Source organism: Myxine glutinosa, chromosome 1 (assembly GCF_964187855.1).
Source record: "Myxine glutinosa chromosome 1, kmMyxGlut1.1, whole genome shotgun sequence".
Lineage (NCBI taxonomy): Eukaryota > Metazoa > Chordata > Myxini > Myxiniformes > Myxinidae > Myxine > Myxine glutinosa.
In genome coordinates this window covers 157,997,454-158,101,172 of record NC_136261.1, presented here as the reverse complement: position 1 = coordinate 158,101,172, position 103,719 = coordinate 157,997,454, and the positions used below count along the sequence as shown (strand labels likewise).

The following is a 103,719-nucleotide window of genomic DNA, read 5'->3' as shown; positions in this document are numbered from 1 at the left end:
CAATAAATGCCTCTATTATGGAAAATATCTGCAAGAAGTTGGAATTTTAACCGGGATTTTTTTTACCGAGAAATTGCGTCAGTCAATTTATCTCGGGACCGTCCCGAGACCGTCTCGAAAGCCGAAACCGCCGGGATTTCGTCCCGGTCTTGGATCGGTTGACAGCACTAGTTGTGACTTCCCCTCTGCTCCCACCTTTTGTTCATCTGTGTGTTGTAACATTCTCCTAACAGTGACCACTCCATCTACATCTCTATCAGACAACATGGACAAACTTTTAACCACCCATCCCAACTCTCTCTTCCTCATATGTGGCGATTTCAAATGTCACCATGCAACTTGGCTAGATGTTGGTACTTCTCTCACTAGCCATGGCACTTCTGCAAAGGACTTGTGTGACTCCATGGGACATGGGACTGTCTCTGAACTATCCAACTTGGATTTCTCCAAAAGGAAAATCCTCCCTTTTGGACTCGGTGATGAGTAGCTTTCCTGCAAATGTCTCCTGCTCTTCCTCTGCTCCAATTAGCTCATCTGATCATATGCTTGTAAAAGTCAACATCTCTCTGGATATTCTCAGAGGGCTGCCTCAATGCCAGCGAGTCTGGCATTTCACTCAAACAGAATGGCAGGGAGTGCAAGCAGCCATCTCTCTTCAGGACTGGTCTCCCATATCTCGGCCCCTGATGTTTAACCAGTCGGGGAATTCTTCCACAGAAACCTGCTGTCTCTGTCATGCACAGATAATCGCATCTTGTCTTCAAATTATCCTACCCTTCTTCCTGCCCATGTTACACTGAATGCTGTGGTGAGGCAGTTGCTCTAAAACAATTTGCCTTCTCTTCCTGGAAAGCAAATCCAACCAGAAACAATCTCAGTGCATTCCAACAAATCCACAGAAAGTGTGTGTGCACTCTCAGGAGAGCGAGAAAACAACATCTATCCAACCTCAAGAATGAACTTTCAAACTGGTCTCCCTCCTCTAAAACCTGGTGGCACCTAGTTAAGTTTGTGTCTGGATTATGCTCCCCTTCCATCCCTTCCCTCCCTTCAAATGACACCCAAGCTGATTATGTAGCTTAAGGTATGCTTTCTGTTCTGTTATGTCAAGATTAGAAGCGAGAGCAGTAGAGCAAGATGTAAATGTGGGTGACGGTGCCATCTCTGCCAATCTCCCAGTTAGAAATGAAGCTCATCAAAAACCTTCTGTACTTTTGAGGGTAAAATAACATAAAACTGTCCAGTCAGCAGTGGGTGTGAGGGAGTAAGATGGAGATAGAAAGAAATGGGTTTTGTATAGAAGCTTTGCAGGGGAACATTAAGTTAAGACTTCTGTAGAGTCTGCAGTGAAGCCATTTAAGGGTGAGTATATGGAGAGGGACTATATTCCAGAGACAGACTTAACAAGGCACCACCATGACATTGAGGAAGAGGACAGGTAGAGTTCAGCTTTAAGAGTAGCCAGATTATTTTTGGCTCATTTGAGGATGGACACACAAACACATATCGCGGCTCTTACGATATGTCCTTAGGTTACACTTGACCTGGTCAGCCTTCCATGATGAGAAAGCAAGCTACTTGGTAGGAACTGCCTCACCACAGTATTCAGTTTACCAGGTCCTTGAGGATGTATATATTAGTTGCAAACAACATGCAATAAATTTGTGCACGAGAGAGCACAAAGCATTCAGTGTGAAACCATTCCCAGTTGAATTCAATGTCAGAAATGGTGGCTTTTGGATAGATAGCATATCGCAGAGCCTGGCAATCAGCCTGAGCTAACACCCAGATTCTGCAGCGTTGTGGTACGTCCCACAAAGGCAACCAGAGTCTGCAGCGTTGTGGTACGTCTCCAATGGCTGGAGAGATATGGACTTTCACAAGAAAATTGTTAGAGGTGACAAGTGAGACAAAGGAGGAAAGGAGAAGTTGTTTGAAAACTTACTCATTACCTGGTTGAGGAGGGAGGACATGCCATTCACAGATATATTAACTGAGAAATTCAGAGATTGAGTTAGACTCATGGAGTCAGGTAAGGCCCTAGCCACAATGACATGTGTGGTTGTTATAGAGCCAACTCCCAGTCAAATGGTATGGTGGCATTTGAACTAGTCACAGATAAGGAAGAAAGAGTTGTGAGGGGAGCTTATTTTTGTTAGCAGAAAGAGTAGTTTATAGATGCAATTATCACAGTTAGGTGGACAGAACACCACAGAGACAAACATTAGGTAGTTGCATAGAGGAATGCACAGCCAGAGGTATTGCAGGAGGTTTGGAGGCATTTGCACAGAACATGGGCAGTGGGGATAGAGTTATTGATGTCTTGGCATAGCCAACAACCACTACTGGGATAGGGTTAGGTCTGCCAAGGAGAACACGTCATTGGCCAGAGTGAACCATTTTTGTTAAACACATAATTTCTGGAGCAGCAACAGCAACCTTTTGGAGAAATGTGTGATTTCATAATGGAGATCTCAAATGTAGGAGGAAAGGTGAAGGAATCGAAGCTGAGTGTGTGAGACACTGTGGCTGGACATGATCGTAGAGCAGGGGGATGCAGGTGGGAGAGAGGAAGGATGATGAGAAGACACAAGCAGGAGCTGGATAGGATGGGATATGATGTGACCACAGATGGTTTAATTGTTGTGGGTTCACATGCACTGCAAACCAGTGGGTTTAATTTCTGAATCCTGAGCTTGGCATCTGCAGGTGTACATCTTGGCTAGGGTGGAGAGAAGGCAGTTAGAAAAGAAGAGCAAGAAAAGTAGTGCTGCACAAAGGCAACTGGACGTATGCTTTGGGTTTGCGAGCAAGCCAGAAGAGACATAGGGAATTATACAGATTGAGAGGAACTAGAATGAATTTAGGGAAGGGGAAAAGTAGAGGGAGAGGAAGAGACATTTAATATTATTTAATAAAGTGATAGCCAGCAGAGGTCACTGGACCACAAGAGTCACCTAATAAGTTACGCACATATAGAATGAAATGATGAAATAAATGAATGTGCTGAGTCGGAAGTCTTTTTCAAGAGTTTCTTAATTAAAAAGTCAGAAAGAGACTCGGTGAAGAATAAAGGTAAGAGAGTGGGCAAATTGTGATAGATGGAGGAAGTTGGGCAGAAGTAGGAGTTTTATGTATTCTTAAAAATGGTGTCAGTGGGTAGTCAGGTGAAAGAGGAAAATGGGAGTGTGGGGAAAGGAGAGCTGAAGAGCAAGAATGATAGTTTAATAGATACCACATTTGAACAGGTGAGTACGTGGTCTCAGTCTACACACATGAGCTCAATGCAATGGCACAAAATAAATGCAGAAGAAGATAGGGGAATGGTCACATGAGCCAATTCATAGCACAGGCAGCACAGGCAGTTTAACAAGACAAATCTGGCACATTACCGTTAGCTTTGGAAGTGGTACTCTTGCAGCAGAGAAACCACATATGTCCACATACAAAGGAGGCTGGAACCAGTCATAATTAAACTCGTCTCTAAACCCAACAGGAAAAATTTGTATCTGCGTTACCAAACATACACCTGTTATTGGGGCTTGTAACTTTGCCAAGTTGATCAACATGAAGTAAAATAAAGTTGTGGTGCATTTTGAACTAGAACGGCACTCAGTAGAGAGCATACCTCCGCCAGGTGAACAGTTTAAGTTTTGTATCCTAGAGTAGACCAGAAAATCACAATACATAATCAAGGGGTGGTCAAGTTGGACACAGAAGATGCATGGGGTGGACAAGATGGATGTAGAAAGAAACAGGGAAACTGGAAAATTGGAAGAAGGAAGGATTTGGCTGGGGTTAACAAGGGTAGAAAAGATCATGGTTTTGGATTGGGGATGGTCTGAGATAGTGTTGCACAGCTGTCTTGAAGACCTGGAGGGAGAATGAGATTTAAAAAAATGGGCTAAGGCTCATAATAGAACACACACACACACACACACACACACACACACACACACACACACACACACGAGACAAACACTTAACACAGCCACTGAGATTGGGACTGCTGTCACTTCCCAGGATACTCTGGGTACCAGCAACGTCAACAATGGCGCCGTTATTCTCATCATACTCAGCGGGGCATTTCCTCAGGAGGAATGTCCTCATCCCCATGGATGCCAACTGATGGAGATTGTACGTGCTCTATCCTTTTCAAGCAAGGAGGCGGCACATACCATTTTTTAAGTCCTTGGTATGACTCAAACCGGTACAAACCGGATGGGTGTTCTTTAGGAGACACCATCTCCTTACTGGATGTCTGTTGGCTCCCTACGGGAGTTCATACACCCTTCGCAGGTGTTGTTTTTAGTCCTGGCATGGTGTCACAGTCACCCTTCGCCACCAGCAAAGCCAGTGAGGGGTGTCGGTTTAGTTGCCAAAAACCCGACCATGCGGCAGGTAGTGCTGGGTTACATGTTACCAGTGGCAGATCCAAAAGACTGACCTGACTCCAAATTGAAGAGGATGTGGAAGTTGATTCCACAGGTGGGAAAAAAAGAGGGACAAATGAGTGGAGGTGAGCAATGATCCTGGATTATGTAATTTCACCAGAAGGGGGTTGATGCGGACTGCATGCGTCCTGCTGATACCTGGAGGGGATGGAACACGGAGAGTGCAGAGAATGCAGGACTAGAAATGAGGTGGTAGAAGACAGAGAGACCACCGACCTGTCTGTGATGGTTAAGTGATAGCCCATAGACACAGTTCCATTGTGAGAGATTCCAATAATCTTAAAGGTTTTGGTTTCCACATCATCAAGCTGAGAATGATGTGAAGCAGGAGAGCCAGCCCAGAGTGGAGAGCAGTACTTCATTAAGCTGCGGTTGAAAGCCTTGTCGGTGGGTAGGAGTTCAGGTGTGCCAAGAAAGGACTTTGTAATACGAAGGATGTCCAGACGGCGGCTGGCTTTGGAGAATAGTGAATAGTGAGAGTGTGAGATTTGTAAGGATTGAGACATATTCGAAGTGTTTGGCCAGCATGTGATTTTTTCAAGGTCTGAAGAGAAGGAAGTGGATGCAGCATACCTGTCTGAAGGATGAGGGATATCACGGCAGAGGGTGGGGTCATCAGCAAATAGATAAAGAGGATTTACCATGGGTGGGGAGAAGGGGTAGGATAACTTTAGACGAGATGGGATGGATCTGTGCAGAAGAGAGAGCATGTGTCTGTGGAAGAATTCCCAGGCTGAGTTAATTAACATCAGGGGCAATCGATATGGGAGACCAGTCCTGAAGTGAGATGGCTGCTTGCAGTTCTTGCCTACCAACACGCAGCCAATTGGCATGAGGTGAGAGTTATCATGAAGCATGAGGAGAGAGCAAGAGAAAGAGAGGGAAATCACCACATATGAGATAGACCGAGTTGAGTTGAGCGGTTAAAGTTGGTCTATGCTGTCTGAAACAGAGATGTTGATGGGGTCTTCACTATTTGGAGGACAGTGCAACAGACATACAATAACAAGCATTCTGAGTATTGCGCTGCAATACATGTCCCCTACCGGCAGTCTGTCATCCGCAAAACTGTTGGGGAAATTACCAAGGGTTAATAATAATAATAATAATAATACATTTATTTTATATAGCGCTTTTCAAGAAGCCCAAAGACGTTTTGACAGAGTACAAAAAAAAAAAGTGCAAAAAGACAAAAATAAATAGGTAAATAATCAAAGCAAAAGGAAGGAGAAGGAGAAGAGATAGTCAGGGGTTAAATGCTGTGGGTTAAATGTTAAATGCAGTGTTGAACAGGTGGGTCTTGAGTGTGGTGAGTGAGGAGGAGTCTCTGATGGTGTGAGGTAGTGAGTTCCAGAGGGTGGGAGCAGCGATGGAGAAGGCCCTGTCCCCCCAGGATCTGAATTTGGTCTGGATGGGGGGGGACAGGAGGTTGGCGCCAGCAGAGCGGAGGTTGCGGGTGGGAGTGTGTCTGGAGAGGAGGTCAGTCAGGTAGGATGGGGCCAGGTTATGGAGGGCTTTGTAGATCAAGAGGAGGATTTTGTACTGGATTCTCTGGGGGATGGGGAGCCAGTGAAGCTTATAAAGGACGGGGGTGATGTGGTCACGGGTCCGGGAATGGGTGAGTAGACGGGCAGCGGAGTTCTGAATGTATTGGAGTTTATTGATGATTATTGAGGGTGAACCATAGAGGAGGCTGTTGCAGTAGTCCAGACGGGAGGTGATGAAGGCGTGGATGACGGTTTCTGCAGCCGTGGAGGAGAGGGATGGACGGAGACGGGCGATGTTTTTCAGGTGAAAGAGGGCTGTCTTTGTGATTTGCTTAGTGTATTTGTCGAAGGAGAGGGTTTGATCAAAGATGATGCCAAGATTCCGGATGTGAGGGGAGGCGGATACTGGGAAACCGTCAATGTTGAGGGTGAAGTTATGGGTGGATTTGGTGAGCGTTTTTGGGCCAATGATGATTATTTCAGATTTATCATAGTTAAGTTTGAGGACGTTGATTTGAAGGCAGGATTTTATTTCAGTGATGCAGTTTGTCAGGATAGAGTGGGTGGCGGTGGAGATTGACTTGGTGGAGATGAAAAGCTGGATGTCATCGGCGAAGCAGTGGAATTGGAGACCATGATGGCGGATTAAGTGACCAAGGGGGGACAGGTACAGGATGAAGAGGAGGGGGCCGAGAACTGAACCTTGGGGGACACCTTGGGGGAGGGGAGCAGTGGGGGATTTGCAGTTATTGATGGAGATGAACTGGCGTCTGTCAGAGAGGTAGGATTTGAACCAAGAGAGGGCAGTGCCGGTAATGTTAAAGGTGGTTTCAAGTCGGGTGAGGAGGATGGTGTGATTGATGGTGTCAAAGGCGGCGCTGAGGGCGAGGAGGATGAGAATGTTGAGGCTGCCGGCGTCAGAGGAGAGGAGAAGGTCGTTGGTGATTTTGAGGAGAGCCGTTTCAGCACTGTGGTTGGAGCGGAATCCAGATTGGAATGTTTCATACAGGTTATTGGCAGAGAGGTGATGTTTGAGTTGAGTGGCCACAGCGCGTTCCAAAACTTTTGACAGAAAGGGTAGGTTGGAGATGGGTCTGGAGTTATTTAGGGTGTCAGGGTTGAGTCCAGGTTTTTTCAGAATGGGGGTAGCAGCAGCAATTTTGAGGGATGGTGGGACGATGCCTGTAGACAGGGAGGAGTTTATTGTTGCAGTGATAAGTGGAGAGAGAGCAGGAAGGGAGGCCTTGACAAAGCTGGAGGGGATGGGGTCCAGAGTGCAGGTGGCAGTTTTCATTCCTATGAGGAGTTCAGAGAGGTCAGTAGGGGAGACTGGGGAGAACTGAGACAGGGGTTGGCAGGATAATGGGGGGCAGGTGGTTTGAGGGGGAGCAGGTGCGGTGGTGGTTAAGCTGTTGTAGATGTTGTCAATTTTGCTTTGGAAGAATGAAAGGAAGGAGATGCAGTTGTCTACTGTGAATGACTGGGTGGTGGTGTCCAGGGGGCTGAGGAGTTTGTTTATTGTAGAGAAGAGTGCTTTTGGGTTTCCAGAGCCAGACTGGATAATTTGAGAGTAGTAGGCAGAGCGGGCGTGGGAGAGGGCATCTTTGCAGTGCTGCAGGTGGTCCTTGTAGGCTTGGGAGTGAATTGTGAGACCTGTTTTATTTCGGAGTCTTTCAAGTTGGCGAGCACGAGTTTTCATCAGGTGGAGTTCAGGGGTAAACCAGGGAGCAGAATGGGTGAAAGAAACTGTTTTGGTATTTATAGGCGCAAGGAGAGAGTGTGGTTGTAGTAGTCAGTGAGGTCAGAAGGGGTGTGGAAGTCAACGAAGGGAGAAGTCGACATTTTTTCAGAGAGGGTGGATGAGAATGAGGTAGGTGAAAGAGAGTTTAGCTTACGGAAGTTGATAATGCGATAATGCCTTGGTGCTGGGGTGGGGATGTTGATGGTCATAGTGATGGCTAAGTGGTCAGAGAGGGTGAGGTCGGAGCTAGAGAGATGGTGCAAAATTAGTCCAGTAGAGCAGACAAGGTCGAGAATGTGACCACGGTTATGGGTAGGAAAGTTGACATGTTGAGTGAGGTTAAAGCAGGTGAGTAAATCAGTGAAGTCAGTGGTTATTGTGGAGTCAGTGGAGTCCATGTGGATATTGAAATCACCGAGGAGGAGGATTGAGGGGGAGAAGGAACAGAGCTGGGTCAGAAAGTAGGAGAAGTAAGACAGGAATGATGGGTGTGGTTTGGGAGGGCGGTAGACGACTGCCATGACTGACTGTGTGTGACCAGAGAGTTTAAAAGCCAGGTGTTCAAATGATGGAGCAGATGAGATGGAGATGAGGCTGGTCTTGATGTCCTGTTCGTGGATTACGGCAATTCCACCACCTCGGCCCTCCGAGCATGGTTTATTGATGTATGAATATCCATTGGGTGTAGTGAGGTTGAGTGAGAAGTAGTCCAGAGGTTGTTGCCAGGTTTCAGTGAGACAGAGAAAGTCCAGTTTATTGTCCAGAATGTAGTCGTTCAGGATGTGGCTTTTGTTGTTGAGGGACCGGGTATTGAACAGGGTGAGCTTGATGTTGCTTTGTATGGTGAGGATGAACTCCGGTGATTTTGCCAGGGTTTGCAGACAGGAGGCGCGATCGTGTGCGTTGCTGTGGTGACGTAGTCGATGAGTATTCTTTATTCACATGAGTATTCTGATGAGTATTCTTTACCCACAGGTTCTGAATCGTTCCCAATCGCTAATTACCTCAGGATGGGCTCACCTGTGATTCTCACTCGGGACTTCGATTTATACACCTTGCAGACAGGTCAGCAGAAGTACGAGAAAATAAGTTGTTGATAAAGAACCTTTCGAGTCGCTAAATATCAGTAATTTATTATATTTTCCGGTTCACGATCAATGATCGATGTGTATATATATATATATGTTGCTCGGCTTGGCTCCGCCCCTCCGGAAAGCGCACGCTGTGTCACGCTGTTGACGTTCGCGAGACGAGGCTGAGGGTGTGCGGTGCGGCTTGAGGAGAACTCTAGAATAAACAAGAGATATCCATTTTTCTATATTTTCGTTTAATTAACGATATCTGCCAAACCACGCGCCCTATCGCAAATTCCAAAAGGAAATTTTAGTAGATTGACATGCTGAACAGATCTGTGAAGTTTCCCCTCGATTGGATCAAAAATGAGGGAGGAGCTCGGTTTTAAAGGTTCATGCTTAAAAACGTCATAACTCTGAAACCATGTGATGCATGACGCCATGCTGGCTGACTTTTTTGTTCGTCATGGGTATGCGATTCTGCCTGCAAAGTTTGGCCTCGATCTGTTCAGCCGTTGCAGAGAAAAAGGGGTTTTCGTGTTTTCATGAAAAACAATAGGGCGGCCGAACCACGTGACATGTGACATCATAATTACCATTAAAATATTCTACAGACCGATTCCCTCCTACGGTGAAAATTTGATCTCAATCGGTCCAATTATTGCAGAGAAAATCTTTTTTAAAGGAAATTAAAACTTAAAATGGCACTGAGTTAAAGATCATCAGAATTATCAGAATTCCCAAAGTTCAAAGTGCCATAACTTTGTCAAAAATTATCGAAACGTCGTGAAGTTCGAACTTTATCTGTAACTTATCATGAGGAAACAATGTGCCAAGTGTGAAATGATTAGCATTAAGAGTTTAGAAAAAAGTCGAAGGAAAACTGTTCTTGCGTGACGGACTGACGGAAGGAGGGACGGCGTGCAAACATATAGTCCCCTCTGGTGTACACTGGTCGGGGACTAATAAGAGGTGGGAGTGGAGGAGTAGTCACAACCAAAGGTACTCCCGAGGGCTGGGTGAAAGATCAGTCTGTACGGACAGTGAAAAATTGAGTTGTTGATGTAAAGTGCAAGTCTGCCACCAGGGTGGGGTTCAGACCTATAAAATTGGAGGAGACAACAGCCAGGGAAAGACACTAAGGGATCAGGGATGCTCTGTGGGAGGAAGAATTCTGAAGCAGTTTATCAGCAGCGGCCTAGTTTGAGAGATCTATCAGGTTGGAGCAGAGGCCTCGGATGTTTGAGGTCACCCAGTTAGCGACAGGAAAGAAGTGTGTATGTATACATGTATGTATGTATGTATGTATGTATGTATGTATGTATGTATGTATGTATGTATGCATGTATGTATGTATGTATATTTGTGTATGTATGTATGTATATTTGTGTATGTATGTATGTATGTATGTATGTATGTATATTTGTGTATGTATGTACAAACTGTAAATGTGTATTGATGTATATAGTGCACAAGTCATTATCGTAGCTGTCATATGTCAACTAACAAAATCATGTGAAGACAAAAAGTCCTAACTCTCTATTTTCATCCTTTTAAGTTGTTGGCGGTCATGATTTTGGTAGATTGTGATTTGGAGGTCATAGTTTACAGCAAGTGAGTTTTTTTAAATTCGAGAAGCATGTTTTGGTCGAGTAAAGGGAGTCAATGACATCATTTATAACAGTGACTGGCGCCCTCTAGAGACAAAACATTGCCATTACCACCCAACCTCATTTTTTTGCTTTCATTATATTGCCTGAAGGTGAATGGTTGTATATCTGATTGGGGGAAGAATGATCATTCAGAATTGAATCTACAGTGCCTTCAGAAAGTATTCACAGCCCTTGACTTTGTTTCACATTTTGTTGTGTTACAGCCAGGGGTGTTGATCCTATTGAAAAGTGGGGGAGGGAGGGAAGGGAGGGGACATTTTCTGGGAAAATTATTTTGAAGTGGTTGTGAGAAGATGATTACCGTATGTTTTCTGTCATTTTTCATGAATGTGATATCACGCATAAATAGTCACCAATTTGAAATCTGATATCAAATTTAAAATTGAATTGACAATATATTAGGAAGTCGGAAGACTTCCGATGTAGAGATGACACACAATTCCTCAAAAAATAAAACCTACCAGGATATGGACTTGTAAACCGATAAAAGTACCAACAAATCAGTCGTCTGTGGAGGATTTCACATCAAATAACACTCATTAACCCTTTGTGTGCTGAATCTTTAATTATTTTTTCTTCAAAATTTTAATTAAAAAATTACATTTTTTGGTCGTTTTAACAAATAAAAATATAATTTTCAGCTTGTGACAAATCTGTGACAGCAGCACACAAAGGGTTAAACGTTTGAACAGCATCGATGAACTACAAAATTGACAGAAAAAAAATATCCCGTTTGTAATGCTTCTTTTCAGACAGTAACTCAACATTGGGTTAAGCGCAGTACTTTGTTCAAACCAAATCTACTGTATTTTACAGTGGGGAAATCCATGACACCTAAAAATTTTCACAACTTGAAAGGATTCCATGAAAAGTTGGCATAACTGAATATTTACGAATTGGACAATGACGTGTTAAGAGGAGATGATCCTGTGTGGAGATGGGAGAAACTTCCAGGCCAACCATCACTGCAACACTCCACCGATCTGGGCTTCATGGCAGAGTGGCCAGACGGAAGCCTCTCCTAAGTGAAAGACACATGAAAGCCCACTTGGAGTTTGCAAAAAAGCACCTAAAGGACTCTCTGACTGTGAGAAACAAGATTCTGTGGTCTGATGAAACCAAGATTGAACTGTTTGGCTTCCGTCTGGCCACTCTGCCATAAAGCCCAGATCGGTGGAGTGTTGCAGTGATGGTTGTCCTTCTGGAAGATTCTCCCATCTCCACACAGGATCTCTGGAGCTCAGCCAGAGTGACCATCGGGTTCTTGGTCACCTCTATTACCAAGACCCTTCTCCCCCGATTGCTCAGTTTGGCCGGGCCGCCAGCTCGAGGAGGAGTCCTGGTTGTTCCAAACTTCTTCCATTTAAGAATTATGGAGGCCACTGTGCTCTTGGGAACCTTCAATGCAGCAGAGATTTTTTTGTAGGCTTCAAAAGATCTGTGCCTCGACACAATCCTGTCTCTGAGCTCTGCAGGCAGTTCATTCGACCTCATGGCTTGGTTTTTGCTCTGATATGCATTGTCAGCTGTGAGACCTTATATAGACAGGTGTGTGCCTTTCCAAATCATATCCAATCAATTGAATTTACCACAGATTGACTCCAATCAAGGTGTAGAAACATCTCAAAGATGATCAAGAGAAATGGGAGGCACCTGAGCTAAATTTCAAGTATCATAGCAAAGGGTCAGATGCGACAGGTCAGCTTCCGGCCCCTCGACGAGGCTTGCTTCGATCTCTCCACGGCATCAAAGTTTGAGTGTTTTCCCGTTCGTGTCTTTGTCAAATTTTCACTGGGTATTTTGTTGTGTATGTGTTATTGTGTGTTTCTATTTGGTTTTGGTTTTGTAGTTGTTGCAAATTTGTGTGTAATGAGTCGTTTTTTTGTTCGCGCCTCGTGCGCCTCGTGCGGCCTGGTCTCTCCGGGCTCCCTCCCCCTGTCAGTGTTTTGTGAATATGGGTTCTTTCCTTCATAGTATTTGCTTGTTTCTTTGATTTTCTTTTCTCCCTCCCCCCCCCCCCCCCCCCTACCTCTCACGAACATCTTACGCTTTGTCCAGCGTTTTGAAAACAGAACAAACAAATAAACAAACAAACAAAAAAAATTCTATATTAATTCTTTCTCTCCTCCCGGACACGTGCTTGTTCGCTCTCCTCCTCGTCTCGACTTGTGCCCCGCCCCCTATATCTCGTTTTTCTTCCACCTCTACTCCTGCTTTCTCAAATCCACGTTCTCACTAAGAGACTTTTCCCAGATTGATTTTCATGGTTTTGTTTAACTATTATTTAAATATGTTTAAACCGCAGCCGTGATGCTGACGCCGCTCTCCACCCCCCCCCCCCCCCCGCCCCCCAGGATTTCCCTGTTTTAAACGTTTCCCAGTGTGTACCCTGGACTAGAATAAGTACACCGTATCCCTGCGTGTCGTAAGAGACGACTAAGAGGGTTGGCGTCAGGAAGGGCATCCAGCCATAAAAACATTGCATCAAAAAGAGAACCATGACAATTACAACTACATATGGGCAGGGTACAGCCCGAAGTGGAGATCGGTTTCTGAGGTTTGGGACATGGAATGTAGGGACAATGACAGGGAGATCAGGAGAAGTGGTGGAAGTATTGGTCAGAAGAAGAGTGGACATATGTTGTGTGCAAGAGACGAGATGGAAGGGAAGTGGTGTGAGAATGGTGAAGGGTAGGCAGGGACAGAAATACAAGTTTATGTGGCAAGGGTGCCTGGAGGGCGTGAATGGTGTTGGTGTCCTGTTTTCTGAGGAGTTTGTAGACAGTGTGGTGAGTGTGACGAGAGTGAGTGATAGGTTGATGATGGTGAAAATGATGATTGGAAAGCTCTTGGTGAACGTCATCTCGGGATATGCTCCGCAGGTTGGTCGAAACGATGAAGAGAAGGACAGGTTCTGGTGTGCGATAGAGAAGCTGATGGAAAACGTGAAGGATGAGGAAGTTGTTGTGGTAGGAGGAGACCTAAATGGACATGTGGGAAGGAGTATGGATGGTTTTGAGGGAGTTCATGGGGGTTACGGATATGGTGTGAGAAATGTAGAAGGTGAAAGGATTTTGGAGTTTGCTGATGGAGCTGATTTGTTGATTTGTAATACTCAGTTCCAGAAAGAGGATAATAAGCTTGTTACATACACGTCAGGTGTGTCGACGACAACCATTGACTACCTGATGGTGCGTAGGCGAGATAGGGGGCACCTCCGGGACACAAAGGTGATCCCGGGGGAGGAGGCTGTTTCACATGGAACACTTGGTTGTCTGCGACATAAGGGTGAAAGGTGCGAGGAGAGCTCGGCGGGTGAAGTACCAACCGAGAATGAAGGTGTGGAGGTTGAAAGAGGTGACAGTAAGGGAGGCATTAAAAGAGAGGCTGCATAGGGTCGAGGATGATGTGGTTGAGCTTGAAAGTGGTTGGATGTCAATGAGAGCTAGTCTGTTGGGAGCCGTTGGTGAGGTATGTGGATGGACAAAAGGACCACCGAGGCACTCGGAAACATGGTGGTGGGAGGATGAAGTTGGAAAGAGGATTGACGAGAAGAGGAAGAAGTTCAAGGAGTGGCAGAAGGCGAAGGATACGGGAGCAGAAACAGCAGAGCATGAAAGTTATAAGGCAGCCAGGAAGGCTGCAAAGAAAGAGGTAGCAAAGGCGCAGGAGGCATGCAGGAAAATGTTTGGAGAACGCTTGGATTCGGAAGTGGGTCAGAAAGCAGTATTCAGGATTGCAAAGCAGATAGCGAAAGAGAGGTGTGATGTGATGGGGGTGAGTTGCTTGAAGGATTAAGTGGGACAAATCGTTGTCGACCCAGATGGAATTAAAGGAAGATGGAAAAGATATATGGCAATGCTGTTGAATACAGAGAATGAATGGGATGGCAACATAGAGAGTAACCCAGTTTTAGGACCGGCAGAGAAGATAACTGAGAAGGAAGTTGAGGAAACGATAAAAGCAATGAAGGGTAGAAAAGCGGGAGGGCCGACGGGAGTTGTGGGAGATATGTTGAATGCAGCAGGAAGTTGGGGTGTGAAGAGAATCACAGAGATCTGTAATCTGGTGGTGAAAGAAGGCCACATTCCAGTGGATTGGGAACCGAGTACCCTCGTCCCTCTATACAAGGGGAAAGGTGACCCTCTGGAGTGTGGCTCGTACCGAGCAATAAAGTTATTGGAGCATGGAATGAAGGTATTGGAAAGGGTGTTGGAGAGGAGGATAAGGAAGAAAGTGAAGATCGACGAAATGCAGTTTGGATTTATGCCTGGAAGAGGAACGACAGACGTGCTTTTCATTGTGAGGCAGTTGCAGGAGAAGTACAGGGAGAAGAGGAAGAAGTTGTTTCTTGGGTTTGTTGATCTGGAGAAAGCATTCGATAAGGATCCACGTGAAGTATTGACATGGGCATTGAGGAAGTTAGGAGTGGAGGAATGGTTGATCAGAGTAGTGATGGCAATGCACAAAAGAGCGCGCACAGCTGTAACGACGAAGGACGGGAACAGTGGTGAGTTTGAGGTGAAGTTGGGAGTGCATCAGGGGTCGTTCTAAGTCCACTACTATTTGTAGCTGTGATGGAGGTGCTGGCTCAGAACGTAAAGGAGGGTTTACCGTGGGAGTTGTTGTATGCAGATGATCTGGTGTTGATTGCGGAAAGTATGGATGGACTGAAGGAAAAGATGAACAAGTGGAAGGAATGTATGGAGACAAAAGGTCTGAAGGTGAATATCGGAAAGACAAAGGTGATGGCAAGTGGTAAAGCATGTGGTGAGGTGGAAAGAACTGGGAAGTGGCCCTGTGCTGTGTGTAGGAAGGGTGGCGGAGTGAACTCCATTCAATGTACAATGGGCGCTGCGTCGGTTCATCAAAAATGTAGTGGTCTGAGCGGGTCATTAACCAGTGTGGCAGCTACATTCAAATGTAAGGTATGCACAGAGGGAGCTGCAGATGGAGGAAATGTTGAGTTGGATCTTGGAGACGGCGTGAAGCTGGAAGGTGTGAAAACATTTTGCTACCTCGGAGACATGCTGAATGGAGAAGGTGGATCAGACTTGGCAACGGTTGCTCGAGTGAGATGTGCATGGAAGAAGTTTCGGGAACTGAGTGGCGTGCTGATGATGAGGGGAGTGTCGTTGAAGCTGAAGGGAAAGGTGTATGCTGCATGTGTGAGAAGTGTTATGATTTATGGGAGCGAGACATGGGTAATGAACGTAGAGCAGCAACGAAGGTTGGAAAGGGTGGAAATGCGAATGGTTCGACGGATGTGCAGAGTGTCGTTGAGAGAGAGGAAGACAAATGATGAATTGCGAAAGATGATGGGAATAGAGCCTGTGATTGATGCTGTGAAGAGGAACAGGTTGAGATGGTTTGGTCATTTGTTGAGGAAGGATGAAAGTGACTGGTTGAGAAGAGTGATGGAAATGAATGTAGAAGGAAGTAGAGGACGGGGAAGACCGAGAAAGACTTGGCTAAAGATGGTGGAAGAAGAAATGCGGGCAAGGGGGTTAACAAGGAGAGATGCAGAAAATAGGGCAAAATGGAGAAGATTGTCATGGAGACCGCAAGGCTAACCCCCACTCTAGCAGGGAAAATGGCCTTTAAAATGCATGTTGTTGTTGTTGTTGTTGTTGTTGTTGTTGTAACGTCTCAGTCCAACATGGATCGAGAATGTACCACTGTTTGTCTGTTTGTTTGTTTGGCCGTTTTTGAACAAAATATCTCAAAAGGTTGTGGAGGGATTCCGACGAAATTTGGCAGAGATGATGTAGGACGTCTGACAAGGACGAAATGATTCGATTTTGGTGAAGATCCGGATTCGGATCGGAATAGTAGGATTTTTAAAGTGATTCTTCACCATTGGGAGATAGGGCCGAAAACTAAACATAGCAGGATATCTCATAAAGTTGTGGATGGATTTGGACGAAACTTGGTGAACCAGTTTGGTGTGTAAGAAGGACGATTCGTGTCGATTTTGGTGAAGATCGGAATATGGATTCGGATATGAGAATTATTTATTTTTAAAGTGATTCTTCACCATTGGGAGATTGAACCAAAAACTATACATTGCGGGATATCTCATAAAGTTGTGGATGGATTTGGACGAAACTTGTTGGACAGGTTGTGTGTGTGACAAGGAAGAATCGATTCAATTTTGGTGAAGATCCGGATCCGGATCCAGCTAGTAGAATTTTTAAAAGCGATTCTTCACCATTGAGTGATACGGCCAAATACGATATATAGCAGGATATCTCAAAAAGTTATGTACTGATTTGGACAAAACTTGGTGGATGAGATGGGTTGGTGACATGAACAAGCCGATTAGATTTTGGTGAAGATCTGAATATGGATTCGGATATGAGAATTATTTAATTTTTTTAAGTGATTCTTCACCATTGGGAGATCAGGTCAAAAACGATACATAGCAGGATATCTCAAAAAGTTATGGACAGATTTGGACGAAACTTGGTGGACCGGTTGTGTGTCTGAAAAGGAAGAATTGATTTAATTTTGGTGACGATCTGGATCCGGATCCAGCTAGAAGAATTTTTTAGTGATTTTTCACCATCGAGTGATATGGCCAACTACGATATATAGCAGGATATCTCAAAAAGTTGTGGATGACTCATGACAAAACTTAGTGGACGAGTTGGGAAGGTGACAAGAACAAGCCGATTAGATGTTGATGGAGGTCTGAATTCAGATCTGGCCAATTAGTATTAGTATTAGTATTAGTATTAGTATTAGTATTAGTGGGGTACAAAACATAAACGGTTCAGCCTGCTCAGGTTTGTTCTCTCTCGAATGCCGTTTGAGTTCAGCTTGTCCTGATATTGATAGCTGGTTGTGGCTCGTCGTGACAGTTATTCTGAAAGACGAGTAGGTGATGATTGAAAGTCTCCACTGGATCTAAAGCCTATTTGATTGAAGCATTGAACAATGTAGTAAGCACAGTTTACAAAAAGCAAGGAAAACTTGTACAACACGACGAGAAAATCAAACGGTTCACACACAAGGATCCACACAGGTAACTTTGGCACAGGAAGAGGCCATTCGGCCCATGATACCTGCGCTGCACCAACCACGGACATCCATCACCAGTCGACCCCACAAGCACCGACACATTGGATAATAATTTCTTTAAAATAAAAGTAATAAAATCGGCATTCAAATAACAAAGTGAAACCGGTGCAAACCGAAGCAACTTTCGAAAAATCTGGAAACAATTCCCACAAGCGTGAACCGTTCCTTAAAGTTAAACAAAGTTGCGCAAATGTTCAACAAAGAGAATAAATAGAGAATTAACGCAGCGTACGTCACCGACACATGGTTGTTTAAACTTACAACGTGCACTTTCTATAAAATTTCCTTGTGGGTCAGGGCGAGACTACCGGAGTCCGGAAGTAAGCTGTAACACGTGCCCTTTCGTGGTTTGTTTTCAACGTATCCAATCACGTGACTGTTGTCGCGAAGGGTGCACTAACCGGAAGTTACGTAGTTCCGCGTGCGCCTGTTTTGTTGAATCACATCAAAAACTCACTCAAGGAAAGGAAAACATTTCATCGAAACATTTGTCAAAGAAAAAAAAATGCCAACACGCTCCACGCCATCGGAGTCGTTACCATGGTAACTGTGGGAGTGGGGATTGGACGGGACGGCCTTGCGTCCCGCGTTCGTTTTTATTTATCGCAAATCACTGCATTGACAAAGTTGAAGACCAGAGGGTGCTCAGTTACGCAGCAGCTATCTAGCGCTTGCGAAGCCAACCGTTCCTTATCAACGGTTTCCAATAGCATGCTTAAGCCGCTTGGCGAGCGCTCTACCAGAAACGTGGTGACTGATCACATGACATACCTGGTGCCCCTGCGTTGCCGGTGCGGAGATTTTCGACGATAGAAGAAGTGCACGTGGTTGGCTGTTCGTGTTTTCTCAGAATAAAACGTTCTTTGTACTTATACTTCTGTTAATGCAATAAAAAGAGAAATTTACATTTAAGATCTACTGCGATCTATATTGACACATACATTTATTTTACTTCACGTTGATAAGTTATTACATGCTAATTACTTCGCTTATTTTACAATGTAATAGCTATTTGTTTTATTGTATAATACTGTATGTTTATTCGGTACAGTGCAATGGAGTTGCCGCCTCTAGCGGGCGGAACGGATTGTAGTTGTAGACTTGTAGTTCTTCGCGCTGGTACTGTACAACGAGCATGGCGCTGAATAGTGACGGTGATTATCTGCTTATTTTTGTACAGTATTATCGCATTTTGAGAATAACCTGCTGTGTGACATTCTTGTCTTTCTCAATATCGTCCTTTTTGTGTTACAACCACACTCAGTGACGTCATAGAGCGTCCACACTGAGTCGTGGTGGTGCCGGTGGTCGGTGTTGTTCGAACTCGACCGAGTCATACCAAAGACGTAAAAAATGGTACGTGCTGCTTCCTTGCATGACGCTCAGCATTTCAAAGGATAGAGCACGGATAAGCGACCACTACAGGCCGACCCCGTAGATCCCCTTAATGAGCCCAGATTTTGATGCGGTCAATACACCTTCATTAAGCACCAGATATGAAGCTTGCAGCCAAGTTTCATCAAAATTGTGTGTGTAGTTTCGGAGAAGAGACCAAATACCTATTTTGGGGGTGAACCCCATTCCCCCGACCCCGAAGACCCCCTTAATGAGTGCAGATTTTGATGCAGTCAATACACCTTTGTTGTCCCCCGTCGCACCGCGGAGCGAAAGGGGGACTATGGTTTTCCCCTCCGTCCGTCCGTGTGTGCGTACGTGCGCCAGTGCGTGCATGCGTAAGTCGCTAGTTGGTGTGTGGGTGCAACTCGGCATATGGAAGAACCCTAATGAAAATTAGGTCGCTACGTCAAAATCCAAGATGGCCACCGCCATGTATGTCTGAACCTTGTGAGCGAAATATCTTGAAAAATAAATGAACTTCTAATCTGATGTGTGGGTGTATCTAGGCATAGGGGAGAACGCTATTGAAAATTGGGTCGCCACGTCAAAATCCAAGATGGCCGCCGCCATGTATGTCTGAACCTTGTGAGCGGAATATCTTGAAAAATAAGCGAACTACTAACTTCTAATCTGGTGTGTGGGTGTATCTACGCATAAGGAAGAACGCTTTTGAAAATTGGGTCGGCACGTCAAAATCTAAGATGGCCGCCTTGCGTCTTCCACTTTGTCAACGCGCATCACTTCACCGACGGGGGACCTAGGCTTAACGCTTGTTAGGCATTATATATGCAACCTGTGGCTAAATTTCGTCAAAATCATGCGTTTGGCTCCGAAGTATTTACGATGATGACTGAAGTACAAGTATTTACAGAATCACTGACTGACTTACCTACGGACAACTCGATCACATTAGCTCACCAGACTAAAGTCCAGTTGAGCTAAAAACTCTTGCATCCCAATCTTCACCAAAATCGAATAATTTCTTCCTCGTCACACTCCCAACGTGTCCACAAAGTTTCGTTGCAATCCGTCCATAAGTTTTCGATATATCCTGCTCACCACACACACAAACAGACCTTAGGTGGCGGAGGAATCGAGGAAGTTCAATGCAGGAGGAGGCCACCAGGCCCATCATGCTTGCTCGTTCCTACCAATATACTCGTACATGTACTCCTCTATCTCTAGTGCTTCTCCCATAAGTCCTAGGACATGGTTTTAGCTGCTTATACAAGATTTGTTAATGCCATCTACCAGGGTGAGCCACTGAGCCATAAGCCCCAGGAGTAATCACATGTTAAAGTATTGACTGTAATGTATAATAACAGTCGAGTAATAATAACATATCACAGTAATCCATCAATTACCAATACCTTCTTGGACTTCGAGTGCATCCGTATGCCGTCAGCTGTTGTCACGGCACAAGATAATGTTTCTCCATGTGCGGTGTGAAAACCGACACAAAATACCTTGTCTTATGGTGCCAAATGCTTCCGGGATGCACTGTTACAGTTCATCAACAGATGTCATGTGATGTCTGCAACCTTAGCTTTGACGTACCCCCACAAAGCATTGCCACAAGTGGTCAGGTCAGGACTGCGTGGTGCCACAGAAGTGTTGGCGAAGATCTGCCAATCCAACGGTTGGGAAAAATTTGATTGAGGTAATTTCGTACCACAAATGCATGAAGTGCAGGTACCCCATCCTGCTGGAAATCTGGCCAGGTCAGTCTTTTGGGACTGCCACTGGTAACATGTAACCCAGTGCTACCTGCCGCATGTTCGGATTGTCGGTAACTAAACCGACACCCCTCACTGGCTTTGGTCCCTGCCAGGACCAAAAACAACACCTGGCAAAGGACGGATGAGCTCCCATAGGGAGCCAACGGCCATCCATAAGGAGATGGTGTCTCCTAAAAACACCCATCCGGTTTATCAAAGTCCTACCAAAGACTTTAAAATGGTACGTGCTGCTTCCATTGTTATGACTTTGCTGATACCCAGAGAATCCCGGGAATTGACGGCAGTGATGGCATTTTCCCCAAGGTGTGTGTGTGTGTGTGTGTGTGTGTGTGTGTGTGTGTGTGTGTGTGTGTGTGTGTGTGTGTGTGTGTGTGTGTGTGTGTGTGTGTGTGTGTGTGTGTGTGTGTGTGTGTACGCACGCGCGTGCGCTCTATTACGAGTCTTATCCCAAGTATTTAAAAAAAAAAGTCATGGGCTAGTCCACGTCGTTTAAGTTCAGGTGGGTGTGAGATAATTCTCTAACATATGCAGATATGACTGCTGATTGACCAACGGCATCAAAAAAGTAAGGACCAATGAGGTGTTGAGCAGATAACGCCACCCAAACCATAAGATGTGGTGGATGGTCTTTCACTTCTTCAACATAATGTGAATTAGCAACACTCCAAAAGTAAACATTGCGTGGAGATGAACTTAGGTAAACAGCACATTCATCACTAAACATAACATTTGATCTTTTCGGAATTGTATTGAAGTGCTGCAGAGGTCTGTCACAAGATGTCAACCTGTTTTCATGATCTGCATCTGACAATTCACAAATGGCAGTTGTTTATTTGGTTTCATGCGTAGGTCTTCTTTGATTGTGTGACGTAATGATGACTATGAAACACCCAACTCTGCAGAACGTTTCTGTAATGATTTTTTTTGGAAATCTGAGAACGGATATTTTCATGTTTTGAATTCCCAAATCACCAATTTTTTGGTCGTCCACTGCGCTTGCTGTCATTCCACTTCCACTCCTTCCACACTTCCACTCTTCTAGATTCCACTTCAATTAATCCTTTCACACTTCCAGTCTGAAATTACATTTTTTCCCCAAACATGAAGATTTCATTTTGATGGTGCTGACTTTCCAAAACGCTCCTCAAAGTTTTCTTGCACCTGTTTCATCATCTTGTTTGTGTTTCTCCTCTCGTGGTATCACACCACTGCTACCAGCCTCTCTGCCACTGTAAATAGACTGGTGTCTGCCACCTTGGATTAATGTATTATTTGTATTATCTGAATAAAAAAGAAAACGGTATCAATACATGGTATAAACAAATCTTGTATAAGCAGCTAAAACCGTATCCTCGGACTTGTGATTCACCCTGTAGGTCCTTATCTAATTTCAGTTAGGTACCAGTAGAACCTTTCTACAAGTTATGTAAGGTCTTTATGGAAATTGTTGCATGATCGTGTGCAAGAAGGCATCGGCTGTTATGTGGCTTGCACTTATTCAGAGGAATGGATCGTGTTGTGCTTCAGGTCTCCAAAAGAGAGTGCGATGTGTCCTCCTCGTGCTGTCAGGAAAGGGAGGAGTTGGCAAGAGTTCAGTGAGCGTTCAGCTCGCACTCTCTTTTCTTTCTCTTGGGAAAAAGGTGACTACTACTCCTCATATACTACTACTGCTACTACTACTACTACTACTACGCCACGCCATTTTTCTGCTCCTCGAGCCGTGCTATTTTCGACATTTCCTTCTCATCCTCTTCCGTTTTCGTTTGTATTTTTGGTTTATTTGGGTTATTTGAACCGAGTTGGTTCATTTTGTTATTTTACTTTGACGTCCCGTTTGAGTTATTAGTCTTTTTGTGTTTGGGCCTAGCCGCGGCGTGCGGCCGCACCCGTGTGGGACTAGATTTGCCGCGCCCGATTTGTGGCGTATCACAAACTGTTTGACTTCCTTGTTTTTGCTTAATGACCCTTGACTTTCTGTGCTATATTTACATCGTTTTGGCGATTAAGCCGATAAGTTATTTGCTCAATGCGCATTTAATTATCCTTTTGAGTTAATCATCAGCATACCGGTCCGGTCGTGCTGAAATAAGCAAAAGCTCCCGAACGAACTCATTGATATTTTTTTTTCCATTTTCATTTGACGGGAAATATACCGTTAATAGCAATCATGCCTCTGGATGGTACGTGGGCAAAAATGGCCGCTACTACCTCTGGTGCAGGTGGGAACCGCCCTGCCCATCCGTTTAAGGCGTTAACAAGGAAGCACGGGGTGAAATGCGAGTTGGGACAAATCACCCAAATAGAGGCCTATGTGAACGCACTCGCTAGTGTGGTTGATCCAGCAACGATAGTTGCAGCCTCGAAAATGTATGGACAAGCTGTGTTCTTTCTTAACTCAGAGGCTGCAGCAAACAAAGCCATTGAGAAAGGGATTAGTGTGGGAGGACTCTTTGTACAAGTCGAGCCACTCTCAAGTCTTGGTACAAGGATAATTATATCTAATATACCCCCTTACGTGCCTGACAATGTCGTGGTGCCTTTCCTGGAACGACTGGGAGTGTTGAGATCACCCATCAAGCCTGTGTCTTTGGGCTGTCATGAGCCCTCCCTACAACATGTCTGGTCTTTTAAAAGACAAGTATCCATTGAATTGGGAAAGGAGGCTGAATGTGAGGGGTCGTTTGTTATTCCTTTTGACGGAAAGAATTACAGGGTGTTTTATATGACAAACGAACCCCGTTGTTTTGTATGCAAAGCGAAGGATCACAGGAGAGCAGACTGCCCCACCATCATTAAAGAGGTTGCAGCTCCTCAACGTCCAGATCAGCCTCGAGAGGATCCCAGCGTCACTGTAGGTAACCTAAGAGAGGCGGTTGCTCCTTTGTGCTCGAGGGCAGTGGACCCTCAAGAAAGTTCTATACCAGCTTCTCATCCCAACTCTTCTGCTGCCATAAATCAATGGCAGGCAGTGGGAGTAGGGAAGGCAAAGAGAGCACAGAAGAGGAAATCAGAACCCGCAGAGGATGGGACCACGGAACACCCTGGTACAATTGAGGATGACACGGGAAGTAATGTGTCAAAGGGATTTGTAAAGCCTAGTATTCTGAAGGAGAAAAGAGTGGTAACCCAATCTGAAGAAATGGAAGAAGAAGAAGAAGAGGAAACTATTCATCAAACGACAGGATATGGAGAGTCTTCTCTCTCAGATCCACCCAAAGACAGTTTGAAGAATGAACAGGAAGGGAGACCGTCAGGTAGTAAACCCAGCACGGAAAAGACAAACAACCTAGAGGTATCTGACTTGACAGGGCCAAATGATACTGTGATGTTGGCTCCTGAGAAAATGCATCCAATAATAACAACTGCAACGAAGCTTCAAAATAAACCAGGGATTGAAACATCTACAAGAGCAGTTCTGAACCGAAGGATTAACACCGAAGTTTCAAAGGATTCTGAAGTAGCATTCATCGGTGGGACAGACAGAGAGATACCAGACACACAAGCATCAATAAAGTTGCTGGCACTGACCGACATCTCAGGTGATGTCACTTCACTCACTGTTGGCGCAGAAAGGGGAATAGTTGAGCACATCTCTATTTTACGACCCCAAAAGGTTGGATCTCCTATACCAACTGAGGAGGAGGCATCCATTCCCACAGGTGTAGCAACGTCCGCCGCATCAGAGCGAAAGGAGCGTTCCTCTGCGCCAGAAGATTATGCCAAGTCAGCCTTGAGAGACGACATGGCAGAAGACTTGACACATTGTACAAGTACACCAAAGGAGAAGGATCTTGAACCTCCAGACAGCGATGATGAGGAAAGTATTGGTGATGGGGAAGACTATCAAGGGTCACTGACTGGTTTAGAGACAGACCTACCGGCAGGACGCCATTCCTGCATTCCCAGCCAGGAGATACTCGAGTTCCTGGAACAAAGCTTGCATAGCAGGAAGAAAGTGGAAAATGCGCTGAAACGGTGGAAAGATTATGACTTGCTAGTGCATTCCTTGTATGCACTAAGGAGAGAGGGACATAAAACAAGGACTTCAGGCTCGGCCGAACAAGCCCGAGTCAGGAAGTTTCTAGCAAAGTTGTTGAGTTACGGGCCTGAATATAAATTCGTTTAGGAGGATGAATTTCACAGAAACAAAACTCTCAATACAATAATGACATCAAACTTACGAATAGGATCATTGAATGTCAATGGCTGTAAGGATGCATTCCGTGTGCACCAGGTATTGTCATTCTGTGTGAAGGAAAAACTTGAAGTAACCTTTTTGCAGGAAACCCACACGACCCTAGAGGCTGCATCCCGATGGGAAAACCAATGGGAAGGCTTGGCCTTTTTCAGTCACCTAACGGACACATCTTGTGGAGTGGCTACCCTCTTTTCACCAAAGAGGAAACCTGAAATACTTGTCGTAAAGGAAGCCAGTGTGGGGCGGTTGCTACATATAAAAGCAAAGTTTGAAGAATTTGTTGTCAATTTCGTCAACATTTATGCACCTTGTGTAGGAGTTGCAAGGGGGATTTTCTTCAACCGGTTGCAGAGATTCATGCTCACCTTGCCTGGTGAAGAGTGTGTAATTCTTGGAGGAGACTTTAATTGCACTCTAAACCCCTCCCTTGATCGAATAGGTCAGGAGCCGCATAATCCCTCTGTAAGAATATTACAACAAACCACAACACTGTTAAACTTGAGGGATACTTGGCACATACAACACCCCACAGACAGAACATTCACGTATACGAGTATCAGAGGTGGTCATATATCACAATCCCGGCTCGATAGAATTTACGTGTCTCACCGTTGGTGTAAGAGTGTCAGTGACTCCGGCATAAAAGTTGCCCATTTCACAGATCACAACTTGGCCTGGATTAAGTTTTCCCTGGCGGAAACAAGGCGAGGCCCTGGCTTGTGGCACCTGAACAATGCTTTAAGTCAGGATGAAGCCTTTTTGTCAATCTTTTTGAATTTTTGGCAAGCCTGGAGGAATAAAAAAGGAGATTTTTGCTCACTTGGATTCTGGTGGGATGTAGGCAAGGTACGATTGAAATTGCTGTGTCAGGAATACTCGTATGGATCGAGCAAAACACTTGGGTTAGGGATCAAAAGACTGGAAGAGGAACTGCTGCACCTTGAGAAGCACCTGGCCACACTTACCTCTACTGAACTGCAGGCATACCAAGAAAAAAAGAGCACCCTTAAAGCATGTAGTCGTGTGAAGGCACGAGGGGCATATGTGCGCTCTCGTTTGCAGTTTATTTCTGAGGATGAATATGTCCTGAATTATCTCAAAGGGGTGGAAAAACGCAAAGGTCAATTCAGGGCTATAGCGAGTGTTCTCGCAGAAGATGGTCTCTTGCTCAATGGCTCTGAGGGTGTTCAAAAACGAATTAGAGCCTTTTACGCTCAGCTGTATTCGGGTAAGAGCACAGATGCAGGTGCAGGTGGCACTTTGTGGAGTAGTCTTCCTGAAGCCTCTGTAGAAGACCGGGAGCAGCTGGAGACTCCAGTATCTCTGGAAGAATTGAAAACCGCCCTGCACAGCCTATCAAGAGATAAAGCCCCTGGCATGGATGGCTTATCATGTGAATTCTATACAAAAGTATGGGACTTGGTTGGACCTGATTACCTAAGCGTAGCTCAGGAAGCATGTGATACAGGTATAATGCCCCTTTCTTGGCGTCGAGCGATGCTGGTCTTGATTCCCAAGGAGGGTGACTTGAGAGACTTGAAGAATTACCGCCCTGTGTCTCTGCTGTGTGTGGATTATAAGGTCATGGCTAAAATGTTGTCACTCCGTCTCGGACCAGTCCTGACAAAATTAGTCAGCCCGGACCAATCTTATGCCATTCCAGGCAGGACAATACATGACAACATATCCCTTGTCAGAGACCTGATACAGTATGCGGACATGACTCGGACTCAAGTCGGATTTCTTTCCTTGGATCAGGAGAAAGCCTTTGACCAGATGAACCATGAGTATCTGTTTGAAACCTTGCTAACATTTGGGTTGGGGAGGAGATTTGTAGGCATGATTCAGACGTTGTACATGTCGGCAGAATGCCTAGTCAAAGTCAACGGTTTCTTGCTCGCGCCCTTTCCATTTGAGAGAGGAATAAGACAAGGATGTCCCCTGTCCGGCCAATTATATTCCCTATGTATCGAACCCTTCCTTTGTTTGATGAGAAGAAGGCTAACTGGCATTGTGGTGCCACACAACAGGGTCAACCTCAAACTTTCTGCATATGCAGATGATGTTCTCGTGTTTGCCAGTAATGCAAGGGATATGCAAATAGTTTATGATTGTCAGCAGGTCTATTCAGCAGCATCGTCTGCTACAATCAATTGGAGGAAAAGCTCGGGGCTTCTAATTGGACAAATGCAGGTAAAGGAGTTACCAACACTTTTTCAGAAATTGACCTGGAGTCGCAATGAGCTCAAATATTTGGGGGTGCACTTATCCACTTCCCATGGGTCCTCACCACTCATTAACTGGAACACTTTAGGGGACAAGATCGAAGCAAAGTTGAGAGACTGGAGTGGACTACTAAAAGTCCTGTCTCTGAGGGGAAAAACACTCCTTATTAAACGGTTTATAATTCCGAAGTTAGTATTCAGGCTCTCTTGCATAAGCACTCCAGAGGAGTTTCTGGTTAAGATGCAGAGGAAGCTACTGGACTACTTTTGGAATGGTAAACACTGGGTTTCCCTGGGCATTCTGAGCTTGCCTTTTTCAGAAGGTGGACAGTCTTTTCCCTGCCTTCGAAGCCACTACCACGCATCCAGGCTGAAGACCATACAACGTTACCTACATGTGAACCCTGCACCGCAATGGTGCTCACTGGCATCATACTTCTTCAGCAAAGTGCTCAATCTTGGGTACAAAAGGAATCTTTTCATCATTACATCTCGGAGCCTGTCTAGTGCTACATTGCCTCCTTTTTATCAAGAAATGCTGAAGGCTTGGAATGTAGTCGACGTACAAAGAACAGTTCCTTATCTAGGCAAGGACCTGTTAGAAGAACCGCTCATTCTCAACCCTCTTCTACAGGGCCCAACTCTGGCTTCCTTTTCAGTAAGAAGGAGCCTCTTAGCTGGTAGCATATCCACAGTGGGAGACCTTCTGAACGATGGTAAGAGAACGCTTTTACCCAAGGAACTCGCAGCGAAAATGGGCCTGAGGACAATCAGGATCCCCTCCAGGATACTTGAAGAGGTCAAAAGCTCCTTGCCTCCCGATTGTCTGGAATATCTAGAGAATCCCAAAGAGGGTGATGGATCTGGACAGATGTCCATCGGTAACTCCATGGATTTTAAAATCCGACCACGATGTTGCGAGCTCTCTCAGCCAATACCTGCAAACAATATGAGTAAGACCCCTGGCACAGTGGAAATGTCGTTCTGTGGGCTATCAAGGAAAAATATATACCTGCTAGTGATCCACTCGCTCCATTATATAGCTCTTGCAACCCGACTGGATACTCCCTGGCGTGAGATTCTTCCACTTCCTTCGACTGTTCATCCACGTTGGGATTCACTCTATCTCTACCCAACGCCAAGAATGATGGCAGACTTAAGTTGGAGGTTGCTACATGGTGCACTGAGCTCTGGATCTATGATGCGGCACTTCACTAACGTCTCAGAGGATTGCTGCTTTTGTGGTGAAAGGGAAACTATATTTCACATATACCTTCAATGCCACCGTCTTGAACCAGTGTTCTTACTGATGAAAAATCTTCTCTTGCGCTTCTGGCTTCACTTCTCTCCAACACTTTTTATCATCGGGCACCCGGTAAAGAAACTAAGCAAGTCACGAGATCTCCTTGTTAACTTTATTTTAGCCTGTGCAAAAATGGCAATATATAAAACCAGGAAGGCAAAAATTGAGAAAGATGTGGTGGAACACAGTTCTGTATGTCTGAAGGGCTTAATACGCTCACGCATTATTTCGGAGTACAAGGCGGCAGAATATAGTAACACTGTTCAAAAGTTTAAGGAAACCTGGACTATAAATGATGCACTTTGTACGGTCTCCCCACAAGATATTTTGCTCTTATTTGTATAAATGTGTTATTTGGCATTCTTTTTGGTGTTCTTTGGCGTTCTTTTTTTTTGGTGTTCTTTGGCGTTCTTTTACCTTCCCCTTATCTGTCTTGGTAGTGCTTTCTCTTCAAAATGCTCTACCTTGTCTACTGTAGTTCAAACCATGGACTTGCAGAGATGAGGAATTGAGCGACATTAAACTGGGAACATATGTTTGCCTGAGCTTGCATGAGCTCTGAACGCAAATCTCTGTAACCTTTCCAACAAAAGCACTACTACTACTACTACTACTTATACGACTATTACTTCCATAATGCCCCCAAGGTTTCCCACTGAATGGGTTCGGACGGGGAAAGTTTTGGGTCCAAGGAATGGCCAGGCCTCAAACTGGATGGCCAGGCCTGCCGTTCAACTGAGGGTGGTGGTGTTAACTCACTTACCCCTCTGAAAAGACATGGTGGCATCTTTAACGGCCACCAACTCGTGCTAGTGGACAGCACGCCCAGTTTCATGTCAATCGGGTGGATGGCACACTTTGTAATGTGACTCCAATCTGGCAAATTGTAGTCTGGTCACAAATCAAACCCAAACTAGCCACCTCAAAAGTAAGCCAGATACCTCTGCACCATCCTGGTGGACAGGCACTTTATACCAGTAGCCATACAAAACTGCACCATTTAGGTAAGACCAGGGATTTATTGCTCTGATGAAGGGCTAATGACAGAAACCTCAGCTTCACTATGCTCCCTACGGTGGTTAACATACCCTTCATCAACTTTTTGTTGATTAAGCATGTTGTTCAAACTGTCTGCTACCCTGGACTGACGATCGCCTCAGAGTCTTACATTCCTCTCTCCAATCCAATTTTAATGAAATTTTAAAATGTCATATGTTTAAGGTAAACAATCGCAATAAGACACCAACCTCTGTGTATATAACAAGAAGCTTGCTTGTTCATTTGGTGGCCATGACATGCAGGTCATGTCGTGAGCGTTAATTTATAACTTTACAACATGTCGTGAGCGTCAGTGGAAATGTGACAAATTAAATGCTCTGTGAATGATCGCTTTTTATTAAGTAGCCCCTTGCAAAATGAAACTTCTTAAAAGTAAAAGGGCACTCGTAGAGCGCATAGTCTTGCTTCGCACATTCATTCTGAACGAAAAATACCGTCGTTAACTGAACACGCTACAATTATGGCCCACTGCTATTATGGCCCATATATCCATATCATCCTTGCACCATTTTGTCACAGTTTCTTGGTATAGTTGTGACATCATAACATTAATTCTTCACTCACATCGGGCCGTTGATTCGATATATGAAGTTTCAGATTTTTTGGATAAGGTTTTCAATTCCCACTTCACCGATGATATCATTGTTATCACCCTATAAACCCCATGTGAGTTGATGCCATATGCCAAGTTTTGATATTTTTTGTTGAGTGGTTTTGGAGAAAATGATGTCCAAATTTTTTTTTTAATCCAATATGGCTACCATACCATGTGACATATGACGCCAGAGTTAGCAATAAAATATCCGTGGGGAGACCCTCCTATGTTTAAAGTTTGGCATCGATCGGAGAAGCTGTTGCGGAGAAAAGTATTTTAAAAGTGAAAATATATAGATGTGGACACACACACACACACACACACACACACACACACACACACACACACACACACACACACACACACACACACACACACACACACACACTACACATAAACACACATACACACACACACATACACACACATTACACACACATGCACACACACACGGGCATTGCAATAGTGCACCCCTTCGGCGATGCGAGACAAATTTATGTGTTTTTATGTATCATAAACATGAGAAGGGGAGAGTGGAAGGCGAGCAGGTAGAAAATGCAATGATCATGTGTCATGTCATCATCATCATGTCATCATCATGTGAGCATGTGTCATCTATCTGTATATATACAGGGTGTTTCAAAAACAGCGATACAACTTTAAACGTTTATTTACAAAGAAATGGAAACCTCAGGAACGTAAACCAAACATTTCTTGAAAGCTTATGACATGGTATTTTCTATCACTGATTGCTATTGCTGTAAATCCCTGCGAGAGTTGGTGAGAGTCCAAGGTCTGAAATAGCCATTTATCGAAAATCCTTGTAATTGACATTCTCGATGTGTGCCTCTCCGCGGTTCAGACAGGTATTGATCCTGACGCCAAAGTTCTGTCCAACTTTCCTGTAGGTCTCATGTGGAGGTAGTCTGACAGTGGTAGTCTGGAGGTAGTCTGACACCTCCTGCTTCAGATCATCCAGTGTGGCAGGGCAGTAGACATAGACAGAGCGGTACCCAGGGCAACGAGGCGGTTTCTGAAGAGCTGCTGGAGGAAAGTGATGGTGTCACCAGCTGTATGCGGGGGTGCACCATCCTGCATAAACCAGGTCATGCTGAGCTGGTTTGGGGTGACCTTTTGGGCTAGATCATTATGGAACCTCTGGATCACGGCCCGGTAGCGCTCACCGTTGATTGTCACCATCCTGCTGTTGTCATTCTCAAACCAGTAAGGCCCGAGCATTCCCCATCTGGCATTGGAGGTGCAGAAGCATGTGACCTTAGGCCCTTTCAGGTACCTCTCAGTGATCTCCTCAGGTGGTTCTGCCCCCCAGAAAATGTTGTTGTGGTTGTTGAGTTAGTCTCATACCACAGAGCCATCACTTTTGTCCTCTGCTACACTGTCAATGATATATTTGAGCTACGGAGCTAGAAATCCCAGGGAACAAATACCACGATAACACCACCAAACCCTGAAAAGGAAAACGGTATAGGTCAAAAAACAAAGAAATGGCAGGAAGTCAAAGTTGTATCAATCTTTTTGAAACACCCTGTACTGTAGTTGTAGTTTTTATCCGGTTGCCTGTCCATCGATAAAATCCGGTAGTTGCCTCACCGGTAGTCACCGCATCATATTGCATACCGTTGGAATCCACTTGGCAAATGGAGATGCAATAAAACATTTTCAAACCTGCAGGGTAGAGTTTTCAGTGTGGGGGGGGGGGGGGGGAAGACCCCAATTCTCCCTAGGTAAATGTGTATTGTATAGCGTTATATAAAAGAACAACTTGTATAAAAGAAGAATATAAAAGAACAAATATATATATACTAGCAGAAGTACCCGGCATTGCCGGGCGGGGGAGGGGAGGGGAGGGGAGAAGAGGGGGAGGGGGAGAAGAGGGGGGGATGGGAGGGGATGGGAGGGGGTGGGAGGGGAACGGGGGGGAGTGGGAGAGGGAAGAAGAGGGGGGGATGGGGAGGGGGAGGGATGGGAGGGGGAGGGGAGGAGGGAGGGGAAGGGGGGAGGGTGGGAGGGGAGAGGGGAGAAGAGGGGGGATGGGGAGGGTGAGGGATGGGAGGGGGGAGGGACCCGGCAGAAGTACCCGGCATTGCCGGGCAGGGGAGGGGAGGGGAGAAGGGTGGGGGAGGGGAGAAGGGGAGGGGGTAGGGTGGAGAGGGACGGAGGGGGGAGGGGGAAAAGGGAGGGGGAGGGGGAAAGGGAGGGGGAGGGGGAGGGGTATGGTGGAGGGGGAGGACGGAGGGGGAAGGGGGAGGGAAGGGGAGGGCCAGTCAACAATGACGTTGCAGTTCTCATGGTCGGAGAGCAGCACAACAATCGTGACATAGTCCTGCATATTCGCAACAGCACGAAGCGGATTTTGGAGACTCACCGATCCTGTGACGTCCTCCAGTACCGGCGTTGCCGGGCGGGGGAAGGGAGACCCGTACATTCCCAACCCGTACATTCGCCCTCTCGACTCAAGCTCACTCGGACAAAAGCCTCGCACAAATTACACCGTGAAGGCCCAATGGTCATGTCTATGCCACAAATCACGGGCGCACTGAATTGAAAATATATAGAACGCTCATACTCCGTGAAAAGTGAAGCCGCCGTGTCGCCATCTTGGTCAGCACGACTCGACCAACTCGCTTCGCGGATCTCGTTTTGTGCGGCAATAAACTGCTCCAATCGGTTATGGAAGGGTTGTGGAAAGACGTTTCACAGCTGTTTCAAAGACATTTAATTCATATCGCACAAAATCGATACAAAACACGATCGCATAAAAGGTGAAAAAACGTGTGACGTGTGACGGGATGGAACATCACGTGATCGCTCTGAGCGAATCAGCGAGCTGCTCTGGAACCGGCTGAGATTAGCGGGTACTTCGCTGAAATGCACTGAGGTAAATATGAATAAACAAGTACAAAAAGTTTTAATTAAAACAAAAGCCGCGTCGATGTTACACAATGCCTAGATGCAGCTGTGCCTATAACGTCGATGTTATAGGCACAGGACATTCCTATTGATTCGATTACTTGATGTTATTTTTGTGCAAAGTGAAAATATATCTCGGCAATTTCCTGTGTGTGGCGACGAATTTTTAATATATCTCGCCATTTTCCCGTCTGTTATTTCAGGCGGTGTATGACTGACCATGCTGCTATTTAAAAAAAAAAAATCTCGGCAATTTCCCGTGTGTGGCGACACGTGAACGAAGCTATGCTCCTCTCCACATTATTGTGACGACGTATAAATTAAATATTTCATCGTGACGATTGTCATCAAATGGACGAATTTTTAATATATCTCGGCATTTTCCCGTCTCTTATTTCGGGCGGTGTATGACTGAGCATGCCGCGATTTAAACAAAATATATATATCTCGGCATTTTCCCGTCTGTTATTTCGCGCGGTGTATGACTGACCATGCCGCGATTTAAAAAAAAAAATCTCAATGGACTTGAAGTTACAGGCCTTTGAGAATTCATTTCGTTCTATAAAGGGCAACTTTCATCGGATTTTCTTCCCGTTTTTTTTCAACCGAGTCTAAAACTATGTTAGCGACTGTGAAAAATGAAATGATATATCGAATTTGATTTGAAATAAAACTGTGTGAGAGAGGAAGACACCACGGGCCTACAAAACAGGCCTCAAAGCTATGCGAGTTAATAAAATGGTGGATATTTGTTTATATGAAGCCTCTCCCAAAATGGGTGGAGCTATGGTTCCCAGAATGGGCGGAGCTTCGAGGTTTTGTCTTCTCTGCAAGAACAACAAGAAGAAGAAGAACAAGAGGAAGAAGAACAACAACAACAGCAGAGGGCACTCTATGAGCAGCGTCTGCGACGTGGCTAAAAAGATGGATCTCGTCAAATATGGTCTCGGCCATGTTCGTCCCAGGCTCAATGGCTATGTCTATGCCAAATATCAAGTACGTGAGCCTCTCCGTTTGGGAGTCTGTCAGTAACATTACACACACACACACACACACACACACACACACACACACACACACACACACACACACACACACACAAACTGTGTTTTATAGATATAGATAATGATTGTATATATTGTATTAATTGTTACATTATTATAGTATTGCTTTTCGAATTATACATAGTACCTGGCTTTCTTTTTCTAAACTTTAAATTCCTTCCACACAATGTGCCCCTGCTAGTATTTAATAATTGTGTATTTCTCAAACTGAAATACGCCTCCTTAGAATACGTTAACCAGAATTATTTGAGGAGACGCTCGACATGAAATTGTAATGAAAACACATTATTGTACTTTGAATGGTTGAAGCAACGAATTGACCTTTGATCTCGAGACCGGAATTCAAGGTCTTGCTATTAATCTATATATATAAAACACTGTGTGTGTGTGTGTGTGTGTGTGTGTGTGTGTGTGTGTGTGTGTGTGTGTGTGTGTGTGTGTGTGTGTGTGTGTGTGTGTGTGTGTGTGTAATGTTACCGATAGACTCCGAAACGGAGAGGCTCACGTGCTTGATATTTGGCATAGACATGGCCATTGAGCCTGGGACGAACATGGCCGAGACCATATTTGACGAGATCCATATTTTTTATTCATATTTACCTCAGCGCATTTCAGCGAAGTACCCGCTAATCTCAGCCAGTGCCAGAACAGCTCGCTGATTCGCTCAGAGCGATCATGTGATGTTCCATCCCGTCACACGTCACACGTTTGCACGTAATTCAGGGCGAAAAGCCATTGCGTTTTTTCACCTTTATGCGACCGTGTTTTGTCACGATTTTGTGCGATATGAATTAAATTTTAATTCATATTTCGTGTTTACGAATTCGAATACAAAGGATTTCCCCTTTCGATTTCGAATACGAATCGAATACGAGCTTGAGTCGAGAGGGCGAATGTACGGGTTGGGAATGTGCGGGTCTCCCTTCCCCCGCCCGGCAACGCCGGTACTGGAGGACGTGGGTCACAGGATCGGTGAGTCTCCAAAATCCGCTTCGTGCTCTTTCGAAGATGCAGGACGATGTCGCGATTGTTGTGCTGCTCTCCGACTATGAGAACTGCAACGTCATTGTTGACTGGCCCTCCCCCTTCCCCCTCCCCCGTCCGTCCTCCCCCCCTCCCCCGTCCGTCCTCCCCTCCCTTCCCCCTCCATCCTCCCCCTCCCTCCCCCCTCTGCCCTACCCCTTCTCCCCTCTCCCCTCCCCCCCACCACTCCTTTTCCCCCTCCCTTCCCCCCCCTCCCCTCCCACCCTCCCCTCCCCCCTCCCCTCCTTCCAACCTCCCCTCCCCCTCCCCTACCCCCTCCCCCCTCCCACTCCCATCCCTCCCCCCTCCCAACCCTCCCCCTCCCCAATCCCCCCACCCCTCCCCCTCCCACCCCTCAACCTCCCATCCCTCACCCTCCACTCCCCCCTCCCATCCCTCACCCTCCCCCCTCCCATCCCTCCCCCTCCCCCTCCCCCTCCCATCCCTCACCCTCCCCCCTCACATCCCTCCCCCTCCACCCCTCCCCCTCCCCCTACCCCCTCCCCCTCCCCCTCCCATCCCTCACCCTCCCCCCTCCCATCCCTCACCCTCCCCCCGCCCCTCCCCCTCCCACCCCCTCACCCTCCCATCCCTCACCCTCCCCTCCCCCCGCCCCTCCCCCTCCTCCTCCCATCCCTCACCCTCCCCCCTCCCATCCCTCACCCTCCCCCCTCCCCCTGCCCCTCCCTCCCCCTCCCCCTGCCCCTCCCTCCCCCTCCCCCTGCCCCTCCCTCCCCCCTCCCCCTTCCCCATCCCCCTCCCTCCCCCTCCCCCTCCTCCTCCCCCTCCCCCTCCCCCCCCGCCCCTCCCTTCCCACCCCTCACCCTCCCATCCCTCACCCTCCCTCCTCCCCTACCCTCCCCCTCCCATCCCTCCCCCCTCCCACATCCCTCACCCTCCCATACCTCACCCTCCCCCTCCCACTCCCATCCCTCACCCTCCCCCCTCCCATCCCTCACCCTCCCCCCTCCCATCCCTCACCCTCCCCCCTCCCCCTCCCATCCCTCACCCTCCATCTCCCCATCCCCCCCTCTTCTCCCCTCTCCCCCTCCCCCTCCCCCTCTTCTCCACCTCTCCCCCTCCCCCTCCCCCTCTTCTCCCCTCCCCCCCTCTTCTCCCCTCCCCCTCCCCCCTCCCCCCTCCCCCCTCCCCTCCCCGCCCGGCAATGCCGGGTACTTCTGCTAGTACATGATATTTGTTTGAGAGGCTTATCTCAGATCCCAGTCATAGCTTTGTATTTTTCTTCTTGTAGGTGGGTCTACTTGATGCAGACTTGTGTGGACCAAGTATTCCACTGATGATTGGTGCACATGGGAAAAATGTTCAACGTGGGCCCGATGGCTGGCTCCCTGTGCGAGCCGGCCCCTCTGCCTCATTGTCCCTCATGTCTGTGGCTTTTCTGCTCAGCAACAAGGATGATGCTATTGTGTGGAGAGGCCCAAAGAAAACAGGTGACTACTGACTACTTTAAACACTGTTGACAATGTTCTCAAACTTACAATTTATTTCTATCATACATGGAGTTATTACTGCTGTAGGTTCTTTCTTTTTCCCCCTCGTTTCTTTCTTTTTTATATACAAGATCGAGCTCGTGTAAGAGCAAACATTAATCACAAAAACAAAAAAACGGACACAAAAAACTTATAATAAAGGGAGTGGGAGACAATATGGGGAGGGAGAGGGAGGCACACAAGTACAACAGCAGAGAACAGGGACATCGGGAGATCTGTGGGAGGGAGAGGGTTTGGGGGGAGGAGGCATGGGAAGGGGGGAGGGGGGAGTGGGAGAGGTATAAAACACATGGACACTGCTAGGATTTCCAGGAAAGAAGTCGGTATTTCAAAAAAGTGGATCTGGTGTGAATTAACGGGGGTAGAAAAGATCAAGGTTTTGGATGGGGGAAGATAAGAGATGGTGGTGAACAGCTGTTTTAAAGACCTGGAGGGAGGAGTGGGATTGAAGAGAGTGAGGAAGTTTGTTCCAGAGGCAGGAGAAAAGAGGAATGAAAGAGTGAAGGTGAGCAGAGAGTCTTGATTTTGGCAGTTTCACCAGAAGAGGGTTGCTGGCAGATATTGTGCGACCTGTAGGAATATTTGGGGGACAGAGCACAGACAGAGCTGGGGGAGCTAGGTCGGCGAGGAGTCGGTAGAAGACAGAAAGACCACCAACCTGCCTGCGGTGAGAAAGTGAAAGGCCCTCAGAGTTAGCTTCATTGCGGGAGATTCCAATGATCCTGAAAGCTTTGGTTTCAACAGCATGAAGCCGAGCTAGGTGTGAGGCAGGATCACCAGCCCAGAGGGGAGAGCAGTATTCCATTGAGCTGCGGATGAAAGCCTTGTAAGTGGTGAGGAGCTCAGGTGTGCCAAGGAAGGACTTCGCACGACGGAGGATGCCCACTCGGCGACTGGCTTTGGAGGCCAGCTTGGAAATGTGGTTTTCCCAGGAAAGATTATGGCAGATAGTGAGACTCAAACGCTTGAGTGACAGACCTTCTTGGAGAGGATTGCTGAGAAAGTAGATGGAAGGGTTGACCAGTCGGTCTTTTCGGAGAGACATAGTGAGAGTGTGAGATTTGTCAGGATTGAAAGACATGTTCCACATGTTTGACCAGTCTGTGATTTTGTCCAGGTCTACAGAGAGTGAGGAGGCTGCAGACTGCCGATCTGAGGGATAAGGTATGGGGCGGCATAGAGTGGAGTCATCAGCAAGGAGATAGAGAGGATTTTCCAGAGAGTTGGAGAGATCATTGATGAAGACCAGAAAAAGCACAGGGCCCAGAATACTGCCTTGTGGAACTCCAGCCTGAATAGGAAGCGGAGATGAGAGAAATCCATTCAGGGCCACACGTTGACTACAACCAGAGAGGACGTCTGCAAGCCATGCGTGGAGATTTCCATGGATACCATAGGAGGAGAGTTTGGTGAGCAGAGCTGGGTGCCAGACCGTATCGAAGGCATGTGATATGTCAAGGGAGACAGCTCTGATTTCCTGTTTGGCATTGAGGACCTCCATCCATTGTTGAGACAGCAGAAGCAGCATGTCCAGAGTAGAATGACCTGGTCTGAATCCAAATTGATGATCCGAGATCAAGCCATTGGAGAAGAGAAAGAATTTGATGTCAGATGCGATGATTGATTCCATGACCTTGCTGATAATTGGGAGCAGGCTGATTGGTCTGTAGTTTCAAGGATCTGTTTTCGCATATTTTTGTGTGAAGCGGTAATGTTGGCTGATTTCCAAGCAGATGGCCGATGACCTTGAGCAAAAGAGAGGGTGAAGAGAACAGAGAGAGGGTGTTAAAGAGCGGCAGAGCAGGATTTTAGGACCCGTGGGCTGATGCCGCCTGGTCCAGTTGCAGAATCAGAGTCGAGGTTTGACAGAATCTTCTCCACCTGTCAGGAGAGAAGGACACAGAGTCCAGGAACAGATGGGTTCGACTGGGTAAGGTGGGTACAGAGAGAGATGGGTTCGGGACACAATAATTTGAGGGAAACACAGAGTTGAGGCATTCGGCTTTGTCACGTTCGGTGTCAACTGTGTAGCCATTTGAGGTAAGGGAGGGTATGGAGGGGGAACAAACACCAGAAACGGATTGACCAGACACCACCAGGATTTGGAAGAGGGAGACAGGTTTGAGAGTTCAGTCTTGACAGTAGAGAGATAGTGCTTGCTGGCTCTGCTGATGGTAGACACACACTTGTTCCGAGCTTAGTGAAAGGAAATGAGATTGCCTTCCGTTGGATTTGCCTTCCATGAGGAGAAGACAAATTGTTTCATGGCAACTGCCTCACTACAAGCTTCAGTGTACCATGGGTGGGAGGAAGGGTATGACAACTGACGACGAGATGGGATAAATCTGTGCATGAGAGAGAGCAGTTTACTTTAGAAGAATTCCCAGGAAGAGTTTATGTCAAAGAGGCAGTAGAGATGGGAGACCAGTCCTGAAGAGAGATGGCTGCTTGCACTCCCTGCCAATCTGTTTGAGTGAAATGCCAGACTCGTCGGTGCTAAGGAGGCTCTCGGAGAATGGCCAGAGAGATGTCCACATTCATTTTATTTATTTTCAAAAACAAAGCTTGTAATAAAGCAATTCATTTGGGATAAAAAGATGTTCAATCAAACAAAGACAATACAATGTTACAAAAATGACTTTGCGGTTAATGATGAGTTCATTATTAATTAGTTATCTCATAATGAATGTTGGCGTAAGTGTTTTGTAATCCCAGTAACAACGACCAGGATCTTGTGTATAGGAAGATCCTTTATGCCTTCGTCCCTGTATCTGTATCTTTCTCCTCTCTAATTAGCACTCAGAATTGTTCCCCATTGTTATTTCTATCCTTGCGCAAATGCGTCAAATTGGCAGTACTGTGTGTGCGAGCCTCATAAGTTCTGTCGACATGGCGTGTCCACGCAGGCGAATTGGGACATGGCTCTGTTGACATGCCAGTGCCACGTGAGTGACTTGGTCCCCACGGGGGTGCATGCATGACCCCCATGGGGCAGAGGGCTAACTCGCAGCAGTGAGTAACTCACAATTAACTCGCAGGCTAAGACTCTCAGTCTGCAGCTCCCTTTCCCACTTCTGACACAACTAGAGAGTTCTTAAAACACTTAAGTTCATTAATCAATAAATCAAAAATAGCCTTTGCAGCCAAATCACCTGGTCATTGGCATGTCCAAATATCAGCTTCCTAACTCAAAAGGTGCCTGAGTTAATGGTCAGAAGAGAAATGAAATTAAATTAATTAAATAACTCCTCAATTAATTGATTAATCAAAAAACAAAAAAATACCGTTTTTGACAAAGGTCTTGCTCACTATTGTGCCAAAATTTCATTCCTAGCTCAAAGGATGGCTGAGATATCGCCCGGACAAACAAACAAACAAACAAACAAAAAATAAACCGGAGTAAAACTGAGTACTCCCCTTCAGTGTGCGTCATCGCCAGGCCCCCTTTGGTGCCCGGCGATGTTGTCATGCAGCGCCTGGAGATGGAATAGGAAAGGAGCGGTGTACAACATGAATACCAATCGCAAAACACATGTTTGAATGCAGATCACCCTTAAACATGGCTAACTTGCACGTGGGCAAAATGGTTGAATGCTGCTACTTGCATATGCTTTAACATACTGCATTAAAGGTAACTAGTAAAATGCTGGATAAGGATCCGAGGCTGCTTTTTAAAAAGAGTATAGTATGCTTTGCTGTATTCTGGTCAAATTCAAAATTGATGTCCTAATATGCAGGGAAAGTCCACTATCGAACATCCATGAATAATGTGAAAAGATAGGACGCCCAGTTTAACGTCCATCTGGGGGATGGTGCACTTTGCCCTGTCTGCGAAGCATCATTCCGACAGTTTATATTCAAGTCAGGAATCGAACACAGGCTGGAAAGCTCAAAGTTAAGTTCACAAGGTACTTCTGTACCATCCTGTCATATTAGTCTTGTCTGCGGTGCAAAACTAATTGGATTTCTTGCTTCTGCCCCTCAGCTATGATCAAGCAGTTCTTGTCTGATGTTCAGTGGGGAGACCTTGACATCCTCATCGTGGACACCCCACCTGGCACTTCAGATGAGCACCTGGCTGTGCTGGAAGGTCTCCGTGGGCATCCTGTGTATAGTGCAGTTCTAGTTACCACCCCACAGGTGCCATGCCATAATCTGAGGCCTGTCAGTTGTTTAGTCTCATCTTTCCCTCTCCCTCCCATTGGATTACTTTTGGACACAAGTAAAGTTGTGGAAACATTGGTCAGAGCGGTTCTGGGATTCAAGAGTTAAAACCTTGATGTTGGACAATTTACAGCCAATAATATGGATGACCATCGAATTGGACAGTCACTAAACTGAAGGAATTATACAGCTCTCTCCCTCTCTCTCCCTCCCTCTCTCTCCCTCTCTCTCCCTCCCTCTCCCTCCCTCTCTCCCTCCCTTTCTTTCGTTCTCTCTCGCTACTTTGTAACATAGTTGAGGCTTTGCTTTAATTTGTAATTTTATTATGGTAATCTGCATATTATATCTTAAAAAGTGGTATGATTTAGACTCTCTCCATTTGTCAATTTGTCAGCCTAACTTGTACATAATAAGTACTTCATCCCAGCATGGCTTATTTTGGCATGTTATGAAATTAGCTGCGTTTAAATTACGAGCAAAAGTTACTTTTCCTGTATTTATAATGAATATAGTTTGTGGTTTCGATAATGAAGAGGCAATGTAATGAAGAAGGTTTATCAAATTTAAAGGGAATTATAAATTTCTTGTTGGATATACTTTGAGTCTTGGATAAAAAGATGGCCTTCTCTTTGCTGATGACAGGCCGTGTCTGTGGGTGATGTAAGAAGAGAGCTGACCTTCTGCCATAAGACAGGCACCAAGGTGTTAGGAATCGTGGAGAACATGAGTGGCTTTGTGTGCCCACACTGTGTGGTGAGGAGGTTATTGTCAACTTTGTGGTTGTTATTTAATCATAATTTCTATTTGACTTTGGCTGAATGTGAAATGCACTCTTTTGATGCCAGTGCTATGTCATTTGTCTGCTATGGCTTCTCTTCTCCATTATTGCCTACACCAATGGTTTCGTCGTTTCTGGAGATAAGGTTTTTGCTGCTGGTGCAGTGCCACCTCATTTATCAGGGCAATAAGATGGAATTTGGGCTGCCGCTAAGATGTGCCATGATAGAATTATGGCTTATCAGGGTCTTCCACTTTTAAAAATGTGCCATGGGACTTTTACTGTCCATAAGTGCATGCTAATAGATGGAACAACCAGCTTAACATTCCCTCTTATTGACGGCCTACTCTTTGAGGTAACACACTTCCTGCCAAGCAACAAAATTGCAAAAAGTGAATGCACATTAAGCAGGGGTTTGCTTACAAAGTACTTTTGAATACTGTATATTTGGCATACAAGTCGATACTTCTTTCTCTGGAAGTATGGGCCTCGACTTGGACTCAGAATTGATTTATCTATGGTTTAATAAAACACACTACAGAAATCATTTCCCTGAACATTTACCGATTGGGTGAGAAATTCATCGTTAATCCACTCACTGACGCATGCAAAATTATCCATTGAAGAACAAGCACACACTCACCAATTATGTTTGAACCATCATTCATTCATTCAATATTCATCCATTTTAATCCCAATCATATCTATCCATCCTTACTACCTCATCTCAAAATGTTTCCCGTAAAGTCGTGCAAGTCGTACACGGCAGCTTTTGAGTTGAAAGGAAATTTCGCTGAGGAAAATAGCAGAAATATGGCTGCGCACAGGAAATACGGTGTCCGAGAAAGAAATGAGACGTGTTCGGGGCTGGCGTAAAGCAAAGGACACATTGTGGACTATCAAGACAACCAAGAAGGCTAACGCGGCTGCAAAGCTGGGTGGACAAACATTGAGGATAAGTTGGAGGAATGTGTGCTGACTCAACTTGCTGCTTGTCGAGGACTTAACACTGTGCAGCTAACTGTGCACTGTGGACAGGCCAAACAATATACTGTACCTCTATATACAGTCATGTGAAAAAGTAAGTACACCCCATGTAAAGTTTTGACTTTTTCAACATATTTCAACATACAGCTATTTGATCTTCATTTCAACAATATTGATAGATAAAGGTGGTATAATATAACAAATATCATGAAACATTTACATTTTGTAGTCCAGTGTATAATTTAAATAAACATAAATGCAAATTTCGCATGTGGAAAAAGTAAGTACACCCCTACATTTATCACCACTTCAAATACCTAAAATTAGAATCAGGTGCACCAGCTCAGGTGCAAATGATTAGAACATCGTTAGAGAGGATCTTGGAGGAACCTGTCTTATTTAAACCACAGACATTTAGTTTGGTTTGCTCTTTGTTGTTGAAGTGTGTGGCATCACCATGCCTAGATCAAAAGAGCTCTCTGAGGCCTTCAGAAAGAAGGTTATAGATGCCTACGAGTCTGGGAAGGGATTTTAAAAGATCTCCAAACAATTTGAGATCAACCATTCGACTGTCCGGAAGATCATCTACAAGTGGAGAAGATTCCAAACAACTGCCAACTTGTTCAGGCCAGGCCGCCCCAGCAAGTTCAGCCCGAGAGCAGACCACAAGATGCTGAAAGAAGTCTCGAAGAACCCCAGAATGTCATCCCGGGACCTACAGGTAGCTCTTGCCACTGTTGATGTCAAAGTGCACGAGTCTACCGTTAGAAAGAGGCTGCACAAATTTGATCTACATGGGAGGTGTGCCAGGAGGAAACCTTTGCTGTCCAGAAAGAACATCAGGGCAAGACTAAAGTTTGCCAATGAACACCTAGGCAAAGACCAGCACTTCTGGAACAATGTGCTCTGGACAGATGAGTCAAAGGTAGAGCTATTTGGCCACAGTACCAGAAGACATGTTTGGCGAAAGCCAAAGACAGCATTTGACCACAAGAACCTGATTCCAACTGCAAAGCATGGTGGTGGAAATATTATGGTTTGGGGCAGCTTTGCTGCATCAGGGCCTGGGCAGCTCACCATCATATAATCCACTATGAATTCTTCATTGTACCAGAGGGTGCTTGAGGATAATGTGAGGCCATCTGTCGGAAAGTTGAAGCTGAACCGAAGGTGGACCTTGCAACATGACAATGATCCTAAACATACCAGTAAATCCACGAAGGAATGGCTGAAAAGAAAGAAATGGAGGGTTCTGGAATGGCCAAGTCAAAGCCTGGATCTAAATCCCATCGAGATGTTGTGGGGGGATTTGAAACGTGCTGTGCATACAAGAAACCCCTCAAACATCGCAAAGCTGAAAGAATTCTGCATGGAGGAATTGGAGGAGTGGGCAAAAATTTCCCCCAGTCGATGTCAGAGACTGGTAGACAGTTATAAGAAACGCCTACTTGAGGTTGCTTCTGCCAAATGCGGCAATACCACCTATTAGAGCAAAGGGTGTACTTACTTTTTCCACATGCGAAATTTGCATTTATGTCTATTTAATTTATACAATGGACTAGAAAATGTAAATGTTTCATGATATTTGTTATATTATATCACCTTTATCTATCAATATTGTTGAAATGAAGACCAAATAGCTGTAAGTTGAAATATGTGGAAAAAGTCAAAACTTTAAATGGGGTGTACTTACTTTTTCACGTGACTGTATATGATAGCAAACCTGTTGAAAAACTATTTACATTCCGAAATTATCCAAAAGATCGTCCCGCAAAGTAGTGCAAGTAATATACACAAAACAGCTCATTAATATTCATGGCGCGGCATAGGCAGCGATGCGTTATGACAGTGTCAGTGAGGAATTAACACCTATTCTGACTAACTGACAGTTTTGATGACTAATGTAGTTGATCAAACTTTGTATTATACTCCAAATCTAATTATCTATGAATGGAGGAAAGATAAAATGTAAAAATCAGCCACTTCTACTTGTACTCCACATTGACTTGTATGTTTAAAAATACGGTACTTTAGTCCATTGCTTAATTGATATTGAATTGACATTTGAATGCTCTCTGAGCTTGAACGATTGAGCCAGTTGCCCAGATCAGCTCCACAGCAGCAGAATTGTCTCTGGTAGTCCAAATAATCCATAGCTTCACAATCTTAAACCACAACCTGAAAACAAATAAATGACCAACAATTTATACACCGCATCATCACGCTATTAAAACACTTACATAGCTTTGATGCTTGTGTTTGTCACCCTGTGTAAATTGTCCTGAGAATGATTTTTCCATGTGAATAATCATGCAGGCATAAAATGATTGTTTTGTTTATTGGTGTGCAGGAATGCACAAACATTTTCTCCCAAGGAGGCGGCGAGAGTTTAGCCAAAGAATGTGACATTCGGTTTCTTGGTACGTTCCTGCCCCAAACTTTCATGTTAAAAGTATATACCACTTTATCCATGCTGAGATTAGTCACTGCCATAATATTATTTTACAACGTTTTTGTTTGACAACAACTTTGACAACAAGATAATTTGACAACAAGTTTGACAACGAATCTCGACTGCAGTCTTTTTGATGGTTTGCAGTGCCTTCAGAAAGTATTCACACCCCTTGACCTTTTCACATTATGCTGTTACATCCTGGATTTTAAATGGATTAAATTGAGATTTTTGTCACTGATCTATGCATATTAAATACGCTGTCATGTCAAAGTGGAATTTTAATGTATTTTTTATACATTTTTACTATCTAATTAAAAGTGAAAAGATGAAATGTCTTGAGTCAATAAGTATTCAACCCCTTTGCTATGACACTCCAAATTGACCTGAGATGCATACAATTTCCTTTGCTCATCCTTGACATGTCTCTACAACTTGAATGGAGTCCTCCTGTGGCCAATTAAATTGATTGGACAAGATTAAGAAAGAAACACACCTTTCTATTTAAGGTGCCACAGTTGACAGTACATGTCAGAGCAGAAACTCTACCATGAAATCCAAGGAACTCGCCGTAGAACGCTGAGATCGAATTGTAAGGAGGCATAGACCAGGGGAAGGGTATAAGACAATTTTTAGAGTGTTGAAAGTTCCCAAAAGCACAGTGAGCTCCATCATTAGGAAATTTAAATAATATGGAATTAACCAGACTCTTCCTAGAGCTCGCCATCCGACCAAACTGAGCAACCGGGCAAGAAGGTCTTTGGTCAGGGACATGACCAATAACCAAATGGCCACTCTGACAGAACTACAGAGTTCCTTGGCTGAGATGTGCAAACGTGCCGGAAGGATAACAGTCTCTGCAGCCCTTAACAAAACTAGGCTTTATGGGAGAGTGGCCAGACGAAAGCCACTCCTGAGAAAAAGGCACATGACAGCATGCCTGGAGTTTGCAAAAAGGCATGTTAAAGACTGAGAGCATGAGGCAAAAGATTATATGGTCTGATGAGACAAAAATTGAGCTCTTTGGCTTGAAAGCAAAGCGCTATGTCTGGAGGAAATTGAGCACAGCTCATCACCCATCTAACACCATCACTACAATGAAGCATGGTGGTGGCAGCATCATGCTATGGGGATGCTTTTCAGCGGCCGGGGCAGGGAGACGTGTAAGGATAGAAGGAACAATTAATGGAGCTAAATACAGGCAAATCCTTGAGGAGAACTGCTTCAGAGTGCAATAGACCTGAGACTACAGCAAAGATTTACGTTCTAACGGGACAATGACCCCAAGCATACAGCCAAAGCAACACTGGAATGGCTTCAGAAACAAGAATGTGGAAGTCCTTGTGTGGCCCAACCAAAGCCCAGACTTGAAACCCATTAATAATCTGTGGAAAGACTTGAAGATTGCTGTTTAGCAACACTCCTGATCCAACTTGAAAGAGTGAAAAAGCAAATCTTGACAGTAAATCTGCAAGGCAGAATGGGACAATCTCCCCAAATGCAGTTGTGCAAAGCTGATACAGACCTACCCAAGAAGGGTTGAAGCTATGATCACTGCCAAAAGAGCTTTTATGAAATATTGACTCAGGCAGTTGAAAACTTATGTAAATTGGATATTTCTGTATTTCATTTTCAATGAAATTGTAAGAATTTCTAAAAGCATGTTTTCACTTTGTCATTATGGATTCAATCGGTAACAATATTTTTTTAATTTAATCCTTTTTAAATTCAGGATGTAACACATCAAATGTGAAAAAGTAAAGGGGTGTGAATACTTTCTGAAGGCACTGTATATTGAAGCACGCAGGGCTGGTGTAATACCGGCGAGACACAGGCTGGAGTGATCTAATGTTTGTGAGTTTGTACAGATGTCTGCCCCCCTTCATAAGGGTGGGTTTTTAAGGCAAATCTTTTAACAAGAATATTTGTTCACTACGGTCTATTTTTAGGATAAAACAAACTCGAAAAACATTTTCCATAAAAGTAATTACGTCTCTTCTTTTGGAATTGTAGATCCCAGTGGCTTGCAAACCAAGCCTCAAGGGTGGTGTCGAGAAGCGTTTTTTTTAAATTAAATAACAATAAATATAATGTGCAAGGAGGTGAAATTTGCTGCACGTGATGTGCAACATGCACAGAGTATAACGAGTGTTCAATTATGTCCTTAGGATGTCTAATAAATAATGGAGATATAAGCACACCTGACAGTAGGCCAAGGATTCAGACTTTGGCACATTCATGAGGCTGCACCGTCGAATAAACTGTTCCAACCTGTCATTTTTGACGGTCTTTTTACTAGTAATAGTACAAAACTGCTTGTCTAGGGGCTGTCCTACATCGTTGGAAGATTTTTTTATAGCTGTGAGGGTCTGAATCTTTACCTTCACCCACCGAAGGTGGATGGAAGTTGTGTTTTCACGCGTCTGTTTTTTTTGTCTATCTGTGAACAAAATATCGCAAAAAGTTGTGGACTGTTTCGGATGAAATTTGGTGGAGAGGTAGGGTATGTGAAATGGACGGAATGATTACATTTTGGTGAAGATCCGGATCCGGATTTGGAACTGAAAAATTATAAGTGATTTTCTCACCATTGAAAGATAGGGCAAAAAAAACTTTACGTATAGAGCACAATATCTCAAAAAGATGTGGACAGATTTGGATGAAACTTAGTGGACAGGTTGTGTGTGAGACAAGGACAAATCGATTAGAGTTTGGTGAAGATCCAAATCTGGATACGAGAGGTTTTTAATTTTTGCCAATGATTCTTCACCATTGAGTGATAGGGCCAAACGATATATAATATGATATTTCAAAAAGTCTGTTTGTACATAAGAAATTGATTTCTCCCAAAGTGATCACTGGTTTATGATTGAGTCAAGGATATGATTACTGGGAAATCACATGGATAGTATTGCATGTATACCATCAAATTATCTGATTGCTATATTGTGTGCACAGTTTTCGTTTTCGTTTTAAACCAACTTTGATCGTTGCTTACTAAAGGTTAATTATTGTATTACAGTGATGTGTTTCAATGTCGTTTTTAAAACTTTCAAAAAGTTATGCAATTCTGTCATTTTTTCCAATTTATTTTTATTTCAAATGCACATGATACAATACTCAATACTGCAAGTCATACAAGACCACCAGGCAGATCCTTCCACTCAGGCCTGTATTGATTGATTTCAATGATGTCAACATCAAAGCCTCATCATTATTGAATGCCATTGTATTCCCTTGCGCATAGAGCTGTTCATCATTATTGGCCATGTTGGCAGGATGCCTTTGAAATGATCACAATTGGCCATGACTTATGGTTGTCACATGCTAGCAAGTTCCATATTTTTTATGATCTGCTTTATGAGAGTAAAACTCCTGCTTGGCTGCTCATGCTTATCCTTTGTCTGCTCTCTTCAACCTGACCTTCATCTTTGGTTGCTCTCTGTCTGCCTGGAAGTCAGCAAATGTGGATTGCTGATATTATTTGATGCACATTTTAATTGGAATACAATACATGCACAAACGGAAGTACTTCAACACATGATTTCCACACGACAATTGAACCACAATTTATCACATGATACTACTTACACAACCATCCATAATTCTCTCCCCACCCCCAAAAAGTACAAAAACAACAAAACAAGTCACAAAAACACAACACTTTATTCATGAAATAAAAAGTATGGATGGAATCCCAAAAAAACAACCAACAAGGTCGGAATGACACCACAATACAACATGACAATCCTTTTACAGATTGCCATCACTTGACATTTTTCCATCTCAATCCCACAACAAATAAAATACACAATCAAACCAACCCACATTTCAAATCTACAGTGCCCTCCATATGTATTGAAACAGTGAAGTCAAATTTGTTATTATTGTTGTATACTCAATAAATTTGTATTTTAGATCAAAAGATTAATAATGAGGCAAGAGTGCAGAAGGTCAGCTTTTTGTCCCCCGTCGCACCGCGGAGCGAAAGGGGGACTATGGTTTTACCCTCCGTCCGTGTGTGCGTCCGTGCGTGCTTCCGTCCGTCCGTGCGTGCGTACCCTTGTGAGCGGAATATCTTGGAAAAAATAAATGAACTACTAACTTCTAATCCGGTGTGTGGGTGTATCTAGGCATAAGGAAGAACCCCATTGAAAATTGGGTCGCCACGTCAAAATCCAAGATGGCCACTGCCATGTATGTCTGAACCTTGTGAGCGGAATATCTTGAACAATAAGCGAAGTACCAACTTCTAATCTGGTGTGTGGGTGTGTCTCCAACCCACTTGCAAATATTATCGACTCTTCCATGTTTTCTGCGTCTTCTACTTTGTCAGCTCACATCACTTCACCGACGGGGGACCTAGGCGTAACGCTTGTATTTGTTGTTTCAATGAATACTGTATATGTTTTACCATTGTTTGGACAATAGCACTTTTTTATGTTCAGTGCCCCCATTTTAGGTAAGTATAAGTGTTGGAACAAATGCCTGACAGGTGTTTCTTGTTGCTCAGGTGGTTCTTGGTGCATTCATTGTTCACACACAAAAGAGCTGTGAATGTCTAGTGTTGGTTTTAGCCTTTGCTTTTGCTTTGGGAGTCTGTCTTTGGAGTCAGTAGGCATAAACAAACATGAAGATCAGAGAACTGTCTATGAAAGAAAAGCAAGCAATTTGGAAGATGAAAGAACAGAAGAATTCAATTAGAACCACAGCACATCAACTGGATATAGAAAATCCAACAATTTGAAAGATCTTGAAAAAGAAAGAAGCCACTGGTGTATTAGCAATAGACATCTGCCAAGGAAATCAACTGCAGTTGATGACAGAAAAATCATAATAACTGTAAATAAAAACCTTAAAACAACTGTCAGTGACATCACAATCAACCTCCAGAGTGCAGGGGTGAAAGGCTCAAAATCTACTTTCGCAGAAGACTTTGACAGCAGAATTACAAAGGCTACACCGCAAGATACAAACCTCTCATCAGCACCAAAAAACAAAAGGCCAGATTAGAATTTGTCAAGAAGTACAGATGTCAGTCAGTAGAGTTGTGGGAGAAAGTTTTATTGACAGATGAGACCAAGATTTACTTTAACGAAAGTGTGGAGAAAGGGAGGAACTGCATATCATCCAAAGCATACTACCTCATATTTGATGCATGGTGGAGGTAGTGTCATGGCTTGGGCTTACATGGCTGTCTCTACAAGTGGCTGAATCATCTTTATTGATAATGTAACTAATGATGGCAGCAGCAGAATGAATGTGTAAGTGTATAGAAACATTCTGGCTGCCTATTTATTAGAAAATGCCTCCAAACTCATTGGGTGGCGCTTCACCATGCAGCAAGACAATGAACCAAAACGCACCGCCAATGCAACCAAGGAGTTCTTCAGAGGAAAAAAGTGGAAGGGTTTAGACTGGCCAAGTTAATCTCATGATTTAAATCCAACCGAGCACGAATTTAACTTGCTGAAGACGAGACCAAAGTCAGAAACCCCTCAAAACAAACAACAACTGAAAATGGCTGCAGTAAAGGCTTGACAAAGCGTCTCAAAAGTTTGGTGATGTCAACGGGTTACAGGCTCCATGCAGGTATTACATGCAAGGGATATGCTACCAAATACTAACTATTATACTACTTAATTAACTTTAAGTTAATCTGTTTCAATACCTATGCTTACCTAAAATTGGGGGACTGAACATAAAACGTGTTATTGTTCTACAATGGTAAAACATATATGCATAGAAATACCAAGAAGTAAAAGCTGACTTCTGTACTCTTCCCTCATATTCATCTTTTGATCTCAATTCCAATTATATTGACTATATAGCAATAATAACAAATTTGACTTCACTGTTCCAATACTTGTGGATGGTACTGTATAACCCCCTCCCTCCCACTTAGACATATTCATACAATTGTTACTACTGCCACACACACACAGTCACCTTTGACAAAAATGTCAAAAGATGTCGTTCTGGCAATTCGTAAAAGGATTGTGGTGTGTCATTCCTACCTTGTTTGGTTGTTTTTTGGGCATTCCATCCCAACATGTTTTTTCTTTTTTTGTAAATGATATTTTGTGATTTGTCATTTCCATTGCTCGGGTGAAATCTGTGTCAAATAGTATTTTAACATAATTTTCATCATTTAAGTGAAAGAGTGGCAATTTCAAAATTGTTAACCTAATTTTTGGTCCTGGATGCAAATCGGACTCACTGAAATATAGGAAATACGAGTAATATCCATGGATGAGAGGTGTCGAGTTTATACCATTTCCTGTTAATACTAGGGTATGGTGGCAGTGGATAACACTAACACATACACACATGCACACACTTCTATGCTTAGCAGAAATAGATGTAAAAATCTAGTATCATTTATCTTGTGGCCCTTATTAATCACCGTGTAGTATTACTCATGTGAGACCAGACAAAAAATATTAACAGCACACATCTCTCCCCTCCCAGCCCCCAACATGATTAATAGTAAATATCATCATATAAAAGTTGATTTGAAACTTACCCTGTGCATTTACAAGCCCATTTATGACCTTTCCATCGGTGTTCACAAGTACCCAAACCAAATATGGTGTCTCCCTCAGGGATGTCTAGCTGGTACATCTGGCTCCCACGTAAATTTAGCTGGCGCAAACTTTGTATATTTCCATGTCGTGAAGATGTCCTTTGTCGAAGAGTTGGTAGCCGTCACTTTGTTTGTAATGATGCACAGCATCGGCTTTCCAATTGCAGATGTCCATTAAATAAATAACCAAGGCTGCCATGATCAGAGGAGGCACTCACACAAGGTTCAAATTCCACTCACTAGCAGCGATGGTTTAGGGCTTGGGTTGCACGCACTCATCCACAGTTCAGGCCTCCGCGAGCTGAGAAAGTTATCCAACTCTTTCATTGTGCCGCAGCATGCCCCCTTTCCCTGTGGTACTTTTACAAGTATTTTTGGTTTATTTTAGAAGCTTTGTGAGTCATCTTACGTAACACTCCTTATCTCACATGCACAGCATACTTTGGCATGCCCCGATAATTGCTGTTTCTAGCGTTTTCTGTGATTGTGCGACAAGCATTCTGGGGTGGATTACATCATTTCAAAAGTTCCGTTTTGCTGAATATGATGACAAGCCTTGCCCATGTTTGTTTCCATTTTCAATGCAAGATTCATAATTATGTCCACCTTGACATTATGCAATGCTAATGGGGTCACAATTGCCATGCACATCTGCATTATCCTGGAATGGAGAGGTCACCAGCCATGTTCTAGATACGTTATAAACTAGGATTTAGTGAAAAAATATCCCATGTGTGATTTGACTTTTGTACTTGGTTTTCTTTGCAGGCAGTGTGCCATTGGACCCTTCATTGGCTCTGACTCTTGATAAAGATCGTGATTTCTCATGTGCTGCCACAGAAGGACCCGCTGAAGCTGCATTGCGTCACATTGCCGAGATCCTCCTGAAGGAAATGAATGAGGATGCCAACGTTGCTCAAACATCTTGATGTTTACTACTTTACCTAAATGTTGTCAATCAATGGAATCCTTTTATTTATATGAGGCATATGTATGAAAGAGATAGTCCACTGGAATGGATGTAAAACATGTGAATATTTGATGCATTGCACTGCAGTACCCTGGAATGCTACATTAAAAAGCCAAGATAAACAAATCAGTCATCATTGCAACAAGTATTATACATTTTTAAAATAATAAAAATAATCGAATTTTAAGGATTTTTAACCATTACAGGTAATGAAAATGAACAGCTTTTGAGAAAATGTTTATTAGTCAGAGTTTTGGAGGAAAATATCAAACATGAATTTTAATATGACATTAGGAATAGAATAGAATAGAAGAATAGAATAGAAGAGCTTCAGAATAGAAGTTGCAATAGCTTCAAAAAGGGGACCAAAAAAACAACAACTACCACGGTCCCCGAAAAGGCCAACCCCTGCTTTGCGGGGAAAAATGGCCTCTAAACGGTGGTTTTTATTAGGAAACTCGTTCACAGCTTGGGAGAAGGGAAGAGGGGGAGTGGTGGGGTGACACTGGCGAGAAGCTATGTAAACGAGATCAATGTAACTGTGTCGCCAATATGCCTCTGCGTAGGCCGTGACCATGGGTATATGCCCTCGTTCACTGTCCTAAAAATAAACAAGTTTGGTTTAAATCCCTTCAGCTGTTTTGAAGTATCACATTTTTACCACAGGACAAACTATATGCAACAATAGTGTTGGTTGACATTTGTAAAATTTCGCATCGATAGGGTAAACTATTTCCGATATAATTATTTATCAGAATGTTCTGATAAAGTATGCACAAATGAACTCACATTCTAACTCACAACTCACATTCTAAAAATGCATATCAGAGCAAAAACCAAGCCAGGAGGTCGAAGGAACTGCCGGCAGAGCTCAGAGACAGAATTGTGTCGAGGCACAGATCTGGGGAAGCCTACAAAAAAATTTCTGCTGCATTGAAGGTTCCCAAGAGCACAGTGGCCTCCATAATTCTTAAATGGAAGAAGTTTTGAACAACCAGGACTCTTCCTGGAGCTGGCCGCCCGGCCAAACTGAGCAATCGGGGGAGAAGGGCCTTGGTAAGAGAGTGGTGACCAAGAACCCGATGGTCACTGGCTGAGCTCCAGAGATCCTGTGTGGAGATGGGAGAAACTTCCAGAAGGACAACCATCACTGCAACACTCCACCGATCTGGGCTTTATGGCAGAGTGGCCAGACGGAAGCCCAAACAGTTCAATCTTGGTTTCATCAGACCACAGAATCTTGTTTCTCACAGTCTGAGAGTCTTTTAGGTGCTTTTTTGCAAACTCTAAGCGGGCTTTCATGTGTTTTTCACTGAGGAGAGACTTGTAGATTGATGAGGGAAAAAATGAATTTAAACGATTTCAGCAGAAGGCTGCAACATAACAAAATGTGAAAAAAGTGAAGGGGTCTGAATACTTTCTGAATGCACTGTATGTGGGTATGTATGTAGCCGAAATAGCACTCTAAGTTGGTGTCCGTGTGCTGGACCAGAAGTGGATGGGAAACTGAAGCTGGAATTAAATTGTAAAAAAATATATGTCCACAAAATAATTGAATTTGAAAGTAATTAAATAATACAATTATCAGAGAATACGGCTTTATAAGCTGTTTGAGAAGAACAGTAATTATAAGTGCCCGTCGTGGACGGATCCTTCATCCCGTATATATCGTACTATAGTAAACTAGTACGAGCAATCAAAGAATGTACAGCCTCACCTAGACTTGTTTCATGTGGATTTACAGTACGTATTGTATATAGTAAGGGAAACATATGAAAATCTGTTAACTAAATTGTTACCAAAAAATTTCTTCACCAATATGTTTGTAAAGGTGTGTAATAACATGTGTTAAAATGTTGAAGGTCTACTCCCGTGGGAAACCCAGAAAAAAAGCTGTTGAATTCGGGTACCGAAAAATTATTTTCGAGAATTTTTATTTTTTTTAATCGGCCCTTAAGTAACTTATGAGGGGTCAAATAAGGGTTTTTCATGATTCTGAGTTGATTGTTAACATTTATATTTCACCACAGACACTCCTTTGTAGAAAAATAATTTCTAAATATATCTCATTTTCTACTTTGCAGGACATGGAGTCTAGCAATATGGATGAAGACGTTACTCCACCTGTGCTCAATTGCTTCATCTGTGCACGCTCGGATACACCAGCTGAAAGGCTCATACAGGCAACTCCAAAGGGATACTCAACTTTATTGAAACAAGCAGAAACTGTCGAAAATGTTACTGTTGTGGAACGTATGAAGGAGGCTCAAAAGGAAGGAAAACTGAGGTACCACCAGAAGTGTAAAAATGATCTGTACAACAACTTTGTTGCAACCACCAAGAAGTAAGCTCAAGCATCAAAGGCAGAGAAAGAGTCATCAAAGTTGAAGAGAAGACTCACTACTTGTGAGTTCAGTTCATCAACTGGCTGCAGTTCTAGAAGATCACAGTCAGTTGACCTCCTGTATGAGGATGTATGCATTCTTTGCAACCAACCAGCCCAGCTCTACAAAAATAATCCAGCACAAGCTAGAAAGAAATACAGAGTGCCAGATAATTTGACTGCAGATACACTGAAGGCAAGCTTGCTGAAGACAGCACGGAGTCGCGGGGATGACTGGGGCACTGAAGTCACTGGACGCCTGGAAGGGATCAACGACTTGGTAGCAGAAGAAACACTGTACCATTTGCGATGCAAACTTATGTTTGCGAGAGGTGACAGTTTGTCCATGACTGATGAGGAAGGAAAAAGGAAGAGAGGACAGAGGAGTATTGATGAGGAGCGAGAGGCAGTTTTTATTGAATTCTGCGAATGGTTAGACTCAGAATTAGAGCATGGGGTAATGAACATGGACCAAGTCCATGAAAAGCTGCAGGAGTTTGATCAGTCACCAGAGAAGAGCCTTTCTTATTCAAAGCATTGGCTAAAGATAAAACTTCTAGAGAAATACGAAGACACCTTGTATTTCACAACACAGGAAAGAAGGGCAGATGTACTCTGTCTCAAAGATGGCACCGACAATATTCTGCGAGAGCATCATGCTAATCTTGACCATGGAGATGAGAAGACTCAGATCATAAAGACGGCACTCAAGTTCATATCCAATGATATTGCCTTGATTGATTTAGGTCCAAAGTCATACCCCACCACACACAGTATGACTGACATCGATAGTCAGCTGACACTTGTTCCTGCAAGCCTTCAGATGTTCTTGAGACCGATTGTCAAGACAGACGAAAGAGTTGCCGTTTGGGGGCAGAATTTTATTAAGGCCTGTCGACCTCGGTCTGGAGTATTGCCACACCAAATGGGGCTTGCCATACAACTTGATCATAGATTTGGGTCAAAATGGATGCTCAACAAGTTCCACCGGCTGGGATACACTGAGTCTTACACGGAGACACAAAACTACAAATACTGCTTCCTTAATAGTAGGAGTGGAGATGATGTTCCAGATACCTCTGGCACTCTTGACACCATTGTGGAGGAAACCGATGAACAGATCAATGATGAGGTTGCGGTTGATGCTGCGCTTGAGGATCAATCAGTGATGACAGCCAAAGTGCCAGCCAGTGAAAGTGAATTGTCAAGTAATGATCAGGTGGTCTTTATGGAGGTTGGGGAAACAAACAATGCAGTCACTCAGTTTGTTGGAGACAATATAGATTTAAACATTGTCTCTATTCACGGAAACACTCCCTTTCACTCAATGGGTTGGATCGAAGTCACCTCTCCGGCACCACCTTTGCCAGATCCACAGACAACAGCAGCTTTCCCCCAGGTGAAGTTGAAGGCACTCGACAAAGCTAAGATCCTGAGAGGAACTGAAGTAAAGATTATTCCATTTACGAACAGGAAACAGATAGGAACGAACGCGATCATGTTTCTCCCCCTCGCTGAGCTTTCCTCATCCCTGGCTCATGATCAGCCACTCCTCACTCCAGGTGACACACTCTGGGCAGCGGGGTGGGTGATCAAACCAGAGACTCTACCTCCAACAGAGGGTGCAGCTGCACAACATTCACTCCGTGCCTACCTGCAGACCCGGGACTGGATCCTTCGACAGAGCATGTCTCTGAACCCCAGTGACTATGGATGGACAATAGGTGTGCATGGGTATGAGCCAGTTCCAACACTGGACCCCACGGCTCCTGAGGAGCTATTGCAGTTCACGAGCTGTAATTGTCATGGAGATTGCAGCAACCGGCGATGCAGCTGCAAGAAGAATGGGGTCACGTGCATCTCGGCCTGTGGAGTCTGTAATGGCATTACATGCAGAAACTGCAGTCATGATGTTGTTGAGTCTGAAGAAGACATAGACAATAACTGTTGAAACTTCTGACATTGTGAATGAGAAATAACTCTTGAGTATTATATATGTATGTGACTATATTATATATGTATATATAATATATGTATGTGACTATATTATATATGTATATATAACTCTATATTATATATGTATATTATATATGTATATATGTACCTCCTCTTGACCTACAAAGCCCTCCATAACCTGGCCCCATCCTACCTGGCTGACCTCCTCTCCAGACACACTCCCACCCGCAACCTCCGCTCTGCTGGTACCAACCTCCTGACCCCCCCCCCCCCCCCATCCGGACCAAATTTAGATCCTGGGGGGACAGGGCCTTCTCCATCGCTGCTCCCACCCTCTGGAACTCGCTACCTCACACCATCAGAGACTCCTCCTCACTCACCACATTCAAAACATCACTCAAGACCCACCTGTTCAACACTGCATTCAACATTTAACCCACAGCATCTAACCCCTGACTATCTCCTCTCCTTCTCCCTCCTTTGTGCTTTGAATATTTCCCTATTGATTCTTCTTTTTTTGCAATTGTTTTTATGTTTTGCTATGCATTATGTTTTGCACTCTGTCAAAGCGTCTTTGGGCTTCCTGAAAAGCGCTATATAAAATAAATGCATTATTATTATTATTATTATGTGAAATAAAAGCTACTTTGTGTGTAAATGTAAAAGTGAAAATATAAATGTTAACAATCAACTCAGAATCATGAAAAACCCTTATTTGACCCCTCATAAGTTACTTAAGGGCCGATTAAAAAAAATAAAAATTCTCGAAAATAATTTTTCGGTACCCGAATTCAACAGCTTTTTTTCTGGGTTTCCCACGGGAGTTGAACTTCAACATTTTAACACATGTTATTAGTTATTACACACCTTTACAAACATATTGGTGAAGAAATGTTTTGGTAACAATTTAGTTAACAGATTTGTGAAATATCTCATAAAATGCCCTTACCAATAGACGTACTCACATTCTAATTGTGCATACTTTATAGATGTACTCACATTCTAATTGTACATACTTTATAGATGTACTCACATTCTAATTGTGCATACTTTGTAGATGTACTCACATTCTAATTGTGCATACTTTCTAGACGTACTCACATTCTAATTGTACATACTTTATGGATGTACTCACATTCTAATTGTACATACTTTATGGATGTACTCACATTCTAATTGCACATACTTTCTAGATGTACTCACATTCTAATTGTGCATACTTTATAGATGTACTCACATTCTAATTGTACATACTTTATAGATGTACTCACATTCTAATTGTGCATACTTTATATATGTACTCACATTCTAATTGTACATACTTTATAGATGTACTCACATTCTAATTGTGCATACTTTCTCGACGTACTCACATTCTAATTGTACATACTTTATAGATGTACTCACATTCTAATTGTGCATACTTTATAGATGTACTCACATTCTAATTGTGCATACTTTATAGATGTACTCACATTCTAATTGTGCATACTTTATAGATGTACTCACATTCTAATTGTGCATACTTTATAGATGTACTCACATTCTAATTGTGCATACTTTATAGATGTACTCTCATTCTAATTGTGCATACTTTATAGATGTACTCACATTCTAATTGTACATACTTTATAGATGTACTCACATTCTAATTGTGCATACTTTCTAGACGTACTCACATTCTAATTGTACATACTTTATAGATGTACTCACATTCTAATTGTGCATACTTTATAGATGTACTCACATTCTAATTGTGCATACTTTATAGATGTACTCACATTCTAATTGTGCATACTTTATAGATGAACTCACATTCTAATTGTGCATACTTTATAGATGTACTCACATTCTAATTGTGCATACTTTATAGATGTACTCACATTCTAATTGTGCATACTTTATAGATGTACTCACATTCTAATTGTACATACTTTATAGATGTACTCACATTCTAATTGTGCATACTTTCTAGACGTACTCACATTCTAATTGTACATACTTTATAGATGTACTCACATTCTAATGGTGCATACTTTATAGATGTACTCACATTCTAATTGTGCATACTTTATAGATGTACTCACATTCTAATTGTGCATACTTTATAGATGTACTCACATTCTAATTGTGCATACTTTCTAGACGTACTCACATTCTAATTGTACATACTTTATAGATGTACTCACATTCTAATTGTGCATACTTTATATATGTACTCACATTCTAATTGTGCATACTTTATAGATGTACTCACATTCTAATTGTGCATACTTTATAGATGTACTCACATTCTAATTGTACATACTTTATAGATGTACTCACATTCTAATTGTGCATACTTTATAGATGTACTCACATTCTAATTGTGCATACTTTCTAGACGTACTCACATTCTAATTGTGCATACTTTATAGATGTACTCACATTCTAATTGTGCATACTTTATAGATGTACTCACATTCTAATTGTGCATACTTTATAGATGTGCTCACATTCTAATTGTGCATACTTTATAGATGTACTCACATTCTAATTGTGCATACTTTATAGATGTACTCACATTCTAATTGTGCATACTTTATAGATGTACTCACATTCTAATTGTGCATACTTTATAGATGTACTCACATTATAATTGTGCATACTTTATAGATGTACTCACATTATAATTGTGCATACTTTATAGATGTACTCACATTCTAATTGTGCATACTTTATAGATGTACTCACATTCTAATTGTGCATACTTTATAGATGTACTCACATTCTAATTGTGCATACTTTATAGATGTACTCACATTCTAATTGTGCATACTTTCTAGACGTACTCACATTCTAATTGTGCATACTTTATGGATGTACTCACATTCTAATTGTACATACTTTATCGATGTACTCACATTCTAATTGTACATACTTTATAGACGTACTCACATTCTAATTGTATCTACTTGATAGACGTACTCACATTCTAATTGTACATACTTTATGGATGTACTCACATTCTAATTGTACATACTTTATGGATGTACTCACATTCTAATTGTACATACTTTATAGATGTACTCACATTCTAATTGTCCATACTTTATGGATGTACTCACATTCTAATTGTGCATACTTTATAGATGTACTCACATTCTAATTGTACATACTTTATAGACGTACTCACATTCTAATTGTATCTACTTTATAGACATACTCACATTCTAATTGTATCTACTTTATAGACGTACTCACATTCTAATTGTACAATTGTCCCCGAAAATAGGTATTTTTCTGTTTGTTTGTTTAAAGTCTTATGATTATGTTAATATGATTATATGCTGCCCTGTCTTCTAGCAACCATTGAAATTAGTTTAAAATACCTTTAGTCAGCCCGGTGTAGTATACTGCTTCATTCTACCAGGTGAGGGCCAGGTGTATTGTCTCCATTTTTATAGCTTCTCCATAGTACTAGTAGGACATAAGCTACGTGGAGAAATGTTTGAAGCAAGTCTCAAAATGGAATTTATAAACAATGCGAAGTATAGGGGCAGTGATGACATAAGGTGATTGATAATGTTGGGTTTGGGCACCATGTTTGACTCGACGGTAAAGTTTCGTCCCTAAACGGGTTAATGATTCTCGGAAGGACACGTGACCAATAAGTGTCGCGTGATACGGAAGTTGTCACTTCGATGTGATCGAGGAGGGAAGCGATTGTTGTGTTGCTTTTTCACATCGGTGAGCAGAGCTCGGACATTGCTGAGTTCGCCATGCGGACGCTGTTCGTTTACCTCGCGTTGATGCCGGCCATCGCGATCTCGCTGGACAATGGCGTAATGCGGGTGCCCCCCATGGGCTGGCTCGCCTGGGAAAGGTTCCGCTGTGAGACCGATTGCGTCAACAATCCACACACCTGTATCAGGTACAATATTGTTATGGTTTTCGTTTATAGAGTGTGAAATAGTCAATCTTTAGTACGGTATCATGATAGTTACTCTTGTATTGCTTGTAAGTAGATAGATGTGTGTTGCGAATGGTTAGATCGGTGTCCCATGTATGTTTGTTTTTTACCTTCCACACTAATAGTCACTAACAAGTCTAGTCTTGACTTTAGGTGCGGGCTTAGTGATTCTGGAGCCCTGGGATGGAGCTCTTTCAAACCACAGCAATGAAGAATGAATGACCCAGAAATGCAATGCAAGTACAATGGCATCACATCAGTGTCAATACACATTCATAACTAGAACGGCACTCAGTAGAGAGCATACCTCCACCTGGTTGGCCATATCACTCAATGGTGAAAAATCACTTTAAAAATTCTATGAGCTGGATCCGGATTCGGATCTTCACCAAAATTGAATCGATTCTTCCTTGTCACACACACAACCTGTCCAACAAGTTTCGTCCGAGCCCGTCCACAACTTTTTGAGATATCCTGTTATGTATAGTTTTTGTCCTTATCTCCAAATGGTGAAGAATCACTTAAGAAATCCTAGTAGCTGGATCCGGATCTTCACCAAAATCTTATCTTTTCGTCCTTGTCACATACGATACCTCTCTGCCAAATTTCGTCTGAATCCGTCCACAACCTTTTGAGATATTTTGTTCACAAACAAACAAATGAAAAATCACTCATAGAGTGACACTTGGCAAAAGAGAACAAAGTAGAATGGCCCTCAGCAGAGCATCCTTTTAATAATAATAATAATTCATTTATTTTGTATAGCGCTTTTCATGAAGCCCAAAGGCGCTTTGACAGAGTGCAAAACATAATGCATAACAAAACATGAAAACAACAATTGCAAAAAGACAAGAATCAATAGGGAAATATTTAAAGCAAAAGGAGGGAGAAGGAGAAGTGATAGTCAGGGGTTAAATGCTGTGGGTTGAATGTTGAATGCAGTGCTGAACAGGTGGGTCTTGAGTGATGTTTTGAATGTGGTGAGTGAGGAGGAGTCTCTGATGGTGTGAGGTAGTGAGTTCCAGAGGGTGGGAGCAGCGATGGAGAAGGCCCTGTCCCGTGTCCCCCCAGGATCTGAATTTGGTCCGGATGGGGGGGGGGGGGGGGGGTCAGGAGGTTGGTACCAGCAGAGCGGAGGTTGCGGGTGGGAGTGTGTCTGGAGAGGAGGTCAGCCAGGTAGGATGGGGCCAGGTTATGGAGGGCTTTGTAGGTCAAGAGGAGGATTTTGTACTGGATTCTCTGGGAGATGGGGAGCCAGTGAAGCTTGTAAAGGACGGGGGTGATGTGGTCACGGGTCCGGGAATGGGTGAGTAGACGGGCAGCGGAGTTCTGAATGTATTGGAGTTTATTGGTGATTGTTGAGGGTGAACCATAGAGGAGGCTATTGCAGTAGTCCAGACGGGAGGTGATGAAAGCGTGGATGAGGGTTTCTGCAGCCGTGGAGGAGAGGGATGAGCGGAGACGGGCGATGTTTTTCAGGTGAAAGAAGGCTGTCTTTGTGATCTGTTTAGTGTATTTGTCGAAGGAGAGGGTTTGGTCAAAGATGACGCCAAGATTCCGGATGAGAGGGGAGGTGGATACTGGGATACCGTCGATGTTGACGGCAAAGTTATGGGTGGATTTTGAGAGCGTTTTTGGGCCAATGATGATTATTTCAGATTTATCACAGTTAAGTTTGAGGAAGTTGATTTGAAGCCAGGATTTTATTTCAGAGATGCAGTTTGTCAGGATAGAGTGGGTGGCGGTGGAGACGGACTTGGTGGAGATGAAAAGCTGGATGTCATCGGCGAAGCAGTGGAATTGGAGACCATGACGGCGGATTAAGTGACCGAGGGGGGACAGGTAAAGGATGAAGAGGAGGGGGCCAAGAACTGAACCTTGGGGGACACCTTGGGGGAGGGGAGCAGTGGGGGATTTGCAGTTATTGATGGAGATGAACTGGCGTCTGTCAGAGAGGTATGATTTAATCCAAGAGAGGGCAGTGCCGGTAACGTTAAAGGTGGATTCAAGTCAGGTGAGGAGGATGGTGTGATCGATGGTGTCAAAGGCAGCGCTGAGGTCGAGGAGGACGAGAATGTTGAGGTTGCCAGCGTCAGAGGAGAGGAGAAGGTCGTTGGTGATTTTGAGGAGAGCAGTTTCAGTACTGTGGTTGGAGCGGAATCCGGATTGGAATGTTTCATACAGGTTATTGGCAGAGAGGTGATGTTTGAGTTGAGCGGCTACAGCGCGTTCCAAAACTTTTGACAGAAAGGGTAGGTTGGAGATGGGTCTGAAGTTATTTAGGGTGTCAGGGTTTCGACCAGGTTTTTTTAGAATGGGGGTAACAGCAGCAATTTTGAGGGATGGTGGGACGATGCCTGTAGGGAGGAGTTTATTGTTGCAATGATAAGTGGAGAGAAAGCAGGAAGGGAGGCCTTGACAAAGCTGGAGGGGATGGGGTCAAGAGTGCAGGTGGCAGTTTTCATTCCTATGAGGAGTTCAGAGAGGTCAGTAGGGGAGACCGGGGAGAATTGAGACAGGGGAAGGCAGGATAAGGGGGGGCAGGTGGTTGGAGGGGGAGCGGGTGCGGCGGTGGTCAAGCTGTTGTAGATGTTGTCAATTTTGCATTGGAAGAAAGAAAGGAAGGAGATGCAGTTGTCTACTGTGAATGACTGGGTGGTGGTGTCCAGGGGGCGGAGGAGTTTGTTTATTGTCGAGAAGAGTGCTTTTGGGTTTCCGGAGCCAGAGTGGATAATTTGAGAGTAGTAGGCGGAGCGGGCATCTTTGTAGTGTTGTAGGTGGTCCTTGTAGGCTTGGGAGTGAACTGTGAGACCTGTTTTATTGCGGAGTCTTTCAAGTTGGCGAGCACGAGTTTTCATCAGGCGGAGTTCAGGGGTAAACCAGGGAGCAGAATGGGTGAAAGAAACTGTTTTGGTTTTTACAGGCGCAAGCTGGTCAAGGCAGGAGGAGAGAGTGTGGTTGTAGTAGTCAGTGAGGTTAGAAGGGGTGTGGAGGTAAACGAAGGGAGAAGTGGACATTTTTTCAGAGAGGGTGGATGAGAATGAGGTAGGTGAAAGAGCGTTTAGCTTACGGAAGGTGATAGTGCGATAATGTCTTGGTGTTGGGGTGGGGATGTTGATGGTCATAGTGATGGCTAAGTGGTCAGAGAGGGTGAGGTCGGAGCCAGAGAGATGGTGCAAAATTAATCCAGTGGAGCAGACAAGGTCCAAAATGTGACCACGGATATGCGTAGGAAAGTTGACATGTTGAGTGAGGTTAAAGCAGGTGAGTAAATCAGTGAAGTCAGTGGTTATTGTGGAGTCAGTGGAGTCCATGTGGATATTGAAATCACCAAGGAGGAGGATTGAGGGGGAGAGGGAACATAGCTCGGTCAGAAAGTAGGAGAAGTCAGACAGGAATAATGGGTGTGGTTTGGGAGGGCGGTAGACGACAGCCATGATTGACTGCATGCGACCAGAGAGTTTAAAAGCCAGGTGTTCAAAGGATGAGGATGAGGCGATGGGGATGAGGCTGGTCCTGATGTCTTGACGGTGGATAACGGCAATTCCACCACCTCGGCCCTCCGAGCGTGGTTTATTGACGTAGGAATATCCATTGGGTGTGGTGAGGTTGAGCGTGTAGTAGTCCAGTGGTTGTTGCCAGGTTTCGGTGAGACAGAGAAAGTCCAGTTTGTTATCCAGGATGTAGTCGTTGAGGATGAGGCATTTGTTGTTAAGGGACCGGGTGTTGAACAGGGTGAGCTTGATGTTGTTTTGAACAGCGGGGATGAATTCAGGTGATTTAGCCAGGGTTCGCAGGCAGGAGGTGTGATTTTGTGCGTTGCCGTGACTAGGTGCGCTGGGACGATGAGTGAGAGTGCGCTGAGCCGACCAGAGGACGGGGATGGAGTGACCTGATTGTACATATACAAACTTACGACCAGAGCCACGGTGAATGTACCTGGGTCGTCGGAGGAGTCCATTTGATTTGATGGCAGAGATGCATGATGGGGTGGAGCGGGTATTGAGCAGAAGGAGCCTTGCGGTGGAGTACCGCAGAGCCATGCCAGGCAGGAGCGGAGAGACTAGCACGAGGCCAAGGTTGAGGAGGTGAAACAATGGTCCCAACCCACGGGAGCGGGCCCGAGGAAACGAAGGAGACGAAGGAGCCAGGTAGGTGAAGCCAGGAGCAGAGTCGGGACCAAGCAGAGGGCAGACAGGAGCAAAGAGACGATCACGAGGCCAAGGTTGATCATGGCAAAGCGGGAAATGCAGCGGCAATCAACCGCCACCGCTACAAATCAAGATCACGGCGGGAAAACCGCCGCCACACCGCTGCGAAGGACACAACCCACAAGAGCGTGCCCGAGGAAACAGCGAGCAGGCGAAGGAGCTGGGCAGGCGAAGCAGGGAGCAGAGCCGGGACTATGCGGAGGGCAGACTCAATGGCCAAAAAATCCGCACGACCACCAAAAAAGCAAGCCACAGACAGTGGCCCGGTCGAAGAAGCGGCGAGCATGTGACGCCTGCGTCCTCTTCAGACCGGACCGGAAGCGGAAATCAAATAATTCCTAAAAAAAAAGGTCATTTTGACCTCAAAAATAATTGGTGGTTTAATTCTGTGTCCTGATTTGCAAATCGCCTTCAAAGTTGAAGTTAATCGGATGAAAATTGGCCTATTTTGACCTTTTGGGCTACGTTGATCTCAAAAATAGTTGGTGGTTGGTTTCAGTAACGTGATATGTAAATCCTTTTCAAATTTCAAGTCGATCGTATGAAAATTTAGGATTTTAGAAATTTGAAATGGTTATTGACCTTTGGCCTATGTTGATCTTTTGGCCTATCCTGCTCTCAAAAATGGTTGGTGGTTGAATTCAATTCGCTGATATGAAAATCCGATTCAAATTTCAAGTCAATCGGATGAAAATTGAGGATTTTAGAAATTTGAAGAAAAGCGGTTGACCTTCGTTCGGCCTATCTAATTTGACCTTTTGACCTCAAAATATATAGGATTTTGTCGGACCACAAACTCTACCATTTGGTGTAGTTTCGTAAAGATTGGTTTAATATTGTGACCTGTAGGCAAGTATAAGTGAGCGGACAAACACAAATAAATTAAAATGTTGGTCGGTGGAGCAATGACATAATGGACACAAAACTGCTGCTACTTTAAAATGTAGAAGATGATATATTTTAACTTGCAGTAAGTTTGCAGTCACTACGAAGGGATTAGTGTTATGATTAGATTTACTATAATATTAACGTTTCGTTATCATTATATCGAAAATGATATGATACTATTAAAAAAACCGAGGCTAATTCCTTACTTACACGTTCTTAATATTAGTGCCGAACACCGCTCATCATTGATTCATGAACCAGACACCACTTCAATCCATTAACTTTCCATTCACGACATTGGGATCAAAGTGTTATTGTTATATTTACTATATTATTATTATTATTATTATTATTATTACGAAAACGATACGACTGAAACGATACACTACTGTATTAAGAAACCTGGGCGTAATTTGTCCAAAGCGGGCCGAAGGTGAGGCATGCGGCCTAAGGCCTACACGTACCGTACTGTATTGTTGGAAGAGTCGTAACGCCGATGCTTTCGATATTTTATGGTCATTTTAACAATCGGTTTGTTTGTGTTTCACACTGAATGAAAAATGTAAAGGTAGAGCATGGCGATTGTGATATATGACAGGTTTGACGATATGTTCGGCCTGAACGGCATATAAATCAAAATGGCGGTGTGTGGAGAGTCAGCCGCCTTACTGCCGTAATGAAATCAGACGTAATCACATCACCCTGTCACGTGACCAGATCCTCAACTCTGATTGGTATACGTTTGAGGGGACAGACATACACACACACACACACACACACACATACATACATACATACATACATACATACATACATACATACATACATACATACATACATACAGACAAACACTGTTCTCGATGGCTTTACCCTATGGGCCACACTGTAAAAACTTGTTAAAATCTTGTATCTTGGTTCACCACTGAAGGGAAGTGAAAACTGGTACAGAAAAGCACCCTTTTCCACTTCCGCTAAGCATGAGCAGTCAGTTGTTTATATTGTGGGTACTTTATATTTGCAAACTAATTTCCCACGAGATAGAGAATTTGCATGTTTACACTTACTGAAGCACAATGGTGAAGCGGTGACATGGGCTACATAAGTACCATACAGTTTACTTGAGCAAATGCAATCACTCTCACAAAAAAAAAAAAAAAAAATCCGGGAGAGCGATTTACAGCTCAAGTAGATTTTACAAACAGTGTCTGCCTATTAGACAGCGCCATCGTGGCCTTTTGAAGAGTAGCCAATGTGGCTTCTCACTCATCGTGGCCTTGCGCTAATCCTGCAATCACTTGTGGGTCGTGCTCATTGGCTATTACGTCGGGGAAATTCCACACAAAGACAGATAACTGACAGGGTAGGTTAAAGAATGTAGGGGGTAGGCGGGGCTTAGATATAGACACTTGGGTGAGGAGACTAGGTCTTTGTAAACTTGTGCTCAACACATTTTGTCATTTAGGAGAATTACACAACACTTATCCTTACATGTACGATGACATAACTATTCTAATCTATCCTCCGTTTTACCCCTTAGACGAGATTTGTAACAATATGTAACATTACTCGCCAAACATATCTAAATGTCTCTTGTCTCTGTTTCTTTATGGTCTTACCTACACAGCAGGGTCAAAAATAACAGGTGCATACATGCACAATGCACCTGCATTTTCGATGGCGCAGGTAGTTCTAACATTCCTAACCAGTGCACCGTGTGCACGTAAAACAAAATGCCGATTTTGTTGATATATAACCCAATAACCTTCTTATTTACCACTCTGATCCACATCCGTAACTGAGCCGTTTTACAGTGACGTCACCACTGAAGGGAATGGGGATTTTTCATCCGCCATTTTACCAAGGCCAAGTTGAGCATGTACGTACAGCCTCAGCTCTCTGATGTTCATCAACATCAACTGCAAGCGATCTGTTTACTCTTACAATCCTAACAAGGCCATCAAAGTATGCTGGGCTCTCGGCAAACGAAGCGGAATGCCATGCACTAAATTGTATGGTCCAAGGCCTGTTAAATCTTTGAAACGTCGCAGACAGTCACTCAGTGATTTTCCCCACCTTCTCTCCACCTTCCCCCTCCCCTTACCCCCCCCCTCCCCTTACCCCCTCCCACTCCCCCACCCCCCCCCCTCACCCTCTCCCTTCCCCCTTCCCCCTCCCCCCTCCCCTGCTCTCCCCCTCCATCTTCTTCTTTCGATTCTGAATAAACATGGACACATTTTGCGTCAAGCTGATTTAATGATAAAATAACTGGAGATTGCCATTTGGTCATTAACATTTGGCATGTTCAATGATTAACATTTGAATTTGGTGATGGAAACTGCACACAGCCTGGTATATGAAACAGTTTATGGCTTGTTTTCTAGGTAAAAATTTGTGCTTGTAAAACGATTTCTGTGCACCTGTTTTTGAAATCTGCGTGCATACTGTGCATGTAATACGGTATATATTTTTAATTTGACCCCTGCACAGTGAGCGGCTCTTCATGGAGATGGCTGATCGATTAGTAGAGGATGGCTGGAGTGATGCTGGGTACAAGTACGTGAACATAGATGACTGCTGGGCTGAGAAAAAAAGGAATGCCACGACAGGACGTCTTGTGCCTGACCTCAAACGTTTTCCCAACGGAATCAAGGCCCTTGCAGACTATGTACACTTTCTACTCTCTTTTTTTAACACTTCTTCTTTGTTTGTATGCAGCACAAGGCTGTGGGGTAGCATTATTGGCTGAGGGTGTGGCTGTGCCGCTTATGTAATGCCCTCTGTTGTTTGAGCAGGAATTTGTAATTTGGTCATGGTACTGGCGATATTTCGCCTACTCTTCACGAAGGACACCATGGGATCTTTAATGTCCACCAACAAATGCAGGCAGATGGGCTGCCCGCTTAACTTCCATCCAAAGGACGGCATACGCATTGATGAATCATCCTGCCTGTGAATCACTGCGATGAAAGTTTATAGCTGGGTCGGGATTCAAACCCAGGTTAGGTAGCTTAGAGGTGAGTGTGCATACCTCTAAGAGTCTAAGCCATCCTGTCAGCTCTTTTTAACATTAGTTACATCTCATGACGCAGCTTGTACACTTGCTGAGAATCATAGAGGATCGAAACATTGTGATTACATGGAGCAGTTAATAAGAGAAAGGAAAGGAGGAAGGGTTTAATGAAATTGTGAACACATCAGTACAATGTGTGTAGTTCATGGGTTTGAGTTTGAGATGATACTGTATTTTGATTGACTAGTACGCCTGTGCTTTTAGGGCCCGCTCGAAGGCCTGCCTTTTTTACGATGAAAAAAGGGAAAAAATCAAAAATTTGAACAGCCTTGGAAGTGCACCTTGACCCCATGGCCAAGGCACGCCGTCTATCAAGGCCGTCCCAATAACATTACACATGCACCTCAACCCCAAGGCTGAAGCATATGGTCATTCAAACACATGCATCCTGACCCCGAAGGGCCACAATGCCCGAAGGGCCGATCCCGAAGGGCCGACGAGAGCGGCAGGAAGGGTAATTCCTCGGGTATATCGATTACAGTAGATCTAGGATCGGGCCTTCATAGCATTGGGGGTGTGTTCATTCACCAAGTTTCTTGTAGAGCACTCGCTAAGTAGCTTAAGCATTCACGCAAGCACTCCTTTTGAAACTATTTGGCAAGCGCTTTGTAGCTGCTTTAGTAACTGAACACACCCCAGGTTTCCTCCCTTTCAATTTAGTAATAAACAACAGTAGTGACTGTTTCAACCCCCACCCCAGGTTTCTGGTGAAACTATCTAAATCTAGGATCACTGCTCACCTCCAATTATTCTTCCTCCTTTTGTTTCCCCACCTGTGAAACAAACTTCCAAATTCTCTTCAATCTCAATCTTCCCTCAAGGTCTTCAAGACAGCTGTTCACAACTGTCTCAGATTATCCCCAATCCAAAACCATGATTTTTTTCCTACCCTCATTTTTCTATCTCCCTGCCCCCACCTCCACCCCACCCAAAGCACTCCTCCTTCCAAATGTCCAGATTTTCCCTCTCTATCCTGTCCTTCAACTGTGCTGTTGCTGTCTCTCCACCCCTTCCCCCCGGCTCTCTACTGTTCCTCTTGTCCTGTTACATCCTGAACTGTTCAGTGTCCCAGCTATTCCATGTACCTTGACTGCACACAAAAAAAGGATAGGTCTAAGGTTATCTGGGTAATTTGGGTAAAGTGTATGAATTCATTGAACATAAAGAGTTAGTTTACTATCACCATCATTGTGCAATGATTCCTGTTTCACTAGCATTTGGTTAAATGCCCCTGTTGACTCCAAGCACTCAAAATCCGTGGTCATCATGGGCTCCATGACTTGAGGTGTGGTTGCCTGATTACGACCTGTGGTTGGTCGTAAGCCCCAACTAAATTTCCATGTTTTTACGTGGACCACAATAAAGAATATGAATATGAACTATGCAACGCACAGTATACAGTCACATGAAAAAGTAAGTACACCCCATGTAAAGTTTTGACTTTTTCAACATATTTCAACATACAGCTATTTGATCTAAATTTCAACAATATTGAGAGATAAAGGTGATATAATATAACAAATATCATGAAACATTTACATTTTGTCGTCCATTGTATAATTTAAATAAACATAAATGCAAATTTCGCATGTGGAAAAAGTAAGTACACCCTTGGCTCCAATAGGTGGTATTGCCCCCTTTGGCAGAAACAACCTCAAGTAGGCATTTCTTATAACTGTCTACCAGTCTCTGACATCGTCTGGGAGAAATTTTTGCCCACTGCTCCATGCAGAATTCTTTCAGCTGTGCGATGTTTGAGGGGTTTCTTGCATGCACAGCTCGTTTCAAATCCCCCCCACAACATCTTGATGGGATTTAGATCTGGGCTTTGATTTGGCCATTCCAGAACCCTCCATTTCTTTCTTTTCAGCCATTCCTTGGTGGATTTACTGGTATGTTTCGGGTCATTGTCATGTTGCAAGGTCCACCTTCGGTTGAGCTTCAACTTTCCAACAGATGGCCTCACATTATCCTCAAGCACCCTCTGGTACAATGAAGAATTCATAGTGGATTCTATGATGGTGAGCTGCCCAGGCCCTGATGCAGCAAAGCTGCCCCAAACCGTAATATTTCCACCACCATGCTTTCCAGTTGGTATCAGGTTTTTGTGGTCAAATGCTGTCTTTGGTTTTAGCCAAACATGTCTTCTGGTACTGTGGCCAAATAGCTCTACCTTTGACTCATCTGTCCAGAGCACATTGTTCCAGAAGTGCTCGGCTATGCCTAGGTGTTCATTGGCAAACTTTAGTCTTGCCCTGATGTTCTTTCTGGACAGCAAAGGTTTCCTCCTGGCACACCTCCCATGTAGATCAAATTTGTGCAGCCTCTTTCTAATGGTAGACTGGTGCACTTTGACATCAACAGTGACAAGAGCTACCTGTAGGTCCCGTGATGACATTCTGGGGTTCTTCTGGACTTCTTTCAGCATCTTGCGGTCTGCTCTCGGGCTGAACCTGCCGAGGCGGCCTGGCCTGAACAAGTTGGCAGTTGATTGGAATCTTCTCCACTTGGAGATGATCTCCCGGACAGTCGAATGATTGATTTCATATTGTTTGGAGATCTTTTAAAATCCCTTCCAAGACTCGTAGGCATGTATAACCTTCTTTCTGAAGGCCTCAGAGAGCTCTTTTGATCTAGGCGTGGTGACGCCGCACACTTCAACAACAAAGAGCAAACCAAACTAAATGTCTGAGGTTTAAATAAGACAGGTTCCTCCAAGATCCTCTCTCACGATGTTCTAATCATTTGCACCTGAGCTGGTGCACCTGATTCTAATTTTAGGTATTTGAAGTAGTGATAAATGTAGGGGTGTACTTACTTTTTCCACATGCGAAATTTGCATTCATGTTTATTTAAATTATACAATGGACGACAAAATGTAAATGTTGCATGATATTTGTTATATTATATCACCTTTATCTATCAATATTGTTGAAATGAAGATCAAATAGCTGTATGTTGAAATATGTTGAAAAAGTCAAAACTTTACATGGGGTGTACTTACTTTTTCACGTGACTGTATACTTTCCCTTAGCTATTGTACTCTGGAATGTACTTTATGCGTTCTTTTTACGGCGTAGTCCATAGGGCAAAGCCGTCTAGAACAGTGTTTGTCCATATGTATGTATGTATGTATGTATGTACGTATGTATGTCCCCTCAAACGTATACCAATCAGAGCTGAGGACCTGGTCACATGACAGAGTGATGTGATTACGTCTGATGTCATTACGGCGGTACGGCGGCTGACTCCACACTCCGCCATTTTTATTCCAATTTCGTTCAGGCCGAACATATTGTCGAACCTGTCATATATCACAATCGCCATGCTCTATCTTAACGTTTTTCATTCAATGCGAAACACAAACAAACCAATTGTTAAAATGACCATCAAATATCGAAAGCATAGGCATCACAGGTCTTCCAACGACACAGTACTTAAGCTTCATGCCTTCATGGCTCATCTTCAGGCCACTTCGGACAAATTCGTCCAGGTTTCTTAACCCAAGTCCGCAGGCTGTATTGTCCTAACGATAATGCGGGGCTTCGGGGCTAAAAGATCCCAGGAGCGCATTGGTGTGAATTGTTTTTTTGTTTTTTTTTGGGTTATTATTTCGTATGCAAAGTAGAGGCTTCCTGCAGTAGTATTTCCACCATAATGGTGATTCAGCTATACACTTATTTTGAAGAAGACCCATACAAACAATACATGCTCGAACTTTTCTTTCAAATGTTGGTTTGCTTTCACTTTTATATTTTTATACAAATTATTTATTTTGCACATAAAGGTTTGGTTAATTGAGTAGTCTTTGCTCAAGAAAGTGGATTCACTAATCGTTTTGTTTTGAAATCATACTGAAGGATTTTTGCGAAATTTTACACCAATGCAGGTCTGAGTCGGGGAGATCGTCAAAGAACCAATGCAAATTCAATAAAAAGTAAAAATCGTAAAATGGTGTCAAATAAGCTCACCTCGACAAAAGCAATTGAAGCAATAATTTGATGTCCAAACAAGGGAAAAGCCTACGAGAAGTTGTGAACTATCCAAAAACACAACTCGCGTAAACAGAAAAGGAAAACGTAAGGCAGGAAGGAAAACGGAATGAAAAAAAAAAAAACACGTGGCCGGAAAAATACGCCAGAGATGACTCATACCCGAGTGAATAAGTTCGGTAACTTTCCATAGCACAGCTCACATGCAAATTAGGTACTTTAGGACAGTTCACATGCAAATTAGGTACTTTAGGACAGCTCACATGCAAATTAGGTACTTTAGGACAGCTCACATACAAATTAGGTACTTTGAGAACAAAAGAAAGGCAAAAAATAACTCGGGTCTTGCAGGCGCAAAGGACTGCATTTTGAGGAAATTTTTATTTGTCGGAACTTTTCTCAGAACTAAAATAATTTCTTTTTGGATAAACAGTGAATAAATGTTTATCACGAACTTGTAGAAGCATTCATGGAGGGTCATGCCAAAAAACGTTTTTATAAACAAATTATAGCAAAAATAAAAAACGTACCGGGTCCATTAGACCCACACCTGCGGACTAGGGTTAATACAGTAGTATTATTTTCATAATACAATACAGTAATAGCATTAATACTAATAATATAGTAAATTTTATCGTAACACTGCAATCCCGTTGTCGTTATTGCAAAGTTTCTTGATTGAAGCAGTGTATGGTTGGTTCATTGTTGACTCAAAACATACAATAAACTAATTCCGGGATTAGCTGGTATGGTGCGTGTGTCTCGTGGTGAAAAGAGTCCTTAAGTTTTGCAGTTTTGCTTTTAGTTTATTTGAATTCATATTTAAATTTAGCAAACGAGGGAGTTCCAATGCTTCAATATGGATTCATGACTGTCCAGACACCTTGAGCTCCCTGTATCGCAAGGTTCGGTGCTGTGGTTCTGCCTCTGAGGCCTACGTGGTTCTGCAGTGACCGACCCTCTGATGGTCTTGGTGCTGGCGAGGTGCACCCTCCCTCCCATGCCAGCATGGACTGCATGCCCCTGTTCGTGGATGTGGCGGTTTTTGTGATGTCCGGGTTCATGACCTTTCAGGCCGCTCTTGCAGTGGCCGGTAGATTTCTGGCGGTGGGTTTCATCGGCAGGGTTTTGAGCAAGGATCGTGATGGAATAATGCCTGAAAACTTGCGAGTCGTGAGTGGTGCCATATTCTTTGCTCTGCATTTTGCCTTCATGCCTGTGCTGTCCTTGGGCTGCGGCCAGACGGGAACTTCCCTGGATTTTGATGGATTTGGCTCCTGGCTGCACACCTGGCTCTCCGTTGCACACCTGACTCTCCATTGCGCACCTGGCTCTCCATTGTGGACCTGGATCTCCGTTGTGCACCTGTGTTGCATGCTTCTCCTTGGTTTTGTCGGCGACATTTTGGATCTGCCTTAGCATCACAGAGGGGCACTTCCTTCCTGCCACGGCTGCCCTCCCTCTGCTCATGACTTGATCTGCTCACCATCTGGCCCACCACCATGCTCGTTCCTGCGCCCATCTGCTCCTCCACCCGCTGCTTGGTCTGCGTGTGGACCTTGGTGTTTTCTGCCGCATGTGCATGGTACTTCTCCTTTTCTGTGCAAACACTGTGGATATCGCCGGAGTTGTGCAATGAAGGTCGGGGAGACTGTCAATGTCGCAGCCTCCATTGCTTCTTCTGTCTGGTTAAACTTCATGGGGAGACTTGGTACAGCTTTATTTATTTATTTTTTCTCGCTACACTTCATGGTTCCTTTATTGTACACCACTGAGTCTACTCTACCACAATTGATTGTTTTGATCTACTTTATTATTTTGATATTTTAAATTACAATACTTTATATTTTCCTTCTGGCGTTTGTGTTGAAATAACTTATATTGGTTTATGCATTTTATAACTTGTATCTTGCTGCATCTTATATTATCTTACTATAATTCACCAAATGTCTGTCCGTCTGTCCGTTTGAAGGTACCACAAAAACGGCTTAACCGATCGCAACAATATTTTGGGTGGGTAATCCTAGGACCCCCTGGAGTAAAATAGGCTATATTGTTTTTCCACGTTTTCCAATTTTCCAGTTTTTCCAAACACGATGGAATAATATTTACCAATATGAACAGTGATGTGGCTTTCATTGAAATTCTACAAATACTGTTTAGATTTTGATGAGGATTACGAACCTGCAGCGAATCCGGAAGTGGACAGATGACGGCAATGAGCGGGTTTGATAATATCCCAATACAACCGTCATTCAATCGTAATGTTGTCGTAAATCGTAAATTGTCATAAATCTGTCGTAGTCATAAATCCCTGGTGTTGGCTTAGCGGTTAGGGTGCCGGGTTGGGATCCTAGGATCCTGGGTTTGAATCCCGGTCGATCGCTGAATTAATGCCAGGGGGGGTTGACTCAGCCTGTCATCCTTCCGAGGTCGGCAAATTTAGTACCAGCTTGCTGGGATGAATGATCATGGTGTGTACCCCGATTTCGAATAGGTACACCGTATCCCTGCGCATCGTAAGAGCGTGACCAAGGGTTGGCGTCAGGAAGGGCATCCAGCCATAAAAACATTGCCTCAAACAGGGAACCATGATTGTCATGGGGCCCGCAAGGCTAACCCCCGCTCTAGCGGGGAAAATGGCCTTAAAACGATCATTCATTCATTCATTCATTCAATCGTAATGTTAAATCGTTAAACGTTAATCGTGTTAATCGTTTTGTTAATGTATCAATAGATGATTGGAATTGAGTGAATACAATTACGATTTGGAATTCGTAATTGTGTTCTCCCAACCATACCGAACTTCACATCAGGATTTAAATATTTGTTTATGTCACCAATGTTGTTAAAAGTTTATTTTTTATATTAATGTTATTTAATTTGTGATTGGAGTTATGCTGTTTGGAATGAAAAAAGAGATATCAAGTTCAAGTGAATGATGGAATGCTGTGATGGTTTCTACTTTCTAAACGTGAATTCACGGATCGCCATATGCAGATTCGCCATTGACTGGGTGTAGAACACACGTAACTGTTTGTTTGCGAACGGGTACATTTTTCATGGAAGTCCTTCACGAACTTGCTGTCCATGTCTGACATGCGACTGAAGGTGCTACAGTAATGGGGAATTTATTGGTTTCATGCTTTAGCATTCGCCGTTTCTGCATTGTCTGTTTGCTTCTGGCCTCCCACCCATGCGTAGCACGGGTACCTCACTAGTTATTGTAATTAGTTATTGTAATCAAAATGCAGTATTTGTAAATTGACTGTAATTCAGCCTATGGCTGCGAAAGCCTTTTTGGAATAAACCGATTATTTATTATTCTATTATTGTTATTATTAATATAATACAGCAGTATTGTTTTCATAATAATAATAATAATAATAGCGTTAATACTAATAATATAGTAAATATAATCGTAACACTTGCAAAGTTTCTAGATTGAAGTGGTGTATGGTTGGTTCATTGTTGACTCGAAACATAGAATAAACCAGTGTCTCAATGCAAAAAGAATTTGATACTTACATTATTTGCTAACTGTCTCTACCCAGGTTACACTATCCTCGTCAACTAAAGTATCAAACAAGCCCGGCTACGCCGATGTTAGACTTTCGGTCTTGTTTGTAATTCACCTTTCTGGGTAGACTAAATTATTTTGAATTATTTTTCCATTGGGAAAATTACTTATTTAGGCAGTTGATTTTCTTTTTTTTGTGCTTTGGCCTTAAACTTATTTGCATGGATTCATGTTTTTTTAAATATCATTTCCAATAAATGTGTAAGTTGTAACTGTGTAATCTACTGTATGTTAGAACCACCAGTGCTTGTATAGTATAGTTGGAATTGAAAACCCACAAATTGAACTCTTATCTTGTACATTAGGTTCATTCTCTGGGTTTGAAACTCGGAATTTATGCTGATCTTGGCAACTTTACATGTGGAGGGTATCCTGGAACAACACTCGATCGAATTCACCTGGATGCACAAACGTTTGCCGAATGGGGCATTGACATGCTAAAGCTTGACGGCTGTTACTCCACACCAGAAGAACAGGCTCTTGGTGAGGAAAGCATATTTGTGCTTCATATCCTGAATGAATGAATGATCGTTTTAAGGCCATTTCCCCCGCTAGAGCAGGGGTTAGCCTTGCGGGCCCCATGACAATCATGGTTCCCTGTTTGAGGCAATGTTTTTATGGGCGGATGCCCTTCCTGACGCCAACCCTTAGTCGCCTCTTATGACACGCAGGGATACGGTGGACCTATTCTAAATTGGGATACACACCAGGATCATTCATCCCAGCAAGCTGGTACTCAATTTGCTGACCTTGGAAGGATGACAGGCTGAGTCCACCCCCTGGCGTTAATTCAGTGATTGACCGGGATTCTAACTCAGGATCCTAGGATCCCAAGCCGGCGCCCGAACCGCTAAGCCAACACCAGGATCTTGAAATCGAAACATTTTAACCCTTGAGAGTGAACGCACCACAGACTTTAACAACTGACTGTCTTGGGTTAGTGCTTCGATCTGATGCTTTGACCACTGAGTGGTCTTTTCTGGGACTCTGTTGGCAACACGTGCTATACACTTAGCCCTTGGTTAATGTCGTGGTTATGTTCTTGAAAACACGACGTTAAGTGAAACGACGTTAAATGGATCAATTTATCCAATAATAATTAATGTAAATATGGGGGTGGAGGGGGGGGGGGGGGTGGATGAGGGGAATTCAGTTCCTTCTCCCACATGAAATGCATCCTATTTAAGTAAATCCAAACAAGGTAGGAAATCCCTGTGCTTTTTCTAGTCTTTATCAATGATCTCTCCGACTCTCTGGAAAATCCTCTCTATCTCTTTGCTTATGACTCCACTCTCTGCCGATCCATTCCTCTTCCCTCAGATCGGCAGTCTGCAGCCTCCTCACTCTGTGAAGACCTGGACAAAATTCAAACAAGTGGAACATGTCTTTCAATCCTGACAAATCTCACACTCTTACTATGTCTCTCCGAAAGGACCGACTGGACAACCCTCCCATCTACTTTCTCAACAATCCTCTCCAAGAAGTTCTGTCGCTCAAGCTTTTGGGTCTCATTATCTGCCAGGATCTTTCTTGGGAAAACCACATTTCCAAGCTGGCCTCCAAAGCCAGTCGCCGACTGGGCATCCTCCGTCGTGCGAAGTCCTTCCTTGGCACACCTGAGCTCCTCACCACATACAAGGCTTTCATCCGCAGCTCAATGGAATACTGTTCTCCCCGATGGGCCGGTGCTCCTGCCTCACACCTTGCTCGGCTTCACGCTGTTGAAACCAAAGCTTTCAGAATCATTGGAATCTCCCGCGATGAAGCTAACTCCGAGGGCCTTTCACTCACTCACCGCAGGCAGGTAGGTGGTCTTTCTGTCTTCTACCGACTCCTCTCTGGCCTTGCTCCCCCAGCTCTATTTGTGCTGTGTCCCACAAATATTCCTACAGGTTGCACAAGATCTGCCAGCAACCCTCTTATGGTTAAACTGCCGAAATCTAGGCTCTCTGCTCACCTTGACTCCTTCATTCCTCTTTTCTCCCACCTCTGGAACAAACTCCCACACTCCCTTCAATCCCACTCCTCCCTCCAGGTCTTTAAAACAGCTGTTCACCACCATCTCTTATCTTCCCCCATCCAAAATCTTGATCTTTTCTACCCCGCTAATTCACCCCAGATCCACTTTTTTTGAAATTCCAACTTCTTTCCTGGAAGTCCTTGCAGTGTCCATATGTTTTATACCTCTCCCACCCACCCCTTCCCATGCCCCCCCCCCTCCCAAAGCCCTCTCCCTCCCACAGATCTCTCGATGTCCCTGCTCTCAAATGTTGTGTTTGTTTCCTTCCCCCTCCCTCCCCATCTTGTCTACCGCTCCCCTTATTACATGTTTTATGTGTCGGTTTGTCTTTCTGTGTGATTAATGTTAGCTCTTTCACGAGCCTCGATCTTGTATACAAAAAAAAAAAAAAAAAGCACACTCTCCTTATTGATTGCCATCATGACATATTTGACATTTTTCTCTCTCAATCCCACGACAAATATAATACACAACTAGAAAGAGCAATCAGAGATTGCAGACCCTTGCCAGAACTTTTGTGTAGTGTTTGTATGCTGATGTGTTACTTAATTAATAATATGCGTAATTATACATAATTATTATTTTCCAATACATTATTTGTACTTAATTAATGGATGGACTCGGTTTCAATCCTGACCCCTTCAAAAAGGGGACCCAAAAACAACAACAACCACGGTTCCCGAAAAAGGCCAACCCCCGCTTTGCGGGGAAAAATGGCCTCTAAAGGTGGTTATTATTATATATATACTCGGTTTCAATTGTACGTAATTATTAGATGTACATACATTTCAATAGTTCATAATGAATGTTTATAAGTCATAATTATTAGATGTACATAATTGCGTACCATTATCATCATCATTATTATCATAATTATCATTATTTTTAGCTCTCCTGGAACAAGTTCAGGGGAGCTTATGCGATGGTGCGTCGTCCGTCTGTCCATAAACACTTAAAACTTCTTCTCCGAAACCGCTGATGGGATTGTGACCAAATTTGGCACAAATTATATTTGTTGTGTTGTGATTGAAGTTTGATCACGGCATTTAAAAAATCGGGGTCAAAGGGAGTTTACCGGGGTCAAAGTGGATCCAGGTTTAACCCTCAAAATAGGAATTTGCTTTTTTCTCTGAAACTATACACATTGTTTTGATGAGATTTGACCACAACCTTCACCACCCGTGATGTACCAAAGTTTGTTCACGGCATTAAAAAAAAATCTGCCCATTTGGGGGTTTATGGGGGGTTGCCCCCCAAAAGAGGTATTTGCTTTCTTCAGAAACTACACACGCAATTTCGATGAAACTTTACCACAACCTTAATCACCCATGTTGTACCAATGTTTGTTCAAGGCATTATAAAAATTGGGGTCTTAAGAGGTATATGGGGTTGGGGGAGGGGGGATTGCCCTCCCCCCTCCAAAAAAATAGGTATTGTTGTCTTTGTTTAAAGTGTTATGATTATGTTCGTATGATTCTACATGCTGCCTTGTCTTCCAGCAACCATTGAAATTGGTTTAAAATAACTTTAGTCAGTGCAGTATACTGTTTATTCTACCAGGTGAGCGCCAGGGGTATTGTCCCTGTGTTTATTAGGTTTACTCTCCATGAAATGGAGAGAAACCTATTATTACTGCTAGAGTTTTTCTTATTATTATTCTTCCACCCTATTTTGCACCTCCGAAAACTTCATAATTAAGTTTCTCAGCAACCGCTGGTCGGATTGACAGGAAATTTTCATCAAATGATCGGCTAGGCTCGTAGAATTTTTTAATGCTAATGATGACGTCATAGGTCACGTGGTATGGGCGCCATCTTGTAAAACACCTTCAACTTTGCCCCTCTGTATCTCCGAAACGGCTCAATGGAAAATTTTGAGAAATGGCTCATTCTAAAGAACTCTGCAATGGGAACAAAAAACATGTGTATTGAGTATATCAAAAATGCTAACGTTAAGAGGTTAGAATTCGTCAAACACAATTTTTCTCCCCCGAAAATGAGATTTTTCCCCCAGATGCTTAGTTAAAAAAAACTCAGATTGCAAAAAATTTCGAAGTCATACGTCACATGGTTCGGCCGCCATCTTGTTTTTCGTGAAAAAACACAAAAAACCCTTTTTCTCCGCAACGGCTGAACGGATCGAGCCCAAACTTGGCATGCGTATTCGCATACCCATGACGAACAAAAAAGTCAATGAGCACGACCTCATCCGACACGTGGTTTCAGAGTTATGACGTTTTAAAATCTCAAACTAGAAATGAATCACCTCCATAATTTGTGGAGATATCGAGTGGAAACTTTACACAAATGTTCCTCATGGGGGGATGTTTCATCGTTACTTGAGACGTTTTGATAAGTCACATGGTTTGGCCGCAATAAATAATGGAAGTTTAAATTTTAAAAAGCTTGTAACTCTTGAACCACTGCATGGATCGACTTGAATTTTTAATGCATTGTGGCTCTCATCAAGCGAAACAAGTGTGCAAACTTTCAAGATGATTGGATGTACGGTCGCGAAGCTATAAGTCTTTATTGTTGAAAGAAGAAGAAACACACCATTTTGTCTTTCCAGAACGTGCTCACGATAACGCGATCTCCCGCGGTCATTTGAACTTCAAAAAAAATTATAATTGCAGATTTGTCAATAGATGAGGCATATTAACAAACGAATGAAACAGATTTGCTCAAATTCTGACTATTTTTAACTCGATCGTATTTCACTGAAAGTAAGCCCATCAAAGCGTGTACGTAATACACGAAAATACAGTGGCCCATTTGCGCATGTGCAAACATCCATCCACATATTACGTATGCGTCCACACGTGACCTTGCGCTCCAGCGCTACCATTTGCGCATGCGCGATTTTTTTCAGCGTTTAAGTGCTTCGTTGCACCACCTGCGCATGCGCAGGGTTGGCGGGATTGACGCATTAGAATGTTTGGTGCTGTGCGAGAAGGAAATGGCTGTCATGGTCGTAATTGGTCTTGAAATTTGCGCAAATAAATGCCCTACACGATGCCGTTTATTTCGTCAAAATCCATCCAGCCGATCTGAAGTTATATGAAGAAATGCATTTACGTCGTGACGTCATCACGCGATTTTTGAATGCAGACGTCTTTTCGGAAATTAAATAAAGATAGAAATCGAAATGAATCATGTCCGCGATCTGCACATGCGCGGTTTTCTCAGTCGCTTTTCAGTGGCATCGCAGTGCAACCCATCTGCGCATGCGCCAGCTATTGAAAATTGGGTCGCCACTGCAAAATCCAAGATGGCCGCCACCATGTATGTCTGAACCTTGCAACCTGCATATCTTGAAAAATAAGCAAAGTAGCACCTTCTAATTTGGTGTGTGGGTGTATCTAGGCACAAGGAAGAACGCTATCGAAAATTGGGTCGCCACGTCAAAATCCAAGATGGCCGCCACCATATATATGTCTGACCTTGCAACCTGCATATCCTGAAAAATAAGCGAAGTAGCAACGTCTAATTTGGTGTGTGGGTGTACCTAGGCACAAGGAAGAACGCTATCGAAAATTGGGTCGCCACGTCAAAATCCAAGATGGACGCCACCATATATATGTCTGAACCTTGTGAGCGGAATATCTTGAAAAATAAGCAAAGCACCAACTTCTAATTTGGTGTGTGGGTGTATCTACGCATAAGGAAGAACGCTATTGAAAATTGGGTCGCCACGTCAAATCCAAGATGGCCGCCACCATATATATGTCTGACCTTGCAACCTGCATATCTTGAAAAATAAGCGTGTGTGTGTGTAGGGGGGGGTGTGTGTGTGCGTGTGGGGGGAGGGGTGTGCGGGTGTTTGTGTGTGTGTGCATGTGTGTTATGGTTGGGGGGGGGGGTGGGGGGATGTGTGCATGTGTTTGTGTGTGTGTTAGGGGTGGGGGGGGTATGTGTGTGTGTGTGTTTGTGTGTGTGTGTCTGTGTGTTGGGGGTGGGGGGGATGTGTGCATGTGTGTGTGTTAGGGGTGGGGGGATGTGTGTGTGTGTGTGTGTGTGTGTTGGGGGTGGGGGTGTGCATGTGTTTGTGTGTGTGTATGTGGGTGGGGGGTAGGGGGAATGTGTGTGTGTGTGGGGATGTGTGTGGGGGGGGGGGGGGTGTCAGGGGATGTGTCTTGGGGGGTGGGGGGAGGGGGTTGTGCATTTGTCTGGATATGTGTGTGCGTGTGGGGGGAGGTGTGTGTGCGTGTGTGTGTGTGTGTGTGTGTGTGTGTGTGTGTGTGTGTGTGTGTGTGTGTGTGTGTGTGTGTGTGTGTGTGTTGGGGGTGGGGTGTATGTGTGTGTGTGTGTAGGGGGGATGTGTGTGTGTGTGGGGGTGGAGGGATGTGTGTGTGTAGGGGGGGGGGGGGTTGGTGTGTGTGTGTGTGTGTGTGTGTGTGTGTGTTTGGGGGGAGGGGTGTGGGTGGGGGTAGGGGGGATGTGTGTGTGTATGTGTGTGTGTTGTGTGTGTGCATGTGTGTGTGTGTGTGTGTTGGGGGTGGGGGGATGTATGCGTGTGTTTGTGTGTGTGTTAGGGGTGGGGGGATATGTGTTTGTGTGTGTGTGTGTGTGTGTGTGTGTGTGTGTGTGTGTGCAGGTGGGGGGGTTGGTGTGTGTGTGTGTGTTTAGAGGGGTGTGCGTATGGGGGGAGGGGTGTGGTGGGGGTAGGGGGGATGTGTGCGTGTGTTTGTGTGTGTTAGGGGTGGGGGGATTTGTGTGTGCATGTGTGTGTGTGTTGGGGTGGGGGGGGGGGGGTGTTGAGATGTGTGCGTGTGTTTGTGTGTGTGTGTGTGTGTGTGTATGTGGGGGAGGGGGTGGGGTGGAAGGGGATGTGCGTTTGTGTGGGTGTGTGGAGGGAGGGGTGTGGGGGGTGTTTGTGTGGATATGTGTGTTTGTGTGTGGATGTGTGTGTGTGTGTGTTGGGGGTGGGGTGTGTTTGTGTATGTGGAGGGGGGGGGTTGGTGTGTGTGTGTGTGTGTGTGTGTGTGTGTGTGTGTGTGTGTGTGTGTGTGTGTGTGTGTGTGTGTGTGTGTGTGTGTGGGTGGAGGGGTGTGCGTGTGGGGGGAGGGGTGTGTGTGTGTGTGTGTGTGTGTCGGGGTTGTATCCAAGGGGGTGGTGTCAAAGCATGTCCAATGAAAGTGGGGTTGTATCACAAGTGGGGTTGTATCAAAAGTGGGGTTGTATCAACAGTGGGGTTGCATCAAAAGTGGGTGCGAGTAAACCGGTCATCACTGCCAGCAGTTTTAAAGTGGCAGTTCTAGTTATCATTATCATTACTTCACTCACTTTTTCTTCACTTCGCAATGTTTTGTAGGCTACCCCAAAATGAGCAAAGCTTTGAACAAAACAGGGCGAGTGATTGCATATTCTTGCAGTTGGCCTGCTTACATTGGAGGTCTTCCACCAAAGGTGATTTTCTTTTTCATTTTGCTCCAAAAAACAATGAAAATTTTAATAATTATTATAATTGTCATACTATATATAGTTAATTGTGTGTGTGTGTGTGTGTGTGTGTGTGTGTGTGTGTGTGTGTGTGTGTGTGTGTGTGTGTGTGTGTGTGTGTGTGTGTGTGTGTGTGTGTGTGTGTGTGTGTGTGTGTGTGTGTGTGTATGTGTTGTATGAAAACCTTATAGAATCGAAAACTACTTGTCCAATTTAGATCGTGCTTTGTATTTTATGACTTCATAAACCACTGGACGAAACATGTTGAAATGTTTTGGTTGCACTCTGGGTGTGCATTGGAACATTTTACGAAGTTGAGTTGGCCACGTCCAAATGAGACTTTTACTTATATATTAAAGTATATTGCTGTTCACCAGCTGTTCACCACCATCTCTTATCCTCCCCCATCCAAAACCTTGATCTTTTCTACCCCCGCTAATTTCGGTCCCCTTGTGTTTTATACCTCTCCCCCCCCCCCCCCTCCCCTTCCCACGCCTCCTGCCCCCAAGCCCTCTCCCTCCCACACTTCTCCCTGCTCTCAAATGTTGTGGTTGTGTACTTCCCCTTCTCTCCCCATCTTGTCTTCCACTCCCTCTTTTTATATATTTTGTTTGTCTGGTTGATTTGTTTGTGAAATAAATGTTAGCTCTTTCACGAGCCTCGATTCAGTATACAAAAAAAAAAAAAAAAAAAAAAAGTGGGGAATGCACCTTTATATTAATTCAGCCTGGGAATTCTTCCACAGAAACCTGCTCTCTCTAATGCACAGATCTATCTCATCTCAGCTTCAGTTATCCTACTCTTCTTCCTGCCTATGGTACACTGAATCCTGTGGTGAGGAAGTTGCTTTAAACCAACCAGCATTCTCCTTCTGGAAGGCAAATGCAAGCCAAGCACAAATCATTCCAGAAAGCCCACAAGTGTGTGCACCCTCAGGAGGGCCAGAAAACAACATCTGTCCAACCTCAAGATTTAACTTTCAAACTTGTCTCTCTCCTCTAAAACCTGGTGGTGCCTTGTCAAGTCTGTCTCTGGTGTAGGCTCCCAGTCCATCCCTTCCCTTACTTCAAATGGCACCCCAGCCAACTCTGCTAGTGAGAAGGCCGAATGCCTTAATTCTGTGCTTGCTTCCAAATCTTGTGTCCAAAACCCCTTTCTCACTGCACCCATCCTTCCCTGTCGTACCCAATTGCTCCTAGATTGTGTATTTTGCACCTGAGAAGGTGGAAACCTTTTTCCTGCAACCCTCAACTCTGATTCTTCTACTGGACCTGACAGCATCAGCCCATAAGTCCTAAAACCTGCTTTGCTGCTTTTGCGCATCCTCTCTCTGCTCTGTTCACCCTGTCATCCAACCTAGGTCATTTGCCATCTGCTTGGAAGTCAGTCAATATCACTGAATTACATAAACAAGGTGCAAACACCGATTCCCTTAACTACAGAACTATCGGCTTATTTCCAATCAACAGCAAGGTAATGGAATCCATCATCGCAGTTAACATAAAATCCTTAATGTTCTCCAATGATCTCTTATGAGATCACCAATTTGGTTTCAGACAAGGTCACTCTACCGTGGACATGCTGCTTCTACTCACCCAACAATGGATGGAGGCCCTCAATGGCAGACATGAGATCAGGGTTGTCTCTCTTGACATACAGTGCCTTCATAAAGTATTCACGCCCCTTGATGTTTTTCACATTTTGATTTTACAGCCTGAATTTAAAATGGATTAAATTGAGATTTTTTTTGTCACTGATAGACACATAATACCCCATAATGTCGATGTGAAATTTTGTTTTTGAGATTTTTACAAAATAATTAAAAATGAAATGCAGAAATATCTAATTTACATAAGTATTCAACCTCCCGAGTCAATAATTCATAGAAGCGCCTTTGGCAGCGATTACAGCTTCGAGTCTTCTTGGGTATGTCTGTATCAACTTTGCACATCTGGATTTTGGGAGTTTCTCCCATTCCTCCATGCAGATTTGCTCAAGCTCTGTCAAGTTGGATGGGGAGTGTCGGTGAACAGCAATCTTCAAGTCTTTCCACAGATTCTCAATGGGATTCAGGTCTGGGCTTTGTGTGGGCCACTCAAGGACTTTCACATTCTTGTTTATGAAGCCATTCCAATGTTGCTTTGGCTGTATGCTTAGGGTCATTGTCCTGTTGAATCGTAAATCTTCCCCACAGTCTAAGTTCTTTTGCACTCTGAAGTCGGTTCTTCTCAAGGATTTGCCTGTATTTGGATCCATTCATTGTTCCCTATACCCTTACAAGTCTCCCAGTCCTTGCCGCTGAAAAGCATCCCCATAGCATGATTCTGCCACCACCATGTTTCACGGTAGGGATGGTGTTAGATGGGTGATGAGTTGTGCTTGGTTTCCGCCACACATAGCACTTTGTATTCAGGCCAAAGAGTTAAACTTTCGTCTCACCAGACCACAGAATCTTTCGGCTCAAACTCTGAGTCTTTTACGTGCTTTTTTGCAAACTCTAGGAGTGCTGTCATGTGTCTTTTCCTCAGGAGTGGCTTCTCTCTGGCCACTATCCCATAAAGCCTCGATTTGTGAAGTGCTGCAGAGACGATTGTCCTTCCGGCAGGTTCTCCCATCTCAGCCAAGGTACTCCGTAGTTTGGTTAGAGTAGTCATTGGGTTCTTGGTCACCTCCCTGACCAAAGTCCTTCTTGCGTGGTTGCTCATTTTAGTTGGACGGGCAGCTCTAGAAAGGTAGTGTTCTATTCTTTCCATTTCCTAATGTTGGAGATTACTGCGATCTTGGGAACTTTCAACACTCTAGCAATTGTTGTATAAACTTGCCCAGATCCATACCTCCTCAAAATTATATCTCGGAGTTCTACGAACAGTTCCTTGGACTTCATGGTAGAGTTTCTGCTCTGACATGCACTGTCAGCTGTGGGACCTTGTAAAGAAAGGTGTATTTCATTCTGCATCATGTCCAATCAATTGGATTGGCCACAGGTGGACTACAATCAAGTTGTAGAAAAATCTCAAGGATAATTAAAGGAAACTGGATGTGCCTGAACACAGTTTGGAGTGTCATAGCAAAGGGGTTGAATACTTGTTGACTCAAGACATTTCAGCTTTTCATTTTTAATTGTTTTGTAAAAAAATCCTAAAATAAAAATTCCACTTTGATATTATGGGGTATTGTATGTAGATCAGTGACAAAAACATATTAGTTTTACCCATTTGAAATTCAGGCTGAAACGAAACAAAATGTGAAAAAGTCAAGGGGTGTGAATACTTTCTGAAGGCACTACATCTCGAGCATTCGATTCAGTCTGGCAACCTGCCTTACTCTAAAAACTCTCTGCCTATGGCATCCAAGGCTAACTCAGCTCATGGCTTAATGACTTCCTCTGCTCTCATAGCCAATGTGTAGCACTCAATGGAATCCTTTCATCTCCTCTCCCTGTTAAGGTTGCCGTGACCTCAGGCAATGTCGTGACCCAATACCTTATTGTTTTGGATTGTTCAGAGGGACATTACTTTCCTTGTGAAAGACTTTTTTGGCACTCAGAAATGTCTTTACATCTTCGGCGATGAAAGTACCACTATTGTGACTGAATAGAGCTGACTGATGAAGCCTGAACCTCCAATGAGAAGTTTGATCACTTCAGTTCACCAAGTTTGAGGTCATAGGATGATGAGTCTTCTATCAAGTGCAGCACCTAGTTGCTGGTTTGCTTCATTTATCGGGAACACAGCTGTGCAGCTTATGTCATGTTCCCTGGAGGTTAGGGCAGGAATTCTTCAAATTGCCCAGGATTCTGGTGATAGCATGCCTCCTCTTTGTTAATGTTTTGTTAAAAACTCCTCTTGGTTAAATACACGTTGGAATATTTAGCATCCACAACCCAATGCTTAAGGATTAAGACTCTCAAGCACATGGCCTACCTCAGTTCAAGACAAAGATGTACTCAAAATTAATACATGGCCAAGTAAGTAAGTATATTCAAGATGGCACAGAATTGGATTCACAATATAATTGACAGTACAGGGAACAAATGACAACAGTCAAACAGAACACACCTGTTATGGTTTTCTCAGCTTTTGAAGAAGTTTTCACAGATCCATGAAAACCACATGTACTCACTAAAACGGAACCCCAAGTCTCACTCTAACTCTCATGCTGGATTTTCCAGTTCTGGAAGACTGTTTTGCATTTGACACAAATGCCATTTGTCCATTTGGTAGCCATGTTATTTTCTGTGATGACTACCTCTATTCCACTTGAACAAAAGACCACCCTATATAATTTTTTGTCTGACATGAATATGTTCCATTTTTTTCATAAAGTGAGGTCCTTCATGGCCCTTCCAAGAGCTGAAATACAACAGTTTGTTTTTAACTCAACTGGACTATGTCCAACTGAGTTTTTGTCGACACCCAGTGTCCGTCGTCCGTCTGTCACCAATTCGACGTCTACGCTCTAAAAGTCACAAATATTGATCAAATTTGATGAAACTTATGCAGCATCTTTAAGACATAAACTAGTTTGGGATTGCATTTGGGCGTTGCACGCCCAAAAATGGGCGCGGCAGGGCGGCCATATTGAAAAATCAATTTTTGTCATTATATTTTTAGCACATATAAACGATATAGTTTGTGGTTCTATTATGCATATTCTAACCATATTGATATAGACCAGTTGAGTTCAGGTTCCTTGGAACCTCTAGTTCCTTGTGCAGTTGATAAACCTGGCAGTACGTCATTAGGTTTTCCAGAAAAAAGTTGTTAATGCATTTAAATCATTTGAAGAGCCGTTTCACCTTTTGAAAGGACCATTTGTGGTAAGCTGCTTGTTCAAGGTCTAGCCTGTTGGTTTCTAACCAGTTCTAGAGACAACGTTGAATCATCCCTTCCGTAACCCTATAAGTGATCTATGGGAGGGAGGTTGTTCTTAAGCATTTAGTTTAATACGTCCTTTTACATGTACTCTTTTTTCGTGAACCATGGAAGCTGTCCTCACTTTGATGCTTTTATCTAGAATTAAACAGACAGTTTGCAATGTTATTCCTGTTATTTTCATTGTTGTTGTAATTATTGTTTTTATACCAATAGGTGAATTATACACTGCTAGGGGAGATTTGCAACTTGTGGAGGAACTATGGGGACATTCAGGACTCATGGGATTCTGTGTTGGACATTGTCCATTGGTGGGGCAAAAACCAAGATATCCTTATTCCAGCTGCTGGACCGGGCCATTGGAACGACCCAGACATGGTATGCCACCCTGTTTCCTTGTCTTTAATTTATTATATTGTTTTGCACATTATAGTTACATTTCTTCCTTACTCTGTCATCATTCCACAATCCAATAATGCCTTTGGCCATTTAGCTTTGGTTACAGCTTGCTCTTCCTGTGTCTACGCAGCTTATTGTTGGCGACTTCAGCTTAAGTAAGGGTGAATCTCGTGCTCAGCTGGCCATGTGGGCTATCCTTGCAGCACCCCTCTTCATGTCCAATGATCTACGAAGAATTGGACACACTGCACGTGCACTTCTTCAGCACCCTGGCCCCATCAACATCAATCAGGACCCGTTGGGCATCCAGGGCCGACTAATCCTTTCCGTAATACTCTTTCTTCATCATGAAGTGGCCATTTTTATAATAAATATAGATTTGACATGTGAATCTTGTTTTGCAGACACCCTGGATTTTATAAACACTTGCCTTCTTTTTTACAAACACTTGCCAATTTTGCAAGCTTGCTGGAGGTACCCAGGGTCAAGTCACAGGCATAAAAATCCCTCCAAATCCTACCACTCCTCTCTCCCGCTCCATTCCCCTCGCCCCCGCAAGGAAATTCTCTATATGCATGTGTGTAGGTCTGAAAATCTTGGAACCAAAAAAAAAACGGCTCTTGACTCCAGGGCATCAAAAAAGTCCTGCATCATCATCTAATGCCATCCTCCATCACCCCCATATCCACCAGGTGTTTCACATATGCTGGGATACCAAAGTTCAGGTCAAGGGCACAAAAAATCCCCCAAAATTCCTCCCCCCACAATGACGTTCTCTGTATGTATGTGTGTAAAGAAAATTTGGGGGGTGGGGGTTCCCCAAAATGTCAGCTTATGTCTGAAATATCAGGAAGGTTAAGGCCTGAAAAGTGAGCTTCTCTTTTCTCTTGTATACAGAGTCAAGGCTCGTGTAAGAGCTAACACATTAAACATGAAAACATGCACAGACACATAAAACATACAATAAAGGGAGCCGGAGACAATAAGGGGAGGGAGAGGAAAGCAAAACAACAGTATAGAACAGGTTGACGTTGTTAGATCTGTGGAAGGGAGGGGGCTGGGGAGGGAGTGGGGGGTATAAAGAGGAGACAGTCCAAAGGGTACACTATATAAAGCAAATGAACACTACTAGGAATTTCAGGAAAGAAGTTGGAGATTGAAAGAGGTGGACTTGGGGTAGAAAAGATCAAGGTTTTGGATGGGGGAAGATAAGAGATGGTGGTGAACAGCTGTTTTGAAGACCTGGAGGGAGGAGTGGGATTGAAGAGAGTGTGGGAGTTTGTTCCAGAGGTGGGAGAAAAGAGGAATGAAGGAGTGAAGGTGAGCAGAGAGTCTTGATTTTCGCAGCTTCATCAGAAGAGGATTATTAGACATCAGAAGAGCAGGCAGACATTGTGCATCCTGAAGGATTATTTGGGGGACAGAGCACAGAGAGAGCTGGGGGAGCTAGGTCGGCGAGGAGTCGGTGGAAGACAGAAAGACCACCAACCTGCCTGTGGTGAGAAAGTGAAAGGCCCTCGGAGTTAGCTTCATCGCAGGAGATTCCAATGATTCTGAAAGCTTTGGTTTCAACAACATGAAGCCGAGCTAGGTGTGAGCCGTGAGGCAGGAGCACCGGCCCAGAGGGGAGAATTGTATTCCATTGAGCTGCGGATGAAAGCCTTGTATGTGGTGAGGAGCTCAGAAGTCCCCAGAAGAAGAGCATTTATCTCTGGCTTCGCTTATCCCACAGTTTGTTGTTCAAAGCCCTTTTCAAACTTTTCACTTGGTTACTACTTAGCAGTAAATTTCACATTAACTGTGGCCACTTCATTCTATCTTACTGTTGTTGAGGTAATGAGCACATTTGTAGTACAGCAGTCATTGGCAAGATCTGCACGTGAGATAATGTGACTATAGTCTATCAGAGAACAAACACACCCCAATGTAATTAGCAAAGCAATATTGAGTTTCGTCTTTATATCTTGACCAATGATATAATTTCCAGTACCAATTTCACATGGCTTTGTCTGTTGTGGTACTTTCTAATTGTTTGATTGACAGCATATTGTGTAAGGTATCAAACTCTGGCTTATACTCTTTGTAATCCTTCCCATTTTCCAACCTTCCCATCTTTTATCCCCATTAGATTGCATCTTTAGATATCTGGAAACGGCAGCTGAAAGGAGGACAGTATGCTATAGCTGTGCTTAACAAAGGCACTGCCGGCACTCCCAAGAAGCTGCAACTGTCCCTTTCTCTCGTAAACATCACAGCGGCTCAATTGTACATGGTAACGGATGTTTATGAAGAGAAGCATCTGGGGTTGTACAATCCGAATGTCGACTTTCACATTTCTGTGAATCCGTCTGACGTTTTACTCCTGCTTGTCAAACCTCTGAGCTGTAAGTGCAAATGCCAATTTGTTTTAAAGGAGACATGCAATGAAACAGAAATACGGTATAGAAATGAGTTGCTTGTATATCTCACCTCGGGTGTGCATGAGTATTAGTTATTATTTATTGTGTAATTTTCTCTTGGGGTTTGGTTTCGTAAACCTGCTCTCGACAGGTGGGAACTTCTACGAAATGTACTTTATATATATCATGAGGAATGTATACAGTGCATTCAGAAAGTATTCAGACCCCTTCACTTTTTTCACATTTTGTTATGTTGCAGCCTTATGCTGAAATCGTTTAAATTCATTTTTTCCCTCATCAATCTACACTCAATACCCCAAAATGACAAAGAGAAAACAGGATTTTAGAAAGTTTTGCAAATTTATTAAAAAGAAAAAACTGAAATATCACATTGACATAAGTATTCATACCCTTTGCTATGACACTTGAAATTTAGCTCAGGTGCCTCCCATTTCTCTTGATCATCTTTGAAATGTTTCTACACCTTGATTGGAGTCCACTTGTGGTAAATTCAATTGATTGGACATGATTTGGAGAGGCACACACCTGTCTATATAAGGTCTCACAGCTGACAATGCATATCAGAGCAAAAACCAAGCCATGAGGTCGAACAAACTGCCTACAGAGCAGAGCTCAGAGACAGGATTGTGTCGAGGCACAGATTTGGGGAAGAATTCAAAAAATTTCTGCTGCATTGAAGGTTCCCAAGAGCACAGTGGCCTCCATAATTCTTAACTGGAAGAAGTTTGGAACAACCAGGACTCTTCCTAGAGCTGGCTGCCCGGCCAAACTAGGCAATCGGGGAGAAGGGCCTTGGTAATAGAGGTGACCAAGAACCCGATGGCCACTCTGGCTGAGCTCCAGAGATCCTGTGTGGAGATGGGAGAAACTTCCAGAAGGACAACCATCACTGCAACACTCCACCGATCTGGGCTTTATGGCAGAGTGGCCAGACGGAAGCCTCTCCTCAGAGAAAGACACATGAAAGCCCACAGAATCTTGTTTCTCACAGTCTGAGAATCCTTCGTGTGCTTTTTTGCAAACTCCAAGCGGGCTTTCATGTGTCTTTCACTGAAGAGAGGCTTCCGTCTGGACACTCTGCCATAAAGCCCAGATCAGTGGAGTGTTGCAGTGATGGTTGTCCTTCTGGAAGTTTCTCCCATCTCCACACAGGATCTCTGGAGCTCAGCCAGAGTGGCCATCGGGTTCTTGGTCACCTCTATTACCAGGTGCGTGCCTTTCCAAATCATGTCCAATCAATTGAATTTACCACAGGTGGACTCCAATCTAGGTGTAGAAACATCTCAAAGATGACCAAGAGAAATGGGAGGCACCTGAGTTAAATTTCAAGTGTCATAGCAAAGGGTCTAAATACTGTCGTGCAACTCCGATTAACATCCGAGTCGCGGATAGCCTAAACGGTCTTATTGGAGGCAACTACCCAAACACTGATTCGGCTATGGCCGCGCGGGAGGAAGAAGGAACATGGAGGCTGCGGCAAAAGCACTTAACTGCAGCACACCGGCGTAGTTCCGGTCCTGTGAGAGGAAATGAACTCAAGCGGGCACAGGTTTGAATGGGGATGCAAAATAATACAAGGGTTTATTCAATAACAGGCAGGGACAGGAAAATGTGACGATAAACCTAAGGTAACTAAATTGGGATCCCACACACAGATATCGAATCAAGACGAGGGGATCTGAATTAACAAAAAGAAAATGTCTCGTCATGTACAGTGTACGCGGAGCTCGGTCTTATCTGGTCTCGTGTCTTGTCCGTCCAACGCGGCTCCAAACTCCGGCGTGGAGGAATCCTCCGTCCGCCTCGCACGCCCTACTTGCCCTCGCCAAGCCAACGCCCACGCCGCTGCACACGAGGTCTGTGTACCAAGCTCCGAAGCACCGAGAGGTCCCACAGCAGGACAGCGAGCTCCACTCGGGCTACGCTTCAGCCCCACTCGGGTCGGGATCTCCGAACGACTCAACCGGGCCGCTCGAAACAACTTCCCGTATCGACTCGACCGCAATGGCGTTCGGTAACTCCCTATGGCTCAACTGTCGAACTGCGCACTGCGAACTGCCAACTCAACTCCACTTTCAACTGCCCACTCGTGCACACGAACTCTAACTCTCGATCCAACTCTCAACTCTCAATGGCGCTCGGTCCTTGTTACTCAACTTCCATCTCTCAACTTCGAACTCACTCGTGCGCACCTCGTCTCTCAACTCTCCTCATGCTGAACTCGAACTGCCCAACTCGACAATTGCAACTCGTCTCGGGATCCAACTCACAACTCTCCACTCGTGACCCGAACTTCTCACTGCCAGGAATGTCACTCAACTGCCAGTCCTACTCCATCTGCCCGAAATGGCGTCCGACCCCGTTAATATCCCCGGCCAGTGACGTCAGCATTGGCGCACTCTCAACGAATCAGAGCCTCCACCGACTCGCCGGCTCACCCAGGGGCACGCACACTGCGCCACTCTCACTCTCGTCCTCTGTTCCTTGTGCTGTAGCACGTGCTATGTGAGGTGGATAGGCCTCTCGGAGTTGTAAATGGCGGCGGCCATTATCGGCGGTGTCCTGGCCTGATTTCTTCCTAGGTCATGTCAGGGGGGAGGGCGTTATTAATGTTGCACTAAGGGTCCTATCTAATGTCTATGTGGTCTGCAGTGCCAAAAGGGACAAAGGTTTGGCTAACCAGGTGAGACATACAAGGGCTCTACTCATTATTCCCTACACTACTTAACACATGAATCTCCTGGTAGATTCACAATTAAACACCTTAACCGACAAACGCCTACACATGAACTTAATACAAGGTAGTGTTCTTTACCGCGACATCCCGAAGCATGGTACCTACTCAGATCTACTCTGCTCTACATATCACTACCCAAATTCGTAACAATACTTATGTAAATGTGATATTTCAGTTTTTTCTTTTTAATAAATTTGCAAAACTTTCTAAAATCCTGTTTTCTCTTTGTCATTATGGGGCATTGAGTGTAGATTGATGAGGGAAAAAATGAATTTAAACGATTTCAGCATAAGGCTGCAACATCACAAAATGTGAAAAAAGTGAAGGGGTCTGAATACTTTCTGAATGCACTGTACCTAAGGATGTGGAACTCCGTGGGTTTGGTGTTATTATAGAAGCATAACTTGCTGACAAATTTAATTTATTACTAGCGAAGAAACTGTCCTTACAGATGGGACAATTCCACTGTAATTAGATGGGGCAATTCCACCAGAATTATAGATGGGATCAGACCATCCCTGCAGAATTATTGACCAGACCATACCGTCCCACCAAAATTATTGACGGGACCAGACCAGACCGTCCCCCTAGAATTATGGACGGGACCAGACCATCCCCCCAGAATTGCATAGGGGCCCAGACCGTCCCACCAGAATTACGAACTGGACCAGACCATCCCCCCAGAATTACGAACGGGACCAGACCGTCCCCCCAGAATTACAAACGGGACCAGACCATCCCCCAGAATTACGGACGGGACCAGACCATCCCCCCAGAATTACGGACGGGACCAGACCTCCCCCCCAGAATTACGGACGGGACCAGACTGTACCCCCAGAATTATGGACAGGACCAGATCATTCCCCCAGAATTACAGATAATAAATACCTCCTAGTACCAGGAGCAGCGCTTATACGATACACATTTACAATGAGAATTTGTGTCCCCACCACCATGAACCCTGGGGCCTATGAATTATTTTATTGCCTAAAACCCCGCTAGGTTTCTGATTTCTGGAGCAGATGAGGGTTTCTCGAGGAATGCAAGTGACATGTAGTAGTTTAGATAGAACAACGGTAGGAGAGGGCATGAGGGGCAAGACCAGATGTAAGTTATGTTAGCCTACCTACTTGTTGCCGTTGGGAGAGTTACAATTCTTGGGAATCCTTCCTCCTGTCTTGAGATTCCAATAGTGTGAAAGGCATTGTTTTCAACCACCACAAGAGGAGCAGGTTGGAAGCGGGGAGAGGGGAGCAGGAATTTTCTTTGCGAGAGAGATGGGAGGATGATGAAGTTGAGGGGAGGGGGTCGAGTCAAGGCATGTGTTAGCTCAACGTGAAGATAACTTTAGTTGTTTTAAGAGCCACAGTTTACATTTGGACCTCCTTAGAAATGGATAAGTGTTATCGTCTCTGGAAGGGAGCCATGTGCATCAAAACTGTAGAGAAAAATAGCATACTTTTTGCTTTGGTAAAATGAATACATGTGTCTTTTACTTTCAAAGTGGCAAATTATTTCATGTTTAGACCTTGAGAGTGTAATATCAATATCTTATTGTACCATGAAATGGTAAAAGCACATTCAAGTAGCAAATTTATATTTAGGTGTGTTTTCCCTTTAAACAAAGAGAAAAATTTTAATTTCAATTTTAAATTCTGAATCTTTTTCTTTTGTGTTTTTCAGGATAGAAGAGCAGATCGTCAACAAGGCCATTAAGATGATATTGGGTAATGGGTTGCCTGTTTGTACCCATGTGAACACCTTGCTCATGATTAAGGGAAGCCAGATTGACATGCCATATACCATATTTTTTGTCCATTGTTGACTGTCTTTGTTTGTAATTCATGTAAAACTCCATTGATGTCTCCTACTGTCTTGGTTTTGAAGGTTATATTTGTACAAGTTCCACCATGAACTTTAGATAAACATAAAAAAACTCATTTTAGGTGTTTGCTGGCTTGAAATTGCAACTATAAATTCTTAAGATTGTGAATTGATTTTATAATAATTGTAAATATAAACATGAACCTATGCAATGTGGAATGGAACCACCTTCAGAGGCCATTTTTCCCCCGCAGAGCAGGGGTTGGCCGTTTTCGGGCACCGTGGTCCCCTTTTTGAAGCAATGTTTTATGGCCGGATGCCCTTCCTGCCGCCAACCCTGTTAGTCGCCTCTTGCGACACACCGGGAATTGCCAGTGAACTGGTACTCAATTTGCCGACCTCGGAAGGATGACAGGCTGAGTCAACCCCCCTGGCGTTAATTCAGCGATCGACCGGGATTCAAACCCAGGATGCTAGGATCCCAAGCTGGAACCCTAACCGCTTAGCCAACACCAGGAGGTATGTGGAATATATTAAAATAATTGTTGATTTCACAAACACAAGTTGAAACACAAGTCACAAACAAGATGATTTCCAGACCATGACCAGTTCAGGATTATGGGTTTAGAGTTATTTCATTTCAATGCCTTTATCATTTTTGTTTGAGCTTTGAGTTTGTTTGTTTGAGTTTGAGCATTGAGAACTTTTTTTTAATCATTTTTGTTTGAGTAATAAACTTACGGAATTATATCTTCTCCTTGCACCAGTCTATTAAATAAATTAAGTTGCCTGTGCCAAGTGTTGCTATCTCCTCCTAAACACTTGTGCAGAAATTCACCAAACTTGGTAGTTATGATCTCCACATGGCAAGAAGATGTGAGAGAAGGTGCGATTTCTGACTAAGACACCTGGGGCCATAGGGTGGGGGCAAAGGGTCAAATATAAAAAAATGCAATTGCGAGCGCATTTTAAAACATTTTTTAAATTACATTTTGGATATACAATCAACATTGGTGGACACATGGATTATGTAATGATTTTTTTTGATCTGATTCCCAGTTCATGCCCCAAGGTGTGGGGGCTTACTTCGGGACACAGGGGTCAAAACATAAGATTTTTTTTATAACTCAAAAAATTTGATATTGCGTCATTCTTCGTGTAATTTTCTGCCATCCTTCAACTTTGCTTTAGATGCGAAGTGTGGGGATTTGTGATGGCGAACCATCGACTTCCCTCTAGTTCTAACGATTGCATCAGTGTAATGTTTATTGCTGCGTGCTTTCACAAATGCAAGTACCATACAACAAAAACTTTGTGCTTTTTCAGCATAAATACATTGATATTTAAAAGGAGCCCTCACATGAAATAGCTGATAATATGAACTTGCCATTTTTAACAGTTACATCAGCTCCTCTTGGGAATTTGATCTTATGTGTAATTCGGTGCTGCTAGAAACAATCAGTAAAACATAATTAGATCTTCTTTCAAGTACATTTGTTGGGAGGTATTTGTTCAGCTTTTACACTTCTTAATTACTTTTTTATATTTGCTTTGTGATATTGAGTGGTGAGAAACCTATACATTGTCCAATGTGTAAAACAAATAATCATACCAATTATCTTAAAGGAATGGTGTTAAAAACAGTTGTATCAATTTATTTTTATGCCACTCCTTCACACTTTGTACTTTCCAAAGAACTTGGTTGCACATAGGAGGAAGACCAGCAATCCTGACCCCTGGGGTCTGGGTGGGATCAAAGTGTCAAATACCAAAAAATGCAATTTCGGGCAAATTTAAAAACATTATTGAATGAAACTTTGTATATGAAATTAACATTGGGGTGTTTGATCGTCGGTGGACTGCAATCTACTTTCCATTAGTTTTAATGTTTAATTAACACTAAAAAGAACATCTTCTCCCAAACCACCAAATTTATTGACTCGAAACTTTACGGGTGTCATTGACTCGGCATGGCGATTAAAGGATCACGAAAAGATCATTGGTAACATCAGACATATAATCATAAATGACAGACATATTGGATTGAAGGGAAATATTAAATAATTATATTGCTGAAAACGCTTACACTATCGATGCGAAATTTTACAAATATCATCTAACACCATTGTTGCATATAGTTTGAAAATTATGTCGTAGGTCACGTGGTTTGGCCGCCATCTTGGATAGAAAAACAAACCTTATCCGATAAACATGAAACTTCAAAAACGTGATCCCCTACCCATACATATGCAGAGTGTTCATTTTTTTTAGGTCATACGTCACATGGTGTAGCTACCATATTAACTTGAAAGCCGATATTTTAAAAAAAATCCCTTCTCTGAAACAGCTTCACCAATCGATGTGAAACCTGTCAATGCTGGTAAAAATGTGATACTTGAAAACAGCTGAAGGGACTTAAACCAAACTTGTTTATTTTCAGGGCAGTGAACGAGGGCATCTACCCGTTGTGGGACTATGCAGAGGCATATTGGCGACACAGTCGCATTGCTCTAGTTTATTCATAACTGAAGAGCTCAAACTAAACACTGTTATAGTCAAAGGAGGTTACATGTCAGGAATACCTCAAAATTCATGTACAAAAGAAAAAACATGTACACATCAAAATTCACTGGTTGCAAAAGTATTCAGCCCTGAGGTCAATACTTGGTGGAAGCACCTTTTGCGGCAATGACTGTCATGAGTCTTTTTGGGTAGATCTCTACCAGCTTTGCACAGTGACATGGTGAAGTCTTTGCCCATTCTTCACATGAAAATTGCTCTAGTTTTGTCAAGATTTTTGGGGATCGTCGATGGACTGCAATCTGCAAGTCTCACCATAAATGTTCAATTGGTTTCAAGTCAGGACTTTGACTGGGCACTGGGCCACGCAAGGACATTTACTTTCTTCTTATTCAGCCACTCCAGTGTGGATTTAGCTTTGTGCTCTGGATCTTTGTCCTGCTGAAATGTGAATCTTCTACCCAGCTTCAGGTTCATGGCTGATTCAAGCAGGTTTTCATCAAGGATCCTCCTGTACTTTCGCCATCCATTGCCCTTTTATCTGAACAACCTTGACAGTCCCTGCTGATGAAAATCAGCACCATAACATGATGCTGACACCACCATGCTTGTCAATAGGGATGGTGTTGACTCGGTGATGTGCAGTTTTAGGCTTGCGCCAGATGTAACGCTTTGAATTTAGACGAAAAAGTTCAATTTTGTCTCGTCTGATCGCAAAACGTTTCTCCACATGCCCTGAAGTATCATTAAGATGCTTTTTCACAAACTCCATCCAAGCTGTGTCTTTTTCAGTAATGGCTTCTTTCTTACCACCTGTCCATAGAGGCCAGCTTTTTGAAGGGAATGGGATATTGTTGATTGATGAACACTGACCCCCATGCCAGACATAGAGTCTTGCAGATCTTTCAAAGTCATTGCTGGATTTACAGTGACATCTCAAACCAGTTTTCTGCTTGTCCGGCTGCTGAGTTTGGATAGGCTACCTGATCTTGGTAGAGTCTGGGTGGTATATTACCTATTACGTCTTCCACTTATTAATGATGGATTTCACCGTACTCAAAGGGATAATGAGTGACTTTGAAATCTTCTTACAACCTTCTCCTGAACGATACTTCTCCACCACTTTATGTCTGACTTATTTGGAAAGCTCCTTGGTCTTAATGTTTGCATTCTTGGTTGACCAAGTGAGTTACACCTTAAAACTCCTTAGATAAGTGGGGGAGCTTAATTGGCTCACCTGGAATGTAGTTCTGGGGAGCTTATGGGTTGGCGAGTCCTCAGTCTATCCCTGTCCGTAAACACTTGCAACCTCTCCGAAACTGCTGATGGGATTGTGACCAAACTTAGCTAAAATTATATATGGTATGTTGCAACTCGAGTTTGTTCATGGCATTACAAAAAAATCAGGGTCTAAGTGGGTCCACCGGGGGTCAAAGTGGGTCCAGGTTTGACCCCCCAAAATAGATATTTGCTTTCTTCTCTGAAGCTACACACATGATTTCGATGAAACTTGACCACAGCCTTCATCCCCCATGATGTACCAAAGTTTGTTCACAGCATTTTTAAAAATCGGGCCCTAGGTGGGTTCACAGGCCCTAGGTGGGCTGACAGTCACCGGAGGCATTATGTGTTCAGGTTGTCTGTCTGGCTGTCCGTCCGTCCGTCCATCTGGTCAACTATGATCGGTTTTCATTGCCGCGATAACTTGAGAATGGTTGAAGGGAACTTCGTCAAACTTGGTGCAGGTATGTATAATGAGGTAAAGATGAACTTATTCGATTTTGGGGTCACAAGGTGAAAGTCCAAAGGTCAGAGGTGGTGGGTGGTTCGTGTGCAGCCACCCGGCTGCTGGTTGCATCATTTTTCTGTGGGCGCATCTGCCGCTGCTGCAATGCCTCTATAACCAGTTGTCTCGTACTCATTTTGCCGACCTCGGAAGGATGACAGGCTGTGTCAACCCCACATGGCGTTAATTCAACGGGATTCGAACTCAGGACCTTCGGGTCAGAGGTCATGTTAGGTAAAAAATCCTGTTACCACGATAACTTGTGAACCAGTGATGGGATTATGACCAATGTTCATACAAGTATGTATCATGATGTAAAGATTAACTGATTAGATTTTGGGGTCAAAAGGTCAAATGTAAGACATCCCATGAAGTAAAAATTCTGTTACCGAGCTAACTTGTGAACCAGTCATGGGATTTTCTCCAAAGTTTGTTTAAGTATACAGTATATTATGATGCAAAGTTAAACTTATTCGATTTTGGAGTCACGAGGCTAAAGGTCAGAGGTCATGTTACATAAAACCTATGTTGCCATGCCAACTCGTGAACTAGTGATGGGATTTTAAACAAACTTGGTTGAAGTATATATGATGCAAAGATGAACTGATTAGCTTTTGTAGTCAAGTGGTCAAATGTCATGTTAAGTACAATTTATGTTGCCATGCCAACTTGTGAGCAAGTGATGGGTTTTTGAGCAAATTAGGTACAAGTACTGTGTAGACTGTAGACGATGCAAAGATGAACTGATTGAATTATGGCATCAAAAGGTCAATTGTTAGAGGTCAAATCAGGTAAAAATGTGATAACTTGAGAACAGCTGAAGGGATTTAAATCAACCGTGGTACAAGTATGAAAATGATGTATGAATGTGGGCAGAGGCATATCAGTTGATGTGGTGTCGAAGAGTGTCTTTCTAGTTTTAAGCTAAACCACTGATTACATTCAGGTGAAACCTATTACACTTATCTTTTAACTTTTCAAAAAAAAAATTTGTTCCTGAAATGATTTTGGGTTAATTAGGCAAAAGGTTTGAATACTTATGGCACTGAGAATCATCTGATTTTTTCTGTTAATCTAACTTATTCACATTTTATCTGCATTTTTAGCTTCATCACTTTGGAGTAGTTTGTGAAGACTCTATATTTTAAGTTTGATTTGAAAGCATCATGAAATAAGCTCAGGTGGCATCAAAATGTGAAAACTTTGGATGGGGGGGAGGGGGAAGAGCATTTGAATAATGTTGCAGTCCACTGTGTACCATAGCTGTACCTCCAGAAACCATGCAAATATACCTCCAAGCACTGCATACCTTTAAATTAATCTCACCATGCTCCCCTCACCAATTCAGGGGTATTCAATTGGAATGACACCAATGCTTCTTATGCATTTTCAGAAATACAATCTCCCATCAGTTTTAGTTGGATGGTGCTCGTAATTACATCGTTTTCACAATTTTTTTCACATGAAGTCTTCGTCGTCAGCCACCAGAGGCCACTGCATTCCTGAATATAGTTTTCTAGCCAAGCTTGTATAATCCAGTAAATTCGGCACCATTGCCAATGTCACATCAGTGCACAGCAGATTTAGTTTGCTCCTTATTCCGCACCTTCACTGCAGTATTGGGTTTCTTTTCATTTAAATGGGGCTGCCAGTGGATGCGTTGATCCATGAGGACCTTTCCATGATTGATGTCTAACCAGAGAGATCTATCACAGAAACATCTTTATGGATTCACTGCAACGAACAAATCACGAGCCAAAACTGCAATATGTATGGGGGATTGCGTAGGGGGTGTGGGGGGAATGGGGGATTGGGTAGGGGGAGGGAGGGATTGAAGAGGGAGAGTGGGGGATTGAAGAGGGAGAGTGGGGGATTGAAGAGGGAGAGTGGGGGATTGAAGAGGGAGATTGGGGGATTGGAGAGGGGGAGGGTAGGGGGGAGTGGGGGGTTGGAGAGGGGGAGAGTAGAGGGAGTGGGGGAATGGGTTTGGGAGAGTGGGGGATTGGAGAGGGGGGTTGGGTAGGGGGCGTGTGGGATTGGAGAGGGGTAGAGTAGAGGGAGTGGAGGAATGGGTAGGGGTGTGTGGGGGATTGGAGAGGGGGGTCAGGAGGAGTGGGGCATTTTGTGTCCAAAATGCTTATCTATCTATAATTCCAGTAATCTCTGTGTGTATGCGACCGCTGTTTCTCGACAACTACCGGTCCGATATACTTGAAACTTGCCAGGTATATTGCTGGGGACCCGAGGATGTGCCTTTTCAAGGTTTCATATTAATCGGACAAGTAGTTACCGAGCTATGTCCAAAAAACGATTCGACCAATCAGAGAGCAGCGAGCTACCGAGCTATGGCGATTTAGCCGTTCGCCGTTCGCTTTGGCTTTGCGAATGGACCAAACCATTTCATGTAAATAGAGGGGGGGGTTCTACCGTACTCGCAAGCCGTTCGCTTTGGCTTTGCGAATGGACCAAACCATTTCATGTAAATAGAGGGGGGGGGGGACATAATTTTAGATATATATATAGTACGGGCATGCCCTAGTATTAACCAAACAAGACTGTTTTGGGCATGAATAAGGTTTCTTGTATAATATGTGTTGTTTTGCTTTGTACAAGTTCAATACACAACATTTGATGAAACACACACATTTCTGCACTAGAATAGTAACTTGCATCAACAAACATGCACAAAAAAATGTTTGCGTCCAAAATGCTCATATTAACCAAACAAGACTGTTTTAGGCAAAATAAGGTTTCTTGTGTAATATGTGTTGTTCTTCTGTGCACAAGTTAAACACACAACATTTGAGGAAACACATGTTTCTGCACTAGAATATTGACTTGGTACAAAAAACGTGCACAAATAACAAACTTTTGTGTCAAAAACGCTTCTGTTAAGCAATTGAGACTGCCTTTGCACGAATAATGATTCCTGTGTAATGTGTTGTACATACAGTAAGTATATAGTTTCCAACAAACCTATTTACAGTATATAGTTTTACACTACAGTATACAGTTTCCAGCAAACCTATCTGTAGTATATAGATTTACAGTACAGTATACAGTTTCCAACAAACCTATTTACAGTGTATATATTTACAGTACAGTATGCAGTTTCCAACAAACCTATTTACAGTATATAGATTTACAGTGCAGTATATAGTTTCCAGGAAAC

General features: G+C 43.7%; 2 protein-coding genes across 2 annotated transcripts; both read left to right on the top strand.

Moving 5' to 3' along the window:
• Nucleotides 1-18,568: 18,568 nt before the first annotated feature.
• On the top strand, nucleotides 18,569-52,625 carry NUBP2 (NUBP iron-sulfur cluster assembly factor 2, cytosolic). The gene is made up of 7 exons (XM_078778953.1): nucleotides 18,569-18,665; nucleotides 22,176-22,288; nucleotides 36,299-36,497; nucleotides 40,543-40,697; nucleotides 41,364-41,474; nucleotides 44,837-44,906; nucleotides 52,293-52,625. Exons 1-7 carry the CDS (start codon nucleotides 18,647-18,649, stop codon nucleotides 52,451-52,453), a joined length of 828 nt encoding a protein of 275 aa, XP_078635079.1. The 5' UTR covers nucleotides 18,569-18,646; the 3' UTR covers nucleotides 52,454-52,625.
• Nucleotides 52,626-60,470: 7,845 nt separating this feature from the next.
• NAGA (alpha-N-acetylgalactosaminidase) lies at nucleotides 60,471-96,448 on the top strand. Its single transcript, XM_068120959.2, has 8 exons — nucleotides 60,471-60,746; nucleotides 68,372-68,549; nucleotides 76,832-77,009; nucleotides 83,860-83,954; nucleotides 89,078-89,239; nucleotides 89,391-89,588; nucleotides 91,389-91,644; nucleotides 96,101-96,448. Coding segments are annotated over exons 1-8 (1,221 nt in total). The 5' UTR covers nucleotides 60,471-60,594; the 3' UTR covers nucleotides 96,103-96,448.
• Nucleotides 96,449-103,719: the final 7,271 nt, after the last annotated feature.

What these genes read in the sequence shown, in the direction of transcription:
- NAGA (XM_068120959.2), top strand. Translation starts at nt 60,595, where the DNA reads ATGCGGACGCTGTTCGTTTACCTCGCGTTGATGCCGGCCATCGCGATC. An exon ending in AATCCACACACCTGTATCAG is followed by an intron (nt 60,747 to 68,371) that starts GTACAATATTGT and finishes ACCCCTGCACAG; the next exon opens with TGAGCGGCTCTTCATGGAGA. An exon ending in ACCAGAAGAACAGGCTCTTG is followed by an intron (nt 77,010 to 83,859) that starts GTGAGGAAAGCA and finishes AATGTTTTGTAG; the next exon opens with GCTACCCCAAAATGAGCAAA.
- NUBP2 (XM_078778953.1), top strand. An exon ending in TTGTGTGCCCACACTGTGTG is followed by an intron (nt 41,475 to 44,836) that starts GTGAGGAGGTTA and finishes ATTGGTGTGCAG; the next exon opens with GAATGCACAAACATTTTCTC. An exon ending in ATGTGACATTCGGTTTCTTG is followed by an intron (nt 44,907 to 52,292) that starts GTACGTTCCTGC and finishes TTTTCTTTGCAG; the next exon opens with GCAGTGTGCCATTGGACCCT.